At 45.5% G+C, this 144,179-nt stretch overlaps 2 protein-coding genes across 2 annotated transcripts; one reads left to right on the forward strand and one right to left on the reverse strand.

Annotated features, from left to right (window-relative positions):
- Positions 1–438: 438 nt before the first annotated feature.
- On the forward strand, positions 439–3,540 carry LOC131285483 (uncharacterized). The gene is made up of 5 exons (XM_058314341.1): positions 439–537; positions 598–747; positions 812–1,568; positions 1,781–2,059; positions 2,189–3,540. Exons 1-5 carry the CDS (start codon positions 439–441, stop codon positions 3,538–3,540), a joined length of 2,637 nt encoding a protein of 878 aa, XP_058170324.1.
- A 5,793-nt stretch (positions 3,541–9,333) lies between these two features.
- LOC131285484 (ecdysone-induced protein 75B, isoforms C/D) lies at positions 9,334–120,467 on the reverse strand. The gene is made up of 6 exons (XM_058314342.1): positions 119,246–120,467; positions 65,743–65,831; positions 35,722–35,866; positions 16,473–16,708; positions 10,519–12,219; positions 9,334–10,422 (listed from the first exon to the last, which is right to left on the reverse strand). Exons 1-6 carry the CDS (start codon positions 120,465–120,467, stop codon positions 9,334–9,336), a joined length of 4,482 nt encoding a protein of 1,493 aa, XP_058170325.1.
- Positions 120,468–144,179: the final 23,712 nt, after the last annotated feature.

A 144,179-nucleotide genomic window follows, 5' to 3' on the forward strand; every position in this document is an offset into this window, starting at 1 on the left:
AACGATAGTTCATTGATTGTTTTCCGGTCGGTAGGATAGCGTGTTATTTTTCCAAACATGTTGTCGTCTACTCTTTCGATATGAAACAGTGCAAACAAATTCAAATCATAACGAAATAGTGACAAACAAAGCACCGATTCATCGGTATGTTTCCCCGGGACGCACGCACTTCCAAATAAAACAACACATTTTCCCTGGCAACCGTAGCAATGGAACGAAAGCGCAAACAAATCACAACCGTTGCCGTTCGCGGGTCCGCGTTTAGACCATCCTGTTAATGTTTTCGTGGCACTTGCAAAGAAAAGTTGTCTAGGAAGTAAAACAGTGTGTAGATATATTAAAATTCGATAGTTTAGAAAGTGATTTATTGTACAAAAACACAGCAATAGTAAAAGGTTAAACAAAGAAGGACGTTCCACACAGTAGGTGAAGTTATAAATGACACTGGTCAGGATTGGGATCCTGCTGCTGCTGGGCAGTGGAAGTGTTCCAACTGGTCAAACGAAGTATGTCGAAGGTCACTTGAAAACATCCGACGTAAGTATCACATTCGTACTGTATGAGTTTAGCGTTTTTCAGTAACTTTCCTTTCGCTAGAACTGGGCTTTTTTGGCCAGATTTTGCTTTCTCTCCGGCCGTGGCCGATATGAGTATTTGATCGAGTATGAAAAGAAGCTGGGGGAGTTGAAACTACTCTTGTACTACGACGACCGAACGCAATGGCCAGCGATTTACAAAACAGATAAGGTAGTATTGAACTCCAGATGGTTGGTTCTGATGTTTATAGCCTCTAATGTGCCTTCCTTTGTAGACTTGTACCGAAAAACTCTCCGTGTTGCACCCGGAAGACAATCAGATCGTCACGCTGTCGCCACGCACTCCGTACAATCTCTACTCGGGGTGCTTCCTGCGTACACCCACACCCAAGGAATCACCGAATGATCCACTACCTAAGGATGGTGGTAGTCCTAGCACCAAGCATCCTCCGTCCTCCGCCCGACCGGGCAGTTCCGGAGGAGACATTAGGCCTCCGGACGACGATGCACAGTACTTCGATCAATTTCTCAAGACGAGCACCTACGAGCCGGAGTTTGCTTTCGATGAGCGATACGAACCGGACAACGGGACAGAAGATGGAGTGGCCTACGAGCTGTTCCACACGTCAACAATGGCCACCGGCGAGGGTGAGGCTGCCGGAGGTTACGCTGGAGATAATGGTGCTGTAAATCTTCTCGAGAACACTACCGACTATCGGTCTCTGGTGGAGCAACTGTTCCCGGATGGTGAGGGAAAGTCCGCCCTCTGGCAGGAAGAGTCTGTAGCGAATGGGACTATAAGAGAGCGTCGAGCGGCTCCTGGAACCAGTGAATCCGCACGGTACAAGGATCGGTTGATCGTGAGCTGCAGCAATTTTGGGAGTTTCACCAGTTCCCGGGAACGCTGGTGGTATATCGCCATTGCGAACTGCGATGGAAGCGGACGAGGACTGGATGTGAAGTATCGATTCCGAATGACGAACGGACCACCGGGTGACTTCTGGCACGAGCATTTTTCCGCTGACGAAATGTGTAGGTACCATGTGACTGAACTTTATAGACATTTCACAAGAAAAACAAAACAAATCCGGAGTCTTGAGTTTCAAGAATTTTCAAGAGCTTACTTTGATTGGATCAGAAACTTTGTGCTTAATCATCAATGAATGTCTACAGTTTACTGAGGTTTCCTTCCCGGAACAATCATCAAACTGAACTCTCTCTCTCTCTCTCTCTCTATTCCTTAGATATCCCTCCAATCCTGATGACGGAATCGATCTCGTACAGCATGCTGCTGTTGGCCGTATTTATCTGCGCTGTTGAGCTTAAGGCACGTCATCTTTACCACTGCACCTATCGACTGTTTACTCTCAGCGTGCTCTTGCAGTGGTTCGGTGTCTTGCTACTTAGTGTCACCTGGACCAAGTACGCGGTATCCGGCATTGGACCATTCCCGAACTTTGGTGGCATTTTCACGAGCGCCAGCGAGATTACCTTCCTGCTGTTGTTGCTCCTGATGGCTAAGGGTAAGGGACACTTTTGAATGATCCATTAGCGAAATGTGGAATAGTCTCAAATCTTCCGGACTTGTCAGGTTCCTCGCAGACTAAAAACTGTCTCGTTCTAAAACTTCGTTTTTATCTTTCCCTTCGTAGGCTACACCATTACCCGGGCTCGGCTAAAGACTTGCGCCACGGTGAAGATCACGATCTTCATCAATCTGTACGTGGTGGTTTATATCACACTGTACATCTATCAGGCGGAAGCGTTTGATCCGGGCGAAGTGCTCAATCTGTACGAGTCGCCCGCCGGCTTCGGGCTGGCCGGTCTGCGTTGCGTCGGCTGGGGCTTCTTCATGTACTCCTGCGCCGCCACCATCCGTAAGTTCACCGAGAAGGCACCCTTCTACTATCCCTTCACGTTACTCGGCTCGCTCTGGATCATGAGTGGACCCGTTCTGACGCTGCTCGGTGTGAACGTACTCGATCCGTGGGTTCGGGAGTCGGTCATGCATGGGGCCCTCGGGACGGTCGCGTTCGTCGGCCACCTGGCGTTCCTCTGGCTGACGTGGCCATCGCGAGCGAACAAGAGCTTTCCCTACCACGTCCGCACGAACCATGTCGGTGTGTCGCTGGGTGAAGATGACGAGGCCACGTACCCGAAGCACACGTACGAACCGACGGCAACCATGGTCGCTCAGCTTCACAACCATCATCAGCATCACCATCACCACCAGGATGGTGTTCCCAATGGGAATGGGTTCATGATACCGGTGGCCAGGAGTACCGTCCCCGGGGCATTGGATGGCCTGTACGATCAGTATCTTCGGGAGAGGGACGTCTACCACAGCACGTCGACGCCACTGAGTTACGTATCATTTCCAAACGCTCCACGACATCCGGCCACGAATGGCGCACCGATTTCCACCATTTCCAATGGCGGCTATCGGAATGGCGTCATCGGGAGTCCCCCGGTGGAACGGGAATCGATGGATCGACCGACTGGCGATGCCGTGACGTCTCGATCGGAAACTAGTGTCACCGGAAATGACCGGGAAGCAACGCCCGCGATCCGCCACTCGCTGGCCCTGGAACCGGAACACGATCCTTCCGGACACTCTTCACTTGAGATTGCTCGCCTTACCCCTGTTGCCGCCTCGAATGGTTCCGTTCCATCATCATCCAGTGCCGGACAACCTAGTGTAAACGGATCTCTGGCCGCCGACGCAAATGGTGGCATCGGTGCGCTAAGAGAACCGGAAGAGAGGCGTCCGTTCAATCCGTTTCTCGCAGCCGCTGCCGATACTGCCGATCGAAAACCGAACCGAATCATTCTGCCCAGCCTGGAGCATGCACCCGTGACGCCTCCAAGTGCGGCGGGAGGTTCCGAGGAGGCTTTGGTCGGTGTACCAAATCATTCAACGCCGGAAGCTGACCGAACGGTTACCGCACCGGCCGTTCCGAAGCACCTGTTTGCGGCGAAACCGAGGGAACCGATTCATTCGTAGACGGCGATCACCGTGTATTCATGGAGTGTGTTATTTTGTATTTCCTTTTCCCACTATTCAATAATTGTCCTCGGTTTAAGCCATCTTTTTAAATGTTCCCATTTCTTTCTAGGCAATAGCAATAAAGTGGAAAATGGTTACTAATTCAAAACATTAGCACTGCAATAGCAATGGTTAATAATTTTCTACAAAAAATGGAAAGGCCCAACATGAAAGAAATAAACAGTTCGGAATGACTGAAAGAAAACTATACAACAACACACTGGTTTCATATTAAATGCAACAATGAAGCAATAATTTAATACTTTATTTCCCTTGCCAACCAAACTTTTGCCTCATATTTCGATTTATCCTTGATTTGTGTTTTTTTTCTGTCTGAAATTATATCTCCACCATGTCTCATGTATTTCTTTTGCTTTCGTTTGTGTTCGTTTTGGATGTCCACGTTATCTTGTTAGTTTCACAGTTCGTTTTCAGGTTTATGGGGTTTGAGTTTTGAATGATCAGTAGATTTGTTGTTCCTCTGGTCAAAATACTACACTGCCTTTCTAAACTTACTTTTGTTCCACTCGTTTATTTCTGCTCTTGTTTTCTGCGTGTTCCACTTTATTGTTTTTATTATCATGCGTTCGTTTTCTGCACTGACTTCAATACTTTTTCTTGGTTTTCTTATGCAGTTAATGTATCATTTGCTCCTGCTTGCTAGTCTCGCAGTATAATATGAATCTCTGTTCTCTGCTGTATTCTAATATTTTACTTTATTTTCATGCATGAAGTTATTTGACATGATGGTTTCATGCTGACTTTTTTTTTCTTTCTTTTGTTTTTCTCTCTCCTTCGTTGGGTCTGACCACCAAACCTGATAATAGTTACACAGCTACATCTTCCTACATACTATCGGCTTATTGGGTAGTCAATAGTTGTTTGGTTTAATTATTATTTTATTCTGTTCAACATACACGCACGCGTCTTAATGAATATATTTTGCACATTTTTAGTTCATTCCACTTCGAAAGGGAATCCCTCTGTCTAGAAGTTTCAGTTTTGTTTTCAAAATTTCCTGCGCATTTGATTTGCTTACGGTTTGATAATGAAAGAACCTTATGAATTAACAGTCTCATTCCGCCAAACAAGCATCTACTAGTACGCTCCTCTCCCTGCTTATAATATTCACCAGATAGTTATGATAATTTTCCCCCTCATTTTGTCTCCAAAAATATCAGTTAGCTTTCTCTGTTTCGTTCGGTAAATACCGCATTGATTCTTAGATTTTCTGTTATTTTCATTGTTAGTGCCTCAACCATCACGTGTTATATTTGTTACAATATTTGCTCTTTTCTTTCTTTGTCATTGCTTTTAGTGCTTTCTTTCAGTTTCCCACTATTCTGCTCCCCCACCCTCTCCAACCCATCGTACAAATCAATGCGTCCAATGTATTTTTTATGGTTTTTCTTGTTTTATTTTGTTGTATTAAAATCAGTTTATTTTTTAATTGTCTTATGGTGTATAAATAAAAAAACGCACATTTAATCAATTAAGGAAACTCTTTCTTCTTCCGCTCAATTGTCTTCACTTACAAATTAAAAATAAGAAATGGTTTTTTTACCTTCTGCACATAATCCCTTTTTTGTTTTGCGTGTTGTGTGTTTGTGTGTATATTTTTTGTTTGTTTTCTCATTCGTCTTCTCGTTTGCTTATCCGCTAGATTTCCTCACATTGCCATCACTTGCGTCACTGACTTCTCCTCAAAGTCCTTCATTCTTACCAGTAACTTATAAGGAAAAAAAAAACACGGACTTAAAATCTCTTACACACTAGCGGGTTTTGAAAGTGAATTCTTTTCATTTTTTACACAGTACCGATCGTCCTCGCTCTTTTATTTCTTTTTCGTCTCTTTCTCTCCACCTCCATTTCCCAAACGAAACTAATTATCAAGAGCGGGAGATAAATCGAATCGCTAAAAGAAGCAGAAATGAAAACTTCCACTAATATCCGTTGTTGAGTGTTTAGAAGTAAGCAACAGGCGAAACAAGACTGCTATATTAAACAAAATCTAAGCGAACAGTATGTTTAAAAAAAAACAGAAGGATAAAGATGAGTAAACCGTACATTTAAAAGCAAAATGGCGTCCAACAAGGCTGGGCCACAAAGTAAAAGGGAATCAAAAGTTAACGTTTGCGCTAAAGAAGTTTAATAAATAAAATAAATGTTTCACATGAAAACACGAACGATATAAGAGGCAACGAAAACGGTAAGAACAAATTTTAAAGAAAAACACGGTGTTTCTTTTTTCGAAAAAGAACAAAATTGGAAAAAAAAACTAAATTGAAAACACGACGCTTAAGATATAGTAACAGCACGGCTAGCGTGGCGTAGTAATAAAGGGAAGGTGGTTTTATAGTAGAACACACGAGTACACGAGTAGTAAATAGCAAAGAAGGATACTAACGTAAAGGGGGAGGGATGGGAAAAAACGAAAGCTTTAGCTAGGCGCGAAGTGGAAAACGACGGTGTCGTTCCTTCGGAATCGCTCGATAGAATGCTGAGTGGAAGAGTTGTCGTCCACTACAAGTGGGATTATGATTTTCGATTGGTTGTTTTCGTTCCTTCTCTTCCCTGGGAGCGCGTTTTAGAATTAAAATTGGATCAAACTAACTTTACACAACTATGTACACCGTATTGCGTTAAAAATTAGAATAATATTAGAATAATATAATAATTGTAAACCTACTTTTAATTTATCTTTTTTTTTTATCTCACTACGCCCTTTTTCCACACGGTGTTGTTTTGTTTGCTTTTGATTTCCTACACGCCACGCTCTCATGATTGGAAATGGGTGACGAAGCGGAGCGTAGTTTGGAGCAAACAAGGGAAAATAGATCGACTTGTTTCCGATGTCTAATATCGCTTAAACAACTAGAGTTCGCCTTTGTTGCATTCGCCCTCCTTAGCCTTTTTTCGTCTTCACTCTTCAACCTAACGCAATCGATTGGATAAGAATAATACATGAAATGTGGAAAAAGCAAGCTTATCTGTGTGTGTGTGTGTGTGTGTATTCACGATAGTGTAAATGTTTGTGTATGTTTTTTTTTGTTTAGTTTGAGGTTGGTTTGGGTTCGTTTGTATGTTGATAAGTGCATTTGAATGTTTGTTGTTTTCAAACCGTTCGACAAAAACCACTCGGGAGAATGTGAAACAAATACAGGAGTATCATTGAATCCGTCGTCCTTTACCTAGCTCATTATCCTACCCTCTATTGCTCCTTCCCTTACCCATCTGCTCTGCTCTACTTGTGTATGCTTTTCATCTTTTGTTTTGTGTTGTTGCATGTATGTATGTGCAGGTTTAAGCATTGCTTTCGATTTCTTTTTTTTTTGTTGTTCATTGAACTGTCTCCTTTTGCTTTCCATTATTTTTTTTAAAGAATCTCAAGTTTTCTCCACTCTACACGCACCTAACACGTAATATTACTCTGCGCATCTTTGTAAACCTCTCTTGCTCGTATGTTAAACTATCTCTATCTGGCGGAATTATAGTTTCATTTTCATTGTTTTGTTTATTGTTTAATCTCATGCCCTTTTCCACTTGCTGCGTTTCTTTGTCCCTTCATTCTTGCTCGTTACAAAGAGGTGTGACTTTTCTTGTTTTTTTGAATTTGTTTCTGTAATGTATTTCATCTGGCTAAACTTTTCCTGCATTCCATATCAATTTATCTCCATGCTAAGAACTATGTACACGAAACTAGATCAGCAGCTTTTCGCTTCCATTTTATAGTTTTTCTTTGTAGTTGGTTGCACTCAATAGTTTTCTGTTTTGAATAAACACACGGTTTTACTCTCTTCACTCTTGCACATTTCAGCGTTTAACGGTAGGAGTGTACTGTATTGTATAAGAAAAGTTTTACTTTGTCCTTCCACCCCCATCCAACATCTTTCACACACGTACCCTAATGCTGATTCCTCTTTGCTTACAGTCCAAACGGTCCAAACACCTGCCGTTCAATGTGATTAGGTGTGTCAATCGATAAAAACTTTTTGTGCACAACAGTGACCTTTCAGGGGTTCACACACATTTGCACTTTGTTAAATAGTTTCTCTCTGTTTAATCTGAATGTGAATCCGATGTGTGTTTAATAATGCTTGAGTGTAGTTCTCTCTCTCTCTCTTTTTGTCTGTGTGTATTTTTATACATCTATTGTTACGGATTAATATGTGTGTGTCTGTTTTTAAACTCTCTGAGTGTCTCTTGCATTTTGTAAATGGAACCTTTTTTCACTTAGTTTTGCTTCTCTTCACTGTTATTCCTCATGTTTCTTCCTTCCAGTATATGCGCAATTTATTCTCTTGTGTTACTAGATTGCTACTGTACAAAAAACTTGAAATCATATTCAAGTTGTGTGTTTTTAGGATTTCGTGTTGTTTTGTTTTGTTTATTTGCTTGCATGATAACCCTCGACTTATAGTTTGGCTGTTGATTTTTCTCCTTTTTTTTCGCTACATCCTAACTTGTTTCTAATTTGTTTTCCTTTTCTCGATTACCATTTCCATTTCACACAAATTGTAGACCAGCTAGGTTGTAGATATATCTTTTTTCTTCTTTTTTAATGCAACCTCCTTTCTCCTCAGCATAACTTAACCACTGCTTACTTTCTGCACTATCGCTACTGCTACGAAACTACTTTACTCTACTAAACTTTCCTTCTTCTCCCATAGTTTTCTCCATTTCTGGCTACATGTTACATGCTCCCCCCGCTTTTGCACATCACACTAGGATTGTTTGCACCGATTTGCGAACCGGCCCAAGCACCCAAGGAAGAAAGTGTGTCCCGGTTGCGTGCACTCCACTTCCATCACTACTTTGACTTTCGTTCGGGACTCTTCCTTTCCCTCCCCTCTCCCCCCACCCATTACACGCCTCTTCTTGGTCGGTTGAAAGTTTCTTTTAAAAACAAAAAATCGAGATCTGTTGGAGCAAAATAGGAGTCCTTCCTTCACTTTCTATTCATCCGCCGAATAATTTGTATTAACTCACTCTCTCTTCCTCTCTCTCTTTTACACACACGCATACACACAAACACACAGTCACACTTTAGCAGCGCTTTGCTTAGTTTTTTTTGGCTTCGCATTGTATAGTTTGCTGCCCTTCCCTCCGAAATGAGGATGAAGGGCGCTTCAAACGGGGACGACTTGGACGAGAGCGACTTCTTCTTGGCGCTTGCGGACAAACTCGTGGGAGGAAGTGGTCCCCACCTATCTTCCTGGACATCCCTCGCGTCGGTTGTTATTTTTGCGTTTTGTTTTGCAATAAAATACTATCGTACAGTTCGCCCAGTACTATCCACCTAGTGTGTGTTTGTGTGTATCAGTAGTGTTCGTGTATGCACGTGTGTATCGCACTAGCACACGCATTTGTTGCACACGTAGGTTTGCTTGCTTCCTTTCTCCAACTTTCATCTTATATACATTTAAAAATTTGTACAATTAGATTTCGAGCGGGGTGTGGGTTGGTTTGTTTTATGTTTTTTCTCCACCTGTTATAAACCCTCCTCCACTCGTGTTTGTGGGATGATGCCCGCTTTCCTGCCCATTATGTTTCCTAACTCCCACCCCTTTCGTACGCACTAATATGTCTGCCTCTTGTGGTTTGTTTTTTCTTCTTTCTCTTCTTTCTCCCTAGGAAATCCTCCCCCCACAGACGCACTTTCGTGTTCGCACTGGAGGAATATAAAGTATTAGAAGTAAACTTAATTGCAATTGGTGGTGATGGTGGTGGGGCCCCGTTTAAAGCGGGTGTTTATGCCTCGAGCAGGATCTTGTGGATGGTGGGGCCATTGCTGCTGCTGCTGCTGCTGGTGGCCACGACGACCGCGGTCGCTGCCGGTGAGGAAGGCGTCGGAGAGGGAGCCGGACCGACGACGGAGATGGGTCGCTGTACCACCGAAACGACGTGCGGTGCGGGCGAGGGTGACTTCTTCGACAGGTTCAACGGTTGCTGGCACGGATCGAGGGAGGTGAGTGTGGTGGTGGCGATGGCAGGGATGCCACCGGTGGTGGTGGTGGTACTACCAATGTCCACCTTGAGCTCGAGCAGCCGCGGGGAAGGTGATGCCGGCGGTGGTGCCGGTGAGGTCATCGTCGAGTGGGGCGACTGGAAGTAGCGGATGCTGGAGGAAGAGGGCGACGCTGCGGATGGCGGCGAGGAAACCGAGGACGAGGACGAGGTGTCCGGTGGGGTGAGAGTTCCTGCGCCACTACTAGTGCTGCTGCTTCCCGGCGAGGGGGGCGTTTGTTGGGCACGCAGTCCCGTCGTGGTGATGACACTTGCAGCGGCACTACCACCACTACTGCTGCTTCCCGGATGCCATCGGGTGGAAGCGCTCGCTCCTCCGTAGGGACATCCGGCCGGACTCGACGAGGACGGTGAGGGCGAAACGGCCGACACGGTCAGGTGCGGTGAGGCACGCTGGAACACGCTGCCATTGCCACAGACGAGCAGTCCACCCTGTTGCTGCTGCTGCTGCTGCTGCTTGATATAGTTCTGGTGCTGCTCCTGGGCCGACTCCCGCATGATGTAGTTGTGGATGATGTCGGTGCGCTTCATCTGCTCGGGCGTCATGCGCGGCTCCTCCATCAGTGACTTCGCCAGCACCGAGTGGGTGCTCGAGAGCGACGAGTAGTGATGCTGGCCGACCGGTTGCGGGCTGCAGCGAAGTGCGGCGGACAGTGCCGACGAGGACGAACCCGACTGTTGCTGCAGGAAACTTTGGTTGGCGCTCGCCGACGACGACGAGGAGGAGGAGGAGGAAGTGGACGACGTTTGCGGGCGCGTTAAATGCATGTGCAGCTGGGATTGGTGCTGGGGTGGCGGCGGTGGAGGTGTCTGCTGGTGCTGGTGGAGGTGATGGTGGTTTAGCTGTTGGGTGGTGGAGGTCGTCGAGCCGGCGGCTGCTGGCCTTGGCGAGGAAGAGGATGCCAGCACGGTGACGACGGTCGTCTCCATTCGGTGGGGAGCGCTGGATGCCGGCGACGAGCTGCTGCTACTGCTCGCCGACGACGACGACGACGACGACGACGAGGAGGAAGAGGAGGAACAGGTGGCCACGACCGCCTCCGCCTCGCTCTCCCGGTGGCGCATGGCGCGGAACTTCTTGTGCGGTTTGTACGCCTCGTCCATCAGGCTGTTGGTGTCGTAGAGCGGGGGCGCTTGCAGCACTCGCTTCAGCACCGGCATGTTGTCCACACTGGCGTGCCTCGTGGCCGATGCAGCCTGTTGCTGCTGCTGCTGCTGCTGCTGCTGTTGCTGCAGAGGCGTTTGCAGCTGAGGACCGTTCGCTTTGCTTTGGGAGGTGGTCGTATCCTCGAGGGCTTGATCTTCCAGCGAGGAGCGAGGGCTCGAGCAGGACGACGATCCACTGCTGACGCTGCTGGCCGGCTTCGCGTGGTGGTGGAGGTGGTGGTGGTGGTGATGGAGGTGATGGTGGTGCTGCTGGAGCTGCTGCTGCTGGTGCTGCTGGAGCAGCGAGTGGGGCGTCGACGGTTGGTCGTGCTTCTCGTTGCCGGACTCGATGCCGGAGTCGGTCGGCGAGTCGAGCTTGCGGTACCGCGACACGTGATGATGGTGGTGATGGTTGGTGGTGGAGGACGAGGAGGTGGAGGTGGCCGACGAGGACGAGGAGGACGAGCCGACCGAGCGGATGACGGGCGTGATGGTGAGCCCGTTCTGCGCGAGGTGTTGCGCCGTGCCACCGATGAGATCGTCCTCGGCCGACGAGCCGGAACTTGCCCGATGTCGGATGATGGGGCACGCCCCGGACAGGGTGGCCGCCAGGAGGGGGGCCGACGCGGACGACGCCGACGAAATGCTGCCATGGTGGTGTAGGTGATGGTGGTACTCCGACGACGACGACGATGACGACGAGGAGGAGGAGGACGTCTCCGTCGACTCGGTGCTGGAGACGGAACTCATCGGGCTCTTGGCGATCTCCACCTCGACCTGGTTGCCGTCGCAGCTCCAGCTGGCGGTACTGCTGGCCGGGCTCTTCGCATCCGACAGTACCGCACCATGGTCCTCCTCGGTCGACCACATCTGCTGGCGGAGCAGCTCCTTGTGCTCGGTGCGGAACACCACCAGCTTCTCCGTGTGCAGCGTACTGAGCGTGCGCAGGTCAGGCATGGTGCGCAGCAGCTCCTGCATGAACTCCGGCTTGTCCGGCCGGTTCTGCGTGATCACCGTCTGCAGGCACGCCTTCAGCTTCGTGTACATCCGCTCGATCAGCTCGACGTTGCGTAGACCGGGCCGGTCGGGCGTGATCAGCACGATCGCGCAGAACAGACCGATCTCGGCGTCGGTCAGGTTCATCGAGTTCATGCGCTCGGCAAAGTTGAACGTCGAGTCGACCAGGAAGCGCGCGTTCGCGCCATTTTGGATGGTGTCGCGCCGCATCACCTGCCCGTTGAGGCAGATGATCGAGTTGATGGACGTGTCGAACATGCAGATCAGGCGCACGAACAGCGCATCGAACAGGCCGGCCTTCAGCAGTGTGAACTTATCATCCTGCGTCAGCAGCTGGAACCCGGGGATCATGCCGGCGAAGTCGATCACACCCCGGATGACGTGCGCGAACCGCTGGCTGAACTCCTGCTCTGACTGCAGCTCCGGGGCCGGATTTAGTGGACATGCCTGCGGAAGAGAAAGGCGGAAGGAACGAACATCAGATATTGAATTGCGGAATATAAAATAATGCTTAGTAGGCGTCGCTACCAATGACGTCTGTCATTGAAAACTTCCACAATATGTCAAACATCTTAGTACTCCAAGTCAAGACTACCGTTATCAAGAGTATTTCATTAAATCTCATTAGAACTTCGTCGTGCACATAGGCTGTGGCTCCTCAGAGACCAACACGACGTCCCTTCTAGTCTCACCGTGACCTTCAGCAGCTACTCTTATTGACATTTTTCCTTCTAAGCTCGTGTTAATTGCGTTGCCGACTGTCTACGACGCCTGTTGTTGACTGTCCATATTCTCCGCCGTGCGGCCTTGAAACTTATTGACTTTTTTCCCCTCACCCATCCAGCGCGTTCCCCCCCGGGGTACCGGTTCTCGGGTGCCATTCCCCCTTCTCCTCCTCTTCCTCCACTCGGTGACCTCCAGTTCCTAACGGTAGGAAGTGTTACTGTATCTGTATCCCCTCCGACTACTCCTCCTCCTCCCTGGTTCTCCAAAGCCTAACACACCTCCGACATTGAGCCGGAGTTGTCGTCTCATGCAAATCCCGCAACCAGCGAGTTACCACCGTATGTCTAGACGGTGTACAGGCGTTGCGCATCCAAGAAGAATAAACCGAGTAGGCTAGAACTTTGCATGATCAACGGCCGAGCACGTTTCCAGCGGAAACTTTGTGAGGGATCTGATCCCCTCTCTCGCTCTCTCTTTATACGTGTTGGGCTACTTAGATCGCGGTGACGTCTTTCTTTATCGAGCGACATCTTCTCCCGAGCCGAATTCGACATCGTTCGTTGACCGAGCCGTTGGAAGAATTGGTCTCCCGCTCGCATGGCAACTCGAGATAGACGTTGCGGGGCGTGTTCAGCTGCTGTAAGTCTCCCGATTCCCCCGCCACCGTGTGCCCCGTCTCCGTTTCCACCGCGAGGAATAACAACACCTATTTGCTCGACTCAAGGTCGACGAACCAGGTTCAAGGTTTTGCTCGGGAAGCGATTGAGTGACAAGCAGCGACGGGGCGATATCGCGACTCACACGCCCGTCGGCACGTACCAGACTCGAGCTGATACAAACACACACTCGCACTGCATGAGTGGACCCGCGTGATATGACAAAATAGACAAAAAAAAACCACACGTCCTCTGATGACGTTCGCGTATGCGGAAGCTTCGGCAGAAGGGCCCTATTTGTCCTCAGCGAGAAGTTACCGAAAGACACGTCAACCGACGTGGAAATGTGACACGCTTTGCTTGAGAAAAACGTCCAGGATGTGATAAACGATATCAACTCCCAGCAAGCGATGTTTCAAAATACCCAAAACAATGGGTTTGGGTTTGTATATCCAAACGAGGGTTTGGTTTTTTGCATGTTCCACAAGGAACGTGTTAATTTTCAGTTTTAATTTAATTTTACTTGCACCGCTTGCTTTTTTTTATATTTTGGACTTGTTTTACGACATTTTCTTAATTTTGAATCATCTAATAGTTGAACCTACATAGTAAGTAACAGTCAGTAACAAATATGAAAAATAATTAGCACAACTATTGTAAGAAAGTGTCATGATTTTGAACGAACTTTGCCCTAACATGTGATGAATATTACTACAAATATTTTGTTTTAAGAAATAATAAAAATTAAAAAAAATATTTTTCCGTTGTACTCTTGTTATTACTCTTTTTTCGTTCCCAAAGTGACGCAAACTCAGATTGCTTTATCAATCCGAAATAAATTTCGGTGGTCGTGTGTTCCTTCTTTTTTTGGGTCTTTTTTTCCACCCTCTTGATTAGATTACGATGAGGGGTTTAATCGCTCGCGAGGTTGTTGACTTTTCCGGACGGACTATTCATTCGTTCTTGTTTTACCTATTTCGACATGTTCTTCTTCTACCAAACCGACAATGGGTAATTAGCTAATTAATCGACGCGTTTCTTTTTTTTTCTATCGGCCAGGTAAAAAAGGTAAAAGTATTATCATTTATCGGTCATTAACACAGGCGTAGAAGATGGTTGTACAGTCGATGGCTGATGAGCGCGACAACTTTATCGATGTTAATTTGCTTGAGTTGTTTTTCGTTTCCAGTTCCACACGAGCACACACTTCCTCAAAGCTAACAGCAACCGACCACGCTATACATTGTAACGGTCAGCTTAGTACAGCGGATGTTACTGTTGTTGTTGTTGTTGTTGTTATTGTTAACGGTTCCATGGCGTGCTCGGATGCCGCAAACTCGATTTCAAGGGCAACCCGACGGTGGACGACGTCAGCAGCAGTAGCAGTAGTACTTGGTTGCTTACCACCACCACCACCAGCACCACCGACGGCTTCTCCGCCATGTTTCGAGACACATGGCGTCTCACAACAAATGGCGACGGGCCACATGGCAACGACGGAACGATGGAGGCGCATGGTCGGTGACGCTTTCGGGACGTGTTCTATATGCTGCTCGGTTGCCGACATCACACCCTGTTGCATCACATAGATACACACACACACACCCCATCGTATGAATGCGCAAAAATCGAAGTCTTTTTCCGCATTTCACCCCGTGTGTGCGTTACAAAACAACCGTCGTTTCGAACCTTGCCTTTTTGTAACGGCGGTAACGGTAGGTCGAAAAAGAAAGACACGACTCTACTCGTCGGGGGGGTTAATGAAATGCGAAGTGTGTTTGTGCCGCTCAACCTTCTTATCGGTCATCGGTCATCAACCAAACGGCGACTCACGTAATCGCGAGCAAAAAAAAAAGCGCATGGCGGTAACAAAGCCCGATAGGGGGAACAACGGCATTTCTGGGAAATGTTGGAATGTTTCGCTAAAAGATTGATAAGGAATCTTCCTCTTCCACCCCGGATGGGGATGTGGGAGCGTGTGTGAGTGTTACTTGCAAAAAAAAGGAAGGTATACCACCTCTAATTCGCTTGCTCGACGGGTTTGAACTTAAGTGAGGTTAGGTATAGAATTGCGGGGAGGAAAAACCGATGAGTAAAACGGTCTTGATCATCCCCGGGATGCGTTGGGGAGCGAGGGTTTGCTCAATTGCTCCCCCTGTATCTCGCAGGCAGGCAAGCAAACAAATACACACACATACACACACACACACACACATACTGATATTGCGCACACGAGCGGGCGATTAAATTAGCGAAACACATTTTCAAGGTTATCGCGCAGTCTGCGATTCGCCCGTTCGCTGTTTACATTCCGTGTTGCTGCCTCCTGCCCCCCTACACCTCCTCCATTCTGGGGGGGAAGTGAATCGGGAGGTTTCTTATCGGGATTGACGCTCGCACGCTCCTCCACCAGCACCAACCCCCCTTAAAATCACCCCTTTACACTGGGACAACGAGTAACTGGGGGGGAGCGAAGAGGGGTTTCCAAGTGACAAATTGCCTCGCACAGTGAGAACTCACACCCCTCGCGCCCTATTCCCTGGATGCCACCCCCAAAAGACACTGCTGAGTTCCCGGGAAGGGTGGTTTCGGGGGGACATGAGTGACCGTTCGAATGCCGTTGACCTTGATAAAGGTTTTCTCGGGAACGCGCCGAGTGTTTTTTTGTACAAGGTTCTACCTACAACACCGGGAGGGAGAGGTCTGTCCCTTTCGCTCGCTAAGCTTCTCTTTCGGACGGTGCGAAATGTGGTCGAGTGTGTGTCCAAAATGGTGGCGAAAAGTATTCCCAAAAAATACACACCTAAGATATGGGATCGATTAACGAACCATATTGTACAAGAAAGGACAAACAGTAGCAAATTTGCTAGCTAATAGGATTTTACGATGTAACATTTTTAAACAATCAAGAAATGACACTCAGAAATTTTTTTTTCAAAAATATGGAAGTAACAAAAAAATAAAGTAACTATCAAACAGGAACTAAAAGCAAAATTTAAAGAAAAAAAAACATAAGAATAAATTCTTGGAATAACAAACAACGAACTAGAATAAAAGGAATTCTAAAGTGAGAAAAAAAACATAATAAACGATCGGAATTGAAGAGAAGAGTTTAAAACATATTGGGATTTAAGAGAAAGAAAACGTAGAAAAAGAATATTGACCGAGTGGAATAAAAAAATCCAGTTGTATCATCAACGATTGACAAGTTCCCTCTTTGTTAGACTAAAATACTCTAGTGCTCGTTCCCTTTGCGTATCAAGTTACCACTTCCTTATAGTGTTTCTTAGTCATTCTTAGCAGCTTCCTAGGACTTACCAGAGTCGGCATCGAGTAGCTCGGGCAGTCGCGTGCTCGCTGACGCATCGCCGTGACCTTTTCGCGCGTGAACTCGCACGTTTCGATGTGCGCCTGAAGTACGCTGGCCAGTAGCCGCGGCTGGTCGTCGAGCTCGCTGGCCAGGGCCCGCTGGTTCCCCCGGTTCTGGGTGCTCTGCTGCATCGCGGCCAGGATGCGGGCCTTCTCCCGCTTCGGCACGCGCCCGAACCTGACGGCTGTTCGAGGAGGAGGAAAAACAGAGAAAAGGGAATTTAGATTAAAAAACAGTTCAAGAGTTGGTGGAGAAATGTATTTGGGTTTCAAATAATTATAATAAAAGGGGTTAGCGAAGTAGAACTGGATCAAATTTCCGTAATCGATCGGTGGTGAACTTTAGGTAGTTCCACCAGCGCTGAAGGTTAGATGGTCGTGCGGAACATTGAAAGTCGATACTTCCTGCCCAACAAAGAACACCGTGGCGCTCCGAAAAAGCCCTTGGCTTGCATCGAGGACGCGGGCTCCACTTCCGATGCAAGACATCCGCGTTGCAGACACGGACAAAGGAACTGATGAAGAAGGTGTCTAAACATTATTCGCGACCAAAAATGCACCCGAACGACCGTGACCTTCCCTTCCCAACCGTCACCCCGGTCTCCAATGTCAACCGGAACCGGAGCGATTACCAATCACTTGACCATCGATACGGTTCGAGACCCTGGTGGTGGCCCGTTTAATCAATTGGTTTCGACGGCTTAACACATCCCACACACTCGCAACCATTTTCGGTGGCAAAAGCTGACCTCCGCCGAGCGGCGTTGCATATTTCGATCCACCTGAACCGAAGGTGTCTGCCATCCTTCGTACGGCGGAATGTGTGAAGGATTCTGCGGTTTTATTTCGCCAACGGAGGCCAACGCGAATAGTTCGTAAACCCCTCCACTCTCAGGCTGGATGGAGGCACAATTGTCTGCTTGATTTACCGGTGGTTAATAATGGCCGCACTCATACACACAAGCAAGCGTACAAATTTATTCCGTACGAGGGACAACGTGATCGATGGCCCTGAGAGACAGACGGCGGGCGCGAATAAATAAAAAAAAACAAACCGTCACCTTTTCGAAAACGGTTTCCGAGCGCGCGCGAGCGGTGTTTCGAACTTCCGCATCGTCACGGTGTCATACGATCGTGGCGGGCCACAGTAGAAGGACGGTGCGGAATACGGAGCCTGCTGCTAGCGGCGGGTGTCTCGGTGTGTGAGTGATAAACTCGCGATGGAAGCGAAAACCTGTCCGCAGCGTGCGCCAGACTTCTCGCGTGCTCGTTAAGCAGCGCGGTTATTAAACGTGTCACCTCGATTTCTCGTTCATTCACTCTGGCCCGCTCAAGGGAAGGGGAGAGCAGAGCAGAGTGACGTCACACAAACGCACACGCACACACATGATCGCGGAATTGAGTGTGTGACCTCAAAAAAGGTTCGAATAAAACATAAATCTACCAATATCCCCTTCTGTGACCGACACTGGTGGTCAAACGTGCATTTTTTACACTTAACCGATGTTTCGGGGGCTTCGTTCTTGGCGTGCCCTTACTAAATTTGCCCTTTTTACCTTTTCTACCGTTTTGAGCCACTTTCTTTCACGTTTTGCTACCATTCCGCGTCGCTTAAAAATGGTTCTTCTTTCACTTTTCACTTTTCGGTATAAAAAAAAAAGAAAAACAAAAGCACCAGCTTCGCTCCGAAAGTGGAGACGCTGTCTGCGGGTTTGACCCTCTTTTCGATTGGGCCCCCCTCCTCCCTCTCTCATTCCCACCCCGGAACTGTCTGGTATGGCACTCTCACTTTCCGGCTAACCTACTTTAGAGTGGCGCGGAGGTTGTTTGCCCGAAAAACCGTGCGCCGCGTGCCCGAAAGCGGGAGCGACCGGCGCACTCTCACTTTCCATCGTGGGTAACCTACTAAGGGCGGATGAAAAAAGCAAAACAAAAAAAAAAGGTAAACCAACGCCAAGGGAAATAAGGGGCACGATAGTTCCAAGCCGGGGACGCCGGGTTCCAGATAGTACCAAATACCAAATCCGGCGCGCGGACGGCTGTGAAACACGAATGGAAAGCGCGATCCGAGCGCGCGTCCACGAGTGAGCAGGACGGCATCCCCGCTCTCGGGACGGGGGATGATGTGCTCGCTTTCCACGATGGGGGGGCTCGATCATATGATCTCCGAGCCAAGTACCCGGAGGCTGCCCGGCTGAAGAGACGGTGTCCTACATTTCGCCGGACGGCCGGCTGCAGACCGGTGACAATGGTGCTGTGCAGCAAAAGCAACCGCAGTTGAATGACCCCGATCATCCTTTCTCCAATTCACACGAATATAAATACTTTCTTTTGGGGGGTGCTTTTAAGGCGCTCGCTGGTTTCGCTCCAGTCTGATCGTTAGCTTAATTTGAGTATGCTCGTTAAAGTGACACATTTCATGTTGCATTGTCAATTGTTTCTGTAGTTTTTCTTTTTCTTTGTATTTTTTTCAGAGTTTGGTATACATTTGAACCAGCTTTCTTACATTTTATATATGTTTAGTAGGTATTATTTTTAGTTGCTTTTTCTCTCATTTCTTTTTATTTGTTTTCTTAGATTCTTTATTAGTATTATTTTTATTTTTTATTTCATTTCTTATTTTTTTCATATTTTTGATAAATTTTAACCTTTTTATTACATTTTTACAGCAGTTACTTGATTTTAATTTTCACTGCTAATAAGCTATAGCTTGCTTTATACATTTTTATATTTTTTTATTTTATATTGGAATTGCTTGGTTGCTTATTGTGTTATTTGTTTCACAGTTAGCATGCTTTCCGAAAACTTTTTAAAAGATTGAAAATGTTACAAACCACTCTGGCACAGACACAGCCATGTTTCACTTTCTTTTAAAAGGAAATTAAAAGGAAAACAACTAGCCCAAGAAAACAATGCACCAAGCGAAAAAAGAAAGATCGAAACGATAGGAGCACCTCGTTTTGCCCGCCTCGTTAGTGGTTTGGAAGAAGGAAAACGAAGATTAAAACAAAAGAAAAAACACAAACATACAATCATGCTGCTTCACTTTCCTCCCCAAAAGCTGTTCGATTGTTTGATTCCGATTGTTAACCAGCTGACTGGTAGGTGGAATGAAAACGGTTTGGGGCTGGCTAGGAAGGGGGGGAAAAGTAGGTGAAAATCGTGTGCCGTTCTCCCCGGTGCCCACGTGCCCAGACAACGTGGATCAAAGAAGACACAAATCGAAAGAAAAACGCTCCATCTGTGAGCCCGCAACGATCGCCCAGGAGGAGAGAACACCCCCGGAGTGAAAGAGTCGAGCGGTGGAAGAAAAGTGAAATGAACCGGCAAACACACACACCAACTCCAAGGTAGGAGGGGTGATTTAGTAAAACAATGGCGGTGGTATCCACCGATCGCCGTTTTTCACCGGGCGAGAAAGAAAAATTTAAACCGGCACACGACAACAAGAAGAAAGGGGTGCAAATAAATGAACAGATCAGCCCACGACGAAAGCTTCGACGGGTGCGAGATCGATACACGCTTTCTTCAGCAGTCGACGCGCCGCTTTTTTTTCTTCTCTAGCTTCCTTTCTTCCAAGCGATCGCTCACTTCGATCGTGCGCGCGCGCGTGTGTTGGGAGAAAAGAAAGATTGGCTTCCCTCGGATCGGCGGGGCACCGGGACGGAAAGGAAAATAAAAAGGAAAAGTGTGTTACTTTCCCTCCACACTTTCTTCTTCTTTTTCTACTTTGGTTGGTGGTTGGTTCACGCACTCACCAAGCACACTCTCTTGATCTCCCCTTCTCCATCCCACCCCGAAGCAAAGCGAAACTCACTTGACACTCTCTTTTGACTTCGGGCGGGGATTAGATCTGATTGAGTACAAATAAAACGACATCATTTGGTGTCATCTGCCTGCAGGGGAGCCTTTTTTACCAGGATGATTGTTTTCTATGTTTTTTTAAATTTTTTTTTGTAAATTGATATAAAATTAAAAACAAAGTTTAAACAACATGATACAGTTTGGATGGAATAATTTCTAATTCTTTTTCATTAAGAAATTAATAAAATAAAAACAAACAACTCCGGGTGTTGAACAGAAAGTGAAGGTGAGAGTTGAACAAACGGTCCGGGGTGCCGATCCGGGTTAATGAGGTTCAATTTTCATTTCAACGTTTCGCTCATATCCCCCGACCGCAATCTACATTTTTCACCACTCGTTTTCCCCCATTTTCCCACATTTGTTTTTCGATATTTATCCACCCGTGGTTGTCGTCGTCGTCGGAGTTTCGCTTTTTTATTACTTTTGCCAGCAGCCTTTTTTCCTCTTTCCGTTTTTACATGACAATCGATCGAAAGCGAAATGGAGAAAACCGGCCGCCCTGCTGTGTTGCTCCACTAACCTCCGGTGACCTTTTCGCTTTTCTCTTGCTCATTCGCCTTTGCCACAGTTTTTGCTCTGCACCCCGCCCCGAGAACCCACCACCCTCGTCGTTGTTGGCTCTCTCTGGGATGTTTGGCGGGCGTCACCCAAAAGGCGGTGACCGTCACGCATTCGGTGTATCGGCTTCCAACCAACATGCAAAACAGACAACCCGGGTGGTGTCTCGTTTTCCGTGCGCCATTTCACCATTTTTCCCGATACGCCATTTGCGCTCCCAAACCCCTTTAATCCCCACTCCCCCCTTCTACCAGGCACGTGTGCCCTTGACCCCAACTGAGTGGCGCGTGAGTGGCCTGGGTTTTTGCTTGTTGTGCCAGAGCCGGGGGGATGCGCGATCCAAATGGCTTTCTCTTTAGAAAATCACCAAACGAGGCACCCCACCGGTCGCCTCTCCCCCCTCCGTCAAACCTTCCCCGTGTAATCTGTCACCCATCGCTAGGCAGGGGAAAGCTTTCTCTCGCTTGCTCACTTTTTGCGTGAAGGGGAGCGTACGCGGGGGGGTGCTTTCGCCAAAAAAAAAACCGAACAACTGAACACAGTGAAAGAGTAGACAAAACAAAAGTAACAAAAAAAAAACAACATCCTACAGGCAAGGCAGGTGAGGTTATTCCCATGACAAAGTCACGGCTTTCGGTGAGCCACATTTAAAGGTCATTTCCTTTGGCTGTATTGAGCATTATTGAGTGTGTTTGTGCACTTTCTCTCTCCTTCTTTCACCGGCCCTTTTCTCTCACTTTCTTTGGCAAAGCCCTTTGCCGATACTGGTATCCGCAACTGGTCCTTTCCAGTTGTTCACGCTTTTACGACATTTGCCGTTTTGTATGGTTATGTGGTGCGAGCGAGAGAACGATGATCCGTGCGAGTGAGTAGTGTGTCTCCGGCCGATGGCGACGCCCGGTGGTTCAACCGAGGAAAATCAAGGTCAAAGATCACATTAATTTTGACATCTCCGTGACCCCCGGGAGAAATTGGAGAAGGATGGCTCTTCCAAAGCGTACCGTTGCAACCGGCGGAAAGAGCGGGAGCGAAGTGGATTCAGCGCAAAAGTGAGTGATTTGATGTCCCCTCTTCCTTCCCATCGGCATTAAATTAATTAATCAAAACCCTAATGATATATCTCCCCACCCTCGGATAGTTTTTCCCAAACACCAAAAGGTTTAACACCTACGTGCATTGTGGTAGGACACTACTCCCTTCAGGATGCCCTTCAGTATTGGTAACTCTTCGGCCATTGTTGGAATTATCTGTTTGCAACACAATTTGGTTTTTCGCTATGCCTTTTTCCCCGAGTGGGTTTATTCTTATTTTCTTTCCTCCAGCGAAAGTGGTAGTCAGTTGACGTGCGCACAGAACCACATGCACACACACACACACGCCCCAAATGGGAGCACACGACGTTGGAAACAATTATTTTTGTTCACTACTGTTGCTTTTGCTTCTGCTGCTGCGTAGAAGATGATTTAACTGTGCATTTTAACATTGATTTTTATACTATCTTTTTCTCTGTTTTGATATATTCCCCACACGTCATTCACTTGGCTTTGGTTTATGATTCACTTTTCTCTTCTTTTTCTTTTGTTTTGCTATATTACTGTTGTTTTGTTATTAGGAACGATGGTAAAATTCTCTACCAAGATGATTTCACTTTCTTCTACGTTTTTTTACGTTTTTTGCATCACCGCATGCATTTGTAAACTTGCATTACACTTGGCGAACCGTTATCACCATTTTCCGTATCACTTTGGCTTTACTTTGGAGGAATGCGCAAGAGGCTGTACAACAAACAACTGGATGAGGGTGGAAAAAAATTAAAACGATGTAAAAAAAGCACACTTTTTTTTGCTCTCCAGTTCGATGGTGCTCGACTCCCACGCACAGATGGTCAGCATGAAGGACACAAAAACCACCGAACACTCACACACACGCGCACAAAAGCACACAGGCACCCGCAACTTGATAAAAGTGGTCCGGCTACAAAGTTGCAGAGTATGGAAAACCCTCTCCCTAACGCATGCAAAAATTATTTTCCCATTATTTTGCGTAAGAACTAGTTTGGAAATGTGACGCTTATCACCACCTCCTATGCGTCAGTGCCTCCGATTGTGGCACAGAGTTCTGGGCACAGCGCCCAAGCTGGTCGGCGTAAGGCTCCGTTCTGCTTTCCGATGGGTCAAACGCTAAATTTAAAACTAAATTTTACAACTGCCTCCACCTTCTTTCGATTGTCCATGTCGACATTGAACCGTCGGCTCCTCCGGGTGACCTCTAGAAGAGCCGCCTTGCATATTTGCGCAACCTTGGCCGAGCGCACACACCGCACCGTAGAATATTATCCCTCCCCCTCTGCCCGGCACCGGAAAAAGCCAATAGCCAATATATCATATCGGCACGGGAGCGCACTACACCCAATGTACGTCGTCCGTCGTCGGCGTTATGGTGCGTGTTAGACCGAAAACGGCATATCAAGAGCACCGCCGAGACACACAAACACACATGGATGGATGCTCCTTTTCGAGGGGGGTAGGTGGTGGGAGGAGAAGGGGCCGTTGCGCACCGACAATTCCACCGGATGACCTCGAACTTGTACTCTGGTGGCTTTGGCTGATGATGGGGTTTTTATCTCCTTTTTTTATGGTACCATATATCCTTCTCCATATACTATACCGACGAAATGATTACCACTACAAGCTTACACGGTCGGAGTGCAATGATGGGATGGCAGAGAGAGCGAGAGAGAGGGAGAGTGCTATAGGACCCCAAGGATACACTCTGTTGTAAGGACTTACATCGTACCATGTACCATTTCGTGTCGTTATTGAATTTTCCGATCGAGCTTTTCCCAATGATGGTTTGAAGTACATAAGCCCTCTCGGTTAGTATGTCTCTCTCTCTCTTTTTCCCTTGTTTGCTCCACTATTACACTTGGCTCGGCTTAGTATCGGAATGTTGGAATGTCGGTCCTTGGCCGGAACATGGAGGCACACACACACACACACAACCACCGGATGACGCGCGAGGAAAAGGACCGCTCGTGAGGATGGTATGACCTTCGCCTTGCCACCCATTCAAAGGCCACCGACGAGGCGACGTACAGAAAGGCCGATATGCCGGACGTCGGTTTGATGCGCATTTATATTGTTTTTTTTTTTTTACTTTTCCAGAGTTATCTTCGTGATGACTTGCATCATGTTGTTTTTTTGTGGGAGGAAAAAAGCTAAAGTATTTTAAAAATTCACTTTTTACATGCTCCTTGTGCCTTCCGCTTCTGTTTGCATATTTGTTCTTATCATTTATCCCATCGGAGGATCAACTTCTATGTTTTCCTGATTTCTTTAAAGTAAAGTTAAATTATAAATTTCCACCTGTATTTTTGCTAGTGCTTGTGTGCTTCTTGTGCGGGTTATAGCAATCAATTATTCAGTCGTATTCACCGTATTTCATTATTCACCAATTAAGCGGCACAAAGATTCACTTCAGGGGCCTCCAAAAGGCATCCTCTTTCACTCACTTTATGAGCTTCGGGGTTAAATTCACACACACAATTTTTTCTACCTTTTCAGCCAGCTTTCCATAAGGGATGTAAGCCTTTAGTAAGGACTCGTTTTTTTCTATTTTTTAACTTGTGAAATTGGGTTTTCCGCCGGGTGTTCACGAAAAGTCAGCCTACTGCGACGGTGGTGTATCAACGTCGGTCCGCTGCTGTTGCTGGCTCTGGTTGTTGCTGCTGATGCTGCTGCGGCCAAAACGCGAGATGCGCACGACACACACACATGCACACACGCGCGCTCACTCGCTCGATCGCAAAACCGCCTCTTCACGGCTTCTCGGCACAGAGAGATGCTGCTTCTCGCAACAGCCCGGTTCAACGTCTCATCGCTCACTGGCGATGGCCTCCGCTTCACCGTTCGCGTGGACCCCGCGTCGTCGTCGTTGAACGCGCGGCCACCCTTGAGGCCAGGCAGCACTCATCGGATGGGCTCCCCATCTCGATGCCCCCCCGCTCTCGTAACCGGTGTGTGCATTTGACAGCAGGTATCGCTCGCTCGCTCAAACATACACACACGAGATATCGAGGGCTCCCCGTTTATTTTTCCGGCCGGCCACTCACGGCATTGAGGCCACAAACCGCACCGCACGTTGCCGTTCAACCGGGAAGCGCAAATGTTTTTATCAATGTCACAACCGAGCCCCAACACGCGCGCGCTCGATAAAGCGCGCATGGGGTTTGGTTTGACTGTTGCCGAGTCACTCACTTCTGGTTGTTTGCTTTATGTTTTTTTTCTATTGCTCCCTTCCCCCCCACACGGGAAGGAAAATCTCGGAACACTGTTGCTTCCGTTAATCGCGAAAGGTTACTATTTACCTGCACGTGTGCCCGGCGGAAGGTTACCTCCCTGAGGGCGCTCGATATTATCGGGGTTATCGGGCCTTGGCACGAGCATCGACCGGATGGGTTCCTCCCTCCATGGGAGTGGGAAAGTGCCACCCAACGCGCGTGGGATTGATTGATTTGATTAGGTTCGGACAACCAACCGGGAACTTTTCTGCTGGATCATCCCAGCCGCCCACGCGGTGTTGAAAAGCGCTTCCAACAAAGGCCCCTCTCATAGAACTCAATTAAAAAGAACGAGCAAGGGACAGGGGAACTCAAAGCTATTGCGCTCCTGCTCGCCTCGGATGTTGGCCTTGAACTTATCCGAATTGAATGTCGACCGCTTACTGGGATGGTGCTGTGTGGGGCAGTTGGTGGCAGGTGTGAGCACGCGCGCGCCTCTGTGTGTGTGTATGAAGGAGTGGGTGAACTACCGGCGATGCGCGCAGAATCAGCAGCAGCGCCAAAAACGGAAACAACAGAACCGAGCGCGCGTCAACGACACCCGGCGTGAGAAGACCACAACCACCATCGCCGCCACGCTCCTCTTCCCGAGGATAATGTCCCCCGCCCATCAGCGGGAAGGATGGGGGTTTTGTGTGGAGAACCGGGTAGGGGTAGTTTATTTTTACACACACGTCCATGACCCTCCCGGCGCACATTGGCACCATCCTCTTTACCTCTTCATAAGCTTCCCCGACATTGTGCCACAAAAGTTCATTCGTCTTTCTTTCTTCACGAAGAATCTTTATAAACGAAATGCAAAAAAAAAAAACAACAGAACCACCCTGGACTAATTGATTCTGGAGCAAGGAGAAAAGCAGAGGACCCTTCTATCCTAGCTCCCTGTCTCTTTCGCTCCTTCCTTGTTTTCTTAATTCAGCACCCAACAAATAAACATGCAAATAGAAAGAGAACCCTAGTAAGCTTCTTACATCGGTTGGATGTGCACCCGGACACGTAAATTAGATAAGAAAATTGCCCTTAGGAGGGAAGAGGCCTTTCGGTCCCTTTGGCCACCCCCTACCGTCCCTCCAAGACTGCATCCTTCGAGCCAAATAAAAGCCCCAACCAAGGTCAACCGAAAAGGACTACAACGAAGAACCGAGAGGGGAGATATCCGAGGGTTTGTGGAGTACACCTCCTCCATTTGTCGGTGGTTTATAATTGGGCGACGGGGCTGATATTCGGTAGGAACTATTTCCAGTTACATGCAATAGCCCTCCCGCTGCCGTTCGCGTTCTATTTTGTGTCCCCATCGCCGTGCACAACCTTCAGGAAACGGAAGTTCGATTTAAAATGGCCTCGGTTCCAATTTTGAACACAGCAGCAAACAGCAACCACACCACACACAGGCACACACGACACGTACGGTTATAGGCAAGACGGAAATTCGAGCAACGACGAAATAACCCCCTCTGACCTTGCACTGCACGATAATGCGCAGCCCAGCAAGGATATTATAAATACATTTATTTCTAGAAAAATATGTGAGTGATTTCTTGCTTACAACCAATGCCACACACTATTTCGTTTGAGATGTACTTGAACGAAATTGTTTTTCCATAATATATTGAAGTGAAAATTTGACCTCTTTGCCGCCTTTCCTCCTTTGGAACCAGTTGTACCTTTTTAGCACAAATCGTTTTGCAAAAGCGCGTGGGCCGACAAAGTAAATAAATCGTTTCTGGGAAAATTCCTAGTACACGGAAAATGACTCCACTCAGTCATTGCCTTTCCATCCATTCCCCCGGGAACCCCGATTCTAACGAACATATAACCGATCGAAGCGTCCCAAGGAACACCCAGGGAAAATGGAGACTAATTGGGTGTGGTTCACTGTGGAGGGTGAGAGGAGGGCGATAAATGGGATACATCGCACCGGCCTGTGCGTCGGGTCGGTGTCCTTGACTTGTGATAACCTTGATTCACCCTCGATTCGCCGTTTCTTGCGCTCCGGCCGAATTTTCCCATCAGTTGTTCTCGGTCCGACACTCGGTAGCTCGCTAGCCGAGGAAGCAGAAACAAAAAATCAATGCCCAAAAGTGAAACAAATTGATATATTGCTGAGGCAAGTACGGGAAAAGAGAGAAAAGGAGCGCACCAATCGTTCGTTCCCCTTTTCGCCCACGCGATTCTAACGCGAGCGAGGATGCTGCGCTCTCTGTCTACTACCGTTGTTTTTTTATTCTCCCTATCTCATCTGGGGAGCAATGAGTTGCTCATTCTCTCACTGTGAGTGCCTGGGCGAAATCCCCCCATTACGAAAGCTCGAGCGCTCAAAGCACAGCGCAAAAGCCCTCCCCAGTGACAAAAGCTCGAATATCGGTTGTTAAAGCGAAGGTGTGCCGTTGAAGGTGTAGAGAGCCCCAATTTGAGATATTTACATCTGAGATATGCCTTGATTTATCTAAAAAGAAAATTATTATTCTAAATTATTTGGATTAATATCGTAAATAAAATTACTTGAATAAAGAAATTTACTTTTTCTTAAATTCTTATTGAGTTCTCTTCATTCTCATTTTCTGATTGAGTTGTCTTCAACCGAACGATGGAAAAGGCGATGGCAACTTAAAATGCATTCATCACACAATTCATCCGCCCTCATTTTTCTTCACACGGTTGTTCGCGCTCGTTGGGAGCTTATGCTGCTGTTATTGTGTTGCTTGTTTTTCCTTTTGTTTTTTATGCTGACGAACCCGAACGAGAACAAACCGTTACAGGTCACTGACACTCGGCGTCGTAAGGGACATCAACTGTTCCGAAGAACGGTGGTTTAGCATTGCTTTAAGTGGGAGGAGGGGGGTTAATGTTCAACGACTTCGTTGGCGTTTCATGATCCTCCGGAGAATTTTCCTCGGTTGGGGATTGTTTTCCATAACAAATTTCCAAGAGGCACAAAAACTCCTCGGAGGTCGACGACTTCCAATCGTAATCGGTGTCGCGGAAAATCAAGCACAAGGACCATTTGTTTGTTGATCGACCAGGCAGCAAGCTGTAATCAGCGCGTAACACCGATGGGGAAGGATTACAATTATGTAATAATCAGTAGTATGTGGTGTGGAGCAGCGCTTGGCTAATGAGCGGAAGCATTTATGGTCGCGTAAAACATGCATATATTTACACTCGGGCTGACTTCTCGACACTAATGAGCTGGTACTCAGCTATCCATCGAATGTTGGAATGATTTATTCATTCCTAGCCGGTCACTGACACGAACAAAAAACACTACTTGTGCTTGTGTGTGGCCAACCCTTCCTCCACACGGAAAATGTGTCATGTTTGCGTACCATTTGTATTTGTAGAAAGCTAATTGAGTCACATGTTTGGGCAAAGTTTGGCCATCCTTTCGTTTAACCCCTAACTCCATCAGTCATCAATTTGTAAGCTACTCATACGAACTGATTTTTGTTTGTTTTACCTCTTACATGAGTATCAAGTTATCACCAACACGCTAAGCTAGGAAAGTTCATTGACTTCACAATCGCTTAAACAAACGGGGCGCCCCGAAAAACTTTCATTTTCATCCACCAACCACCTTTCACTATCGGTTGGGGAGGTTGGGCTATTATAGTTTCGGAAAAAAAGTTTCCACCCAATTTGGGCTTCGAAAAACACACCGTGTGCTCGCATCATCAAATGGTGCCACAAACCGGGGCGGATAGTGGGAATAATAGTGCACTGGGAAGGGAAAAGAAAAAAAAACAGTGTGCACGTCAGGGTAAAACTCCCATGCGTAACCCACATTTTCCCCAATTGTTCCCAAAGCCGAAGATGCGCACACCGAAACACACAGAGTGGGAATTTATTGGTCTCTCGAAGCATGTTCGAACGGAACAACGGGAGAAAGCCGTGCCGAACGTTAAGCAATGCGATAAAAAAACTGCAATGAAACAGACAATGTACAGAAAAAATCTAAACTCTTGAGAAAAAATGGTAAGGAAAGTTTTATATTTGTTAAACCTAAAAGTATGAACTCTTCTACTGGAGTTTTAACGAAAAAAGCACAAAAATAATACATTTTTCGTTCGTTTGATATCCTGTTGCTCTGGTTTAGATAACAAAAACTGTAATGATATATTTATAAATTCCTTTTGCTAACAGAAATATAGTTCAAAAAACTTATATCCGACCGATCAGGCAACAAACCACAGGAAGTCGGTTCATGACCCCATGCGAAGTGTAAGTGAAAGTTTTTCCCCTTCTTCACGCACCCAACGAGCACAACAAGAAAGCATTATATTATCGTCAAGAAAGAGGGAGTGAGAGATAGATCGAGTGTGATCGAGCAAAGCCATCCGCCAATCCAACCAGCCCAATCTGGGGTTTCACTTCCTGCTGCGAGAAAGATCCCCATAAACCTGAATTTCCGCGATCACATACAGGCGGCGTTTGTGCTTTTTTTGCACGCACGCACGAACGAAACCGGATTGGTAGTGTGTGTGTGCGTGCCTGTGAAGGAAGTCGCGCGAAAAGGAAAGTGAAATGCTGCCCATCAAGCGACCACAAACCGGTGACCGATTTTTTTGCCATTTGGTGGGGAGGAAACCGAGAGGCGGTTGGTGGGAAGGGCAGTCCCGAAGTGTCTTCCTGCCTGTCCCCGCGATGCTGGCGATGCGTTGATTGACGGATGTCACACTGCCGAGGAGGGTGGGGGAAAGCTGATGAAGCTTTACATAATTTCTTGCCTTTCTCCTGAGCCGTGGCGTGTGGCGCGAGTCCGTCGCGAGTGAATTAATTACCATAAATGTTTTCGTACGACGGTTTATCCTCATTGCACCGAAGCTTACCAAGCGGGTGGTGATGTTGAAAATAAAATTGTCAATCCTACTGTGGTTGATATTTATATAATTGATCAGTTCTACAACAGTTCGAACCGGTATTGAATAATTGAAAATAGATAAATTCCACCTTCCCCGAACTGAGGCAGGTCTACCAAACCATGAAGCAATTTATCTTCCAGCAAAAGCAAAAAAACACACACACACACACACACACATTCACAACACTCTCTACCCTTTGGTGGGTGGCGGTCCGCGCTCCCGTCTTGAAGTGACACGGCAGTCGGCAGCTGCAGATAAAATAGGTCAAAATGAGTCGCCTCAGCAGATCGGGCAACCGCCCTGACGGCGATGTATAGCAAAAATTTCCTTATTTCTCCCAAGCAACACCAGCAGCTGACTCAATACTCACTATACCTCCGTGCAACTTCCCACTTTTAATTCTCTCTCTCTCTCCCTCTCTCTTACGCTCGTGCTTGGTTCATTTTGCTTGGCCCCGAAAACGAAACTCTGGCGGTCCGATCCGTGGGCACATTAGCTTATGCAGCGCACATACACCCCACGTACCTCCCTCCCCCGCCCGCGAGACTGCCCACCCTTTCGACGTTTGTGTTGTTTGCAGGCGACGATTGCGATTGCTCAAGCATTGGACTACTATTCCTCCCGACCCGCAACACCGCAACCCATTTCCATCCCGTGCATTTATCTTGGTAAAAAAAGGGCCACCCAAAACACCCCATCAGCACAAACACACGGGAGGACGGCGGGCGCGCGAGAAGAATTGTGCTCCAGATTGTACCGTCACAAACGGTGGGGCATCATGGGGAGGGGGAGGGTGAGATCGTGCGGCCGAGAGTGACTAAGTTAGTATTGTACGCAACACACAAGAAGAAGATGCATAAAATGATCAAGAAAAAAAACAAACAACGGTACAAATATATGCTCCACACTACGGAGCGAGGTGTAATGAAAGGCGTGGGGGGGAGGAGGTGTGTTCGATGGCGGGTGTATGACCGAGGACAACGACCATGCAACCTAATTTCCATCGCCCATCGGCGCTGTCGTCTTCGTCATTTGCTTCCCTTCGAGAGGAGGCAAAAATAAGTGAGCAAAAAAAAAAATGGGCCCAATATGCGTAGGGTACATGAAGTAAAGACGAGTGAGAAAGAGTGAGGGGGAGTTCGTCGTCTGCCGCGCTGTTGCTGTCACTTGCAGCCATTTTGCTTTGTGCCGTTGTTACGAGAGAGAAAAAGAAAGACATAGAAAAACAGAGAGAGTGAGAAGGAAAGGGAGAAAAATAAAAGGTGCGAACAAAGAGCACGAGAGCGAGAGAAAAAAGTGCACACAAAGGAGAAGGGTACGCTGCAAGGGGGGTCGCGGTGGGGGATTCGGGGGGTTCGCATGAATTGTAAAACAAGTGAACGACCGTGCATGACCGAAATAAAAGTCAACGACCCCAGACGGCGCTGCGATGACGAGACCGGGCCACACGAAGCTAGTGCGAGGTGTGCGAGAGCGTGACAGTGACAGACTGCACTGTCGCTTGCTCGCTCACTCTGGCGACAGCGAGATGAATTCTGGCTCCCCACAGTTCGGAGGGTGTTCATTTGCTCAATCGAAGCAGGCGGGCTATGCGAGCGGAACCTTGAAGTTCTTCGTCCAAATTGCTCAACTCTAGCTGAATGCTAAGCTAACTTGATGACGAATTTTCGACCCGTCGAACGCACATTTCCATCCACTTCAAGATGTCTTTTGATTCGGGTTAGTATTGTTCGAAATTAAATGTTTGAGTTGCATTTACGTACAAATCCCGGAACACGGTTTCATCGGTTGCACAACGTCCCGCATAAAATTTTCTCCGCAAAATAACATTCCGACACATAATTTGTACTCCTCTCTCCTACAGCGGGGGTGGAGAGGGAAAAGAGATGTTACTATTGTGTCACGTCTCTAAATCCCCATTCGGCTGGCCCGCAACGTTTGCCCGTGCAGCACATTGCTGCATGGTGCTGCTGGTCTGCGTCCGGGAATAGAGGTAGACACACGATCACCGATCCTCTGCCGTGACTCCCGTTAAGTGGAGTTGATTCCCGGACTCACACGAACACACACATTGAACGAAGGTGCCGGGGTACATTCAATCAAAAATAGAAAATGAAAGTTTTTCGCCTCCCGTAACCGTCGCTGTTGGCCACAACGGAGGTGCGTGGTTTGGGATGTTCGGAATTCTGGGACGTGATGTACGTGCGTGCGTGCATGCGCTTGGCACGTACACGAAACGGTCCAAAAACTGTCGTTCATAGTCACACACTGTACGAATCGGACGACCCGTTTTCCATCAGTGCAATTTGTTTTGCACAAGTAGTTGCATAACTACTAAGAGTTGCAGGAAAAGAAAGCCCACAAAAAGATAACAAAATACAAATCAACTACGAAAGTATATCATAACCAGATTTTTCTAAAAGGCGATTAATGATACTTCAATTATACACACAAGTATTGAAAACAATTAATCGTAACATACGAACTGGTAAGTTGAAATAAGCCACACAGAAAGGACTGTTGACAAGTGTAAAGATTGCGGTAAAGTGATAACTGTCAAATCCCCACACAAAAAAAAAAACACACACTTAGCCTAGATAAAGTCCGGTCGTCCTCCAAAACGCGACGCATCATCGCCAGCCAAAACGGAGAGTCGAATAATAAAAATAATAATAATAGAAACATCCTACACCCCATAAAACCCAATCATCAATCTTCCAAATCCATTCCGGAGTGATGGAGCGATAGTGAAGGATGTGTATTTTGCGGATGAGGGAGGTGATAATGAGCTGCGCGGTACGCGCGGTGCGTCGGAGAGAAAGTGAAACTTCAAAATTTCAAATTCCCCACCCCAGTGTGCCTGGTTGCTCCAGTAGGTCTATCTCTATCTCTAGCCGCTCTCTCACTCTTGCCCGTTCTCCTCGACCCACTAAAAGCATGAGCAGTTTGTGGATCGAAAAAGAGGGAGCGCGGGTTATGCAGAAGGGTTTTAAAGGGTAGACGGGCCGTTTGTGGGGATGTTTGTGTGTCGTCCGCGACTAGGGGTGAATGTACTCCGATTTGGAACGGAGGTCGTTCACAGAGCGAGGGCGCAACACTTATGGCGGTCGCAGGAGGAAAGAAGAAAGAGCTACATACTTGGAGACTTTGGTATGGTGTAGCCGTAGTAGGCTGAAGGAGTTAAAAACAGCCTACTCAGCCCGAACGCCATGGTAATGGAGTGAGCGTTCGTTTGCAATCCATTTGACTCTATTCATGCACACGGCGAGCTTGAACAAGAGTCAGCTCCGATCAAAAAGAAGCAGAATGCCGAGGGGGCCGAGTAGGGTGGGCAAAATATTTGCCTTGAAATTGTGGGAGCGAGACAGCAACAAGCAGTGTTCAGAACGAACGAGCGAAAAGGAGCACATGTTCAGCAAAATGAACCTAGTGGATGAGATGAACTCGCTCTTCTTTCGCGATTCCACGAAGCCGCTGCTCCACGGATTGTTCGGGATGAACATGCTCCCCAAACCCCCGGCCGAGGGCGTGAACGAGATGATGAAGAGAAAGAGAGGGAAAGCGAAAGAGAGCGCGAGCGGATTGCAGCCCGTAGCTCGCTCTTTGACGCCGCTCGAGGTTGCGAGTTTATTTTTCTGACCTAAATAAAGTTCAAAATGATTATGACCCAGTTAGACGGTCGTTGAACTCGCGCACCGTCGGCCTCGAGAGTTTGCTGCTGCTGCTGCTGCTGCGCTATCGCGGTAATGGCGGTTTGCGGACCATCGCCGTGTGAGTAAGAGGGTGCGAGCGAGCGTGTAGCTCTCGGAGCGCACGAGTCCGAGCGGGATGCAATGGCGCCCGTTTTCGCTTTCGCTGTACCGAACACGATCACCATCGAAAGAGTGTGCGATGAAGACGTAATATGTTCGTCTTTCTCACTCTGTCGCGTGTATAAAATCGTCGCTTCTTGTCGATTGTTGCGCATGTGAAAACATGTTGGTGGTGGGTGTTGTGGGGAGTGGAGCGGAAATTGTGTGCGAAGGTTCGGTTTTTGCTTGCTCCCCATTGCACGTCACCATCACCACCACCAGATCGTGCCCATGCAGCCTCTAGCTCTTCGGTGTGGCCATGAGCCGTCCCCATCTCTACCTTCTTACCCCCTTTTGTCAGCGTCAGCCATTCCCTCGAGGGACCCTTCTCTTCCAGCGATGGCGATGGATTCGGCTGGGTGTTACGCATCAAGGAGGTATTCTACTGCACAAAATTGCAACAAATTTGATGCGATTTAATTTGGTCACAAAATGGTGGAACCTGTCAAAAGTATTTTGAAGTTTTCGCCCTTCTCTGGGAGGTATTACGTGCAATTCGTTTTAAATACAAAGTAATGCAAATTATAAATAAAATAATCATTTTGAAGGATTACTTTTTCCGAATTCTTTGCCTATTCCTGTTTCTTATTTCCCAAACTCGTCGTGTTTGGGGCATCGGGAGGCCTTCAAACGGCTTCAGGGAAATGAAACCATGGCCCAGAGGCCCCAAAACCTGCTCTTTATTACCACCTTGCCTTGAGAAACTAATCCGCGCGCACCAGCTGACCTTCAAAAAAATTAGATTACGGACGACGACTTCAACCACCATGCAAACAAACTTCATTCCGACCATCTCCTCTGATCTTCTTCGAGAGGAAAATAACACTAATAAGCACCGGCAGTAGAGTCGCTCCTTAAAAATGGGGCCAGCAAACACACCACTCTGGTAGCTCTGGTTTGCTTTGCATTTTCCCTACTTATTTTCCTGGCCCTCCCACAGTGGGAGGGAGGGTGCTGGTAGAAATTCTCAAACCAAATCTTTCCCTTGCCAGAAACTGGAGCGTACGCCCTATGCCGTTCGGAACGGATCGGAGTTTTGCAACAGTTTGCTTGCTTTTCAGATTAGCTCTGCGCGGCCAACTCCCCACCCTTTCAAACGAATCTCTCCTTGGCCGTGTTCCGAGAAAATGAAAATGCCCGAAATGAAGAAAAAGACAACAACCCGCCACCCCACGGTACAACATGGATGGAGGACGGCGTTCCGAAATTTTCGACACGAGCAAGTAAAGGGAAGGAAGAGAGCGAGGAGAGGTGGCCACGAAACTGGACCACTGACCGACGGGCCGAGTGTCCTTCACACCGAAAAATTTCGGTCCAAACGAAACGGCTTATGGCGCGACGGAGAGCAAACATAATCCGACTGTTCGTGTTTTTTTCTTCTTGTGCCGTCCACTCTTGGTTGAATTATTACGCGACCTTCTCTCGGCGTGGCCCCCACCGTCGCCTTGTTATTAATTTTTTGAACCTTTTTTTTCACTCCCCATTGGCGGTCGTTTGTTTGTCTATCCTTCGGAAATGGTCGCAACCAAAGAGAGATAGAGAGAGATGAGCTCGGGTGAAACCGTCTCCCATGGTCAGGTGGGAAAGGGTTCCGACAAGCAACCAGCCGAAAACCTTCTAATGCACTATTAATTACCCTTTGACCTTATGGATAACGGAAATTTGATCTGTTTCTTCAGCAAATTTGGGTTTCTTTTGGGACAAAAACGGAAAAATTCGGTACTCACCATCGCGGCTCATGCCGACGGCAATGCACTTCTTCAGCCGACAGTACTGGCAACGGTTGCGGTTTATCCGCAGGATGCTGCACTGCTGGTTTTTCGTGCACGGCCGGTACTGGATCTTCTGCTGAATTGACCGCCGGAAGAAACCCTGTGAGGAAAAAATACGGAAAAGAGGCATAAACAATTAATAAATCGTTGAAAATCATTATTTTATCGAACTATTTTCGTGTCTTCAAGGAGGAAATTGTGATCATGTTCTAGTTTCAGGGCCAGAAATCCTAATATTAACATTTTTAGTACACTTTTTAGTACAATCGTTTTTAATAAAATTGGTTTGCAACATTTATCAAACCAACGGTTTCAACGACTTAGCTCTCCAACAAATTTATATTGAATATTTCTTTAATTTTTATGCTGCTCTATCATCAATTTATGTGACAAAAACTTTTTAGAACTTATGACAGCTGACTATCAAAAATGATAGCCATAGCAGTCAACGTGTTAAGTAAAGTATCGTATGAATTAGAGTTGATGATATTTTCATAACTTCTAGTATGAATCAAGAAAGAAAATAAAACGTGTTGTTATGCGCTATTTGACACAATTTTCATTTCCTTTCCCGTGTTTCTAGTTGTTGTTTGTGTACTATTTTTTTCATGTTGTGCCTTAATAATATTCTTCATTCTTCTGTTTTATTTACGAATTAGTTTTCTCTATTTTCATACGTTTCTTCCATAGTGGTTTTTATTTTTTCTTTATTTTTTATCTTTCTGTTGGTTAGTTTTTCCTTTTGTCACTGTTGATTTATTTTAGATCTATAGTTTTTCGTTTTTCCTTCGATATTATATTTTATCCTCTTTTTTCCCCTTTTTCCCCATTTTCGTTCTCTTTTCCATCGACAAACAAACGTACGTGATCTTCGCAGAGATTTTCCTCGAACTGCTGGCAGAGATCGTTGATGAGATGATCGGACGAGCAGCTGCAGGACGATGCCATCGACGATCCTTCGGCGGAGGACAACCCGCTGCTGCTGCTGCTGCTGCTACTGCTTTCGTCCCCGCTGCTGTTCGGTTCGGGCGACGCCGCCGACGAGAGGGACGATTCCCGGCTGCGGCCGGAACAGTGGCCGCTGCTGCTCGAGCTGCTCGAGCTGCGCGACTTTTTGCACATCACTCCCACCACGTCCCCCCGCTGGCCCTCGTCCAGCTCCATCTCTTCGTCCTCCTGGATCGCTTCGTCTTCCTCCACTTCCGCCTCCCGCCGGGGCGTCGCTTCCTCGTCCTTACTCTCCATGGCACACATGACTACCTTAACGCCTTCCGGGTGTTCGTGCGGCGGCGGCGGCGGCGGAAGCACCCCGTACTGGTGGCCACCGTCTTCGGCGGCCGGAGGATCACTGAAACGGATCGTTATCGTCGGAGCCTCGCCGTGGCTCGGTTGCTGCGGCAGGACGACGACGCTGGCGTGGGTATCCTGCTGCTGCTGCTGCTGGGCGGTGGCACTCGTGTTGGTGGGAACTTTCGTCGCCGTCGTCGATGCTTGTGCATTCAGCCACTCTTTGGCGATCGTCGTCTTCTTCCACGGGCAGAAGTCGATCTTGGGCGTTACCGCGACCACCGGAACGGCGACGGCTGGCGGTGTGGCAGCGGTGGAGGATGGCGGTTTGCTGGCCGGTTTACTCAGCGGGGCGGACTCGAGAATCTTCACCAGCGCACTGTGGCTCCGCTTGAGACTTTGACCCCCACTCCCTACCGGAGCACCAACATTAGCGTTGAGTGTTTCCAGAGGAACGTGTTGTTGCTCGGAAGACGGTGCCGATGGCGGGGGTGGTGGTGGGGCCGGCTGCTGCCGAACGATCACGACCGTATTTCCGGTTGAAGGTGCCATCATTTGCTGCTGCTGCTGCTGGGTAGCAGCTTGCTGTCCTTGGGTATTGGCGGGCGGTTGCTGTACGACACTGCATCCCATGGTTTTCCCTAACTCGACCCCGTACCGCCTTTCCACGTGCAGCCTTACGTAAAGGAAACGTTCTTATTTCCTCAACACTTGCCGCCACAAACACTCACACTACACACACACAAACCCACACGCACCCAACTAGACACAGTTCCCGCTGGTAGAACACGCACTTCGAGGATGACGGAAATGGAGGCGCCTGGTGTGCCGTAGGCTTTCAGTTGCAATTTTCCATCGTTTTCCCGCGCTGTGCACCTTAGTGAAAACACCCTGGTTGATCCTTTCGGAGCAACACAAGCACAATGAAAAAGCAATGCACAACGCTATCCCTTTGTGGATGAATATTTTTGCGTACACGTGGTTTTAAAACTTTCGATTGCACTGTTTTTCTCTTATCATTTCGACACGTCTTCCGGTGTTGGACTTATCTTCCTTCCGCACCACACAGCTGGGCACTCGGGAAGCAGGTAGGCCAGCACACTAGATCACAAAACCCCCAAAGGGAAAACCCTGATATTTGGTATCCTTTGGAAGGGAAATATCACGAAAGTTGACTCTCTGCAACTTCGTGACGCTTATTTGTTTCACTTCGAAGCGATTGCACGAACGAATTATTTTTACTTTGCTACTATGTTTCCGCAATACGACCGAGTTGTTGTTTCCCGCGCGCGGGAGAGTTCTGTATTTTCCGGTTTTACGAAAAATTGCACTTCAAACGGAAAAAAAACCTGACGCCCGACACTACGGTTAAAGGTAGATGCACCGAAATGGCAACCCAAAGTTTGCGGGTTTCGAAACAAACACGGAACAGGTGGAGCAGCGCGAGAACAAGCACGGAACCAGCTCCGACCATAAAAGCACTAACAAAATCACAAAACGCTCCGGCGTGAGGCGAATTTTCCGACCGTGTTTTCGAGAACGCTTCGCTCGACGATGCTTGCGCAGTGGCGTCCAGTTTGCGAATGGCACGAACGGGATCCGCCGACGGCACGAACTCTCGCGGTGGGGCCCACTCGACACCACGAACAGGAGAGAGGTTCACGAGAATGAACACCGCGGCGGGGGCCAGTGAACACCGCCAGCCCGAGCCAGATGAGATCGTTCGGGCGGTAGACAAAAGGCCCTCCGTTATGGGGGGGCGAGGGTAAAAGGCGAACGAGTGAAGAGTCGAGCCGATCGTGCTTGTTCCCTCTCACACCCAAAGCCAACTATGCTACGAAAGAGTGTATGCGCGCGCACGGGATACACCAGTCCCCGTTATTTTCGTTGGAAGGGAAAAAACCGAAGCGAACGAAGCAAAAACCGGACGGAGCGGAGCGCGGACGCGGGCACACAAGTTCAACGACCTGTCATTGTCGTTGGTCATTTCCAACGCAGACTCCCTCTACCGGCGCTTTACCATCCTCTTTCGCTACGAAGCGAGAGAGAGAGAAAGAGAGTGAGGGTGAACTAGTTCACTTACACTCCACCGGTACGCAACAACGCGTGCCTTCCCTTTCCATCGCCTTTTTCAAATACGGCGCGCTTGCTGTGTTGCGTGCGGTGACGAATGGCTTTGTACGAATCCGGGCCGCGGCTAAAATGAACACGGGCACGTGAACGGATGAACGAAAATGTGCCTGCTGGGCGGGTTTTTCGGTACGTGACGTACGGCACACACAGTTCCGAGGGCACGGGACCGGGCGGTGGCCACCTGTGTGTGAGTGTGTGCGGTGGTCGGAGAGGGTGTGCTGTCGCTGTTCGGAGGTAGCGTTTGCGCGACCCGGGGGTGGGAGAGCTGGGTGTCGGTTTCGTGACCCAATTTTTGGTCATCCACCCCGGGTATCGTGGATGACGCTAGTCGGGCGAGCGGAGCGCGAAAAAGGGAAAAGGAGACCTGAACCCGAGCAGTAGCAGCAGAGTAGCACAGCTCGGTTGGTCGTTTCAGCTCCACCGAGAGCGTCATTGCGGGTGGGAGGGGGTGGTGGTGCACATTTCGAGGCTGCGAACATCATGAGTTCGAAGCGGTGTTTGTCGACGCGAGCTAAAACCGCCGTTTTAGCGTGCACTTGGGACAAATGCACAACACGCCATCGCGATCGCCCATCTTTCTTCTCACTCGCGCACACACACACGGGTGTCCGGGGTTTTTGGCGCCGCTTTTTGACGTCTGTTTGTTGGTCTGGTATATTGCTTTTTCAGCCGAAGGTAGTGCCGTGCGTGCGTGCGGTGGGCGCTATTTGATTTTTCTAGCTGGCTTATTTAGTCGTTTTTTCTTCTCTTTTAGCAGCTTCACACACTTTTCGGGCAATGGGAAACCCTTTCCTACACACACGCCGGGCGTTGAGATTTCTTCTCTGGGCGAGTGGATTGAGTGTGGATCTTTTCCATCGTGACGTTCGGCCGGGGAAAAGAAAGTGAGAGGAATCCGACGAAGCGAAGGAAACCTCCTCCAATTATGATGAAGACGCGCTTCCCCCCTCCCCCGGCGGGAGGGAAGATTTTTCATTCGTCTTCTCGCACCGAAAACACCGTGAACCCGGGGTTGGGAATTCGGAATTTGTGTGTAAGGAAAAAAGGTATGCGGTGGTTGTTGGCTCAATGGGTTTCACCGCTCAATGGAAATCGTGAGAAAAAGATTTCGCCGGTGGATGAAAGATGAAAGTGGGAAAATTCGTAACCGATCCGGGTGGAGTATGTGGAGCAGAGGAATTTTCGTCGGAATGTACAAACCATGCCAAAACGAGGGAATAGAACATAGAAAATTTTGCAAAAAAAATATCGCCTACTTTGGGATGACTTTTTTGTTACTTAAACACCCATTGAACTTCTTTGTCCCGTTTGGATTGGCTGTTTAAAAGGGCGCGGGGGGTACGAAACTGCGTGACTCATGTCAGCAAGAAAACAACAACACCAAAATACTGCACCCGATAATGGGTGACAAACCAATACGGCCTAAATTTTGCCTACCTTTTACCGCAAACGTATGACTCAGTAAGGCGTAAACAAAGCAAAAGCCCAGGACCCACGGGCTTTTGTGAGTGATGGCAAAAATATCTCTCGTACGTTTCCGGTTTTTTTTTGTGGTCTCCAAAAGTTGGTTGATTGGGAAACATTTTTGGTGGGATATTACCACAAATGAATTTTTTCAATTTTGATTCATGGGATGAAACAACTGAAGTGATTATTCTGAACAATTTTTGTTTTCAGGTTTTAAAGTTAACCCTGTATTTGATAGTAACCTGCCATAAAAACCGAAAATCGTCCGGGTAAACACTTATTTTTAATATAAGATATCTCTTTAGGACTAGCAAATCGTATTAAAAATCCCGAAGAGAACCTTTAATGAACTCTCTTTGAGATCACTCTAACAGAGACTCTGGTCTCAATTGAACAAAGTGCATATTTCAGGTTGTTCGTAAACCTTTTCTTGCCAGTGATTTAGTCCCTTTCCTCTTCTTCACCCAAAACGTCAATCGCAGTAAACAATAGGCCATTGCGTGAACGTCGTTCGTCGTTCTGCATCATCATCGCGCGTTGCAACACAACGTGTCCGCCAATATGCTCACTCTCGTTCGAATTCGTTCGTACCTCGAACGGATCGGGATCCACGATAACGAACCCGGCGTCGCGAGAACCGACGAGTCTCGTCAGACGGACCCTTAGGGTTCATGGGTGGTGGGACGGAAGGGGGAGGGATGCTGTTCTGCAATCGTCTATAGCGCTTCCCATCTTGCTCGATTCCTGTCTCGGTCTCGCACGTTGGAGCACGCTTTCTGCGAGCGGTCAGTGGCCTCCCGAAGAACCACGAGACACACGACGAGAGGGACCTCTGCGATTGCGAAGTCGGCCACCCGACGTCACCGTTTTCAAAGGGGGAAGCGAAGCGAGGGGGAGGAAGTAGGCGATGAGACCGCGAGCTCGCGAAGAGTTCGTTGGCCCCACCGGTTCACAACGGGGTTAGGCGTAGGTCTATGTATGTATGTGGCGATGAGAGTCGCGACCCAGTAAGAACGCGAACTCGTTTCTGCTCCCGGGAAGCGACCGTTGACTCGATGTTTCAGCGCCGGAGCGACTCTAACTCTAGTTTTACGCTCCGTTTTCCCCGGACTCCGTGTGTCCGAAGGGATTTTTCAGGGGGAAGGAATTTTTGCACTAACAAAATAATATTGAAATCAAACCAGACGTGTTTAAAATGTTGCAAAATAAAAACCAACAATCTGGATGACCAATTGATCCAAAGACTTATGAAAAATATATAACTTTGACCCATTAGAGGAGCTGTTTCTCAAGAATGATATGCTTTAAGAAAACAAGACATTCAAGTTCATCTATGAATCATTTTTGGCGTTTAAAGAGAACAATTTACCGTGAGTTATAAATTACAAAACTAATGTGAAAGCTCAAGCATAGTATTTAAAATTCATCATAAATTATCAAAATTCAAAAACTGAAGTACCATTGTACTTGTGGAAACAAAACTTGTTGAATAACAAGCATACAAAACTGCAAAACCAACACTTTGAAAGCTATGTGTTCCTTGGAATATAATTGAATCCTTTGTTCCTTATAAAGTTGTAATTTTAAGGATGGAATAAAATAGAGAAATTGTTAAAATTTGAGAGAATAACAAAAAATATAGTACAATCAGCATACAAAAAAGCAAAACTAATAAAACTTAGTAAACTCACAATGTCAGACTAGAGCATAAAAGTAGGATAAGGAAAGGAAAGTTTCGTAGGATTGAAATAAAAATATACAAAATAATGTGGCAACATAAAACAAAAAAAAAACAAAAAAGACTGTATCACATATGCAAAGTAAAAAAAAGATAGAAAACATAGTTGACAAGTTACTTCACCAACTGTTACCGACAAAGCGGTTCAACTTCAACCATAACTCTCAGCTGGAATATCGAGCAACATAGCTGAACTCAAGCGAGGAGGGAAGGCGGCGGTACTAGAACGCTGTTGCTGCACGGTGAATCATGCTCAGAAAGGTCACTGACCTAACTGGGGGGCCCAAGGGGTGACCAGTTGTTCCTGGTCAACCAGTTGCCGCCGGTTATAACACTGCACAACGCACTCCACACTCACTCCGCACCAAAAGCCTCCGAAAGTGTGAAAAATTGCGCTCCAAAGCGAGAAGCGCGGACCGCCCGTTCGGAACAGATGAACAAACATACAAAAATAAAAAAGAAGTACACTCGAGGTACCGTTGGGTTCATGTTGATGTTAGAAGACAAAAAAAAAGAAGCAAAGATGCAAATAGAATGCAAAAGCAAAAAAACACATGACAGAGCTGAAAGAATAAAAAAACGCAGCTACAACAAACTGGCTTAGAGTCGAATGCGAATCAACTTGGTCAAACCCGGAATATGAACACGTTGCCCCCAAAAGAGTGCCCCCTTCCTACCTCCTGTTGCAAACACACACACAGCCACACGCTGAGGGTTTGACCATCCACCGTAACCGTCATTGATGTTGTCACAGGCCGGCGTTTGTAGATCGGTGGGATTTTATTTGTAGTTTTATTTAATCGCGCTTTTTCGTCACCGGCTCACGTTGGTTTAGGGTGTATGTATGTATGTTTTTTTGTTGTTCTTCTTTTCGCACGTGATCCCTGTGCGCGAGGGTGGTAAGCATGCCTAATGAAGGCAGGGACAAGGCACAACAGAAACAACCGTTAGGCGTACGAAATTATTGTGCGTACACCTCGGAGGGAAAAACAAAGATGGCGGTAACGCGATGTAACGTCACATAACGAAACGTCAACGTCCTACCCCTTGTAGGGGGGTGGGGGTAGGCAAAACTCGGTCCCAAATCGGCCCCATTTCATCCCTCTTGTAGGTGCCGCGTTTTTTTTTACTATGACCATAATACACCGGACCCGGACATGCGAATGGAACACCCGGTGTGTGTCTCCCTCTCTCTCTCTCTCTATCCCCACCCCCAACAAAATGGTGGTGGGTACGAGAAACTACAACAACAACAACGGAAAAATAAAAAGAAAAATTATGTAAGCCCAACACGGCGTTACTTCTATTTTATTTTTCTTTTCCCTTGCTTCCTCTCTGTGGCTTTTTGCGCGTGCGGCGACACAAACAGCGCGTGGCCAGGGCGGGGTGGGTGTGAAAAGTGGGGGAAGGGGGTGGTGGTCGCGTGTTGCGCAAGACGGTTTGTGTTTGCGTGTACCTCCCACCACCGGCACCACCATCCGTCTCCCCCAAAACCTCCACCCCAGAAGGGGTGAAAAGTTCGTTGACCGCAAGCGAGCGCGATCGCGCGCGCGGAACTAACATTTTTCGCGCTTCGTCGTCGTTAGTTGCTTTTCCTTTTCCCTTTCTCCCAGGTGGTTTTAAAACGTTTCGTCCCTCCTTCGTGTATCTGGCATCGTCCTGAGAGGCCAAGATGCGGGATGCAGCCTTAATTAAAAACATGGAAAGCGCATGCAGCACGTGTTTACAACAGCAGAAAAGAAAACGGCAATAAAAAGTTGGCGCATAAAACATATAACAGAAGTTAAAAATAACATAAAACATATGCATAAACAGAAACCGTCTACGAGTGGCATATCTAAGCGGCTTGAAACACTTAAAGTGGATAATGGACAAACAAATTGAATCAAACGAAGTGAAATTACCTAAACGCTCCACCGTCAACAGCGTGGAGCCATCTCACAGGAGCACAGTAGGCGAAATGAAACAACAAAATGGAGATATATTTTGCCAGCCCCACAAGTGTCATTGAACCTCGCCCGTTTCGAGCGAGCCTCCATCCATATACGTCTACAAACATTTCTATTTTTCTATTGGCTTCATTAGAACGGTTTCGGAGGACCCCAACGACAGCTGGCGAAGTTCATTTCAGAACCCATGCTTTGCTTGACCCTTGGAGTGGTTGACCCAATTAAATGTCAACCTCGTCGGGGCTGGTTGATACCGTTTGTCGGAGCTGGTTCGCCGTTTTTCATCAATTGAGTGAATCATTTGGGAGAGTGGAATACAAATTGAGTCTTCTATCTTACGTGCTTTTATTGAACTCGCATGTTTCCATATTATTGACTATTTTCGTACTATATTTAGGCTTGGCTTTCTATGTTTTTCTTTCTCACAAAGTGTGCTATGGCAAATTTTCCTCGCTAAAAAATATAGCAAAGCAACAGAGCATCATCGAGTTCCAAAAGCGCCAGATCCCGACGAAGGCTACGAAAATAGCTGTTCTGTTGCACTTTGCCTGCCCTTAAAAACGAACGGGTTCTAACTCCCGTTTTTTCCCGTTCTTGTCCCCGCTCCAACTTCCCCCTCTTTTTCCCCCTTGCTTCTACCTGTGGTGAATGCGACTAGTGCGCTCTTCCCCCCGGGGTCAATCTCCGGGGTGGAGTGAATTTTTGCGACAACCTCCCTCCTGCTTCCTTCCTCCTTCGGGATGAGGATAAAGCATAACGCCACCCGAAACCTAACGGGGATCTCCCCAGTTCCTCCCCCCCGCCACGGACCGTGGGTGCTTGGGAGGGAAAAACCCTCCCGGGTGGACTTTTCTCTCGCCGACGCGTCATGATGTTGTCGATGGTGCGCGCACCTTTTTCTCTCTCGCGCGCGCGAGGGAAACCTTTCCGACGTAAAACGCGAGAACGCGCGACCCGAACACGTTCCGAGAAGAGGAGCGCGCGCGAGTTCTTACCGACGACGACATGATCGGGATGAATGCACCACACACACACACACACACACACACAAGAGTGTGTGATCGGACGACGACGACGACGACGGTGATGTCGATTGACGGTCAATGAACCCGCCGGTTTCGTTCGTGAAGAGCGCGCCCGACAAGTGTTCCGAGATGAGCGGCAAATCCGGAGGGGGAGGGTGGTGATGCCGAGGACGCACGGTGGAAAACCGGCCAGCGAAATATGCAAATCCGAGTCCAAAAACCAGGAAATCGAACCCCCGTGCCTTGGTCACACACACACACACACCGCTGGACATTCATTCCTTTTGCTTCGCTTTCTTCTCGTCCATTTCTTCGGGGATTCCACCCCGTTTGTTGCTGACTTCGAGGCGTGTTTTTCCTTTTCCGTGTCGTTCTTGCGGGTGACGTCACGGATTGGTGGTCGTGACTGGGATGTTCTTCCAGCCCCGCGAAGTAGAACTCCACCGGGTGTTGTTGGTGGCCGCGTTCATTCACCTTTCCCGACCGGGCGCGGTGACGCATGTTTCGGAGAAATAGTTTCCTTCTGGTTTGTGCCGTGTGTTTTATGCCTTGGATGAGAAGGCGATTTTCGGACGAAAAGGTTGAAAGATAAGGTAGGTGGAGTTGGTTGGGAAATTTTGACATCCTTTCACCTACTTTTCCCCCCAAACGATATGATTCATCGAAGTTCAAAATAATCGGTTAAAATCGTTGATTTAAATCAAAATGGATTGTTTGACTCGTTTGTAAGAAAATGCGTAAGTTTTGCGACATTGCTTTTTATGTACCATATTTTTCTGTGTATTACCTCCCTAAAAAATCATTCAATGTAAATGTCTAATTTTCACCAGTTTAACAACTTTATTCCTGTCTTAAACACCACTCTATGATCTTAGATCTGCTTGGAGATGATCCAAAATGCTTCTATTTCGCATCATTTCCATTCACTTTTGCGTATTCAATCACTTTTAACTTTAAACTGGATTTGTACGCAACTCTTTTTGTTGGAAGCATGAGCAATCAGTTGTCAACAAACCTGACAAACACAAAAGTTGTCAAAAAAGTCTAGAAATGTAAAGTTTAAATCGACCGGTAATTCATAAAGCTAGAATCGAAAAGTTGATACCCGTGTATAACGACCCCCTTAATCTGACTGGGATCATTTTTAAACTAAAAGGGGGTCGTTATATACGGAAAAATACGGCATTTAATTCAGCAAATTAAATATAATACAGATTAAAAAAGGTATTTCTCTATAGTTAAAATTCTGATCAGTATAAATAATTTGCTGTGCAAAATATGCTCTTGTTGTCCCCTGTTTTCGGCTTTTCTCTTTGATCTTGGCACATTTCGCGACAGATAGAAAATATCAACAACCCAACCTCCAACTGAAGAACACGAACAAACAAATATGCAGACAATTTGGGCGCCAAAATAAACGGTTCTGGACAAAATAAACTTGCGAGTATTAAAGGCGCTACTTAAAACGCAAACAGCCAAAAGAATGGCGTACGTCGCGTACCCCACATGCACATGGAGTGTTTGTGTGGGGTTTTCGTAGAGGAACGAAACGGTGGCATGAACAATACCGAAAGTTCACTGACTCCATCCACCGACACGGGCCAGGGGCAGGGGGGGGTGTTGTTGTTGTTGTTGTTCCGGTGACAAGGGGAAAACAACACAACAACAAAAAAACCCACCCGTCATCCAAACGACCGCTATTTATCCGTTACACTACTCGATGACTTATCCGACTGGTGTCTGTGACTCGAGACAAACCAGGCAGGACGGGGGGTGAGCTTCATACATGATTCAGCTTTTTTTTATTTCCATGCCCGCTGGAGAGTCTTTGGCCCCGGTTTCCCGTCACCTTCGAGAACCTTCTCCCGTATCGAAAAACATTGAAAACTGCTGCCAATGCGAAAGCGCTTTTCCCAGCGGTGGCGTTTTAAAAATCCATTATCCACCGCTTCAGCGGGCCAAGGACAGCGTCGACGTTTAAATAAAAAATAAGATAAAAATGGTTGCAACAATCTCTTTGTTCCTCTCTCTCTCCCCACCCCTGCACGCACATTGGCCGATTGCACGAAACTGCATTCCTCTGGCATACACGATTGTCAAATTTGCAAACCCCAATTCCCAGCGAACAGAAGATCGTCGAGATTTTGGGGCGAGAGCGAGCGTTCTCGAATTTGCGAGAAACACGCGTGAGAATCCAATTCCAACGAATGAGTGACCAACTAACTATTTCCCTACCGGGTGTCCTTTGTCCCAGGAATCTGGTGTGAAGATTTATCCATTTATTTGCTTTAAACCCCCCCAAAGAAAAAAAAAGAATTCGAAATGTAATATAACAACAGCGGATTGCAGTAGAACTGGAAAAACGGAAGGTTTGATGCAGAAATGGGTCAGTTTCAAGAGCCTCTCCGTACGTCGTCAAAGACTTCGTTCCCTTAAAATCGTCAAGTAGAGGGGGAGAGAGAGAGATAGAGAAAAAGAGGGCGAAAAAACTAGACCCCATTCTCGACCCGCCGCCAGCATTCCAGACGGCAGCAAAAACGTTCTGGGCCTGTTTATTATTATTATTTTTATTTTTATGATGGCGATCTTCAGTTCAGGCTGCCGGGGTTCCTCTTGGCATCGTTTAAGCGCCCAGAAGTCATTGCACTCGCCGTGTCTTGTTGTCTGCGGCGATAAAGAAGAAAAGGGCACGAGTGGAGTGGAGTAAAGTAGAACCTCGTGGTAGAGAAAAAAAAAGATGTACAACGAGTACAATGAGATTAAATGAGCCCATCAAGCACCCAAACGAGATGAGAATATTCTCTCATTCTCGAGAGATCGCCATCGCCTGGCTGAGAAGAGAGTTGGTCCCGTGCAGCATCGCGATCGCGCGCTTCGAGATGGCGCACGTTCTCTCTCTCTCCGGAACATTGCGGTCGAAAGTGGGAATTTAGATCGCCGACCTATAATTACTCCGTCTGATCCCGCGCGCCATCCCACTGTCATCTTCCGCGAGCGAAAAACGGTACAAAAAAAGAACGGTGCACTGAGGAAAGGTTGGGCAGAGTGAGAAAGAGTTCGTTGTTTCTTTTACCCCCCCTCGCTACCAGCGAGTGGCCAGTTACCGATAAACCAGTTTTCCTTCTGGCAGGCGTTTGGTTTATTTTTGGTCAAAACATATCTCGCGTTTTCCTATCTCGCACTCGTTCTTCCCCCCACTGCTCGCTCTCTTTCCAGCCTCCACTGTGGCGATCCGGGAACCTACTAGTGTCCACTCGATCGATTACGGTGAAAAGAGGAAGTGAATGACCGATCTCTCGACCGAGACTCTCGTACCACGTCATTCCAGCAATTGGATCCGACACCGCGATGATGTTGCTCTGCACGACACAGCATCGACCGGTCCGGGCACGATCGTGTTGCAGATTTTTGTGCTCCCTTTTTTATTTCCACTCCCCCTGCTCACGAACCCACCTCAGCTTGCACGGTGAGATCTCTCTCACCTCACTATCGCATCATCCCGGCCGGTTTACTATCGCCGGTTGGGTAGTTGATTACGCAAACCGCGCGCTTATTATGATGGTTGGCATTTCCGCGTGATTTCTGCCACCTTTCTTCTACCCCCCGCGCTCACTTCTCTCGACGCTTTCTTTATGCTTCTCCTTTTTTGCCATCGCTCCTTCTCTCACGCGATAGTTTTCTCCGCCTGGCGTAATATATAATTGAAGACGAACGGAAACGCTCCTGGGGCGATTCGGTAACGATGGCGAACTCCATCGTTGACGACGCGCGGAGTTGGAGTATTATGCAATTGGTGTTGGCGTCTTGGGGAGCGAAGGGAGGTGAATTAACCGCCCGTTCAAATGAAGCAAAAAAAAACACACACACACACAACAGGGAAGGAGGACAGCAGCAAAGAAAAGGGAACAACACCGGGGCCGGGCCAATGAACCCTTCCGTTTCGTCGGTTTGGGGCGGCTTCTTCCGAAATGTGAAAACAACATTAACGAAACGAAAGCCGGGCAGAAACCGTAATGTCGTAAGTTTTTTACACGATTTTGATTTCTTTTCCCCGCACCATCGCGCGTTTTTTCCATGCTTTGCTCCCCTCTGTCCGCTAGTGTTCCACTACTATCTTTTTTCTTTCGTTTGCTGCTTTTTTCTACGATTTCTTCTTCTCTTCATTTCCCTTTTGCCGCGATTTTGGTGAACGTACTTTAATATTCTCCCACTTTCTTACATTACTCCCATGATAGTTTATGTTTGGGTTTAATTTAGATGTTTTGTTTTGATTTCTCTTTTGTTGTTTTCTTCTTTCGGCCATTTTTAACTTCCTACCGACCATGGGGAAAGATGGAATGGCATGATGCGCCCCTAGAAGAGTTGGACTGTGGAATTTTGTTTTGTTTTGGTTCGGTTTTCTGTATGTCTGTGTGTGTGTGTGTGGGTGCCTGTGTGTATATAGTTTCGGGGGTTTTCCCTTCGAGGTAAATGACCGCATTAAACCGCGTAGCCACGGTTTTCTTACATCGTTTACGATCAACTCACGACGCGGTGAAAGAAAGTCATCTGAGAGTGAGACAGGAAGGGTTGTACGCTAGAAAGGGTTAGAGGGCTCCATTTTTTGGCCGTCGTTGTTGTTGTTTTGTTTACGATAAAAAAGAAGCTTATGAAACACCACCACTGACCACTGGTGGTGGTGAATCGTCTCTTTACGGGTTTGTTTGTTTCGTTTAGCGCTTCGGAGTTTTCGGGTTCCACCGAACATTCATCGCCGGTTCCATCTCACGCTCCAAAGAAGGTGCGCGGCTTTCGGTCGACACTTTCGGTCGCGATGTTTAGCTAATCTTTCTCCCACCGCTTCCGCAAGAGGCCCGGCGAATGGCTCGAAAAGCGGAACAACACCACACAAGGCAGCGAAAAGGTCTTTGAACCCGGTCCACTCCGGGGCCGGGATGCGTGCGTGAGTAGTTCGTTATTACCTCCCCGCCTTACATTTTACAACTTGTTACTTGCACTTTTTCCCACATTTCCGCATGTTTCCACGGTGGGGGATTTTCTTCTCCGTTCCTTTCGGGTTTTTGTTTTGGTTTCTGTTTGTGTCGATTTGGTGGAATTTCGCGGCTTTCCTCGGCTTGCCTTTGGGGATGGTTGTTTGTTGTTTACACTTCGTTCCACCAGGATAAGCGGGTGGCGGAAAGGTGATAGGTGTGTTGTTCTTTTTATTTCTGCCACGAAGCGCTCCAAAAAGTCAACAATTTCGTCATCATTTTGTGCGATTAGATAATCGTTTCGAAATTGTTCCGCTGCCATTTGCATTTCTTTACGTCACTTCGCCAATTTGTGATTAAAAAATAAAAAGTGTGACACCATGAAGAAAAATTCAACTCCTGGAGTTAATGATTACTCACTGGATTTCTGGCCCCGGTTATGAATCATCGTCGTCAGCTGGGTGCGTAGGCAAAACTGGAAATTCAAGCAGTTTTTCTGGATCCTGTTCCACCCTCGCTCGACTGGCTGGTCGAAAAGGGAGGTTCTGATTCATACATTTCCTTTTTTTCGGCTTTTCCACGCTCATTCGTAGTCGCAAAAAACACATACGTTAGCAATTTTTGACATTTAAAAAAAAAAAATGTATGCTTTGCAAGGAATTTTTCATTGTGCTTTTGCATTTACCCGAATTTGAATGATACTAAGAAAAAAAGTGTAAGATGTGATGAAAAACGAAACCCAATACGTTTCTAGCATGAATTAAAATTACAAAATTACAAAGTTTCCTCAAGCTTTGTTTTTGATTGAAATTTATTTTAATAACCACTGGGTCGTTGTATTTCAAAAAGGGGAAAACATTTAGTTAGGAGCGCCGCTAGGAAAAAGCTAATCATAACAATTTCTCATTGACATTCACGGCTGCTCGTCGAAATTATTCAACACAAGCCGCACCACTTGCCACCCCCTCCGCCGGAACCCAAAGAAGAAAACCCCTAATAAAACCAGAGGCGCGCTAGCGTTCGTCGGGTGCCATCAAGCAACAACAACAGCATAATTGAAATTCATTGCTTGCATTCATGCAACAAAAGCGTTGGGTAGGGTTGCAGGGCAGGGGTGAGGGCCTGCTGCGCGAGTTGACGGCACGACACATAAAACAGTTACGAGTCAATAGACTTTTTACGCGGATCTCGTGGAGCGATGGTTTAAGCAAAACAAAAAAACAGAAATAGTAACACAATTAATAAACTCGGTAAGTGAAGGAAAGCTCGAGAAAAAAGGTCGGTAGCGGGAGTTAAATACGAGGTCGAGAGGAAAATTTAGTGCGAGCGCCACATATCAAAATGGTTATCACCCGTGACGTCACGTTCGGGTAATAGTTATCAAGTTGATTTTGCACATTTTTTCTCAAACAAGATCATCTGGCAGTTGCACATTTTTCTGCATAACCAACGCTTTTTCGGTGCGACCTCAAAAGGGTTCATATTTCTCGACCCGCGAACGGTACTCTCAACTTTGCTGGACGCATTTTAAAGGGCCACCAACTGGCCCGGGTAGGGCCTGAACCCGGCGTTGGAGATGTTAGTTAAAGGCGAAAGCGAAGCAAGAAACAAAAAAGCAGAAAAAATGGCGTGTGTTGCACTTTGGTAGTAAGCATACTTACAAACCGGAGCTAACTGTGGTTTGCTGTGTTTGTTTATTTATTTTTTCCTTTCCTTCCCGCCCCTTCGTTGGTATTTCCGATGCCAACTGCGTGTCGCAGCAAACACACACACATACCGGACACGACGACATGGCCACGGCACACACAGGGCTTGCGAAACGCGCTCCGTCGTTGTCCGCCATCAGTCGTCATTGGAGTTCATTGCACTCGCGCGATCCACCGAGAGGGAGGAGGAAGAAGGGGGAGCGATGGGATGGGGAACGAGCGGGGGTCTGGTTGTGACCGCGTTCGGGCGAATCGAGACACCTCGCTCGTTCTCTTTCCCACACGGTTCTCGCTGTATCCCCGTCCGTCCCGTTTTCACGCGATCGCCAGCTTGTGCGATGGTGTGCGTTACTCTACCAAACACCGTGCGCCTCCACCGCGCACCTCCACCATGCGCCTCCATCGGAGAGTGGGGTGTTTCATGACGCAGTGCATGAAACCACCCCCCGATGTATGTGTGTTTTTTGTGTTCTGTTTTTTTGTTGCCCACTTCACAATCAATTTACCTTTTGCTGCTCGCACACTTTAGGTGAATAATGAACTGCTGGTTCGGTGATTTCGTAAGGGTCGGAGGGGGTTTTACCTTTCAAGGTAAAATGCAAGTTTTCTCCGGATCGGAATCGGTTTCTCGTGTGCAGGGCGAACCGAGCGAGCGGTGTTCATCGTTCGTAAGGGGATGAATTAAAAACGTGCCCTTCGAGGAAGGGGGTGGTTTACCCTTTCGCACCGACGTAAATTGATTTGAAGCAATTAAAATACTCCTAAACATGTTTAAGGGTTGAAAAATATCGGTTCGCAAACGTATCGGAATGAATACGTTTTGCGATGTAAAATAAAGTCAGTGTAGGCATAAGTTTTCAGAAGGGACATGCCCCAAACAGTTGTAAATAGTTTGGTGAAAGTTTGTCCAATGCCATAAAAAAGTAGAATACAAAGTGACCTCTTGGGTAGCACATTTTAAAACTTATGAAACATAGTTTTTCCACTTTTTTAATTTTTCCAAACACAACATTTTCAACAACTTTGTGTTTACTATGGTGTAAGGTGACCTAATAGATAATTTTTATTGTTTTTTCGAGAAGATAACCATAGAAAATGCTTTTTGAAATATTTTAATAATTGCATTACAAAAAGTCGAGATTAGTTTTTAAAATTGTAGCATAAGAAAATATATCCAGTTTTAATTACATAAACCTGACATACAGCAAACAAGAAGAAGCTACTGCGACAAAATTTCTTTGTTAGATAAGCGAAATATTTATAACTAGAAAAATTAGCCTTTAGCCAATATTAGTATGATTGTCCCAGTTATTTATATTTCTACATCTTTTAGCAGGATTTCTGTTGCTTGATGCTTTGCGTTTTTACTAAAAGTTTAAAGCGAATATTGCATTTTTCCAACTGACTCCCCACACCCTTAGGGCTCGGGTTTGATTCGGAGAGAAGGAGTGCAATGCACGAAATGAACGTACACCTTACTGTTTTACCCTCATCTCGCGTTCTACACGCTTCTAGAAACGACGATCATCTGAAAATCAAAAAGGCACAAAACCCTACCGGGGCGCCTTCGGAGTCGTGTTCATCCGTCGCTCGGACTCCGTCGCTGTTGAGCCGTCAGAGGCGCCCTCTCTCTCTCACTCACTCTGGTAGTTACGCTGGGGCGCGCACCACCGCACAAACAACGCGCGTGTGTAGCATTGACACATTAACAGAGCAAAGACCTTTCGCGGCTTCGGCCCTGGGCCGCTTTGTGTCGTGTGCGCGAAGGGTGGAGACGGTGGGGGAGGTGACGGAGGATGTTGGCCAACTACTATAACCCCGCCAAGCCACACGAATCTGCACACGAGTCGAGTCAACAGAAGAAAAAAAACGAGCCGTCTCCTTTTGCCTTTGTCGCTAAGGGATTTTCGGTGTGTTTATATGTTTTTTTAAACCTTTTCTTGCCTTTTTCCTTGTGTGTTCCTTCGACTGTTGCGAACTTGCGTGCAGCCGTTGCTTGCACGTTTTTGGCGATGCACCGAACCACCCCCTCTGCCCCTCGTCCGGCCCGAGATCCCTTCGGGGTGCAGTTTTTTGGTGGTGCATCTCGTTATTCATCGAACGCAGTTTTCGGTCGCGGTTCGTATTAAAGACAATTAACTTACACGCACGCAACCTGTGTCGTTTCTTTCGGTGGTCACGTTTAGCATACTTAATTAAATCAGTGACTCTTTTAACTCATCTTGTACATTTTAATTCATCTTGTAAGAGAAATGAAACATTGGTTTTAAACCAATTTGGGCCGAGTTGTGGGACGCCATAAACCACCTCATATCGATGGATGTTCTCCATACTGGATGGAATTTTCCCGAACCCAACATGAACATAAAAACTAAAATAAACTCGGACAGGAAAAAAGCTGAACAAAATAAACTCGGAAGGAAGCGTGACAATAAACAAAGTTAAAAAAAAAAGCGCTACCGTCGTCATGAGCGCTTTGTGACGCAATTTTGTTTGTTGACTGCTGGGAAGTTTTCAACGGTGCCGCATATTGTTGACATCATAAGAAAAGGTTTGTTCTTATTTTGGTTGGTTTATATTTGCCAACTTTACCACTTTACAAATTCCCCACAAAAAAAAGGTTACTTACTTTGTTAACGTAAAAAGGATTAATACGTTTGCAACTGCATCAATCAAGCACAGATGTTTTGGAGCCTCTTCCTCGCGGCGCTCCCCATTTCAAGCGAAACCGTTCGTTCGCAGATTAATGGAACCGTTGCCCTCCGCTGCACTTTGCACGCCGATCGGGGTTTTTTCGCGTGTAACAAAGAACGCGAACTGCACAAAGTGCAGGCCCGATTGATGGAGGGAAACCGTTAAATGCGAACGTTGCCCTCGAGAGCCAGCCGCTTCTCCGAAAGCTTCTTCTCGCGGTTCGTTTCGGTGTCTCGTTTCGAAAATCTTGCTGCCGTCTGGCACCGAAGGAGGTGAAGTCCACCAGTAGCGGATGCAAAATAAGTGCAATGGAAGAGGGAAATGGGGGAGAGTGGGAGGGAAAAGGGTTTGCATGAATATTTGGACCCCGATATTCCCCCCGGCGTCGAAGCCGAAGGAAAGGGATTATGATGCACTCGAAATGTTAATGCTTGCACTGCTGTTGCACATTCTCTCTTGTTGCCTTTTCCATCCCCTCCCCCCAGAATAGGAAGGGTTCTCACTCCCTTTTTCTTCAACAAAGACAAACGGGGGCATAAGAACCCACACAAACACACACACACACACACGCGAACCGTGAAGGGCCGTATCGATAAGCGATGGGAAGCCTTTACGTGCCTCGTAAGGGTTGAAGCGGGTGGAAAAGGGGAACGAGGGCAAAGGGGAGGTAGGTGGGAGGGTGAGAATGAACCGACCTGTAAGGGCCCTCCGCGGTGTCGTTGGCCTCAGTAACCCACATGCAGTAAGGTTGATGACCTACATTATTTCCCCATCTCTTCTCGCCACCCAGCAAGCAAGCCCTACATCCCCCCACCCCTCCCACCCGTGCCCTTGTCATCCTCCAGTAGCATGGTCGTTGACCCCATCGATCAAGATGAACGGGCCACACACCCTCGCACTTTGTGCATCGTGAAACTTCCATCGAGCACTTCGATTCGGCACTATAGAACCATTCTCCCAAGCGTTCTCTGTTCTTCCAACCGTGTGTTCACCTGCCAAAGCGGAGGGGTTCATTTTGGGTTTAGAACTTTGCGTTTTGCTTCCTACCCGCTTTCTTGCCTCGTTATCGGAGAATTTCTTTGGGGCTAATGTTTTGAAAACCTGTACTCGCTCTCCCACACACAAACTTTCTTTATCCGAAACCCTCCGACGAGTTCACTCGATGTCGCTTTGCATTCACAGAACAAAATCGAATGAACAAAAAAAAACAAAACAACGGCCATTCGAGAGCTAGAACACACACGCGCTACCGGGGACCGGTTCAGTTCTAGGTCGCAGTCCGTTCTGGGGGCAATGGACTTGCTTAGGCCGGCGCAAGAAAACCTCACCAAGAAGCCTGGTCAACAAAGAACGGTGGTGGAGGGTTGCGGGGAGGGTGGGAGGGTGTACAGTGGGACCGGTTTGACAAATGGTGACAAAAAACAGTTTTGTTCTAATTTCCTCACAATATTGTCCCTGCTGCCTGGATGGCAAACCCGAGGAAACCGGGCATGATAAAGGCAGAGCGAAAGAGAAACATGAACCTCATAACAGTTGTCTTTTTTCCTGCTTTGCAAAGAAAATGGACAAACAAATTCCATGGGGCCTATTTTCTTGCTTCATGTTTTTTTTCCTATGGACACACCGAACCATTGGGTCATGTTCCCAATTTAACCCAATTCCCGGACCAGGACGCCCTTATCAGTCAGCCCCATTCATTGTCTAACATGCATGTTTACGTGGGTGTGTGTGTTTAAGTGAATGTTATCAATAAAAAAAAATGCAGGTCGCGAGGCCATCGACCAACAGACTTCGGACGAATTTCCACACACATTGCTCCCATAGCATGTTTCACAACCGTTCTCTACAACTTAAAGATAAAGAGAGTGACAAAGACAGGTAGATAAAGGGAGAGAGTAAATGGGATAGACAAAAGAACCTGCATCCTACTCCCTCTTACACACATCCTCTTTTTCAAACAACGCGAATGAACAAGGCATCCATCTCCCTCTTTTCACATGCAAAAAAGTGCAAACGAATGCATAAGAAGAGTTCATTCTCTCTCTTCAGAACGGATGAACACCGAATGCTCCCCACCGGAAATCGAAAAAGGGGAAAGAACGAAAGAGCAGAACGGCGGAGGCTAGAAACAAGACGAGGAGAGAGAGAGGGAGGAATAAATTTAATTCTCTCACCCTTAGCGACAACTGCGTGGTGCTCCCCAATCGTTTAGGGGTTGAAAATTCTTTTTCTCTCTCTTTTCTGCTTCCAGAAGCTCGGCGGGAAAATGAACATCTGTCATTCTTTCTTTCTCACCTTGTTGGGGCAAGAAAAAAAAAACAACGTCATAGTAGTTTTTTTTCTTTCGTGTTGTACTAGTTTCAAACCGCAATAGTGAGTGCGACAGTACGGTCCGATCAGAGTGAGAGCGGCGAATAATGAAACACTGGCGATGCTGCTGGTGTGAGCTTCATCGAATTCTCAAGGCCAACGCGAACCCTCCGTCGCTTAATAGGGGATGTTTGTGCAGGGTAGGCGAGTGTGTACCCAGCTAAAGACCTCCCCCCATCGTACGTCACCACACCCGATCACCCTTTGGCCAGCTCGAAAAACTCGAGGGTGATATCAAGCAGCACGTGGAGCTTCATGTGTCAAAATAAGCTGCCGTTGCTGCTGCTCTTCGAGGGCATTGTGATTGCAGGGGCATATGCCTATACTCGGGAGCGACAGAGAGACGGGAGCGAAAGGAACGATTTTTGCAGTTGTCCCCAACCCCCGACGCCTATTCTTCTTACCCTACCCCGCATCAATCCCCTTGCCCCCCGCACGACGCGATTAAAGCGGGTGGCAGATAAAAGAACGAGGCCACTCGAGTTCGTTCAACTTTGGCGCTTGTTGGTTCGAGCTCGTGCGCGTTTTCATTGGCGTGCGGGTGTGGTTGGTGGGGAAGCCCGAAGGGGAAGGGTGGTCGGGGTGTTTTTTCTACTCCTTGCGTACGTTCTACATGGGGAAGGGAGTCGAGCAGTACGCACTGCTCGCTGTCGCAGTTGGGGGGAATTTTCAAGAGCTGCTACCTTTTTAACCGAACGAACAACCTTTTTTCTGCAGCACGTTTTGTTCGTACGTCGTCGACCAACGCGAGGCTGAGGTTCACTACTCTCCGGTGGTTTGTTGGGCTGTGACGGTTGGGAGAGTTCAAACCTTATTTAAGGCTGTAAACCGATTTCCAATAAGCTTAACATTTCCATCAAAAAGTTATCATCCCAAAACACCTTTGATGTCCAATTTTAGACAAAATGAACTTGCGTCTTCTATCAGCTTAAATTGAAAGTAAGCAAGAAGCGAATGAAAAACAAACAAAACTCCCCCCAAAATTGAACCACGATGAGATAGTGAGCGTTAGATAAAAGACCATTCCACCAAATAAGGGCTTGAACACCTGCTCCATCCGGGGGAGCGGGCCATCAAAAGATTAGTTTGGGGCCCAGAGAATGGTCACGAAATTTGACGCCAGACATCTCCGTGCACATATCTTCGGGCTGACGTGTGTTTGCCACCGTCGGGTGAACGACCTGCCACTTGAATTCAAGGCGCCACCCTCAACCTCAGGTGCTGTTTCGACAGGGCCACCCACTCTCATCCACCCCGGCACCGGGCACACCCAAGATGGCCAACGGAAGCGATAAAGAGCACCAACCGACGAGGTGCGCACCCTCTGAAACCCAAATAGTATGTGAGTTGTAAAAAAACAACATCTCGGAAGGAAGCACGAACAAAAAAACGCACACCTCAAGATTTGAAACCGAGTCAGTGTGTCACTACTGTTGCCCCCTACATCTCTCTCTCTCTCTCTCTCTCTCTCTTTCGCTCCTTCGTGGAGGGTAAAAAATTCCCAAAAATAAATCAACGCACCGCGTGGTCGACGGCCCGCAATCGGAGTGGAAGAGCGAAAATGCGCGCGCGACACGCTTCATCTACGAAATTGATGATGATGATGGACCCCGCACCCCCTCTCCCACCTCGCGAAAAGAAGCTGAGAGGGAAAAACCTATGGTTACCGGAAAAAAAACACGCGTCGGGTGAAATATGGGTCAATGATCTATTAATAAAATGTAGCATGCAGCAGTGAGCAGCAAATCGTAAAACTGCCAAACGGTGGCGCGAAACATGGGACTCGCGTCTAAGTCGTGTGGTTTTTTAAGAGAAAGAGTGTATTTTATTTTCGATAGGATGATGATCATGTTTATTTCTAAATTTTTATCCATGATAATTTCCATTCCTTCAATGTGAAAGCATGATATAGTTTAATTTTAACACATTCAGCTGATTGATGAAATGTGATTGATGTACGGTGAGATGAAATATGCGGTGTTTTAGAAATTTTCTAATTAACTTTTCCAGCTGTAGATTGTACTAAATTGAAACTAAATCAAAACAACAAAACATTTTCTCTCTTCAAATTGTATTTGAAAACATTTCAGAGGTTTGTAGCTTGAGCTAAAAGTGTAAAAAAGTGCTAAAAATGTAATAAACTTGATTAAACTAAACTAGAATACAATCAAACACGTTGATGGCCATGGCTACCATTTTTGATACCTGTCACGAGTTCTAAAAAGTTGTTTCCCCGTAAATAAACATAAATATAGCATAAAAGCTCAAGTCATTGCTGAAATCGGTTCTTTGGTAAGCTTCGTCTTTGTTTGGTTTTCTAAAACCAAAGGTTCAAAAAAAAAAAAAAATAAACCAAGGTCACTAAATGATGACACTAAACAAATGTTCTAAAAACACTTGACAGTCAATGATTTAAACGCTTCCTGCCTTACAAATCACGTATATTTTAAAATTATTTTACAGTTGTCCAAATTTTTATTTTACAGAAAAGCTAAATGAAGCGATGGTAGCAATTCTGACCATTTTTGCAACATTTTGACGCCTTCTAAACTGATCAGATAAGAAAGCACGAGCACAACGAAATGCACAAAATTATGTACCTGAACACACTCAAGATACATCAAACAAAAAGCCATTAATCCAGCGAAATGAGATTGAAGAAAATAGAAATGATTAGAAATTCGATCGAGAATAGTTCGTAATTACCATCGAAACCGGATAATTGTTTTCGTTAGTATGTTATTTAAAATTCGCATTAGACACAACAAGGACACCCGCGCTGCCTACACGGTCGCTGCCCGCACTATTGGTTGAATCGAGACAAGTCACAAATTAACTCCTGGCCTCTGGTTGGTTCGGTACGCCCGATATGTATCTATTAACCCACCGCCCACTCGAGCAGACACGGTCTCCGATGGCGCAACCGGCCAATAACTCACACGAAGCGGCTACGCGTTGGTGGTAACCGTGGCGACGACAGGCTCCTCCTCCCCGCCCATTATGATTGCATAAAAGTCGAAGCCTGCCCAATGTGGCCAGAAGAGAGGGCCTTCGCGACGTGGATGCTAGAAGTTTGCACACAGAAAAACCAGTCCCTTCGGTTGGTGCACACCGACAGCGGGCCAGGACAAGAACCAGATCCAAAAACGAGCGAGGTGGCAGCGTGTCGTTGGCCTATGCTGCTTGTCCTTGAGCGCGCGCTGGGGTTTTGGTTCGATTTTTCTCTTTGCTTCGGGTTTCGATTCCCACCTTCTCGACCTTCCTTTCCCTGCCGGGCTCGGGCTAGGCCGGCTGTGCCACACTGGGTCGACGATCTCTTGCAGCAACACCAAGGTAAACCTTGGTGTGCCTGTGTGTGTGTGTCTGTTTGTGCGGACCGTTGGATGCATATACGATCTGTCCCTAAGAGTTGGCGAAAAGCGCAACCCGAGACGGACAACGCAACGAAACCTGCTGCTGCTGCTGCGCTCGGTCGTCCTGTGCACGGGAGCTGGGGCTATGCTGCACCCGATATGCGCACCATACCTTCACGACCAGCATCGTCGCTGCACAATTGTTGCACAAGCAGCAGCAGCAGCTGCAACACACGGTTGGCGATCATATCTCGAAAAACCTCCCTTTGCTGAATGCGATCCTTCCATCTCTCTCTCTCTCTCGCGTTCTGGTTCGTGGGCTCCGACACCGTCTCGGTGAGGCCGGGTGGCCAGTTTCGCTCGTGACACTATTCACGCGGGACCGGGCGACCTTCGGCGGGCCTTTTTTCCGGCGCCATTTGCACTGCGCCAGCTCCGAGGTGCAATCGGTTGCAACGGTGCCGTTTTCCTAGCGCCTAACACTGTGTTGCAATCGACGCCATGTGTCGTGTGTAGGTGCAAACACACCTTCGGTTCGAGTGTATCACTTGAGCAGTTCGAAAAGGCTTCTTTTCCTTCAAAAATTCCCCAAATCATACTTGTACTAAATTTTAGTACAACGTTTTCTTGTGTTTAAATCCACATCTTAGCCCCTTTTATTCGCAGGTTTGTCAAAATATTTCATTCCGAAGGCCCTGCGCTTTGAAGGTCACCCCTAGCGAAAGGAACCTCAACAAATTGTGTTTCTCAAAGGCCCTCACCCCCTTCCCCTGTGAACTAACAACCCGGTACGTTCACCAAGTCGCGACGGAACTAGGTCGCAGGTGGTCAGGTTTTTTTTCCTTTTCTGTTTTGCACCACCAAGGTTGACGCCGAAGTTCAACAACCTCGCGCGAACGCGACACCGAACTCGGCTATGATGACGGTGGCGATGTCATAAGCCTGCATACACACACACACATAAACACCGCTGCCTCCACACCACCCTTTGTGTTGCGATCGCGATCTTCCCGTTCCTCGCGAAGGCGAGAGCGCGCACCTTCTGCAGGCACATAATAAGTTGCTGTGTTCCAATCGGTGCTGCTGCGCCCTTGTACTAAAATCGAATTCGAAAGGACTGGTTTGCTTTTTGTTTTAAACCCGTTACCCGCGCGCAAGCGGCAATCTCCGGCAATCATTCACAGTTCGCACAATTGGCAAGGAACATGAATTTGATCACGAGCAGAGTTTAAGGGAGGGTGTGTTTGCGGAAAAGTGTACGATCGCGGGGTGGAGGAAGGAAAGGGCACATTCAAAGGGCTCGAAGCGAACACCAAAAGAACACGACACATTCCTTTGCTTCGGCCCCAAAGGCATGTTCCATAATCTGTTCGATACTCTGCAAACATATCTTCTCTCTCATATTCGACTCCAGCGTTGGTTTGGCCTTTTCATTCGTTTCATTCCTTCAAGCAAGCGGGCAAGAAACTATGTTGAGGTTTATGGATTACAACATGCAGGCTCCACGCTCCAACACCATCTCCCCTTGGCTCGCCGTCTTACGAGCATAAACCAACCATGCCGGTCGCGCGCGAAAAGAATTCACGCAACTGCCAACATCGTCGTGGTGGCGGCACCATTTCAAGGACAAACGCAGAACCGAACACAATCGAGCTATGCGCCTTTACGAAAGCGATGGTAGCTGAAGGAGTGGGCGAATAAAAAGCATCGTATGCTGGTGAGAGCGAGCAGGATGGCGAGTAACATGAACCGATCGAAAAAGGAGGCCAACCCCCTGCTTGGTGGCCAGCATAAATGTGAATGCGAGGGCGAACGAGGGAGACGGATGCAGAGAGAACTCGAAGAAGGCTGCAGCCACTGGGCGAGTGTCAATAAACTCCCCGTACGGCCAACGACCGCAGAGACCGACCCCGGGAGGTGCTGAAAACGTACCCCACTGTGGTGGAGGGAAGCTAAAAAGCACGGGACTTTACACGAACGAGAACGGAGAGCCGAGAACCTGCTCGAAGAGCTTACGAGCAAGATGAAAGGCAAGAGAAAGAGAGGTACTAAAGGGGAAGGAAAGGGGAGCAGAGGATACATTCCAGTGGAAACTATTTTATGTGTGAGAGAGAGAGAAAGAGCGCTAGCCCCACATCACATTTGACAAAAGCTCGAAAGCTCGCGCGAAAGCTCACACGCTGTGTTCACGCGCTTCGGCGCGAGTTGAGAAATGAACCGTCCCCACGGATAGTGGAAGGTCATTTCGTCTTACCGTCCTTCTTACACCAAGAATCGAACCCCATGCCTCGGTGGGCTTCAACTTTAGTGCCCGCAAGGCCTCCTCCTCACGTTCGAGCACCAGAGCAAGGGTCAGTGTACCAATCCAATGCCAACCGAAAAGTGCACAAACCCCAGCTTGGGTTTTTTGGACGCAAAACATCGATCTTCATCTATGCCCTCGCTCGTTCGACGGGTGGGAGAAAGTTCAAATGTCAAACGATGACAAACAGCCCTGGCCAAAAAAAAAACAAGGCGGTGGGGCAATGAAACCGAGAGCAGGTTTCGATGATGATTCGAATGGTAAGGAGTTCAAGTGAGCTGTCTGTATTTGCCCTCGAAAATCAACAAACCAATTTAGGCGAGGGATTTATATGCCATCGAACCAACGAAACGGCGTTAGGCAGTAAATTGCAGTATCAAGGTGAGTTAGTGCCCTTTTCAAACAGATGAGGATTTTCCCTGGGTGCGTGTGTGTGTGGATCCGTCTAATGTTGTTTGTGTTTGACTGGTTGCACAATGATGACAAAACACTGTCAAGAATATAATCAAAGCAACAGTTATTGCTAAATTGAACAGATTCGAGCAGTTTAGTACAAGACGATCTAACTATTAAAAACCTAAAAACCGGTACTTTTCATGACTATCATGAAACCGATAATAAGTTACTATTTTAAGTGAAGAATGATCCCGACTAACTGTGGAATGTTAACCCTGGCTCATTTTGCACAAAACGACCAACTTACGGAATGCAAATGGCCACTCAGTCATTCGCCAAAACTGTACAGAATCGCCACCGGGAAGAGAACGAGAACTGGTTCTTGGGTCATTTCTCAGGCTGGCCTACAGTTTCTCTCTACCACGGTTCTGTCCTACCCACCCGTGCTCATTGTCATATTGAACGGAGAGGCGGCCCAAGAAACTGTCTCCCCCTTTGGGAAAAAGGCTAGAGGCATCTGGAGACCGGTTTGGGGTGTAGTGGGGTGTTGTCTTGCTGTTTCTTTTGCATTTCTCGGGCTCCATATCAACCCCCTATGGTACGGTAGTTCGGTTCGATTCCATCCCATTCCATTTTGCGACCACTTTCCGCCTGGCGGGGTTGGACGACGGCAGTCAATGACCGATCAATGAAGTTTATCGGCCTCTGGCGTGAAGAGTTTCTCGGTTCCTCGGCCTTTCCTTTTTTTTTTCTTTCGCTTCAGCCGCAGTTTCGCTCGATTCCTCCTCCGTGAAGACCTTTAGCTTCCGTAAGAGTTGAGATAATACTGTTTTCTTAAAAGCTTCTCTTCTGCGGTTTTCTTCTGCCATAGTGGCTTACTGTTGGGAATATTTCATAATCCGGTAATGAAACCTGTTTATGATAAACAGTACGCGCTCTTAATGATGGTAACAAGAGCTTTAACTAAAGGTGTAGCTTAATCGTATTACAAGCTCAAGTGTTCTCGCCCTCCTTTTTGCTCCCCGTTTCTCCATTTGGGGTCAGTGGAAGCTAGGATTTTTCCACCCCTCCAACGCCTCGGGGTTCGCTTATCTGGCAAGCTAATCTGGCCGTTCTGTTCCATTTTCACAACGGCACTTTAGCAGCCGATCGGAAGGGGTTGAAAACTACAACACGGACTAACACAAAGTTCTTTGAACTGCGGTCTCAAGCAGAAGATGGGGACGCGAAGAGCTTGAAAATAAAACAACCGGTAAGAACCTAACCTAACTGCAACGCAACACACGGGGGGCAAGAGAAAAGCAGCATTGGAGAGCACGAGTTCCGAGCTTAGGTCAGTAACCTTTCGCCGGTGATGCCTTCCCCTTTTCCAGCTGACCATAGAAAAGGCCAAGAACCCGCGGAACGCAAAGTTCATGTCCCCCCTCACACCCCCGTCACAGCTGCTGCGATAGTTTTTCTCTTTTGTGTTTTTCTCGTTTCCTTCTTTTGGTTTCTCGCTTCCTTGGCTTCGTGTTGTTCTTTCCACCGTTTTTCCAGAACTTTTCTTCGCTTGCCATACCTTGTGTCGCTTCGTTAGAGTTCATTCCGTTTGCTTTATTTTTAGATCGCTCGCTTGACTCAGCACATTCTATTTTCCACTTGGAGTAGTTTCCTGTTTCGTTTTCCACCTATGCTTCAGCCCATTTCATGCTCTGTCGTTCTTGTTTTCTTATGTTTTCTCAAATGTCTTCTACTCAGCAGTATTTATCTTGTTTTGGATTATCTTTTCCAACTCTATGTTTTCCTTGTTTTTTGCCACCCTTCTTACCGTTCTTTATCAGTGCTTTCTTTTCTGACTCCATCACCATCGGATTCGTTTCGATCGTTTGTTCCCTGGGCAATGCTACTTCCGGCCACCGTGGTTGTACCCGAACCTGTTAAAACATTCTTCTCATTTTTTGTTCCAAAGACGACGTGCAGCGTGCCACAAAACTCAACTTCAAATGTGAATGAACCTTGGTGGTGTGAAGGTTAGAAAGATAGTAACAAAAACGAACCGACGGAAGAGAAACCAACTATGACCGCAAATACCACCCACCGATCGCGCTCGGGCGGAGGTTCTTGACCGGTCAGTCACTTCTTTGTGGTAAGGCGCTTCGAAGGGGGTTCTTTTGGTTTTTACCTCCATCTCAATGTGTTTTTCCTTTAGCGTTAATTTATTTTTGAAGGTAAATCCATTTTGAGGTCAACCGAAAAGCCTTCTGTTCTAGGTTTTTTGTGGACCGACGTTTTCGACATTGGTTGAGTGTAAGGGTAGTGGTTTTTTGTTGTTGTTATTCATGTTATGTCCACCTTCCGGTATGAAATCACACCCCCGCGGTAAAGGTGTTGGAATCATCGGAGCGTGAATCGTTGATTTCGGAATGTCCAGCTACATCACCCTTCTCCACTTCGGCGTTGTTGTGTTAAATGGTTTGCATTTTGATTTAGTAAAACTTTTCTACTAGAAGAGTGTTTCTTTCCATGATCACAAAATAACCTCCTTAGCGACTTTGGAATGAAATGTCTTGAGAACAATAAGAATGTGAGAAACAAATCACTTACCTTGCAGCCTTCGCACGAGTGGACGCCATAATGGAAACCGGACGCTTTATCACCACACACACGACACAGGACGGTTGTGCCGTCGAATTCTGGGGGAAAGGGAATAGAGAAAAGCGAAGGGTTAGCTCAGTCGATAAGAATTGGGTTTCTTTTTGACAGTTGATTTCGGTTTTAAGATACAAACATATTTTCTTCCCCCCATCGCACCGAATGACCGATAACCGACTTTTGTCCGATAAGAAATACGGGTGAAGGCCACTGAACCTCCCTCTCCCTCTCGGTTCTTATCAGACCCCGGGAGCGAGGGTATGGACGTATCCGTACAATGTGGTGAACAAGATAATCCCCCAGTACAGTTGATAAAATACAAAAAAAAACAAATATAACCCGAAACGAAAGAAAAACAAACATCACAATTGTCATCGCGGTACTTTTTTGTTTACGTGAGTGGCTTGTGATCAAATAAAAAGTGACGCATTTCGATGGTGTATTTGGCCTGAGTGACGACACCATCGGTTTTGCGTCAAACCATTGGCGCTCTTATCGTAGAAAACGGTCGTGTCGAAATGGGTCCTTCATTTCCTTCCCCGGTGACCCACATTTTCCGGGGGGAGTGGGGGGATAAATGTGTGATATTTTCGATCGATTGGTATTTCCTACAAAAAGGTATTGAATAGTATTTTATTTTAATTAAAAAGATACTTTGAACGGCCTACTAAGAATCTCGACCTGGACGTTTTCATTTTATTACGAGCAACTGTCAAAACAGTGCCTCCGATCGTCCTCGAAGCGGTCAACGCACTCCACGGAGAAAGTTGCTAATGACGATCAACGCAAGCGGTCGAATCGAACATCGAACCCGGGCCACCGGATCGAAGATGGAAGCGGCTTGAGGCCTTGGTACCGCGAGAGCGACCGAGTATGGCGATAATGTGCATGCGGCTTTTCCAGCACCCCGACACGGTTTTCTGCAACGCCCGCCCCCCAGATGGCACGACACGGAGGAGGAGGAGGAAAAACTTCCCTTCCCATCCGGGGCCCAATCGTATGTGTAATTATATAACGTTGTATAATGAACTCGATGATAGGCCACAGCGGGCGCGCCGCAACTGTCCGGCTAAATAACACCTTATGGCCCCCGGTCGAGATATTTCTGTAGCGTGAACTACTGTTTCCTGCTGTTGTTGCTTCTTTTTGGGAGGTTCGTTTCGTCGTCCAACAACCGCTAACCGATCGAGGGGGGGTTTGAGCGAACGGAATTGAATTGAATACTAAGCAGCCAACCGGTGCCCCGATGGAAAGGGAAAACGTCGCCAGCAAATAGTATCACTTTCAAAACTGCCAGCGATGTTGCGAATCGAATGTGTGATAGTGTTACGGGAGACATCGGAATGGATGTTTAAATGATAATATTAGAAATTGTACACAGTTATTTATTGAACTAAAAAACAAAAAAAAAAACAAAAAAACTGAAAAACAGCCCCAAAGAAGATATTCACAAGGATCGGAGAAAATAAATGTATAATAATAATAAACACAGTATAATAAACACTGTTAACAGGCATAAAAATAATAAAACCTCAAAAGTAAAAGGATAAACATTTGTGAAATGATAAAACAAAACAACATTACATAAAACATTAGAAAGCAAAGTAAAATATAAAACAGAAGAAAGAAGAAAACAGGAAAAAGTGTTTCTGGGATTCAAAATCGAAAACAAAATCAGCTCAAAACAAAAAAACACACCTCTTCTAGCAAACGAAAGCACAAACGATCGTAATTAAGTGAAGATGTTTTTCGTTCCATTTCGTTTTCTCTCTCGCGATGTTTATTTTGACGTTTTACTTGGTTTCCATCTTTCCTTTTCCCGTTTGATGTTCACTTTAGAAAAAAAACAGTGCGTTTGAGAGAAAAATCACGCTCGTAATTGCACGAAGGCAGATCATTTTCGCTTCACAACCGTCTGGTAAGATATCAATTGAGCCTTTTTTTGTTCATTCTTCCATTGTGTGTTGGGCGCCATAAGACCGCTCCAGGCGGCGGTTACGGACTTTCTTTTCCCAGCTTCTCGTCCGATTCTCTTCCGTCCCTTTTGGGGGAAGCTTTCTTCTTTCCACTTCCACTTGGCCTATCGCTATCCGGGCGATGGGTTTCGTTCCATTTCGTTACGTTTTGGGGTTTGAAAAGATGGGTGGGAAGCGAAACAGAGAGAGAGAGAGACGGAGGGTTCCGTCGTGACTTGACCACTACACCAGCGTCATCATTCGTCTGCACTTTCTTTTTCCAGCGCGGAAGGAAAGAAAAGGAGCAAGCGAAGCAAAGGAGCGGGAGAGGGGGGAGGGGAGGGGGACATCGAACAGAGCGGGGCCATTTCACTTTCACCGATTGAACACGACTCGTGCGGTTGAATGACCGCGGCGTGAAGCGCATCATCTCACTGTTGGGAAGTTGGGAAATGTCGACGACGAAAGCGAAAGCGATAGTTTTGTCGATCAATCGACCACCCTCCCGCTTCCCTCTCCCCTTTTTTTCCTCCTCGGCAAAATCGATTCGATACTTTGAAGGGAAAACAATAGTGGGAAAGGAGAAGAAACGGGCTAAAGACCACAATTCCGCCACACAAAAAAACCCGAAACCCTCCCCGACAACGAGGCCAGACGGAACTGGTTCATTCGTTCATTCGTTCAGCTCGCCAGAGACGTTCGTTGACCCGAACTGATGGTGGGGACACTTTCTTCCGCTCACTGGCTAGAAAAAGGTGATTGACTTTTCCAGCGTTGGCTAGAAAGCAAAGCGCTGATTTTCCGCACGCCACAAGGTGGGGAGTGAGGAAGGTTCACCGACCTCATGTTAGAAAAACAGGAAAACGTGTGAATGTTGGTCAGTAGGAAAAACGTTGTGCCACAAAGATAACGCTCTTCCTTGGTGAAGTATTTTTTGTTTTTAGTACAAACCACTTCCGGTACTAAATCACCTTTGATGAACATCCCAAATTCGTCACTTCCGGTTTTAAGGAGGAGAGCTGAATCACACATCTGCTTGGCACGCTAAACTCCACTCATCAAACTCCTATCGACCCCTTATCGCAACCACATTCGTCTCGATGTGACCATGTGTCAACGCGACAGATAAGGCACGCTTTAGTGCTCTTCCCGATAAGCAGCCGGTTGTTGAACGAGATCTTCAGCACCCGGTGGTCACGGGGAAAATGGTCGCAGGAAAACGTGCGATCGCTCAGCGTTTGGCTTTGTCAACCGGAACGGAATGGGAACGCGACGAGACGATCCACTTGAGCCGTCAGCAATCATCTTCACTTTCAGGGAAGAGACGACACAAAAAGGGCCCCCCGCGTCTTCCGTCTCGCGGTTTGTTCCTGTTAAGGAAATGAGGCCAGCTTGCGAATGGTATTACGTGGCTAAGCGTTGCCCGTCCGGAAGCGGGGTGGATAGGTGGAAAATATTTTAATACCATTTGCGACAATTTGCTTAGGAGTGACGTGTCCCCAGCTGGTCAGAAGGAAACTTTTATTTCCAACAAGTGGAAGCACATGGCATTTAATCCATGCAGACGATAGCAGTAATCTTCATCAGGCCTATACATTAATATAGCAGTGCACTAATATACAAGTAACCTACAGTTATTACGAACATATGTCCATTGGAAAGCTTAGTCTAAGCTTGGTTTCCTAAAAACGTTGGTATAATACATTTTACAACCAAATTTTGTCAACAATAATTGTACTAAAAATATCTATGCTTGGTTTCCTAAACATTTTATAACCTAATTTTGTCAAAAATAATTGTACTTAAAATTTAGTGGTCAACGTGTGAACGTTGTCTAAATTGCATACGTCGTAAGTATATTTACTTTAAAAAAATTATCAAGGCTATACAATAATTTTCTTCATTGCATGTCGCAAGCCTTATTACAAATTTAATTACGAAAATACGCACTGCAACACATTTGGGGAACAGTATTTGGATTCCATTTATGTGTTAGATATAAGGTAAATGTTTTAATAGCAACAAAATATTAAGAAAAAGAATGATAGGTCACTTTAAACAAAAAACAATAAACAATCAATAAGTTATCAGGGCACCTACATTTTAAATAAAATGGTTTAAAACCATGAAAAAGTCATTTAAAACAAATAAAAAAGTGAGAAATATGAAAGGACACTAGATATACCGGAGTAGATTTTTAAAAATGTCAGTAAAAAACTGTGTCAACCGGACACAAACAAATCTGGGTGAAAAAAGTCAGAAACCAGTTGCGTATACTTTCCTCTTCCCATTCCGTTGTCGTTCGAGACATGATAACATTTCGGCTAACCCAAAAGGAGAAAAATCAACACTGTGAAAGTGGAAAGATAACAAAATGCATAACGAACATAGCAAATAAATCTTTCTACGCCCGAAAAAGTCAAATGGGGCAAAATATGTAACAGGCGGAATTGAGCGGGCTTGCGAATGCGGATGAAAACCGCAAACAAAATCGAAACCGAACGAACGGACGAACGGTCGGAAAAAGTGAAACCGGTGCGTTGTTCGAACAAGTAAAATATACAGAAATTTAGAGGAGAGATAGATAGAAAAAAAACCAACTGGAAGATGTCTGTGGCGCCTGCGGTGCAGCTTCAAAATTCGAACAAGTCATAATAAAGAAAAAGAAAAAGAATAAATGGGGGAAGAGGGAATGGAAATGGAAAGTTTCACGCTTTTCACACTCACCCGTGCGTGAGAAGGAGAAATTCGTGCCTACCATGGATGGCACGATTGTGGAGAGGAAAAAAAACGGCAACTTTGGGAAAAGGTCATTAAACCACACCGCGTGACCGCAACAACATTTGACCGAACACCAACCACACATACACACACATACATAAATAGTAAGATGGAAACATAACTTCCCACCCGTTTCCCAGCGCACCACCGAGTGAGCGAGCGAAGAAAAAGTCAACGAAATAATTGCATTCAAATGGCGCAAATCAACGAAACGCCTTTAAGGCGAACCCGGGGTGGAAAAGTTTCTCTTCTTGCACGACTTTCTACTGCTGCGCCTTTGGCCTGCCTCGGGGTTCGGCACCGTGTTGTATGTGCGCCCGCTGTGGGGAGGTTCATTGACTTCGCTGGCATAGGGGGAGGGGGGAGGAGATGGATGATCCGAACCGAAAAATGTAAGGAAAAGTTTTCCTACCACGGAACGGAACACGAGCGCGGCGAGATCCGCCGACCGATCATTATGCACCCAGGGTCTCTCAACATTCGAAATCATATCCCCCATCCTCCCATCTCTCACTGTGGGGGGAGGAGGGTGTTACCTCCCTAGCCTACTGTGAAGTTCGTTAACCCAGTGCTCGAATTATGGCCAGCGTACACGCCACGAAAGGCGACCGAAGGCAGGCGGCGCAACAGCATACGTCCACACATGACACGGCTTATGCCGAGCGGTGTATGTTTCGAAATGCGTTCGAAGACGTTGGTGCATCGAGTTGCGGGCACTAGGCATGCATGTTTTGGCCCTAAAGATTGCAACTACTACCGACGTCGGTCCAAAGGGTGTTCCACAAAAGTGCGGTCGGAGTGAAGCGGGGCAAAAGGAGACAGCCCGGCGCGAAAGGGACTCGCCGCGATGAATCTCAACCAACCACACACTCTCGGAGTTGGCGGAGAAAGAGGAAAACTATGTCGCAACGAAGGATAGTTAATTTTGTACCATCGCCATCATGATCACCGCCGTCGTCGTCTTCTTCGTGGAGAAGACAAAAACTCCCCGACTGGGTGATGGGGGCAAAACGATGGCTGGGACAAGAGGAGGGGGAGGGTGAAACAGGTTCAATGTCCACCCGTGCGCGCACCCGGAGTCGAGAGCCGGATGAAAGTGAAAAGTAAAAGTTCCCCGACGTCGCCCATCGGGCGCTATCTGTCTACGCGGAAAAAGGAGGCAAAAAAAAGGTAGACAAAATTTGTCGACAGCAAGTAAAAACGTGGAAATAAAACGCATAAAGCGTTCACATTCCACAGGACATGTGCGTGTGTATATGGAGTGAAGTGGATGAGATTGTAACATACAGCTTTTAACATAAAAAGGAGGGTAGTAACATGTATACCTCACAAAACCCCAATCGATAAGAAACGTGAGAAAAGAAAACAGGGAGTGAATCAGTTATTATTTGAAACAAGTAACTAAAAATGTAAAAAATATATAAAACTTCAAATGATCAAAAACTAATAAAAAAAAACAACAAGAACATGAAAGTATGTAAAAAATAATTAAATGTTAAATAATCAGACCTTGAAATTTAAATTTAAAACTTTCAATTAAAAAAAGTAACAATTGATATTGCAAATTACTACTAAGAATTACTAAGTAAAGAGTACAATATTATTTTAAGACGGAAAAGAAATACAAAAAAACAATACAATTGTAAAACACTAAGCATACCGACAAAAACAGTAGATAACAGTAAGACATTAGTGAAATAAGCAATCTATCGTAAAACGATTTAAGACGAAAACAAATCTAGACCGAACAGCAATTAATCGATCAAATAAAAACATATAGTTATTAGGATTGAACACTTTGTGTTTGCTTCTTTTTCCACCCGTCTTTGCACTACAAATGGCGTTAGCAAAACGTTTCCGAATGATTTCATCCGGGAAACCGAAAATTTGATTGTTTTTCGTCTACCGTTGTTTCTCCACTTGCTCGAACCGCGCTGCAAACCAGGGCGGCGGAGTGTTTCTCTACACTTTCACGCGGTCAATGAACGGTGGATTTAAAAACGAAAACAGAAAATAGTGACGATTTTTCAGCATCGGAAAAAAGAGGAGAAGAAAACGCGTGCTCGATTTGTCGGTGGCGAGATGCTCCGTTGGTTTCGTTTTCACTTTCATCCACCAAGACAAGACGACGACGACGACGAGCTAGGAGAGGCACTTTTCTTCCATTTTCGAAGGTTCCCCTGCCTCCACCACCTTCGGCACCGCCACCGAAGGGCTCATAACATTCGTTCGTTGACCCGGAGACAGGTCCCGGCGCGACTACGTGCAGCATAAACGTTCGCTCTCTGCATCGCCGCCTTTTCGCTTCCTCCCGGGGGCCCGGGATTTAATAGAGCATAGATTTAGTTCCCCTCTTTCGCTCACTCGCACACCCTCCCCGGTGGTTCCCTTCAACGCCGTTTTCGTGCGGGTAAACAATGCAGCACCACGAGGTCAACGGACCCATCCGGGACGGGACAGGGCAGCATATTGCCGGAACTGTGTAATGTGTGCGTTCGGGCGACTTTCGACAAACACACCCCACCGCGGGGTTGGATGTTTCTTCACGCTCCGACGTCGACCCTTCGCCGGCGCGCTGTTCGTTGTCTAGGTCATGAGGTAAAAGCCAGGCGCGTCGTTTGTGAAAGGGCGCACGCAAAAGGGGCCCGGGTGTCGTGTGGGCGTTAGAAGAGGGTGTGGTGTGCGTGTCCCTTCGACCGACAGTTTTTCTCCTCCATCGAACGAATCGTTATTTATATGATTTTTTCCCTCATCCACTTTAACGAGCCTTGTGATTTTACTTTTCCTCCCGCAAAGGAGAAGGAAAGCGAAATCTTCCTGGGCCAAATTCATAGCGCTCGGTGCCATTGAACCCACAGTTGGGTACAATTGAGCCAACGGGAAAGATTCGAGATGGGAAAAAACACACACGTTGTGTCTTGGAATTAAGGGATCAATCGGGCTGTGGACTTTCTCTTCTCCCTCGCAAGTTCGTTCGGTTGTTGAAAAGTATTTATTCCTGCCCTGCATTATTTGTAAGCATATGAAATAATTTAGCACACACATCTTGAACACTCTGGAGTAGTCTAAAGCGAGCGTAAAAATGTTTGCATAGAATATTGATAGAACTAATATTATTTATTTTATTTATTTTTCATCAATCATCAGGCGAAACGTAACAGAAAACAACAGCACTAAGGTAAATGAAAACGAACGAAAAACTGTGCCGAACACGCGACCAACGGAAGCAACGTGTAGCACGTGTTGCAGAAATTTAGGCGCATTTCTGCAACCCAGTCGACACGAAGGCACTCAGCACGAGGAAGCGAGAAGCCGAAGCGACACGGGACGAACCGCGTGAGAGGGAAAGAGTTAGCTACTGCTACTTGCTATAGGGGGCAACGCTTGTAAGCAAAATTTCCACGATTTAAAACATTATGTATTGTGTCGTTTTTTTTGGTGTGTAATATGTGGCAGGTGCAAAAAGAATCTTTTCATAGAAGGATAAATATCGCTTTAAATAGAGGAACTTTAAAAGCGGAAGCATGGGAGGATTAAAAGGTCGGTTGGGTTACAATGTATGCTTTGTTGTGTTTTATTGGAGGGCGAATATTTGACAGATATGCTCAACGTAGGCAGCCGCGTAAAAGATCCTCTATTTGTCTCCCATTTTATCAATGAAAATTGAATTTAAAACCCATTAAAAGCACTTGTAATGAGCTGAATTGAACTCGACGTGGTGCACTCCATCTTCTTAGCTCCGGTTGCCAGCGAAAACGCGACCAAATGGCCAACGTCGACCCCTACCAGAGCCGGCACCGGAGCGAACGCGATCCGAGCGCCGAAAGGTCAACGACATGCGGCTGCGAGGGCATTGGCATGAGAGAAAAAGGCGCGCACATGGCGGCACTTCACTGCGCCATACACACCACCACCACCACCACCAGGCCAATTCCTGCTGCGCCTTCACTCCCTGCCCTGTCCCATCCGTTTCATTCTTCTTTTTTTCCAGTGACAGAAGGCGAACGAACGCGATGAAGGCAAAGTGAGCAAATGTGTAAGAAACCCTCGGAACGGAACCCCCAACCACCAAAACCCCGGCCCACCGCCCAGCGATAGTGAAGCGAACGGTGGTGAAGGTGGTGGTCCGATATGCTAGTCACGTCGTCCCTCTCTTCCTCCCTTCGGACACCAATTAATCCGCCGGCAGCATAAATTCCCCTTTTCCAATAGGGCAAAGCCCGCACACCAACACGCGCACTCAAAACAAGGTCACTCACTTATGCTTCGCGCAACATCCCATCTGCGGTCTCTTGCGCACCGATGGCAAGCTGCCTGCATTTCTTCTCTGTCGCACGGGTGAGAGCCACTCACTCGCAAGTGAGACGAAGGAACTCACACGTTTCTCACTGATTGGCGCTCTCACTCGGGCGCATTGCGAGAGTGAGAGCGAGGGCAAATCTACAGAACTGCAGGGCAATGCACTGTTGACCGTGTGCTGGTTTTTCAACCCAAAACCCACCCCCTCGCAGCATAAACCTATACACACAAAGGTACACTTGTCAGTGCATACATTTCCAGCAGGGTTTACGTCCCCCTTGCCGGTGTTTTCTTCCAAATGTTTTTTTCTCCAAACGAGAGTAATTTTAATCCACAAAAAATAAAACAAAATCAACATTCTCTCTTTCTCTTTCTCCCTACTTTCTTCCCACCCTTATTAGGGGGGAGAAAAAAAGGGCATTAGCATGCATAAATGCATGGCGCGTTGTTGCAGTTGCACCACAAAATGGGAAACGAATACAAAAAAAAGCAACGAACCAGGAACGAATTCATCAAAGTAAAAATAAAACGAGAATCGCTTGGCGCTCCCTTTTCCGTTCCGTCCGGCAGGTTCCTCTTCTGGGTCGAAGCCCGGCCCGGAAAGCGTTCCATTTTTCCGTTCGAAAGAATCCAAAGGGCGTCCAAAGGGACTGACGCGGTGCAATGTGCATGTGTCCGCCGGAGCGTGAGGGCAAAAGTGCATAATAAATCAATCTCCCAGACGGCCGGGAAGGCTAGGGAGGGAGGGCGACACACGGTTTCCTCCTGGTTTGAAGCGAGGGGAAAACATGTCCGCGGCACGTAAAGAGCGCCATGCAAGTCGCCGGTACAATTGTGTCGGTACGACGCCGTCTGCCTTTTATGATTTTTTTCTCCCTTTTTTGCTTCTTATGCTTTTCCCCAGTTTTTCCAGTGCGGTTGACATTCAGCGCTCGGTGAATGTGAACTTGACACATTTTGACAGCTGTATCCTTGCCCCGCTGCAGGTCAACAATGGCGAACGAATCGACCCGACTGGACATTCGAACATTTTGTGTACTTTTCGAAGCGAGGGAGTTACAATCTTATCATTTCACCCAAGAATATAAGCTTCGATTTATGGCTATCATTTTTGATTGCCAGTTGTCATTAGTTCTAAAAAGTTTTCGTCCCATGAATAAATGAAAATGTAGTACAACGATTCTAGTAATATTTAAAGCTAATTCTTTGGGTAGCTTAGCCTTTGGTTAGCTTTCGAAAACCGTCGATTTAATGAATGTCATAAACAAATTTTATCAAAAAAGATTGTACTAAAAAAGTGTGCTAAAAACGCTTGGCATTTAGTGTGTTAATTCGCGTTAGTACCAAATTCTAGCAAGACACTTCTCAATTTATTTTTACAGGAATCCATGGATTAGAGGGCCTTAGAGGGCCTTCTCTGATATCCTGACATCCTTTCCGGTTGTTACCTATATTTAAATCCGGCTCCCCCTTCGGACCGGGCGAGCTGCTGGTACTCCCTCCGCCATGGTGGCCGCTCGAGCTGGCAACACTGTTATCCATAATGACCGGCGGGGTAGGCGTCGACGGCGCCATACTGGTAGTGGAGGAGGCCGACTCCTGCTTCGGGACCATCACCACCACCGGATGATGGTGATGGTTAGGATGGTGGTGATGATGCTGATGATGATGTTGCAGATGCCCTTGGTGATGGGCTTGGTGCTGCTGCTGATAGGGATGGTGCGAACGGTACACCATCTGCGCCGGATGATCCTCGTCAACCATGGCCGTGTCGCGGTCCGCCGGGGTTGATCCCGGACCCTTGCGAAGATCCGCCGCGGCCACGTCCGCCGAGATGCTCTTCATTGAGTTGAGGATCTTCGGGTGGTTGGTGTAGACCGAGGGACTGGCCGGGGAGGCAACGGCAGTGCCGACGTTGCTGATGTGATGTGAAGGATGATGGTGCGAGTAGCTGATGACGGCCGTAGTCCCAGCGGATGACGATGGGGTCGACGAAACGACGGGCGACCCGGCGGACACTTTCTGCACCTGGAGTAGCGCCGGACGAGGGGTGGGCTGTCCACCGACCAGTGGCGGTGGTGGTGGTGGTGGTGGTGAGCTCGAGGACGGTGAGCTGCAGCTCTCGGAGCCGACTGCCGACGTGCTCGTGGCAACCACCGACGCCAGAACGTTCTCCTTGATCACCGAACTGGTGCTACTTCCGCCGAACGGATGCACCGGATGTACGTTGGGGCTTGTGGCGGCGACGGCCGCGGCCAGATGGGGATGCTGGAGATGCATCGGGACGGCAGGATGGTGATGGAACCCGTCCGACAGCATGATGAAGCGTTATCCAAATGAGCGAACACAAAACACAAACACGTTTCCGAATTCCTAACGATATGAATTTATCCAAAGATTTTGCGCACACAACACACAAACTATTTTTCGTTGCACTTTCGCTTTGATTCACTTTTCAATTCGACCACAGGCACCTACGGATATTGCACTTTTTCCTGCGCTCCACACGCCTCAACTTCAATCATAAATCTTCCAAACCATAAACACACAATTTTCCAGCCTCACTTGGGCGAGCGCTTCACTTTCTTCACATCTATTTCGGTTTCCACCTTTTGCCGGGCGAAAATTTTCCTTTCTTTTTCCTCGTCAACCATCCATGAATGGAGAAACGGTTTCGGGCACCTACTTCGTAAGCACACGTGCGCGGAAAACCCCCGACACTAATACTTTTCCGGCCGCTGTTGCTGCTGCGATAGTAACTATCATAACGCGCCCGGGTGGCATGCTGCGATCGAAGCGCCGCGCGTTGGCGAAAGCTTGAAACTGGCCGCCCAGGAATCGCAAACACGACGACGACGGCAGGCGGTGGTGGAGGTGGCGGCCGTAGCAGCTTCTGCAGCGACGGCGACGCACGTTACCATGGCAACCCCTCCGCACGGTAGCTTTCTATTTTATTTTTCACGAATTCGTTTGTTGTAAATTTCGGTTTCTCTAACTTTTTCCGTGGTTTTTTTTTGATAAATATTAATGGAAGTTTTCACTGCCAACTTCTGTATCCATCCACTTGATTGCACTTTTCCCACTGTTGAATTATGTTTTGATGTTTCGTTTGCTGCCGGTTTTGAATGATTTTATCCTCTTTGCACCATTGTTGGACACTGCTTTTCACTGATATGATTCGGTTACTGGAGTAGTTTGCTCAATTTTTAGATCGAACTTTCCCCATGTACGACACCGGACTCTTCTGTAGGATGTTTTCAGTTTTCAATCCTTTTCTATCAACTCTTGCCCATTTCCACACTTTCTCTCTCACCACTAACCGCCAGAGGAAGGTTGCGGTTTTTGCATGTTGTTGTTTAACAAAATTCACAATCGAACTTTCGGGTTCACTTGACGAAACGAAACATTTCCACCTGCAAACTGCCAACCATCGAGCGGTTTTTTTGGCAAGTTTAGAGCAACTTCCACCGGCGAAACGGTGGAAATTTTGCACGAAATTCCTCCCTCTGCACGCACGGTTTCGAGCCACCACACACAAGACGCAGCACGGCACGCACGCACGATCGATCTGCTACGCGGTGCGCCTTCGAGAGGGAAGAGCGACCCAAGACCAACGAAAGGAAAATCTGTACTGGCCGTGCGGACGGTCCCGGCGAAGCGTGGTACCCGTCGTCGACACAACATCGAAAAAATATTGAAGGTCATGTGGCGTGCGGCACCCCGCGCGCAGATCCGCCTTGGAGCGAACGGATGCGAGAGAGTGTTCGAAACGGCGCGCCAGAATGGGATAGGTAGTGAGTGACAGTTACTATCGGCGTTTGTCAAACAGTGGTGGTGGTGGTGGATGTTGTAAAAGTGGGTAAGAGTGAGCGAGAGACAAAGAGAGAGAGGGAGAGGTGGAAAAATTAGAGCAACTCATCGACGAGCGAAAGTGAGTACGAACGAGCTGTGAGTGACCGTCCTCGCAGATCTCACGTTCACACGGCGAACGAACTTCACGGTCATACCGACCTGTTAAGGGTGCAAGAGTGAGAACGAAATCAAAGAATCCACTCAACACTCTTCGGGTGGAGTGAGAGCTAGATATGTTTTGTCTCACAGAAGTAATCGAGTAACAGAGAAGGAAGCGAAGGTGAAGGTGAAACCGGAGGATGATGATGGCCGCCAGCGAAACGTGTTTGTGTGAGTGTGTGCTTGAATACCCCGCGGTTGATGACCGACCGGTGGGTTGAGTGTCCTCCCGGCCAGCGCAATTGCTAGAGCGAAAGATCGGCCTGAGTTCGCGCCGTCTGCCTCACTCACACGCTCACTCACTCGCGTGAGATTGCTTCGGCTGCCCGTGAGATTGAATTGTGAGAAACGGGATCGTTCTGGCGAAACTCGTAAAGAATGATAGACGAAAAACGTGATCAGTATGTAAAAACTGCGGAGCTGATATTTTTTACAGAAATAACGCAAACTAATTTTAATAAATTGTCATTTGTTTTCCTTATAGTGCAATTTCCATAAAAAAAACTACTCCCCCAAATTGCCAAAATATTATACTCGTAATTTGTTATTTTTTTAAATGTAATATTTAAGAAGACAGACAGAAAAATAATATCGGCATAAGATAGAACAATAAAATATGTATGTGCAGATATGAATAATATCAGCAAATACTGATGAACTTCCATTAAAATGGCTATTTTCGGTAAATGAGAGTTACAATAGCATTGAAATGATCAAATCTAAAACGTGTCAAAACTTCAGTGCAAAAATCCTTGCACGATTTCATTCACCTCACAGCCGTTTAACCATTCGTCAGGAGCCACAGTCCTTCACCTTCTCCAGACTGAACAAAACCACAATAAATAAAAAAAGGAGGAAACTCGCTGAAGCACCTTCACCTTCCATATCAAACCCGCGCAGTTCCTTCCAGTCGGTCGGTGGTCTCTCCAGGTCACTCGAAACGACGACCAAGACGGACGAATTTGGGGTAGTCGACCGGGCGAAGGCTCGCGGTCAGGGTTGCGCAAAACTCGAAAAACGCGTGCACACATACAAGCCTCGCGGAAACGGGGTTGGTAAAAATAACCCCGCTAATGACGATGATGATGATGGCGATGATGATCGACGAGATCGCGGCATAAGAACGAGTGCAGATGGAACAGGCAAAGGATTGCGAAATGCCACCAAACCACCATTCTTGCGCTCGAGCCAAACTGCTGAACATGAAACATCAACAAAACAATCATAAAAGTGAACAAGCAGCAAGGTGAGCAGCGGGGAGCGGGTCGTTCAGGTGGGTGGCCAGCCGTCAAGAACGCGATCACTTCCCCCCATCTCGGCCAACGCAATCATCTTCCGCTCCACTCATCATCAGCGTCATTATCGTCATCGTCAACAAATATGTTCAACACAAGGTGAAGGTGAAGGCACAGTGGCACGGAACGCGACTACGCTGCTGCTGTACCGCACACGCGAAAATATTCAAGGGCACCACACCACCAAAAGTGTAGTGCTCTATACAGACAGGGGTATAGATGGACGGAGCACACATCGCCCAAACCGTCCGTCCAACCATCATTCTGCGATATTTAATTGAATTACTTTTTGAAGCAAAAAGAATCAACCGTCGTTGGGATCTGAAGAAAAATGCCCCTCAAACGATCAGTTTAAGCAATCGGTAAAGAAACTCGTTTTTATGCGATAGCTCTTTGACAAACGCTCCAGTTACACAGTTACATTTGCAAGTAATCGAAAAATTGAAAAAAAACCAAAGGTGCATTTCAAACGGGTATGTATATAAAATTTAGCATTTAAATGAAAGTAACCGAAAATAAACTCAAAACAAACGACATGGTTATGTAGAACAGAATCAACTGGTATAGCAAACGAGAAACAACAATCGAGAACGAGTTAAACGCACAAATAGTGAGCCCTTGTGAGGAAGCAGGAGAGAATGTAAAGCGCTCCCTAAACGCGGGGCGAAGTTCGCCCGATGCGAACGAATAAAAGTAGCCCGGTTTTGCCAAATAACCAGCGCGAACGAACTTATTCGTCCGATCTGTCAAAGTGGTATATGAAATTAATAACTTGTTTACATTCTGAAGCAGTTCAAACCAAATTCAAATCGAGCAACTTCAGTTCAAACCAAGTTGATGATATAAAAACCTTGGTTAAAATTGAACGTTCGCCCTCGGTGGAGTTTCGCAATTTATAAACGCAGCGCGAACGAAATCGGTTTTTTTCATATGGAGTTTCGCGTTGGCCTGCGCAATTCGCGCTGCCCGGGACAACTTTCGCATTGACAAGGGCAACATTCGCTCTAAGTCTAGGAGCGGCCTAACTGGAAAGAATGTTTTGCGACATGTAAATGTGAACGAACAGAACTCCGGGAAGGGTTTGAAGAGCAAGGAAAAAGTAAATAAATGAAAGGAAGTGTTACACTTCGAGGAATCATGAAACGAAGAGAGAAGTGAAGCATAACACGAGGAAAAAGAAGAAAGTACCAGGTGGCGATCAATGAAAGAGTAAACAGAACGACTAAGAAAGAATATGAAGCGAACGGAAAAACTAATTGAGAAAATTACTCAAAAACCCTTTAGTAAAAGAAATTGGTATTGGAAAATAAACTAAAAGATACCATATCTAACTAAAGAAAGTTGTTTTGCTTTGTTTAATACATATCAACACACATTTTCTTGGTTAACCAATCAAAAGTATAAAACAGAACAATCTCATCACGAAACAATCTCATCTTCAACGCATATCCCCGTACCCGAAGGGTTTAAGAAAAGCCAAAACCGAGAAGAAAACGGTTTAAAACGCAGAATTCGTTTTTGCAGCTGCGAGTCACTTTTTGACCAAAATGAAAAAAAAAATCAGCAGCTCCATCATCACAAACACAACAACAAACAACCGGCTGACCAAAAATTGACGTAGCAACGGAAGAGCAGTAAAAAAAACAAGTTGGTCACACACTCGCGCTAGCTCAAAATGTACCAGCAGGCAAGAGGGAGAACAACAAACGGCAAACGAAGCAGGAATAAGCGAGATGGAATCGAGAATTTCAGGTTCAAGGGCAAACGCCGCGCGAGACGTGCGCGAAACTTATTCGCGATAGAGTAAAAGAGAAGAAGGAAGCGAACGAATGAGGGATGCGGTTTTTTTTCGACGTTTCTTTTTCATCTTGCTGTTAAGTGTCTTGTTGGCTTGTATGTATTCTTTACTTACTGACGCAATCAGCACCAACGGTTATACATAAAATAAATATATATGTTACATGCGGAATTCATCAAGAAGTCGTGGTTTTTTTTGGGGGGCTCCTGTTTTGACACACAATTGGAATATTTATTTTCCCCAACCCTCCAAGTATAATGACGAAAAACCCAGAAAAGAACACTAAAATGCGTAGTAAATTTTACGGGTAGGTCATATTTTAAATTTAAAAATCAATTGGCACAAAGTTTTTGTGAATGTGTCGCCATTTTTATGTCATATATATTACTTGGGATGCAACACACATCCATGTCTCGGGAAGTAGAGAACGTTAGATTCGAGGGTTGAAATTTGAGAACTACCAAAATGGAAACAACTATGTATTGTGCGCGGTTAGTTAGTTATTCATAAGTTTTTTTTTTTTTCACGAGAACGCTTAGAAACGCGAGACAAAACTTCTACCACGGTCACAAAGAGGTCAGGGTCAGCCGAGCCGTCATCCATCACGATTCCTTCGCCCAAAATGATTTTAAAGTGGGCTACAAAAAAAAACGCCCCCCTCCTCGAAATTGGCATTACGCATGAAACATTCACGCACACGCGTCTTTTTTGCTGTCGAGTTAGACGCCTGACGGTTGCAGTTTTTTTTTTCCTAGCATTGGGTCAACCTTTTGAAGCATTCCATTTGGAACAAGGACTACAGATCCCTCGATCGGAAAGGGAGAACGATCATCGCCTCGTTGAAACGCACTCGCCTTTCCTTCACCTTGAACTCTGCTGCTGTTGCGTTCTTTTCGCGTTCCTCTTCGGAAACGGTTCTTCTACGCAGCCGAAAAAGGGGAGAACCCGAGCGAAGCGCCAGTTCGATCCGAGCTTGAAATGCGTGGCTTTGAAAGTTGTAACCCCGGGACGGAACGATTCATTCCTCACACCACGGAAGTTGATAGGTAGATGTTGGCGTTTTTAGTTTTCAGCTTGATTTTTGGAAGTGGTACGTGAGAAGAATATATAAAGAACCAGTGCCTTTTGATTTTTTCCGCAAAAAAACAAATTGAAACCAACAAAGATCACGAATATTTTCATTCGTGGGTAAAATAAGATTAAAAATAGGTATATTATTTCGCCACTTAAACGAATCAAACAGCAAAAATTGAATAGAATTTGATGAACATGAAAAACTAGCTATAAAGCGTCGAAAAAGAATACCAAACGAGCATGTATGACTTGGGAAAGAATATTAAAATAAAGAAATTAAATGCAAAGAGCTTTAAATAACTTATAAGTGAAAGATAAGAATAAAATAAATGAAAAAAATAATAAACCACGTAGAAATGCAACAAAACAAACAACATGAGATAATGAAACGTAACATGGTTTATATAATATTTCGTTACTTACACAGAATCATATAGAAACCCTATTGAGTATTCATAAAAACGAAGAACTGTCCATAAAGCGTCGATAAAAATACCCATTGACAACATGACTTTTAAAAAACATTAAAATAAAGAAGCAAAAATGCTAACAGTTTCTAATAAAGTGAAAATATAAAAAAACGTAACAAAACAAACAACATGAATTAATAGAAAAAAAATGAGCAGAAGACACGCATGAAATACAATATAAACCCAAAATCTGACGCATAACACATTATCATTGTACCAGGAGAAAAACATCCCACCAAAAGACACCAGAAAACCACGGAAAGAGTTCAACGAAACAAGCGCAAAGAGGTCAACACTCGAAAAGGGAAGCCCACCCGGTACGCCTTTCCTTCCCTCTCATCGCTTCTCGCTTCAATCGCCGTAGTTACTTCTGATTTGTTCTTTACATTTTCCAGCCAGCTTCTTTTCGTTCTCCCATATTTGTTGCCTTCTTCAACCGTTTCGTAACAACAACGACGAAAACAACGAGCTCCGGCCGCGTAGAATTCTTTCCCCGCCAAAGGTGACGGAGGGCGGTGGGTAATTTTATGCGAACCGAAAGGCATGAAAACAAGAATTGAACGCAGAAGGGCAGCGCGCACGCCAGAACGCAAAAGATTGCCGAAGAAAAAAGGTTTCATGAAGACTGTTATTCTTGAACAACAACAAAAAGAGAGTATAAAACAGTAGGTAAATGAATAAAACAACCCCAATCGTGCGGCTCCTTCCGATGGGGGCTTTTGGTTTTTCTTTTTCCATTACGATTCACTCATTTTCCTTTGCCCTCGTTCACCTAGTGGACGGGTTTCCGTTCTGATCGCGTTTTCCAGTCCACGCGTTTACAGCTCCACTGTTCGATCTACGTTCGCGATTCTTCCCCACACAGCGCTAACCTCTTCGCTTTTCTCATCTTTCAAACGACGTTTTCTTCCCCGTACCCCCGTTGTTCTCTAGTGGTTCGTCTCTGCTTTTCTGTTTGCTTTCAAATTCTTTCATTTCGTTTCCCCCTTTTTCCATCTGCTTAACGCCGTTCGGTTGTTATTCTTTAGCGCTCGCGGTCCGCGGACGCGCGGGTGACTGACCTACGACGACGTTTTTATTTCACCTTCCACTCGGTCGAGTGCCTTTTGCGGTTTTGCGTCGCCGGCCAACGAGCGACCGCATGCTAAGATGTACGTGGTTAGAAGAGGTTAGAAAAGACTGGACGGGGGGGCAAAAAAACCAACTCCGTTCCTCCGCGTTGCGGAAGGCGAGGGAACGGTGGAAACTAAAACAGCTCACGATCAAGCAAGATATCCGTGGCGGTCGGAGAGCTCTGTGCCGTTTCCAGCTCCATTTCCATGTTGATCTTTCTGCCACTTCCCTTTCTTCTTCGCTATCTTCGCCTGTTTCCATTTGGCAGAGGGCTCTTTCTCGGTTGGGAGGAAAAACTTGTATGTATATTTCATTGGTTCTTCAGTGAAGAACCTTTAAAAGACAATCAATGAAGGTTGATTTCTTTTACCGAAAATACTCAAAAGAGACAGAGAGAGAAAGACCGAGTGATTCATGCAAGGTAAAAGGGAAGGGAATGAAAAACACGCGTTCGAATCGAAGCCGATCGCGATCGATCATTGCAAGACCCGCGCGGGAAGGCTAGAGGAGAAAGTGAGAAATGAGTGAAAAATTAAGAAAGTGCGAGGGGAAACCCCGAAGGTGGAAAGGATGCTTTTACTCTTCTTTCCGTTTCCTCCACACCGGGCGGAAAGTGGAAAGTGATAAAACTAACGAAACACACAGACACATACACAATCGGTGTTGCTTTCGAGCGGGAGTTACAATGTTGGATCAGTGTTTTCCACACGAAAAGGCGTGCAATAGTGAACTGAAAACCGTCCGATAGAAAGATAAAAATGGAAACAATCTGGAGAGTATTAAAAAAAAAACTAAACCTAGCAATGAGCAAGAGAGAAAGGCCAACTGCGGGCAAAAGAAAACCCCAATCCCACGTCGTTCCAGCAAACGGATCGGAAATCGTTCAAGCATCGCGCATAATTGGAAGACGCGGTGAAGGTTAAGTCATTGACTCTCGCTTTTCCTGCATTTCCACCTCTTTTCCGCCACACGGCGCACCCTCCTCGCGGCAGGCGTTGTTTGAAAATCTTTTAGGCACGAGAGGAAAATGGAGAGCCAGGGCTTTGGAACTGGATTGAGAAAATTTCATTGAACACAAACGACGAGGAGGAAGAAAACTTGTAGTTCGTTTTTTGTTTCTTTGCCAGTAATTTTCATGGAAGCACGATCGTTGGTGCGTTTGCTCACGATCGATGTGATTAAATTAATTTCCACGCTGAATTGTTTTTCCTCTCCAGAGCGATGAACGGTGGCGATCAATGTGATCGGTAATTGGCTTATAACCGTAAGCGAATTTGTGTTTTTGGTCAGAAGACATTCAAAACAAGAGCAGACTGCTATTAATTATGCTGAATTATGGAGATCAACGGACGTTAATCGGTTTAGTTCGTGAAAGTTGACTAACGGAAGTCTTACTACTCTTGCTTTTGATTTTGTCAAAGAAGTTGAAAAAAACTATACAAAACATACAAAACAAAACCAAAACAAAAATAATTTTTCGTAGAAGAAAACACAAATTTTCAATCAATAAATATCAAATTGAAAAAGAACGCTTATATGCTTTTATTTTTAATTGTTTCTATAGCTGAAGACGAAAGACACAGTCAGTACTTCTAAAATTTCCCCTTTATGGCCTCTCACGCATGGAAAAGCGTGCTGCAGTTCACTAACCGACTTTTCACCGGTCGACACATTTCACTAACCTTCACCGAAACAAAGCCCACTCCGGCTGCAGACGAAGTAGAAACTCATGGTGAAAAGGAAAATGGCTACACTAGTTTTCCCATTAGCTTGCGTTCCCATCGCACGCACCGCAGCACGCATTCGTAAACGCATTCACCAAAAAGACACACATAAAAAAACACGACAAAAGAAAAATGGAAGAGGAAATTGGGAAACCACGAAAACTCCGTAGCTAGCAAAAGGTCTACGCACTATTTTCGAGCCATTTTTCTTTCACTTCACAGCCTCGCTTCTCGCTTCGCTTTGCCATTCCTCCCAATGGCACCCAAGTGACCCAAAAGAAATTTTCCTTACACCACACGTCACACTTTGGTCGGGTTTAAACGGTGCAACGACCTGTGGACAACGCGGTGGAGGGGTTTCTTAAGATTCGTACTCAGGTCCGTTCAGCTTAACTCAACCACTTGGAGGAGGAACGAGGGTACAAGATGCAGAACAAAGGAGGATTACAGACGCAGTTCGAGCAGAAACGTAAAAGAAAACATTTGCTGATAGTTGGTAGGTATTTGACAACGACAAAAAAATTGGAATAGTTAAAAAGTTCATCCAAAAAGAAGAAAAAAACAACATTAACAAGAATAATAAAATAAGAAAAGGGAAAACTTATAATCATGGAAAGCATGAAAAGAAATAGAAAAAGAAAATTGTAACGAAAAAGTTCCACCTAGAGAAATATAAAACATTCCATACAAAATCAAAAATGAATCAAGCGAGGAAAATACGTCATTTTTATACTCTTCTCTACTGTCCTGTGTTTGTATCGTCGATGCCGAAAGAAAGTTGATCATAAATGAATGTACATGAGAAAAAAAACTATCACAACTCTTATTGCAGTTGATATATTTTCTCCACCTTTTTAACCCCCCGCCGTCTTACCCTCGCCTCAAACAAAATGTTCAACTTGTCTTTTACTTTCAGTTTAAGAAAGCGCATTGTATGCCTATTGACAGATTAGCCGCCTTCGGCCTTCCCATCCGTTTATTCGAACGAAAATGATCGATTTATGTCGTTTGTGCAGCAAATCGTGAAGCAGTACGGGCCCGGTAGAAAGCAACACAAACTGGATTACAATTAAGATAAAACTTTCGGAAAAGCGCGCCCGAGTGTAATGAGCTCTAATAAGTGCCCCAAACCCGCGGCGATGAAACGGAGGCGAATGGCTGTTGGAACATTAAAGCAGCATGTAATTTAATTGTTTCACAATGAAACTGAAAGCGAAAGCTGTCGGCAAGGTGGAGGATGGAATGAAATTTGATGATCAATCAAATTTTTTGGCCTAACAGCGAAAGCATTAACGATATCGTCACAAAACATCAGAAATTTGACGTCGCGTGACAATTTAGTATGCTCCAAAAGGGATAACTAGCCAGTTCATATCATACATGAAAACAATTCGAGAGAATCTCAAAACAGTCAATTGTGTTATTGAGGGAATAGTAAAGCTTATATTGTCCAGCGGGAAGTATAAAAATTAATAAACATTTAAGTGTCACCTATAAAGAACTTAATGGTATTTTTTTTTTCTTTCAAACAAACCGATAAGTGCAATAAACGAAGGCTTTTCGTTTTGGGTAAGGCTTTCGATGCCGTAGCAAACAAACAAAAACCAAAACTTACAACTCAGTGAAAGTTATTACGGTCACACCGCAACGAAAACGCTGTGCTCGAAAGAAGCCAACCACCCGTAAACCTTCCCTTTCCTTCCCTTTTCACCCCACCCGCCGCCGGTGACTAGTGCACGAAAAGTTCATTTTTCCATCATCTGAATTTTCATCAGTACCATTTCACCAAAGCAACACGGTCGAGGGTTCGGCCGGTAGCAGATAAACAGATACCGAAAAGGTGAAGCCCATAAACATGGGAAACGAGGAGCAAACAAAGCTGAAGCCAAAGCTAAAAGTCGCGAGGGGGTAGGGGGTAGGAGGGGGAAGGGAGAAAGACACTCAACAAGTCGTTGACGTTTCACTTTTCCGCTGCCGGGAGTCACACCGTCGTGCGCGGATGTGTTCAGCTGCGGCCGGAGATTCGGAGAAATGATCTTCTGCCGGTCGGCGAGGCTCATCTTGGGCTCCAAAAGACTCTATTTTGGACCGATCAACCAGCAAACCGATCGTCGTCCCCAACTCCTCGGTTCCCTTGGTGGATTTGGGGAAGATAATTCACCCTGCAAGGGCCAATGACTTTCCGCCAGCCAGAGCGGTTGGTTGCCGGTGGAAAGTGGCTGAGAGCAGAAAACCGTACGAAGGGGGAGAGGTCAATGGCATTTCAGTTGATCAACCTTTGGTACGGGGCCAGTGACCGCAGCAAATGGGGGTGGAGGGGAGTGAATTTGGGGTCAAATTTCCTCAAACTTATATGGGTTATCAAACAACTGCTTTACGCTTTGAAAATTTGACACATGAACTCACACAAGCATGTGAGAATTCCAATTTATTTAAGTTGGAAAATATTTACCAAAACCATTCAACATAAAAACCTCAAAGTTTGGTTTGACTGACTTCGCATGGCGAAGAAGTCTACAATGAAGTTAGAAGAAAGTAGAACCAGAACTAAACACCATTCCAGAATCGTCACACACCGTGTAGGAAATCCCTACATATGGGAAGGAAAATTTCAAAAGTAAATAAACTGTGGTACATTAACCCGCATCACCCTCGGCGGAAGGAAACATGGGGCAAAAAGCTTCGACCTCGAGAGCCAGGCTAACCAAATAGCCACATTTCACCCTGGACCCGAGCCGTACATTTTCTCACATCAGTCGGAATGTTGACGGGCGAAAGAGAGCGAAAGAGATAAAAAAAAAGAAAAAGAAAAGGAGAGTAACTGTATGAAGATCACGAAACGAAAGGAGAAACAGCTTCACGGTACGTCGATCACAAGCATTCCAGTATCAGAAAACATCACATCACTGGAGGCAAATAGTAGGCAGGTCGCATGTTTAGATTTGCACTTTCAGCAAAGGAAAAACAAATATGCGTGCTATAAATTAGCAGACAATAAAAACCAAAAGCGCACAGAAGAATCCAAAAACGTTTTAGTAGTTTATTACAAAAGCTAAAACAAAATAAAACTGCTATGGGTGGCAAATAATTTGCAAAAAGAAACATTTATACTAAAACACTTAAGCAAGAACATAAGAACTGAGAAAAGGCTCGATAATAAATTTGATAAAAGAGTGTATGGCAGAGTGAACCGCAAAAGTAACCCCGGAGCGGCTCACTGTCACCCATCGATCTTTCACTTGTGAGTGCTTTCTCCCACTTTCATCGTCAATCGCTCCCTCTCTCTCCTTATCTATCTTTCTCCTTCGTTTTTTTCTGTTAGTTCACCATTTCTCATTACATTCCGGGCCCACTTCAAGTTCACCAGATGTGAAAGATGGCGCACTCACGCCCAAACCCCTGGATGGGAGTGAAACAACAATCTCCCCCCAAACCGTGGGATGTGAGGGGGGTTGCTTTCTCGTTTTCTCTCGCTTTTCCGCGGTCGATGTACTACGACAAGGGTACAGTGTACCCAGCGGATACACAACAGGGGGCTATGACCTTGGTTTCCTTTGAGAGTTCGCGTCCGATTATTGATGCAGTGCACATGCTCGCCCCGAAAAGCGGATCTCGTTCGAGTGGACTCGTGTCAGACCCTGCCGGGTTTTTACATCTCGCATCACCGTGTGTGAAAATCTAGAACAATGTCATGGTTTTCCGTGCGAGTTTTTAAACATTTCTTCTTTTTATTTATTTGTATAATACCACCAATTGCAAGAACATCACACAAATGCTTTCACAGCGTTGCTTTCGGAATTGGCTTTCCTTGAAACCATTACCCAATTTCATTCCCACCGAAGAGCGGAAAGGAAGCAAGTTTACAAAACATTCAATAAAAACACACCTTCACTTGACGTAAATGAGAAAATGTTTGCCTCAGCGCAAAAGCGTACAGGGAGTTGGTTCAATTTTTAGTAGGATAATACAACGCAACAGAAGAAAACAACCATTTATGCAAGCTCGCAAACACCTCCCTAGCGAGCAGCGGGAAAGATGAGCTAAAACAAAACAAACGCGATATAAACAAGAATCCGCGACTCGCGTGGAACAAATACATATTCTGGCCGCCATCGATGTGGGTTACCAGTTCTCGAGTGCGGTGTCGAGAAAGGTTTCGATCGAAATTGAAAAAAACAACAAAGGGCAGCTTCCATGGTTAGACGATGTGGAGCAGTGAGCTAGTAATGAGGGATAGTGAGCCGCTTTTTTCTCACTCGTGGTTATCAACTGACATAGAGTAAAGAAGAAGGAAATATCGCAAAGATTGCGCAAGAAGGACAGAAACAAAAAGAATAAACTGAGTCATTTGCTGATTTGCTCACTTTATGGTGAGTTTTCGAGTGCGAGTGAGACCCATACTCACATCAATCTCACTCGAACCTATTCAACACAAGCGCAGCGAATCAAGTGCGGAAAGTCTAATCGCGAGAACGAGAAAAAGATCGTGCAAGAGGGAGAGAAGAAGCACCACAAGAAGGAACCACACAAAGGGTGTGAGAGAGTGCGAGTGCGCAAGTGTGACCGCGACGCGCGGTGGTCGGAGACGAAGTCAATGACCGACTAACCTTGAATCCATATCAACGGGCGTGCGGTTCGCTCACTCTTCGAGACGGAGTTGCGCTGCGCCTAACACCCATCCTTTTCTCTTTCACGCACACAAACAACCCGAACCGTTTCTCTCATTCACTCCTTCACGATCTGTCTCGTTTTCGTCCGATTTGCACAAGCGATAGAGTGAGCGCAGGTGAACTGGCTGCCCCGTTGGCGGAGGTGAGAAGGCGCGATACGGAAAAGATACTTAGCAAGCGCTGCTCTTCTTCTTGTATCTCCTTGAACTTCGGGTGTACTTAAAACACCGAAACCAAAACGAAATTGGTGTGGTCGGAAAAGTAATACAAAAGGCGAATTTTCGGTTGTTTCCCATGTTGTTGTTGTTGAGTTTCCCGATTGGTGGGCGGAGGGGCCGCTCTTATTGAGAGGACGATTTCTTTCGCATCTTCCATTTCGCAAGTGAAAATTATTCACAGTCACAATAAGAACAAGACAAATGAAACAGTTGGACCACCGCGTTTATGTAACTGCTTGCTACCAACAGTAGTAATTTAAAAACCTTAAAAACTACCCGTAAAGATTCTAAAAACTACGAATACAATGTAGAAATACAGAAAATTTGACACAAAGACTAACTAAGCAAGTATAGTACTTAACGAAAGAAATAAATTGAAATAGGCAAAGGCAATGTAACAGATAGAAATATCTCACATTATGTAATCAATACAAAGATAAATACAAACGATGGTAAAAAATGAAAATAACTTTTCGATGTCATAAAGTATTTGTAATTGAATGAAACTTGAAACCCCAAAAAAAAAGAATTAATTAAAGCTCAAACAAAAGCTTCAAACTGGAAGTTCCATGCATGAATTCATCAAAACACAGTTTGATGCAAACCATCCGTACCGCGAGCGTAATCGATGAGACGATCAAGCAAACAAAATATTTATATCTCCTCATGTATACACCTTCCGGCGCAGCCAGTTTCGTGCTGTTTTTGACATCCGAGACGAAATAGGTCACAGGAGCAAATTTGCTGCTGCTGTTGCTATTCATCCGTTCGCGTATTGATTGCATCAAGTTCGGCGGGGAGCGAAACCCTTGGTAGCGAGGGGCAGAGGAAAAGGCCCGCCATAAGAACATGCGATTGTGGGGCCAAATATCATTTCTAAATTTATACCGAAAACGGTGCACATGCGATTATTGCTGGCAAGCAAAACATTGGCAAAGAATATAAGAGCAAAAAAAAAACGCGGCAAATCACAAATGTGAAGGTTGCTGCCGCCCGCGGTTTCTACCTTTTCGGCGTTTTTAATTCGCGATGTTTTGCGCACAGTGACCGGTATTAGTGTAGAGAGCGAGAGGGAAACAGTGAGAGAGATATGTGAGTAAATATTATCGCATAGTCAGTGGGGGGGCGGAATTCATACGGGTTGGAAGTGTCGATGATTAGTTTTGTGTTTTTTTATCTCTCAAGGTTTTTACATGGCATTTCATAAAATTAGCTACTTGTTATTTGATTATTTTTTTATTTATGTATTATGCATACAATCTTTTTCTTCAAATAAAGTATTTCAAGTTTCGATTATTCTATATAAAACATGTAATGGCAAACAGTTTTTTTTTCGATTTTTGTTTTCTTCCAGAGAGATTTGAACTCACGTCCTTGAGGGTGAGAACCAAAGCTTTACCAACTGTGCTACGGAACTCACCTGTTTAATGGTGGTAAAGAATGGCATTTGTTCAATTCAAATAGTGAAACGTATTTAGTATTCGTGATACGCAAAAAATGTCTTTCGTAATCAAGGCTAGACAATCCGATTAGCCTTATCGCTGTAAGAAAACCCCATCTAGTGGACTTCACTATACTCTCAGCAATGGGCGAAGAATTCCGTTGCCCATCGAACGGAAGAATCCTTCGGCAAAGACTCTGCCCCCTGCTCGAGTAGTGTGAAGTGGACGCGTGTGAAGTCCTCGAGGTCCGTTTCCGACGACCGTACGATGACACCGACGATGACGATGATGCTTTACGGTACCACAGCGCCAGCCAACCTATCATCATCATCATCATTCACCACCGCCGACCACGACTGGCGAATCAGTTGGCTCCACAAAAAAAACAGGTTCCACAACAAGAGACGGTCGTTGATCGTGTCCGCGAGAACTCGCGAGGGTTCTTCCTCGTCGCGTTACGGTGATTTTATGATGCTTCCCCGTCGCGGTGGTGTCCAGTTGCTTCACCCTCAACGAACCCATTCGCGCCGAAGCCACGGAAAAGCCAACGCCGCCGTTCGCCGCGCAACGAACTCGGTTGGCAATGACAGTGACACTTTGTGTCTCGCCGTTATCTGCCCTCCAACCTACCCCCCAGCCCAAAGTGAACTGGTTTTCGGTCTCTTTCACCCATGCACACGGTATGTCTTAGCTCGATTTTAGCCGTTGTCCTTCGCAAGAGTGGAATATAATTCACACAGGTGCGATACTACTGGCTAACCTCCAAAAAATCGTAACGGCCATACCGAACCATAAATATAAAAATCGTTTGGCATTTGGGTGGCGTTCGTCACCGTTCCCTCCAACCGATCCCGTTCCCCCTTCGTTCATCCTTAAACGACGGGATCCTTGTATCGCTGGGTGAGAATGGTGTTTCGTTGCTTTATTTTCTGCTTCCCTCAACTGTACCAGTGGTTCACTTGGTTTCGCCTTTTTCTTTTCGCTCGATCGTCTTTCGTTTGAACGGCCATGAACGTGAACGTGAAGAACGCGCGTACTTCTCCTCCTCCCCCTTCGTGAGGCCAAATGCGCGAAATATCTTCCAAATACACACACACACACACACGCTCAGACTCCTATCGCGGACGATGACGCGCGCATTCGTCCCACTGTCCAACACACCTGAGCAAAATATGTCTTGTTTAACTTTTTGCGCAACGTGGTGAGAAGCGGACGTGTTCTCGTTCGAGATTTTCCATCGTTCCTCTCACCGGATGATGGTTGGGCACTTCTTGGCACGACATTATTTTGGCAATAAAGACCTCATGCCTTACATTTGATGCCAGCCTCTTCTGAATGGCGACGTACACAACCATTGAGTGACGGTGTAAAACGAGAGGATGGAGGTTTAATTGAAGCATCGTTGTAATTGTCAGGCTTTTTGTTTTGTGAAAAGCAAGAGGAAAACTTAGGTTGAGGATGAGCGGACGAAAGTGAAGGAAAAGGGTCGAATGGGGACTCGAAGCAGAATAAAGTGACCAAACGCTGAGCAGAGAAGAAGCCAAGAGAGAAATTTATAAGACAAAATCTAAGAAGGAGACATTGTGTAAGAGGTACACGATTTTTCCATTTTCTTCCCACATCACTTCGAGAATGTATGAAAAAACAATCACACATCACAATTTTGTCATAAGTATACTCGAAATGCAATAACTGACACGTTAATTAAATTGTAAACTCATATTTGAAAAGTTCAACTTAAAAAAATACATAAAATATTTAAAAAAAACTGGCATTGAAATAAACTTGTAAATGTTTATGACAAACATAATAAAAACAGGAAAAAAGAACAAGTGACAGACTCTTAGCACGAAAAGATCATAATTGTCGATAACGGCCAGGTTATAGAATATAATATAATTACATTCTGCAGTCAAATCGCGTATGTTGCATTCCTGCATTTATAATCAGTACATGGAATGCATAATCAGCTTCCCCTGAGCTACCGTCTTGTGCGCCTTGTGAAAGCAAAGTATGAACAGAACAAAACAACACAACGGTTGAAAGATGCAACACGCCTTGGGGATGTGTATGGGCCCATTCACAACTGTTAGTAAAGCATTTACTTTACTCCATCCACCAGCAAATTATTGGCCAATTTTGACCGTTCAGAAAACCGATTATTTGGCTGTGGACGACTTTAATTTGTCACAATGTATTCCATTCCGGGGCGAGAAACCGCTGCTAAAGCGCAATGGTCAAAAACTTCGGCACGGTTAATTATTATGCTGCAACAATGTTGCGCAAGATTCTCCTGTAAATCGATACACGGTGTATGTCAGTGTGCTAACGGCACCGAGGAGGGTGTACGGGCGGGGCGGACACGAACGGAAGGACAGCGACTAGTGTTGTGTAGTGAGCAGATGAGCTACCTGAGCCGCTCTGCTCACCTCACTGAGCAGAGAGCTACCTCTCTGAAACAAAAACTGAGGTGGCTCACCAACTGAGCTTGCTCACCTACTGAGGTGGCTCACCTACTGAGGTGGCTCACCTACTGAGGTGGCTCACCTACTGAGGTGGCTCACCTACTGGTGGCTCACCTACTGGTGGCTCATCAGTTGTGCGGTGGCTCAGTAAACTCAGTTGTGCTGGTGGCTCAGCAAACTCAATTGTGCGGTGGCTCATCAAACTCAATTGTACTGGTGGCTCTTCAAACTCATTTGTACCGGTGGCTCAGTAAACACAGTATGTTTTATGTCCATGAACCGACAATTGAGTAACATTGTAAAACTGATAAGTTAGATTCAAACATGTTCGTTTAATGCGGTTGGTAACACGTTAACCGCCATGTCAGTCCCTGAGGACTGACCGTTTCCGTTGGGTGAAGTTTTCGTTCACGCCACGTAGGTCCCTTGGGACTGACAAATCTATAAGTCGTGGCGGTCGATCAGTGTCGGTCCGTCAGTGTCGGTCCGCCAGTGTCGGTCTGCCAGTGTCGGTCTTAGGCAAAGTTGAAGGGTAAGACTTTCCCCTTCGTGTCCTCCTTCTTGTCTCTCCTTAGTTTTTGCAGGCCGTTTGCTCTGAGCGAGGCGCGGATATCGCGGCGCGTTTGGGTTATGTTTCTTTTATTTTTATTCTCTTTGTCGCACTTGTACGGATTGCATGCGCGTATGTGTGATTGTGCATGGGTCTATTGGACCCGTTAGTTTTTTTGGGTTATGTTTTTTTTTTGTTTTTATTCTCTTCGTCGCACTGGTACGCATTGCGTGCGCGTATGTGTGATTGTTTACGGGTTTATTGGAACATTTGTACCAGCTTTGTTTCTATAAACTGCTGTTACTTTTTCGTCTCGTTTGCGTTTGAAGCTTATTCGTGTTATTGCTATTTTTTAATATATTTGTGCAGCAGAAGCATGTAGCGGAAAGCATGACAGTAAAAATAAGTATGTTTTATATTAATGATTTGGCTCTAATTAACGTCGCTACACATCTGTACGGATGTTTACGAAAAATAATCAATAAGGTCCGAGGCATGTAAAAATACACTGGGCCCAAAGTTAATCCGGACGCTAAAAAATGAGCATGCGTCCGACTTTGTCCTCGATTTTAGAGTACTTAGAACTGATAATAATGATGTTTGTTCATTGCATCTTCTTGGTGCACCTTGCTACGAAGTACGTGCAAAAAAAGGTTTAAAAAATCCTCCAAAAGCGGCACTATAAACAATAGAGTGGAAAAGGTCAGAATGTTGACGGCCAAACGTAAAGTCGGATAGTTTGATTTCATCGTATTTTTGTTAGCTAAAGTGGTATGTAAGTAAGGTTCGATTCATGATATTTGTTATCATCGATTCAGACAACTCTTGCGCATCGTTAGAAGCTTCCGGATGATTCGATTTCGATTATTGAAGTTTTCGTTGAAATATGCGTCACACAACTTTGCTGGAACGAAAAATCATCATTTATCTATCATAACGAATCTATCATAACTATCATGGAAAAAGTTTTCAAACATATGGAATTAGCCTTACATTAGCAAACTATCAGTTTTAGACATCATTAAATAGTATAAAACTTCAAAAAGTATCGCAAAATCTCCGAAGAACTGCTCTTTTTTGTGCTGCTAATCTGATCCAATCAAAAACAACAACTTTTACACAATAAATTCAATTGAAGGAGAAAAAACCTACATTCCGAATTACAAACAATTCCATTCACAAGCAGATCAAATCAACAAGCAAGTCGACAAAATGCTGAAAGACAACATTGTAGAACATTCTGTCTCAGTATACAACTCACCAATTCTTAAGGTACCGAAGAAATCAGATGAAGGAAACAAAAAATTGAAATAAGTTGTAGATTTTCGACAGTTAAACAAGAAAATCGTGACTGACAAATTTCCATTATGAAGGCTTAACAGAATTTTAGATCAATTAGGAAGAGCCAAGTACTTCAGTATTTTAGACTTTATGTCAGGCTTCCATCAGATCTCTCTCGACAAAGACTCGCGAAGATATACAGCGTTCTCAACTCCTTCAGGCTATTACCAATTCACAAGAATGCCATTTGGACGAAACATTAGCCCCAACAGCTTCCAAAGAATGATGGCAATACCCATGGCCGATGTTGACACCTGAACTCGTATTTGTATATATAGACGATATAATTGTTATTGGATGCAGTGCACAGCATCATATCAGTAACCTAGTATTTTGTAGATTAAGAAAATATAATCTTAAACTTAACCCCAGTAAATGTAAATTTTTCATATCAGTCGTAACTAATTTAGGGCATAAGATAACAGATAAAGGTGTTTTTCCTGACGAATTGAAATTCGATTAAGTAAAGAATTTCCCAACACCTACAAACGGAAACGAAATCGGACGGATGTTCATTTTTGAGCGTCCGGATTAACTTTGGGCCCAGTGTAATTTTACATGCCTCGGACCTTATTGATTATTTTTCGTAAAAATCCGTACAGATGTGTAGCGACGTTAATTAGAGCCAAATCATTAATATAAAACATCCTTATTTTTACTGTCATGCTTTCCGCTACATGCTTCTGCTGCACAAATATATTAAAAAATAGCAATAACACGAATAAGCTTCAAACGCAAACGAGACGAAAAAGTAACCGCAGTTTATAGAAACAAAGCTGGTACAAACGTTCCAATAAACCCGTAAACAATCACACATACGCGCACGCAATGCGTACCAGTGCGACGAAGAGAATAAAAACAAAAAAAAACATAACCCAAAAAAACTAACGGGTCCAATAGACCCATGCACAATCACACATACGCGCATGCAATCCGTACAAGTGCGACAAAGAGAATAAAAATAAAAGAAACATAACCCAAACGCGCCGCGATATCCGCGCCTCGCTCAGAGCAAACGGTCTACAAAAACTAAGGAGAGACAAGAAGGAGGACACGAAGGGGAAAGTCTTACCCTTCAACTTTGCCTAAGACCGACACTGGCGGACCGACACTGGCGGACCGACACTGGCGGACCGACACTGGCGGACCGACACTGGCGGACCGACACTGGCGGACCGACACTGGCGGACCGACACTGGCGGACCGACACTGGCGGACCGACACTGGCGGGCCGACACTGATCGACCGCCACGACTCATAGATTTGTCAGTCCCAAGGAACCTACGTGGCGTGAACGAAAACTTCACCCAACGGAAACGGTCAGTCCCCAAGGACTGACATGGCGGTTAACGTGTTACCAACCGCATTAAACGAACATGTTTGACCATCTAACTTATCAGTTTTACAATGTTACTCAATTGTCGGTTCATGGACATAAAACATACTGTGTTTACTGAGCCACCGGTACAAATGAGTTTGAAGAGCCACCAGTACAATTGAGTTTGATGAGCCACCGCACAATTGAGTTTGCTGAGCCACCAGCACAACTGAGTTTACTGAGCCACCGCACAACTGAGTTTGATGAGCCACCAGTAGGTGAGCCACCTCAGTAGGTGAGCCACCTCAGTAGGTGAGCCACCTCAATAGGTGAGCCACCTCAGTTGGTGAGCCACCTCAGTAACAACAGCTCAGCTCAGTAGCAAGCTGAGCAGCTGAGCTAGGTGGCTCGCTCTGCTCATCTAATTGAGCGAGCAGGCTCTGCTCTGCTCAATGAAAAGAGCTACTTGACACAACACTAACAGCGACCGTTTGTGGTCGGAAACGAGGCACCAACTTCAGCAAACTCTGACCGCAAGAAACGAAAGGAGTAACATTGTGGAGCCAAAGTCGAATATACAAAGTCCAAAATGTTTTACGTTTGCGTTTTCGTCAAAGTGCGAGATCTGTACGAGAACTGGAATGAACTTTCAAAGTGGCTGTTGTTAGAGTTGGCAAGGATTGTAATGTGTCTCGAATGAATGGGAACTATCAGGTACCATGCAGCCGAAAACATTTCTCTTCAAAATTAATTTGACAATCCAGAAACTCATAATTCTTAGCCATTTCTTACTACATTTTGTTTCATAATAAAAGAAGAAAAATTAAAAAAAAAATTGTTTTCAAATGTAAGCTCTCATAGCTTAACTACGGATAAATGAGACAAAATAAGATTTAACACGTTGACTGCCATGTCACCCAAAAGTGGGTGACAGCAAAACTCAGTTCTAAACAGTTTTTGACCCATCAATAAATGAAAATGCAACATAAAAATTATAGTTATATTTTATATCAATTCTTTGGGAGGCTAAGGTTTTATTTAACCTTCAAAAATCGTTGGTTTAACAAATTTTATGAACAAATTATATTAAAAAAGATTGTTCTAGGAAAGTGTGCTAAAAACCCTTGGCAGTCAACGTGTTAAAGGTAAAAAAAACTATACAAAATGTAAAAATGGAATGAATACAGTTAAAATTGAAGGATGAAATAAAGCCCAACCAACAAAAAGACAAAAAGTAATGCAAAGTTATAATATAGTTTGAAGCAAGCTTTTTTAGTACAATATTTTTTATAAATTTTTTTTTAATAGTTTTTAGACCGCTGATTTTCGAAGGCCAAGCAAAGACTTAGCTTCCCGAATAGCTTGTTATTTATCTTACTATAGTTTTTATGTTGTATTTTCATTTATTTATGGGTCAAAAACTTTTTAACGTGTTAACGTGTTAAAACTGCGTGTACTAAAAATGTACTAAAACAGCAGGGTAGTCAACGTGTTAACATTTTGTATGGCAAAAGCAGAACATATTTTAGAACAACCATTGTCTGTCACTCACTATGTGGGTGTTTCAATTGATATTCCCCACATTCTTCTCGTAACTTATCGATCAGTTACTCCAGAATAGAATGAGATCGTTCTCGCGCCATGCCTTGCGGTATTTCCACAGACCGGGAGAAGTCCTTCTTTGGCCGTGGTCGTGTTTCTGAACTTCCCGCTCGAAGATTTCTCCGGCTCCAAGAGCAAAGCCCGCGGCCAACACTTGGACGCCTCGAAGTCCGATTGACCTTCCGCGCGTTTATTGATCTCTCGTCGACGTTTCGAACGCCGTCGTCGTGATTCGCTCGCGGTTCAGTGTGTCTCGTGGCTGGAACCATGATGGATTTTTTCTCCTCTTCTTGTTTTGTCTAGATGTTTTAGCGTGTGTTTTGTTGTTTCTTTGTGTTTTTTCTTTTTTTGTTTTTGTTTTCCTTTACCATACTGGCCAATGTCTCCCTCTAAGGCGACTTCCTTCCCCGCACCCCACAGTCAATCTCCCCGTTCCCTTCGCGAACCTTTTCCATCCGGGAAGGGGGGGGGGGGGGGGGGGTGAAGAAACCAATCCACCCAAAAATCGATCCCACTGAAGTTTTCGTACACAAACACATTTTCCCTCTCCTTCTCGTGGTTGATTATTATTCAATCGATTGTACTGTTGGTTGTTTGCTGCCTGGACAACTTTTCCTCCCCTCCGCCCCTCTCTCGTGTTTCGAAGACAGCCATCCTTATTACGCTCTGTGCCTGTTATCTTATCATCAACCTTCGCCTTCCGTCGATGACCGACAAGCGGAGGGCGCGAGTGGCATTGAAAATGGCTTTTCATGCCCACCCCCCCGCTACCGGTCACCCGGTCTTCCCGCGTCTGGCGAGAGATTATTCAAAGCCCTCCCAACGACGCCCGGGGATTTCGGGCGAGGTTTCGTTTGAAGTACTCCCATCATTCGAGCGTCAACAGGAACGTGCGAGAAATAGTCAAACACAGCCCAACATACTGAGGTATTTTCATGTTTCTTTTTTTTCTTTCAAGCAATGAACGTCACAGATTGTCCTTGAGAATGATTTCGCTTCACCAGCGTCACCCCGGAAGCGGACAAAAATTCACCGAATCGCTAGTGTATAGTGTCATAGCCTACTAAACACCGCTTTCCGATGTGAGCTAGAGTGAGAATGAACGGTGAGCACGATGAACAAGCTCAACAACGACGAGGAGGGTGGTGAAGCAGATCGTTTGTATATATTGACCGGATCGAGGAGTTTGCGATGCCTTTGCTCCAGTGCCACACATTTTCCTCGGCAGCACAAAAAAAAACACAAGCGGCCAAAATAAAACGCTGCATATGAAAAAACCATAATTCCAACCTCCCGCCCTCCCACACCAAAATGCCACCCCCAGCGATGGAGGGATGTGGTGGAAGGACCCACCCGTGAGCTGACCTTGACAAACGACGACGCGCAGTACCGGCAGCAGAACAAAAAAAAAACAAACGCCCGAATTCGAGGATTAAATTTAGACCGGGGCGAACGTGAACCGAGCGACAGAAAGGAAGAAAAAATCCCATATTCCAATGTCAATGATTACACACAGCTGTCTGTTTCGTTCCTTCGTTCTCCGCACAAAGAGTTGCGTGAGAACCGAGTGAGACGCATCCCTCCCCGCCGCCCGTCGTTGGTTGTGTTTCACTGTGACCGAGGGGGTGGAAAATTAGGAAACTCACCCACCCCTGCGCGTTTGGGAAAACGCGGGCAGGAACGGGAGATTCGTTTTGCGCGTGTGTTGTGATACCAAGGACGCGCACGGATTGAACACGTATCAACATAATAGCAGAGAAATACGGAAACTATGGTCAACGAAACAGTTATGGTCGTATTTCATCGCCCTTTTCGGTAGGTCATCCCACGCTCACACCACCCTCCCCATGGGTGGGTGGGGGTGGGTGAGTGATAGGAAAGCGGGGTGGTTACATTTTATCGACTCTTTTCATCCCCACATCACAGAGTGTGCTGGTGCTCGTGTGCTAATGGCACGAGTAAATAGATATAAAAAAGGCCACGCACGAATGCACGGAGCAGGGCATCTCTCCCGCCTGCCGAGGGGCCAAACACATTTCAAGGGCAGCCCCCGTCGTCTATGTACGATAGCAGCACATTAGAAGTAATCAAATAATTCGAACGGCCTTGCCTTGCGCGGTCGGGGGGCCGTCACCCCAAATGGTTCAATTGCTATCGGACAAAAGCACACACAGCGGAATTAACACGACGTAAGCGCCCTAGGAACACGTTCGCAATTTTCAGGGACAGATCGGTAAGCGACTGTGGACTTACATTGTACCGTTTTATCAAAGATGGTATTATTATCATTTTGAATAAGCTGAAGTCTTAACACTTTGTTTACCCGTTTTGTTTTTTTAGTAGTAGATTTTTCATATAATTTGTTTATAAAACAAAAACAAAGTCTTGCTATTAACACATTAACCACCAGCTGTCACTAGTTTTAAAACATTTTTTTCCAAAAATAAATAAAAAGTTAACGGATAAGCTAAAGTAATTACAAATACGAAGTTTAGTCTTTGCTTGGGATTCCATAACCGTGGGTTTTATAAATTTTACAAACAAAGTTTATCAAAACAGCTTGTACTTAAATAGTGTGTTTGTACAAAAAAAAGTGTGTCAACGAGTTAAATAATTAGCAAGTAATGTTAAGCTTCCCTAAGGATAAGTTTATACATTTACCTGCACGAATTGTCTGTGGCTCTTAAGCAGAGATTCTCAATATACTCAAAAACAGAAAAATAACATACTAGAAACAGAAATAAATTGGCATACTAAATATTAACTCATGGTTAACATTCATTAAGACTAATATCAAATGCTAAACCCGAAAAAAGGCTTTTGGTGACTTCGGTTTTTATTCTTGAAAAATGGAAAGGTTCCGATCTTAAAATTGTTTTTAACACGTTGATTGCAGCGCTGTGTTAGTTTAATCGTTTTTAATAAAAATTGTTGACAAAATTTATTTAACCAACGGTTTAAGAAACCCAAGCAAAAACTAAAGCTTCCCAGTGGATTTATTCGTGTAATTATTGTATACCTACTGCCGTATTAGTACATTAACATATTAGTTTAAAGAGCTGATAAGGATTGCAGCTGTCAAACGCAATATGGGAGACATGGCAGTCTATGTGATAATGAAACATTCCTGAATTCCTGAGATGAAAACAGAACCAAAACTTGAAAGATTCAATATAGTGTCTTTTTGTGGTTGTAATTCTGCAGATTTTATTGAAAAATCAATTTTGAGAAGTAATAGCATTAAAACCTATTATGATTACAAATTAGAATAGTCCATTTAATAGAAAAAATAATAGATTGCAATGAAACAAAAAGTGGTTAGAGAGTAAATTAAATGACAATTACATTGAGAAGTAATAGTACTAAACTATTATTATTACAAAATAACATAGAATGGTCCATTTCATAGATAAAATTAATAGATACGAATGAAACAAAAACAAAGTTAGATAAAAAATTAAAGTCTGTAAGTCAACAATCAAACAATCGATTATGTTATATCTCAAATTTAAGCTGCAGAAAGAAAAAAAAACATGTTATATGACCCATCAACATAATCTTAGAAACCGATAATATAATTGTGGAATGAAAAATAAACTTTTCATCAAAAATGTCAGGGAACAATAGTAACCTGTAAATCCACCCAGTCTAACGATTCCGATAGTTTCACGCTCTATCGATTGGTATTTGGAGTAAGTGACAAACAATCGGGTCGGTTTAGCACCATACAACGTGAAGATAAGCGCCCGGGAAGAAGCTGCGCCACACGTACCGAAAATGGTTCGCCTCATCAAACCGATAACGATAACCAACACCACCACCGTCGGCTCTCTCACACACACACGTTCGTCACCCTGTGTTTGGAATTATCGAGAAGTAATGTATGCCTTCCATTTGGGTTTTTTCTTGTTCTTTTTATTTGGGCCATGTTTTCTTTTCCTTTCATTAGCGAACGCGCGAGATACCGGGGGTAGATAGAAGGTGGATGTCAACGACCGAGATAAAGTGCTGAACTTTCTCAAGGATACCCCCGCGCGCGCGCCACCCTCGCCACCTCCCACCACCACACGTCTTCCAAGAGCCTATTCCTTCCCGTCACTGTCAACGTGCTCGAGAAGCAATGACGTGGTTGCTAATGCGCGACCGAAACAAGGGCAAACTTGGCCCGCGACAGTCGGTAGGTGGAGGTGGTGTGGGGTGTTGGGAGGAGGAAGGCTGATAAGAGTCAATGTTTATTTTTTCCGCCGCTCGCACCGGAACGTCTTCTCGGTTGCGTCGTCTGAGGGACGGTCGGCCACTTCTCTCTCTAGGGTAGTAGACATTTTGTTCACCTAGTTTCGAAGTTCAGAGAGTTCTTTCCTTGCAGCTTGCGAGACGGCGCGGGGTTTTCTTTCCATCCTGGCACTCGCCACGCCTCTCGCCGCGCTCGATAAGAAGCATTTCGGTCGCCGATTTCGGTGCGCCGATGCAACTGAACCCTTCTCTATCACTTATCGCTCCCCGCGCGCGAGTTGCACTTTGCTATCAGCCTTTGGCTTCATTTGTTACCGTTTGGTGGTTGGACTTTTTTTTTTCGTTGCACTTTTTTCTCTCCACCCTACCCCCTTTTGTTTGTGCACCGTTGCAGGTTGTGTAACGAACGTAGAAACTGCAACCCCGGGAGGGTTCGAGCGCATCGAGTTGAGATTATTTAATCAAAGATTTCGCATCGGATGCCTTATTGTTTTTGTTGCGCGTCGGAACGAGCTCATAAGCGTTGACCAGCTGGCTGTTATCTACAAAGGTGATCGCTTGGAAACAAAAGAGAAAAGGTGCACTTGTAGCTTTTGTTTTCTTTTTAATTTGTACAAAGGACAAATTAGACTAATTTTTACGATAACTAATAACCTTAATTGCCACAATAAATTATGTGAAGAGCGTGTTTTGTTTGATGCTTAAAACTCTTATTTCCTCGTAACACGTTGACTGTAATGCTGTTTTAGTACAATCATTTGTGATCAAATTTGGTTATCAAATGTATTGAACCAACGATATTCAAAAACTAAGTAAAAACTAGGCTTCCCAAAAGATACATTTTCGCAATTGGTACAGCCGACCACTTCATTTGTCCTCAACTATATTAGTGTAAAAAGCTGATGATAATTCTTAACGCCATCTGCTTTTTGGGCGACAAAAAAGGTTGTTTTTAGCAGTCAACGTTTTAAAAAGGTTATTTTTGTGGTTTTAAAATCTGTGACTGTTTGAAACGACTTCTACTAGTCGAATTAAATGTTGATTGAAAAAATTACTCAGAAAGCAAACATTATTCAACTTGACAGCATATTTTACAATTTTAAACTTCATCCAGACAGATGAAAAAATGTTGAAAAAACCATCCAAGGTGAAAAAGAGCTTGAAATACAAAATAACATCAAAACCTGAACAGAAAAATGCACTTTCGAAACAGGTTGACCTCCGGGTGAATAACAAACTTATAAGGTGAAACAAAATGAAAATTTAAGCTATAAAAAAACTAAAACATCTCCAACGTGTCGGAGAGAAATGCAACAGAGAAAACACGCATACACGCCGCGTGATGCGATGGAAAGTAAAAACACGGTGGAAAACAGCTGAGCAGCACAGCCCCTTGAGTGACCCGAAGTGAAACACGATAAGCTACACGTTACCGAGTCTACCCAAATCAAATATTTTACATGAAAAAAAAAGACAACAAACTGGGGTGGGATAAAATTAAAACAACCCCTATCACATTTTCGGTGCGGTTAAAACGGTGACCCAGGTTCATCAGCCGCACGAAGGAAGCGAAACCCCGAATGAATCGCTTTCTAGGTGGTGACGACGATCGTACGAGCAGCGAAACGTGAACGTTGCCACCAACTCCTCCGATCTCCGGTGGAACACACTCCAGCGTCGTCGTTGCCGTCAATGAAGAAATGGGAGGCGAAAAAAAACGAAACACGGTGAAACCGCACGTCACGATCCGCGAAAGATGTAAGCACTTGAGGGTGTGAGTAGCCCGGTTCGTAGTAAACGGCGGAAGCAGATAGAGAAAGCAACAAACCAGACGCAAGAGGAGGGAGGCTAAGGAAAACGCGCACGTCTCGACCGCCGAAGAAAGCGGCGAAGAAAGTGCAAAAGCAAGAGCAGAAGAAAGGTAACACTTTCGCTCGTTGAAAGTGAACGTGCAGCCTCTGGCCCCGGGGCAGGTCTGAGCCCTGCGTCCCCTCCCCCGTCCACCGTTCACCGTTTCCGCCAATCCAGTTCGTGACGTAGAGTCCGCGCGAAACAGAAGAAACGTGGATAAGGTTTGGCCAGAGGGAACTCTTTGGCGCAGCTTTTGCTGGGGCGTTTCAATCGAACTAGGCAAAGTCAATGAACTTTCCGGAGGCTTGATTAAGTTTTTCTGACAGAAACCACTAGATGCAAAATATGTCAGTAGCTAGAAGGTTCAGATAGTTTGTAGAGACATTTTCGTTTCTCATTCCATTTAATACCCAAATTAAAATCAGTTGGCCAACGTGTTGGCTGCCAAGCATTTTTAGCACACTTTTTTAGTACAATCTTTTTTAATAAAATTTGTTTATATCATTCATTAAACCGACGATTTTTGAAGGTTAAACAAAAATTTAGCTTCTCAAAGAATTGGTATTAAATATTACTATTATTTTCCCGTTGCATTTTCATTTATTTACGGGTCGAAAACTTTTTAGAACTAATTGCTGCTGTCACCCACTTTTGGATGACGTGGCACTCAACGTGTTAAACTGGTTTTTTAATTCAACCTAACTAAAAATATCTCGGATACGATGCTGTCGAATTTAGACTCTTGAACGCAAATTTAAAATATTGACGTGGCGTCACCCATTTCGCAAGTTACAGTAGCTATCAACAAGCTCTAGTAATTAGAAAATGTTCTAAAAGAACAGGGCAAACAAAGTGTTAACACGTTGCGTACCAAGCGTTTTAGCACAATTTTAAGTACAATTTTTAAATTACAATTTGTTTATAATATTTGTTGAACCCATTTTTTTGTAAGGCCAAGCAAAAACTTAGCTTCCCAAAAATTTATATAAAATATTACATTAATTTTATGTTGCATTTTCATTTATTTATGGGTCAAAAACTTTTTAGAACTCGAACTGCTGTCACCCATATTTGGGCGACGCGGTACGGAACGTGGTAAATATAGCATAAATGATTTACTTGTAGAGAATGATACTAAAAATTAAAATACATTTAACATTGATGGCGAGTACTAAACGCAAAACGTATTATGGCAATCAGAGGTAAAAGAAGATGATATGAAGCCAAACGTTGATAACCTATGTTACAAAAGCAGCACCAGGGACGTTTGTGAGAACAGCCGTATGCTGATTTTAAAACTAAGTTTCGTCTTATCTCGTAAGACTCTAACTGACTATCAATGAGACTCGCTTCCACGAAGCTCCACTCTGGTTCGGAAAACGCGGAAGCGGAATCGATCGATCGTAATTAAATCACCACTCGAGAGCTTTTCAAGACTTGTGCGCTAATTAGATGCAAATGAAAAAATACAAAACAAATAAAAAAAAAACAATGATCCTTTCCATCCGAAGTCTCAAAAGTTCCCAAAAAAAACCTGCCGAACTCCATTTTTGGTCCACGAAAACTTCGAAAAATCCAGAAAGCGATGGTTTTGCATCCACGCAAAACGAAGCATCAACCCAAGCTCAAAACCAGAAGGTGGTGAGATCACAAAAAATCGCAACGAATCGAACTCCAGTGTCGTTGGAAGGGAAGGCCAACTGGAAATACCAACACGATCCAGATGGGTGGATGATGACGATGATGATGATCGTGGCAAGATACGGCCGTGAAGTGGAGGGTGGCTTGCGAGTTGAATGAACCGAAAAAGGATACGCACCGACGATTCGTCGGGCGATCGGCAGGGGGTCGGGATCAAGCGGAGATCTTAATCTCACGAGAAACTTTTGGTTCTAGAACGAGACTAGTTTTGTCCCGCGAAGTTTGTATAATTTATTCACGATTAGCTTGTGCCATTTGGGATGAATTCGCGCGCGATTTTCCCCATTTGACCAGCATTACTTTATAATTCAAAATGAGTGATCAAAAGCTCACGATCTAACTTATGGGGTAAAGTTTAATTTGTTATATTTTCCAACTACAAGCAATTCTGGAACATAATAAAATATTTAGTTTGAGGGGGCATGGAGAGAACTATATAATTTTCCAATTATTAAAGATACCACCAAGAGAACGAAGCAGTAAAAAAGAACGAACTTCAATCGAGTTCCATTCTTTGCGTCCCATCGGAATAACACCTGGCGTGCGTCACATTCCCAGAACATAATACAAAAAAAAACGTAAAACGCACTACGGTCTGTGTACCCAAAACGGGAAACTTGTTCCACCCATTGGCGAAGACGCTGGTAAGATTCGCTGGACTCAGAAGATCGTCAGAATATAACAAAGTCCCCAAGGGGCCATGGAAAGGCAGAGAATAATTTTCGACAGCTGGTTCTAACTTTCCCACCGAACGAATGCGAACGATCCGCGATCGAAGCCTCAAACCCGTTTTTCGGCTGACGGGATGGAGAAGGGAGGGGTTAATCACACACAGGACACGATCGCTTTTGGCCCATATTAAGCGTGGCCGACACGTGATGAGAAATTAGTCAACCAAAGGATTCTGGGTTTTTGATTCTCGCGTTTATTCCTTCGTTTTGAATTTTTACTTAAGCTGCTTCACTTGACGAACATTTTAGGGAACTGTCCACCCACGTTTGCAAGGCGGAAGCTGATGTGAACAAATAAGGACAGGTTTTGGGTAAGCAAGGTAAGGAAAATCAATACAAGTCGTGAAGGTTTTTAATGCCCACATTCTTCCGACAGTTGACGTCACATGACGCAAAAATAGAATTCATAAAATAGTAGAGTTCATCAAATGGTTGATAAACAATGGATATAAAAATATATGTAAAAATGAGGAGCTAATTTAGAACTGAAAGGAATCAAACAAACCCTGCGGCGCAAAAGTTGCAACAATTCAATATAGAAAAGAACAGAAAGGAATTAAGGGTCAAAAAATGAGTATAAACAGAATGAAAAGAAAATGTAAGGAAACAATATTGTTAAAAATAAAACTCAAGAGGCAAGAAAACAACGTACAATTTAAGAAGTCGATAAGAACACGAGGGTAACACAGAACTAAATTGTGGACAAAAAGTGCAAATTTAGAATTTACTGGAATCAAACAAACCATCACATGCAAAAGTTAAATAAATTCAATAAAGAAAAGAATTTAGGGTTAAGAAATTAGTGCAAACAAAATGAAATGAAAATATAAGGAAACACTCAAAAACCTTGTTAAAAATAAAACTCAAGAGGCAAGCATACAACGTGCAATTTAAGAAGTTGATAAGAACACGAGGGAAACACAGAACTAAATTATGGACAAAAAGAACCTATTCGAACGGAAGTATGAAGCACATCTTTTGGTTTCTTACGTGCGACTCAAAACGAAACTCGTGCCGTGCGCATTAAAAAGAGAAAAAACAAGAACCATAAACTGGTTTAATGAGTACAACGAAACCGCTTTGCCTCCAAAAGACGGTTTGGTTTTCCCTTCTATCAGCCAGAAGTTGCGCAGAAAAATGCCAGCCCTACTTGTCTTCATGATTCGCGCTCGGAGGAAGATACATCACGCGAGCAAACACACGCACACAGAGGTTGCACAGTGCGGTCATGAACCTGAGAAACGTTCCGGATCGACCTCCCTACACATGGCTCCACTATGGTTTTCGCCAGAGCATAAAACGAGTGAGGTTCTAAATGGTTGGAATGCATCGGGAAAAGAAGGCCGCTCGAAAGACTTGGTTCCTAACCGCGTCTTTCTCGCGGATCTTACCCTTTTCTTCGGCCTCGGGACCGTCAGGTTTTCTTTCCAACAGGAAAATATTCCCTTCGCGAAGGTACAAGACGATGACGATCGTCCAAAGAGCCGCCAGTGCTCCGAGGAATGAAGCTTGCGAAAAACAAGAAGATACAGTTGATGCACTCTGCTGCAACCGTATGCAATTGCACTGCGTTCTCTTTCTTCTTTTCTCTCCCGTTTGCCTTCGCACATTCGCTTCCCTTCGGGCCAAAGGGCGAGCAAAGGAGATGGCTCCGGTGGGCTAGCGTTGAACCACCGTGGCGAACGCAACCGCGGTCATGAACCTTTTTTCCCTTCATCTCAGCTCGCTTTTGCACGAGGCAAGTCTTGCGATTAATTTCCCCACTTCCCAATGTCTTATCCCACCAAGGCGTTGGCTGGGAGCGAACGTTCAAGTGACGCAGTGACTGTTTGGTTCGTTGACTCATGAGGATGGCGATCGCTTCGTGCGCCGCTCGCTCTGCTCTGTGCCGATGCCCTAGTGCTGATACTGATCAGTGCCACTAGTGCTCGCTTCTGCTGTAGAACACACAAACACGTTATGGAATGGAATGGGTAGTAAACAATTTGTTGATTATTTTTTGTTTCATAGCATGAATCATTTCGTATGCTTGAAAAAATATGTGTTCTTCGCCGATTTATACCGCAGCCTTTCAGCCGTTTTGTTAATTGTTAGCAGTTTAACTTCTGTTCTGTTCTCTTCATAATGTTCATGTAGGATTAAAGCTGAGCCACTCGCTTTTTTATTTTAAAATGTTTTATAAATGAGTCAGTTGTGCATGAAACCATTCTATTTGCTTTTATTTAAGCAGTTACCACTTTTCTGCTTATAGAATTTTTCATAACATACGTCTTTGTAAAACAAGCCGAAAAAAACGTTCCTGATTACAACTGCTTTCTTCCCCAAGAATGTTTTTGTCCATGTTATGTTCCCTTCACGATTTGTTTTGTTTTGAATGAAGTTTTCTTACTGCCATTTTTATATTTTAGTACTTGCATTAAAATGACTTTGAAACGATTTTCTTTTAAATAAACTGTCTCTTATTTGTTTGTCAAATTAGTTATGGTTTTCAAGCAGCTACCGTTTTTTTCTTATTTAATTTGCCATAACATACGCTTTTTTTAAATGAGTAGAAAAAACGTTCCAGATGACAATGTTGCTGTTCTCCAAGAATGATTCACTTTTATACTATATTCTCTTCACGATATGCTTTGTATGTAATAAGTTTTTCTTATTGCTATTTTCATTTTCGTTCTTCGTATTAAAATGACTTCTCCATGAATTTCTTTCATGTAAACTGTCTCTTATTTGTTTTTCAAATTAGTTTCCTACAATTGATCCATGTAATTATGTTTTTCTGTCAATAAGAAATCATATGATATTATACTTCAGACAGGGAAGAAAGAAGAAAAAAATTGTTTGTAGTGTTCATAGATAGGATTAGTCAAAGTCCATTTAATAGTATATCACGTCGCTTTATACATTTTTGTGCCGAAATCCAGTATCAATGAGCTATTGAGGTGCAAAAAAGGAGAAAATAATCTTGCACAATCAAATGTATTTATTTAAACATGCCCCACTTAACATCGAGACTAGTGTTATGTTTCCGACTGAAAATCGAAAGCGATAATTGTACTACTCGAGTTTAATCCCAACAGCACTGATTCTCATTAATGGCCTCCTAAGTCAAAAACGGAATGGACGTGCAAACACACCATCGTTTAATACCAATGGAAAGCATAAAATGTGTCAATTAACGAACGATTTATTTTCCATACAATCGACAAACGGCCCCCAAAAACCACCACCCTCCCCGGACCGACGCTACCGAAAGCAATGTATATCACTTTCACCCGCGATATAAAATGGCAAATATTTTCCCATTCCGCTTCCCCGCATTTTCCACGTGCCGGCCCTACTGCTTGGTGGTTGGTGGGTGAATTTCCGTCACGGTGGCCTATTTCCCTTTTTCATTCGCTCACTTTCTGGCCCTTCGCTGCGTGGGAGAAGAAATGTGCTCGTGAATTTTGTCTGGACCGGGTTTTTGCATTGAATCGAATTGTTTCAACACCCTGGGGTCTGGCGATACTGGTTGGTTCTATATCGCGAGTTTCGATCAGGGTTTTACTTTCAAAATGTCACTTTTCCCTCCCGCTTCGGTGCAGGATTTTCCAAGGCCCTACGCCAGGGTCAGGGCTGGCGATGGTGGTTCGTTTTTCCTTCGCGCCAACCTCGAGAGCTCGTGTAGGACTCTCGCCGGAGGTTGTTTAACTTCTGCCAGAGTTCGTTGCCATTGCCAGGCAGTGTTTCTGTTTCTTTTTCTTCCCGTTTCCCGGCCGCACGTGTTTCCTCGGGGAGGTTGCTGCACACAACATGAAGTGCTATTTATGCTGCACCTCTCGCATTAAGCCGAGCGCCATAGCGAACTATCTTTTAAGCTGGCACCAAACGTAAGGGACACCGCGGGCGAACGAACCCATGAATACCTCCCCTCTCTCTCCCCTTTGTAGGGTCCACTTTCATCCTCCACCCCTTTGATGCAGTTGCTTTCTTTCTCTCCCTCTCTCGCTTGAAACACTCGTAACGCTCAGGAGGGTGAAAGCATAAGTTCGCCACCCCGCAGTCTTCGAACGGACCCTTCGGGCTCGCGATCGATGCGATCGAAGTGAAAAATGGAATGGAAATAAAGCACACTTGCACACTTGCACACTTTCACACGACGACGACGACGACGATGCCACGCACAAACAACAAGCACACATTCATTGCTACCCATGACCCACTGGCTTCATCATCCCCTTCCCAGTAGGAAGATGGGGTGGTGGTGGTGGTGCGATGGTCACAGTCAATCACCTACCCCTGCAACCGTTCCCCCCCCCCCACAGCTCACTGAACATCGACGAAAACGGAGCCCAAAAGCGAATGGGCGAACAAAACTGCCATCGAAAGGTAACCACAACGATCGGTGGGAGGGGGGTGGTCGATGCGGTAAGGGTGCACTGCTCGCGGTGGCGTTCAATTTCTCTCGCGGTTCATCGAACTTTTCGCGCCCACTAACCACCACCACCACCACCACCACCCCTTTCACATCCATTCCCATCCCTCTCCCGCGCAATAATGATCATGTTTGATCCTTCCCTCCGATCACTTTTTGATATCTTTCCTCTCGCCTTTCCTCAATCTATATTGTTACTCTTTCTCTCGCTGGTCGAATTTTATTTTTATTTTATTTTTATACTTTTTTACTTACGTTACGCTTTTTGATTTCGCCGGTTTCGTTGAGGAATTCCTACCCTGGGTGGGACAAATTTATTTTTCCTCTCTCGGTGGTTTTGGAGCTTCAATGAAGCTTTACGAACACGACCGGCTCTCGTTGAAACACTGGGAATATTTTATCCGAAAACGTAGGGAAAAAAGTGGTTCCGAAGGAATTTGCAAAATGATTTCGTTGATGTTTGCAGGACATGAAAAACTTGTCAAGTGAATAAGAGCCTGTAGTAGAGATTTTGCACTTCAATCAAATGAATAACTGAAATGTAAACATGGTGTGTGACGCAAAGAATGAAGAAGAATAATTCTAGGATAAAAATATACACCGTTGAAGAAAGAAGGAATATTGTGAAGCCGTGTATAACAGATTGAATTGCTTAAAAATAAATGTAAATCTTAAACAATATAATTTTTTTTTCTCAACCGGTAGTTTGCAATGTTTTTATTTGTATTCATTTAATTTTATTTATTTTTATGGTATGCAAAAAATTCAAAACACTTGACCTATTGAATTCTAAAAGAAGAACAAACCACCACAAGATCGCTTTCCTGTGCTGAGATAATCGGAAGGGAATAAAAGAAGGACAGCCTGAATCTCAAACAGAAAAGCTCCACGCTCGGTAAACGACGAACGAAGCGCGGCCCAAAGTCAGGGAAAACTGGGCTTTCTTTGCCACTGCCAGTTTTCCACCCTGCATCATATTCTTCAAAACGTGTTCCCTTTCACGCCACGAACGAAAATGCGCGCGCCACAAAACATCAGTGCTGCCATCTCGCTGCCGATGGCGGAAAAGTTTTATCCGCATCTCGACACATTGCCCGGTCCTGGCGATAGAGGGCGCTGTGCGCGCCACTTCCGGGAACGATATAATAGGCGGGGGAGAGATGGAGGAGAGAGAGTGGGCTGAAGAAAGCTGGCAGGAAAGCGAGAGTGAACGAACACGAATGAAAGATGAAAACACATAAAGCAGTGAAGAGGAAACGACGAAAGAGAGAGAAAGAGCAAGAGAGCGAGAGAGAGAAAAGAAAGGAAAAGAAACAGAAAGAGGAAAAGAGTAGAAGAATGTGAGAAAGCTTTCGCCTCACGCGAGTGTCGAGTGAAAGTGAGTGGCTTTTCCAGCGGTTCGAAGAAAGTGAGTATGAAAAGTTTGAACTGTTCACTCTGTGAGTAAATGTCTGCTCTATCTGTTTTTCTCATCGTTTTGAGAAAATTTTCTCATGATATGATGATATTCAAATTATTTCGATCAACCAAATGTGATCATTTAGAAATTATGAAAAACTCGTACTAGAAATGTATATTAGTTACGAACATTCTGATGTTTGCATCTTTTTGTTACTACGGTTATTTTGTTATTGTCCTGATAACTTTTAATAAATGTTAAAAACTTTATGCAGAAGACTACTGCGACCCCCGTCGATACAATATACCGTAATAAAGAAAGGCAAACTACAAAAAAAACGAACGAAAACAATAAAAAAATACATACACACCAGAAAACGTGCAGAAAATTATTTTCCCCGCGGGAAAGCAGTAAAAGTCGGCTCGCGTCAAAGCCAAGAAAACCAACAACAGCAAAGAACACGAAAAGGGTCAACCAACACAGTACGGAAAGCGGGGGTGGAAAACGCGAGCGAATGGTGAACATCATCAAGCGAACAGCAAACCGGTACACAAAACGAGGCAAAGTTGACGCAGGTGGCACAACTTCGCACCTCACGGTAAAGGTCAGCCAAACACACGCCAAACAACAACAACGCAACACTTCAAAAAGCCGGAGTAGTGAAAAGAAGAAAACCATCAAAAGTTGACGAAGAATTAAGACGACTGAAATGGGGTGAAAAACAAAAATTCGTCCACCTTCAACACACCACGAACTCTTTCGCTTTGCCAGATGAAATGTCAAAACAATCGTCCAAAAAGCCGGACAAGTGTAGGGCAATGGGTTGGAAACAAAAACTCGCAAGTTCGTTGCCAAAATGTGACCAAAACCCTTGGGTTTAGGGAAGCCATACTCCGACGGACGGCGTGCCGTTTGCTTTTGTTTGTAAAACAAGTGCCCTTTCTTTCTTTTTTTCCGTTTGCCCCGACCTCCACGCTGATGTTGACCGCGAGTGTTTTGATGTTTGACAGTTGGTGTTTTGACAGATGATTAACCCACAATTGGGGCCCACCTGCGCTGAAGGGAAAGCCTCCGAAAAAGCTGCTCGGTGAGCGTGCACCGCTCGGTTATTTATTAAATGTTGTGTGCGTTGTACGCATTCAACGACCCCTTGGCTCGAAACGAAGGCGAACTCCTTCGGCAGGGCGAGCACGCACGCACGAACGCACGGGCGAAAAGTCAACCGTCAGCCAAAGTCAAGGCAGCTCCCGGCGGCCGCCCAAAAGGCCACCACCCTCCGGGAGCGCGAGGCCCGCATCAAGGTCACCAGGTTCCTTGTGTTCGTGAATTCCGTTCGTTCTGGTGAAACATTCTACGGGGGTAAAAAAAAGTCAATGGTCGGTCGATGGCGAAGGTCGAACCGGGCAAGGCACACATCCTTTCGGAAACGAATGTACTCTTAATTCGGTGAAGGAAGGTGATGAAACAAATGCTTCCTATTTTCCTGCAGCAATTAAAGATTGTCCATGTATTTATTCGTAAAGGAAATCAGTAACAACTGCAACTCTTCTTCATGTAATTCTTTTCTGAATGTGATTCTCTTCTATTAAACATATTTGTTGGACGTTTTATGATATATCAAATTGTAGTGCAAACAAAAAAGGATTGGAAAGGGCACATACACAGATTCAGAATAAAATACAACTGCATAATATTTAATATCCGTGAAATAGTTTAGGTTAAACGAAAGTTTCTTAAAAAATTTCTAGAAGTTGTTGAAGACATTTCAAGCAAATTTTATATAACCCAAAAATAAAATAAGTGAGGAAAACCTGTACAACATAATCGGTCACACATTGTGAGAACAAACCGAGAACAATCCAGAAATTTGAGCGTATGAATCAATAAAATTTTGTATTGTACTAAAAAAAACAAAAAGGTAAAATAGAAAGTATACATAAATAGTGAAAAACTTTGAAAACATCATAGAATACTGAGAACTCGGAATAAATACAATTTGCTCCCCTTGCAGTTTTAATGTAAAAAAAATGTAAAAGTTGCCAAAATTAGAGATTGTCTATTCAAATTTTATTATTAATTAAACTGTAAAATTATTGATGTTAACAAAGCTAATCAAACGTCTTAATTGAATTTCGTTGCTCTATCTGCCTCAAAGCCTGCATACTTTTATAGTCATTAATACGGTTGACGTCCTCTATCATCACAATCCTACATTTTTTCAATTATTGAATAACCTACAACATCTTGTGACATTCTTCTTTTTTATGTAAGCGCAAAAAACTTGACCGATCATGCCTGCTCGGGCTGACCATCGCAATGACTTCCGCATCGTTAACGACGTGGGCTACCCCGATGTACCAGTTCTACCCCCTCCCAGCAGAGTAAATGTTGAACCTGTTCATTAGCAGACGATCGCATCCGTCTCGACGTTCGTGGATGTTCGGCCGACGTATGTAAATTAACCCTCACACATCGACAAAGCACGACTAGAACTGCTGTTGCTGCCCGTGATTTTGCGGCAAATAAAACAAGAGTAGGTCATCAAACAATGGTGGATCGTTGAAAGAGAAGATGTTTGCAAAATTGCACATGGAGACGCCTGGTGGGTCAACCAAATAAGAATTGCCAACCTAGAATAACCCACATTTTAGCCTTTTTTGATTGATTTAGTTTATAGCTCATGATAAAATGTTTGTACTGACACAAACATTGGTACACACATGTAAAACCCTAAACCATAAAAACAAAATTGGAAACCGATTTGAGGAAAAAAGTGTAAAACTACAATCTCGAAAAGATGTCGTCATTGCAGTTCATCTTAAGTGAAATATTTGCATCTTAAGAGAAAATGTTCTTTATTTTTGCCTATCAAAATTTCTCAAATATTTTTCATAATTCATAATTCATAAAGTGTTAAAAAAATGTGGTAGGGTTTGTAACCTCAAATGAATGAATGTACAATTTAATCATCATCATTCAATTAGGCAACTTTTTACCGGCCAGTAAAAGACAAAAATCGATTTCTTTAACAAAACAAAACTAAGATTAAAAAAACTACTCATCTTAAGAGCAAAAGTTGCACCAACTTTAAAAGGTCATAATTTTAACATTTCAATTCTAGTTTAAAGACCATTCACACAGCAATCAGAAACACTGTTCAATAATTCCAAGTACTAAATAATTTATTTAGAATTGTAGAAGAGTGGCTTGTATAGGATAATAATAGTTTTTGACGGTTTTTGCACAGTTTTTGTTCTCCGTTGAAGCTGTTTCATTTTGATATCTTCTAAGACCTCGGTCGTAATGGTATTAACTGGAGTTGTGTAATTCAGATTGGGATTAATGAATTTGAATGATCTTTTGCATTTTAGAGAATGAATCCTGATTTGCAAAGTGATCTGATGCAAAGTGATAAGTAAAAAATGGCGGGGGAAACCCCTTTTTTATGGTTGCATGATTTACGTCAATATTGAAGATTTATTAAGGTTTCCAAAGGTTCATATGAATGAATTAGGTGAAAGATTCATATCAATGACTAGCTGATTAACCCGAATTCATCCGGGTAGAAAGAAAATTCCAAATGAAAGAGTGTTTTCATTCAGTATCTTGAGTTTTACAATGTTAAGAATGTTGAACGTTTCACACTTGAAAATTGGCTTTCTTATTAGTATGTTGGGTGTAAATTAATTCGATTTTGTGTGATTGAGAATATTTGTACGAGAAGATAAAAGAAGTCTGGTAAGATGGTAGCCCCTCTTATCCCTTCCTGCACATGGAAGACATTTTATTAGATGATGGCTACATATTTAAGTTGTATGTGTACCAAATTTTGTAAAAACCCATTCCATAATTGTTCAATTATTATCATTTTTCATCATTTTAGGTGTTCGTTGCTCGGGGATAGGGAAAGGTGTTCGGTTGGGGAAAGGGAAGGAGGACATTAGAAATCATAAAAAATTAGCTACACTCCAGCCTAGTTTGGTTAAGGTAGACTTATGGTAGATTTTGCGTTGAATACATGTGATCATAATTGATGCTTTTTGTTCTGAGAATTGCTATTGTTTTGCTGGAGAGGAGGACGGTAGTGGTAGTCTTAGCTAAGAATGAACATTAAGAGTGAGGCCATTCGATTTAGAGACTACAAATCCTGCAAAATTGATACCCATATTGTGTTTTTACCATTTTTGAGGTATGGGGTAGTGTGAGAGCCTCCCTTTCCCCTTCCCCTAGAAAGATGAAATTTTAACCCATGGTATATCCTTATGTAAGCAGTACGTGTACCGAGTTTTTGAAAAATCCGTTCAATAATCGTTGAATTGTGGAACATTGTGGAATGTTGCAAATCGTTTTAGAAAAGTAAATTTTGGTCGCTTGTGGATGCACCACAAATTTAGTAACTTTATTTCACGATCGATTTACAACTTTTTATGGGCCCTGCCTCCACAATTATCCCGCTTTTATACGCCAACCTTGGGTCGGCGTAATCGGTCTAATCGGTGTAGTTGGCGCCGGCTTGTTGTCAAATGTCAACGGTTGCCAACCCTACCTCGTTTCCCTTCGTGACAGTTGAGCTATAATTTTTTTTCATTAATTTAAAAGGGTAGGTGTTCGGGAGGGGTAGGGAGGTATGGGGATATCAACAAACGAAGTTCAGATCATTCAACCATGGAAAATTAGCTACCTTTCTGCCAAGTTTGGTACAAATAGGCCCGGTAGATTTTGTGTGATGCGAGCGCATACATATATATATATATATATATATATATATATATATATATATATATATATACAGACAACGGTGACTTTTATATATATAGACAGATAGATAGATAGCAGATAGATAGATTCATAAGGTACAGCACTAGTATTAACACTTTGTTGACAGGCGCTTGTTACAGCTACGTGTGCTGAGCGTCGAACGCTGAGCTGAGCGGGGATGTACATGTCCTTTTCCCATCAGCATGGTGTAGATATGATAGACACTTGTCAAAGCGACTCACCTAGGTCTGGCATGGAGCTGGACGGTTCCTCGTGACCACCGCCTCCTCCTCCTCCTCCACCCTTCGATAGCTGCTTGAGTGGGGGTGGAGGTGGCGGGGGCTGCATCGAGGTGACGTGACCATTCGCTGGCTGCTGCTGGTGTTGGTGGTGTTGGTGTTGAAGGCCGTTGGTATGATGCGTGTGATGCGGATGCTGAGGAGTTTTGTTGCTGCTTGAAACCGTTGCATTGGAGGAGGTCGCCATCGTGAGGGGTTTGTAGATGGCCGAGGGGCGGTCGTTCGTCACCAGGATCGTGGTGGTGGTGGTGGTGTTGTTGGAGTGGTGGGAGTTGTGTGGAGAACGATGCCGTTCTTCGTCTTCGAGCTGCGAGCCAGGAGAAGGGATACGGCTGAGGGAGGCTGCAATGGACGCACTTCCGTTCACCACGATGATGCTACCGTGCTGTGGTCCCCGCCCTTCCTCCTGTGCGCGCCTCGACCCTTCCTCTTCCAGGCTTCCCGCGTGGTGGCGATCCTCGTAGGAACTTCGATGAGGTTCCATTCGTTGATTACTGGCCGGATCGCACGGTTCCGGCGGTTCGGGCTGATAAAAGCGCCCGTCCCGTATCACGTGTACTCCCTGGCCTCCACCGGTACCCACCCCCGGCACAACACCCCGGCAGTCTTCGTCGCCTGTGTCAGCATTTTGTTGGTGCGCTTTCGAAACGATCTGAATCCGAGCCATTCGTCCGTCCGGCTCGGGACTTCTTCGCAGCGCCAGCGGAGGTGGAGGTGGTGGTGGTGGTGGTGGTGGTGGCAACAGCGACGAGGGGGAGGCGACCCTCCGCGGGGGCCCTTGACCGGACGCCACCGTAAGGGCGGCCGCCGCCACCGGCATCGAGAGGGCGAGCTTGATCGTTTTCTTCGGCGGCAGATGGGAAGGAAAACTCGACCGGATTGGGGGTGGGAGTGGTGGGCTGGACGACAACCGGGACGCAATTACCGGTTCACCCCCTCGCGGGGAGTACACGATGCACTGGTTTTCGGCCAACACGAACGTTCTCACCTCCGGCCCGCCGTTTCGATCTTTTTCCGCCCGCTCGGAGTCATTTTCCTCGCCTTCATTCTGCGCGCTTTCCTGTGAGGGGATTTTCCGGCGATCCTCAGCTTTGATCGGTACCTTACGATCCTCCTCCCCGGTCACCTCTCCACCGCTACCCGCACCATTCCGAATGCACTGCATGCTTGCCCAGTTCGGCTTCACGCAAACGGGGTTTGACGAATTGGCAGGGGGAAAACTGTTTTCCCCACTTTCCACCCAAAACCAACCGAAACCTAACCTTTTTCTCTCCACGTGCACAATTTTCAGTTGCTCCCGGAGCGACCTTTCAAACTTTTTAACTTTTTCCGAACAATTTTTCCTTCTCACGTGGCACGAGGGTTTCCTTTTGCCTTACTTTCATCCATTATGTATTTCTCTTTTCTATTGTGTGCTTTAACTTTACCTTTTCTTCGGTTGGTATTTATTTTTAATTTTTTTATTTTGTGAAAATAATAACTTCACCGGTTCACTTTACCTTTGTTTTTCCGGGCTTTTGTAACAAGGCTTCTTTTCCGGGCGATCCGGACCATTTCGTAATTTTTGTCACGTTTATTCGACTGCCCTTTGTTTTCTACCATTAACTGTTAAACGAAGCATTTTCTTTTACATTAATTTTCTGGGTGGAAAATCAGGGGCAATACACCACCGCAGCGCACTGGTTTTTCCACAAACATTCGCACGCACACCACTGGCACGCGCAACAATGTACCGAGCGCTATATCGAGCACCGGCTGTCCTTCCGAAGGACGAGTTAAAACCCCACACATACACACGCACACAAACACGAGACACACTTATGCACAGATACACTTGCAACGGGCAATGACGGGTTCGATGACGCACTTCCTCGCTACTTACTCTTTTTAACCCACTCGCACTCGCATCTCATGCTCTCTTTCTCGCTCTGTATGAAACCTTCAAACTTGCTTCTTTTTTAAATGTAATTTTCCCGCCCGATGGAATCGTTGATTTCACTTTGTTTACCGTTAATTTTATCACCCTCAATTTTGACATTTGGTAGCATGTTTTTCTCGATTAATCTTCGTCCTTTTTTCCTTCCAAGAAGATGGAAATTCACTTCCACTGCGGTGATCTCTCTTGCAGGTTCATTTCATGATTTTCATCCTCGATTTTCGCTCGGGAGGTTTGTCGTGTCCTCGCAAAACAGGACAATAACAGCAGGTGCAGGAAAAATTCAAGGTCTACCGACACTTTGAACCCAGATACACACACACGCACACGAGCACACAGTCTAATTCGATTGACGTTACCAACACACTAACAAAGAAGGCTGCGAGTTGGGGGGCCGAGGGACTGTCACTGTCAGGTGTTGCTGTATTTATTGTTGTGATTGTAGCTGTAACGACTGTTGCTGATATTGTTCTCGGTGTCCTGGCCTGCCAGGGAACGGTTCAGAAGCCGTTGGTTCATTGCTGGAGCGATGGGAAGAGAAAGAAAGGGAAGTGGAGGTCAAAATAAGGTGTCGCACAAATAAGGTGGAGGAAAATGGCCGTCCGATTGAGAAAAAGATGGTCGTTTCAATTATTTACTATCTCAAAAGACAATGACTCATCTGTCTTGTACGTTTTGCGATCCATTGTCAAACTTTCTCTGCATTTTCTCGCGGTTTGTTCGATACGTCAATATGTGTTGATTTTTCCGAACCTGTGTTTCGCCCGAAACCCGCGCAGCTCCGCTAGGCACACATCCACGTGTTCGCTATTGCCACACTTCACGACAAACGCACGCACGCACGCAAAAACCAACCCCTCCCGGCCAAAAGGGGGCGGGGGTGGGAAAACTAATTGCAATTCGAACGAATAAAAAAAAACCACACACGCCCAACATACACACGCTCTGCTCTCCTCTTGCGACCGCGAGAATATGGACTAATCTTCGATCCGGCCCAAACGAAACACAAAACGGGCGAGGAACGAAGCGAACGAACATCTTTTGCGTCAACAACAAAAACGGACACACGCATACAGGAGGAGTTGACGAGGGAAACGGGACGAGCGCGGCGAGAAGGAAGTGGTTTAGTGGGTGGCGAGACAAAAGGGGGCGGCGGTTCGACTGAAACGCGCCGAGTTCAAGGTCAACATTTTCGGCAATACAACGCCACGACGACGACGACGACGACGACGAGGCTGCTGTGTGCGTGTCTGCGGATTTTTCGACCGGCATCCAATACAATCTCTCGCGCTCGACCGTCTCACGTTTCTTCTTCCGCGTTCGTTTGCCATCACCCGCGACGAAGGGAAAGAGACGGCCGGACCCGGTGTAAGGCTGCAGGTGCGAGCGAGACGGTGAGCGATGGCCGTGAAAATTGAACACCATAGCAACGGGAAGAGAGAAGCGCACGAGGTTGCGCGAGGCGAGATAAAAGGGCGAGAATGAGAGGATGAGTTTTCTCTCTCACCAGAATTGCGCCGATTCTCATTTCAACGCCTCGCACGCCTCGCGCGCTTTGATGGTGTGCAGTTTTGATCTCGCCGCGTGCGCGTTTCTCTCGACGCTCGTTGTTTATACGTGTATCCCCCACCCCCTCCCTCCCAGCACACAACGCGGACAAACTGCCCTACTGCCACGGTCGCCGAGTGCCCTTTGCCCAAAGCAAAACAAAACAAAAACCAACAAACAATACTCTCGACCACTACTCACACTCACACCACCTGAAGCTATAGGGCCGGTTTTTCTCAAGCATCTACTTTGAATTGAATTTTTTGCTGCCCCCACTTTAGCCCACCTTCGCTCGGTCAACATCCCACAGTGCGATCGCGTTCCGTTCCGGGTTGCTCACACTACTAGGTGAAGTGAAATAAGCCCGGCCGCGAGAGCGAGAGAGAAACACACAACCTGCGCTAGCGAAGTGCCTTGCCGCGCTGGTTGTGTGGAACGGGGAAGCAAATAGGGAAGAAAGAACTGGCCCGCGCGAAAAACACAAACCCAACAACAACAACAACAACAAATAACGCGCGCTCGGAGCTCGCGCAGTTCCGCACACACTAGTTCAAACCAATCCATCTCCACGCCGTTGGCCTTGAGGCTTAGTTGCAGCCGTCACGCGCCGCTGAACGGTTGTCAAATCCATACATGGGAGTAGCGTGCGATTCTACACAGCATACACACAAACGCAAACACTCGCATTGAGGATGGCCCTTGGCCGCGGGGAAGAGAAAAGTGTGCGATTGCACAAAAAAAAGGGGCGCACTCGGGGGCCTCGACTTCTGTAACGGCGGTTCTTGCAAATTCCAAAATTTGCATATCTATTTTCGCTCCACTTTTACCCCAGAAGGCCCGAACTAAATATCTTACACAGTTCGACAACTCATTGATGTATCGCGTCGCGAGCTAAGCAGGCTGCGGGGAATGTGTGCGCGTTTACTTTTACTTTTCCATTCCGAAGCACGGCGCTGTGTTCAGGCACAAGCCTACTCCGCACCCGGGAACGACTAACACTAGCCGCGGCCAGAAAACGGGAGCTTACTACTGGCTCCCGCTTACGACATTGTCGGATGGAGCGTGCTGCGGGTCTGTATGCGGGTATCCGATCATCGCCCATCATCGATACGTGATACCAACGGCGATGACGGTGCTGATGGCGATGATGGCGCTTGCTGACCGTTTGATAACCATCTGATCGGGAGAAACAATCGTGCTCGTGTTTAGACACGAGAGTTTGACGTTTGTTCCCTGGCAGGGGTTGGTAGTTGTGAAACCGTCACCCAAAGGGCTGCATTAATTTGTTGCAATTGAAAATAAAACCCTCGAAGGCAAACGGCACACACTTCGGGGGAATGGAAAATGGAGTACACATTTCCAAGGGAAAGTCGAGGGTAGATTAGAATAATTATGTTTGAAAAATGCTTTCTCGTAACCGCGTTCTACAGGAGGCGCACACCGACGAAGCGGATCGTAGTCGTCGTGCAACAGCAGAACCGAACCAGGGGTGCCTGCTGCTTTCGGTTGCGCGCCCCCTGACTGCGCCACCGAGGGATTCTATAAAAAGACACGGGAAACGATTTTCATGGTCAACATTTCACCTTGAATAAGTTTATTACTGAGCAGCAGCAGCACCAGCACCAGCGTGATGATTGCGATGATGGCTGATTATCAAATACGGTTCACACACCACATGCACACGCTGCCCGCGGCCGGTTCTTCGTGGTTTTTTTTATCTCGTTTTTGCACAATCCACGATTCAATTGAGCCAGCGTTGTTAATCGGTTTATTACGTTCGCTTCCAGATACGCCTTGCACTTTGATTACGGCACGGAATTCACAAGCGAATTGACGATGATGGCTCATCTCTAGCCGTGCGATGAGCTCATCTCACGCGGACGAACACTTCTCACTAGCGCGTGTGCACCTCTTCACTTGGGATGTCCCTCTAGGGGGTTTCCGCTCGTTTGTTATTCGTCACAATCTTCCAACGGGGTCTTTTTGTTGTCAATTCATGCAAGCATTCCCCCCTCACACAGTACACGTTGAGTATTTCTAAGAACGCACATTTTTCATCTAACGAATTTCATCACTTTTTATTTAAAATAAACCTTCGCATGACCAACGGAGTTTACAGCCCCGTTCGTTTGGACTTTTGAGAAGTTTATCCAACACTTTCTTCCACAAACGGCCAACAGCGTGCGTGTGGCCGAGAAGCAGGCTGTGTCTTTGCTCGTTGCGACGGACAAAAGCAACCAACCGAAAACCGAATCTCGTCCGGAGGACACTTCTTTTTCCCCATTGCTGTTATAGCAGTTCATGTTCACCGCGGCACCGGGTCAAGGCCCTGGCGGAGCGAACTCAAGGCCACCGACCGCCTGACAGGGGCCACGGCTCACACATATACACACACGCACCCATGCACGCACGCAAGTGAAGAAAAATAGCTCCTCACACCGCACAACGCAGCGAACGAGAGGAGAAGCACCGTGGAATGGCAGAATGGGGAAAATAATAATAACACCGGGAAAATCAAGGAACGGTGGGAGGCAAAACAAAAAGTGACTAAAAAAAAAACAACACACACACACGCTTACGAATGCATCACACTGTTCGATCCATCGATGATGTGGGGAGCCTGAACGCTATGTAGAACCAGCATTATTCCCAACTGCTTAGCTCTTTCTCCCTCACGCAAAGGCACACACATTGGCAAACGTATCGATGGACGGCGGGCGGTCATAATCTGTGTTTCTAATGCTGTTCGCCTTTGATTTGACATCATGCTTTATTATGCTTGCTTTTTCCGTCGAAGCGTGTACGCAGCCAAGCACGGACCGTTTTGTGTTAATCCACAATCGAAGTAATCCTTGTTTGATGGCGTTCTCCGAATTTGACGTTCGAACTGTCATTTGAAGCGCCTGTGGCGGAACAATATCCGCAATGTTTGAACCGGTACACAATTAACTGAGGGTACATTGAATAATGAAATAAGTGTGTTTTCCACTGAACCGTACCTTTACTCCCGAATCACGGTGACACAATCGACAGTTTTGGCGTGACGATCAAACAAAAATACCGGAACTAATACCGGGAAGAGCGTTTACAACAAGAGAGAGAGCCGGAACACGGCGGCAAACAACGACCACGACGACGACCACGATGACTGGACTGGATAGCTCGCAAGCCTGTAGCCGCGTGTCCAAGCCACCCGAAAGATTTTCCTTTACTGTCGCTTTCGTTCGGCGTGAACTGGTGCCGTACCCTCGCCGACAGTCGCACATAGACACGCACTCGAGCACATGCACACCGCCACCGGCCGGTCGACCACTACACGCGCGCACACGCCGGGCCCTTCGTGTTCTTGCGACCCCACCGCGTTGCAAACCCTGACCTACCCACTCCGCACAGGCGTGGTAAGCACCGCACGTCGAGCCCTGTTCCCTTAAATCCCCTCGATGTAGCTTCCGATATGGGAAGTACGGACGGTTTCCCGGACTCCCGGAGGGTGCAGCAGCAGTCATCGTCATCACCGTCATCATGGGACGGCAAGCTCCAAGGCCCGACTCTCTCCACCATCGTGGCGCATCCTAATATGCGTTCTCTCGGAGGAGGACGAACAGGCGACTCGTATGCGGGCGACCGGAATGCACCGTGCAAGGGGGAAAGCGTGCGAGAGTAGAACCGATGGCTCACTGGTGCGAGTGAGAATGAATGCTCCAGAAGAGAGCCAGAGCGTGTACTGCATCCGAGAAGGCGACGATTCTTTTCGTATCAGAACGGGAAGACCCAAGAAACAGTCGAGGAAGAGCAGGAGAGAACGAGCGAGAGAGCAGAAGAACGAGAAGTACGAGCCCCAATAGTTCTGAGGGAAATTTTGGCAGCGCAGGGGAGCCCTTATCATGTCGTCATCATCCGCTTGCACCTTCCTGTTCCGTTTCCGCAGCCGAGGAGGTTGCATAGTGATTTGTGTTGTACATAAAGTCTCGTCTCCCCCTTCGTCGCTCGGTCGATTGTTTGAAGTACCCTTCCTTCTGTTCCTTGCTAAGTGCAAGTACAGTGCAGGACAGTTTTCCCGGGACTTCTTGCGTTATCCTTCATTCTCTAGATAATTTATGTTAGTGGAAAGTATATGACAATTATAAAACATTGAAAACCAAATCGCATACCACCTTTGACCTAAGTGAACGAATGAAAATGCATAGTAAAAATATTGGTCAAGATTTCAATTGCAAAAAGGGAATCACATTATACATTTGAATAATCACATTTCAGTGAAATAAGACATCCAAATAAAAATTAAATAGTTTTTTCTAACTTGTTCCGAAAAAACATCGATTTTGTATGTTTTAGTCATGGTTTGATGGAAACAAATTTTAAGAAAAGAAATGAAACATTTTTAATCACGATATTGTAATGAAAACTAGTTTCTAGGTCTAAAGCTGGATTTAAACGTTGCATATTAATCTGTGCAGATCTTTGACGTCTACAGATTTCCTTTGTTCTCTCGTACCCATCGTCTGTCAAACATCCCTCCAGATATCCCGAATATCTCGAGGGATGTTGGAAAGAGCTAAGGAAAAGCTGTAGACGTCAAACATCTGCACAGATTAATATGTAACGTTTAAATCCAGCTTAAACCGAAATGTCAACATGGTTCCAAAACATCAAGAGGTTAAGAAATCTGCACCTTTGTAACAAAACGCTGAAAAGAAAGGATAAGCTAAACATGGATTTTCTGAATGATACTGTTGTAAATATATTTAAAACAATGAGGCAAGAACACATTCAGCCTCAGCAAGGACTTTGATCGGTTTTTAACAATCGACAAAAGTGCATACAGCATCGCCTTTTACTGAGCGTTCCTTTCACGTGATAAGTATGAAAATTGACAGGTCGATTCCAATTAATTCGAATTAATTAGAACAAAGCCCGTGCTAACACTGATAAAATCAAATGAATTGATTGTAAAAATATAGATTTGTCTGAACTCATAGAATTGATTTTTCTTCAGTTTGGGTGAAATAAAGCTTTTATACTAGTAGTTAAAAGGAAGTCTCCTTCAAAGCTTTTCTTATATGGCGCTAGAAGACAATATTTCACTGCTATGAAATAAAATCCAACCAGGGCGGATATACATAAGCAAAATATTGCAATGACTATCACTTTGAGCCGAAGTATCAAATTTTATTTTATTGCTTACATTTAGACTTATATTCACTTATCATTCAAACAAGGTGACTCACTAATTTCTAACAACTAACTAATTTCAATCACATCTCCGAGGGGGGCGGACATAAAATTCGTCCACCACTGTTTGTACTCAGCAATCGTAGCTCTCCTTTCGGTTCACTATATCCTTGCCAGGATTTTCTAGGCTCCTTCTCTTTCTATCTCTGCCTCTACCTTCCGCTCTCATAAGCAGTCGAACAATTATAATTGTAATCACTCTCACTCTGTCGTTATTCTCTCATCCCAATTCCGATCCCTTTACAGTGGTACCCTTACCCTACTCACCTACTGCCACTAACCGCCATCCAGCACGTTTTTTTTTTGTCCAGAGCACCTGTCACCGCGTCCCCTGCCAGACTCTTCTGCTTCATTGCCCACCCTTGTGTGTGTGTGTGTAGGCCTACCCGTACCCCTTGCATTCGATATGCACTTTACACCAACCCTACCAACCTTCCGTTTTGCAACCTCCCAGCTATTCCCCTTTGGATTTCGAAAAAGGACTTCGCTGCACTCCCTCGGTCCCGTTGGTCGTTGGTGTTAGTGCACCAGGATACGTGTGTTTCCATCCAGGACCCTTCGCCGTTGCCATTCGGGTATAGTTCGCCCTCGCCGGCAGGGAAACTCTTCCTGTTTTGTTGGAAAATGGATGCTTTTGGTCCTGTGTCTGGGACTGGGGTTTTTCCTTCCTTCCCCGTTTCCATTTCGCAACTACATATACCAGCACACACGAAGAGGAATTTAAGTGTGGGGCCGAGTCAAGTCGAGCCGTCGGAGGACCTTCCAGGGCGAAGGTGCACTTCGTCGAAGGAAGGACATCGTCGAGGTGGACGCGTTCAACGAACGTCGATGACGGCGACATCAACCTTCTTGCCATTTTCCATCCCACTCCCGCTTTTCCCCCGTACTCGCCGCCTATTTTCCTTCCGTTGTCCCCCGCACCGTGCTCCGAAAGACAATGCCGGTTGCGCTTCCCGACTTTTCATCTCCCCCGGATTGCGGACAAATCCTGTTACTCATCTGCACACGCATACTAGCACATTTAGCACGAGCCGTATGGGTCGGTGCGCATACTGGCCACAATGTTGCAACCAATTTATGCGTCTGGATTTCTTTTTTGTGCTGCGAAAGGAGACCTACTAGAAAACCATTGAGAGCTCTTACAGAACGTGGAAGGAAACGGATCCCGACACGACAGACAGGATGATTGTGGTACGTAACGCACGTACGTGACTTATTTCATCATTAACAAACAAGTAAAATAGCCGGAAAATGTTGCGAATTTCGCCTAATACATCAATTACTACATTTATTGCAAACACCCATGGTTTTATCATCTTATTTTGAATGTTTAACATGATTTACAACTATAATAAAATAATAATAATAGTAATAAATGTAATAAAACGAATTATAGCTGGACAGTTATTCATATATTTTTAAACTTAAATGTTTCAATTCTGCCTTTCGGTGTGCATTATTTTAAATAGTTTGTTTTATTCTTGTTTTAGTTGAACAATGCGAAATGTTGGAAGTCCACATATAAACGAAAGTTAAGGATTTTTTTCTAAAGGGTTCTGTAAATTTCACCACAAAAACATCAGGTTTCATGACAATAACTTCACTGATTGCGAACTACATTTCCACATTAGGAGACCATGTTTATCGATCTTGGAACAATAGGACAACGTCCATCGTCTCAGGCTAATGGCAGCCGTTATGTGGTGAAAAGCCTCCAGCTCGGACCAATGTCCGGATGGATGACAACGGCGACCTTGTTCACCTGTTTTCCGTTTATCCCAAGACGACAGTTTTTACTGACACTTATTTTCCAATATATTTGTTCGCTCGGAAGATATATTTCTTACGGAATATCTCAGCTACATTTGTCAGAACGTAACAGTTTAGAAGCGGTTCCAGGCATTGCAATCGCAAACGAGCAAGTGCAAGGCCATCACTTACGTCATCCCATTGTGGGATAACTGGATCAACAACAGATCGCACACTGAAAGCGCTGCTCCAACCAAGTGCTTGCGCGTCTCAAATCGAATCAAATGCACTCCAAAGACGCGATCACGTAACATTGTTTGCCAAGTGGCAAAGTCTGAGAACACTCGGTTTAGCCTTATTATGTTTCACCCTCGGGATGTGCACACACAAGCGGCACTTTGGCTCACGTTGTACGTCGCGTTTTTCGTGCGGTGAACTTAGAAATGCAACCATTTCTTCCGGTCATCGCTAGAACAAAACACACTTCACTTTAGGAGATGTTATGAACTTGTTATGGAACCATCAAGTCAAACTTTTTTTAAGCTCCACTGCCCATGTTTTATTAAAAGGTTTCTGTATCATAAGTTTGATTTTTTTTAAATTTGTTTATAACAATTGTTAAACCGACAGTTTTAGAAGGTCAAGCAAAGACATTCTGCAGTTTTCATCTATTTGTGCGTCAACAACTTTTTAGAACTAATTGCTACTGTCACCCTCTTTTGAGTGACGTGGCAGTCAACGTGTTAAGCCTCGTTATAAAATGTCAACAGCAAATTTAGCTTTAGCTAGCGACTTCGCAAATCTTATGTTACATTTGTCTCCAGAATACTGGAATATGTACAGTTCGTGATAAATTTTGGAAAATATTTAGAGATCCACACACAAGTTTTGTCTTGCCACTTTCAATGTAATGTAAAACAAAATTAATACTAAGCCATATGTTTTCAATGTACATTTAATTAATTACGTTAAAACTTCTCTGTCCTTTCTTTAAAAATATTTCAAAATTTAGAGAAAGAAAAGGGACTGCAAAGAGTTTACAAGATGTTCGCATTCATGTAAAGACTCCTCCACTGTAGTGAACTGTGGACTATGGCCTGCTTGCCATTGCCTTTCTCTTCATTACTTCCTCCCATGCGCACTCGGCAAGTGCAAGTTGCAACACCTTCGAACCAGCACGCGTTTTACCGTTATGTCGCGTGGAAAAACCTTGACGACGGCTTGACTCCCTGCGTCGCTATATCTGTCACCAGCGAGATGCCGTTCACTGACAGTTGTTCGATGAAATCTCGCCGTAGTTAAAACCCGCGAGGTGAATCGAATCGAAAGAGAAGGAACTCGTTTGATGCCGCCAGAGCAACGGAGATCTAAGGAGCGTTGCAATTGTTGCGTTAGAATTTAGAACGCTCGCGTGGTGAAAAAAAGGGAAAGTTTCGATCTCTACGTACCACGAGGAACGCACACACACACACACGCTCCCAGCAGTCTCCATCTTCCATCGTTCCGCGCAGGGTCCTATTCTCAGGTTTGCGGTAGAGCTTGCATCGTGCGCCTAAGCGTAAGCTGCAACACGCACCCGGGAGCCGGTTCTTCTAAGACATCTAGTACCTCGGAATGGGTGAAGGCGCAAGCAGGTGCAGGTGGTTTGCGCAGCGTTGGCTGAAGGTCACGCTTGCGCAGTGCCCGATCAATCCGGCCCGCGTTGCGTGCCGCCATTCTTCAATGAAATGGCAACTCTCGGGCCGAGGGACGGAACGCCGAAACCGTCCTAAGCCCTCCGGCGATAGGCTAACGGTAGATTCTCTTCTGGCGTTAGAATTTTTGGGTCGAATCATCGGGTCGGTCCCGTTGTTTTTGCTTGATTTTTTGGCGAACCGTTTCTTTCGCTGCCACCATGTTTGCTGTTTTTTTTTCGAAGCTCTGAAATCAACACAAGGCCACCGTAAAATTTTCAGACCGTGACGTGGCGGTGACGAGGGTTCTAGTTTATCCCAAATTAAGAGAAATTCCTCGAACGTTTAGTCGGTATTGGTGAAGTGGAGCAAAGTGGGTTTTTCGATTCTTTGAGCCAGTTCCTTGCGCCTTGTGGTGCCTTTTTGTCCTTGAAAATCTAAAGTCTTGTAGTTCCTGGTAGACACAAGTGGCTACAGTTTAGCCAATTTTAGTTCTGTCTGGTGAACATTGACATTAATGACGATTCAGTGGATTCTTAGCTAATGAAAGATTCTTATGGATGTCAGTATATGATTTTGTGAGCTGTTCAAAATGTGAGATTTGGACATCAGAATGGTATGAAATGCATTTTAAAAGCCGCTAGGGGAAACCTTTGTCTTTACCACCAGGGAAAAAAATCCTTCCAATTTGTGCCATGGTATGATTTTTCGATCCTGTACCGTCAGAAAAACAAGTGCAAAAATGGTACGTGACGGACAGTACCCTTACGCCTTTCAGTGAGACGTTAGGTACGTCATTACGCACACTCCGCAGCGTCATTTGAGGCGTCCGCAGATTCATCCGTACAACGTCCAACAGGAAGCGTAGGAGGGAAGGCCTCAGGAAAATGAGCGTACTTGGTTTGCTTACTTATTGTACCATGTATACGTGCGAATAATCTTTTCGTAACAATTTACCTGTGATATGTTCGCAGGATGGAGGAGTTCAAAAAACAAAAGGTAAAAAACGAGAAATTAGAATGAATTTTCGAAACCAAAAACTAAAAGAATTTCTCTCCGTGTATCTTCTGTACAACAGGGAACTATTTCCTAATCCTTGGAATGTACCAAAGCCTCAATAGTCAATAGTTTATTTTTACGTATCGATAGACATATTCCCTAACAGTAGGAGCTTTTATTTACCAACTTCAAGGTTTATCGTGTGTCTATCAGGGTCAAATTTTTACCCAAATACAATAATTTTCAATACTAGTGGCCGCACGGTTAGTATAAAATAAACTACCTTTACTGCTCAGAAGCTCCAGGGAGTCACCGATAATCTGACTGAAAAAAAACACTGCATTTCCCCACTAAGCCTACCAGTTCCCTGGTTTGACCCTTTTTGATTCTAGAACTGAACATTATCCTGCTCCAGTGTAGAACCCAGATCCTCCCGTGCTATCGGTTTCGTCGGTCCTAAAGCGGCCATAAAAAGCACCCTATTTTCCAGAAGTATAGAAATGAAAAACACCGTGCCAGACAGTTGGGGTGTGAGACTCGGTACTCACTCTACCCGGTGTCTCCACCTCCCTAGTACACAATTTCTGCCAGGCTCGGTTTGGGGTCGTGCAGACAGTCCGCATCACCAGCCATGGCACCGAACAGGAGCAAGTTCATGGAAAAGCAAAAACTACTTCCACACCGGGGCCGCGACGTTTCCGAAAGTCAAAACCGAGGTTGGAAAGGATGGGGCTTGTTTTCATCGAAAGAGAATCGGTGTGTGTGTGTGCCCCGTACTCCACCATCGGTTCAAGCCTAGTACTATATAAAAGTAGGTCTTTGGGTTGGGGTTGAAAATGCCGCTCACTCGTCGACTCGCGAGCCAGAGAGTCGCAGGAAGTAGAGGGTACTTGTGCGAATCCGCAGTACGTACTCGTCGTTTCGACGTGTAGGCCTACCGCGCTTGTAACCGGATCCGGCTGGTAGGTTCGTTAACGGTTCGGGGCGCTCCTGGCAGCGTTGGAGTGAGTAGTAATCAATTGTGGAACCTCTCCTCCTCGAGCGATCTGCCCCGGTCCAAAAGACCCAACGATGTTTCATAGAAACGTCAGCGTTTGACAAGAGCTGCGCCATCCTCAAACTACTTCTCCAACAGGTCCACGAAGCAAAGGGCCAGGAGTGGCATACCGCCGGAGTTAAAGGACGTCTGGCACGGGTGGCAGGCTGGCTGGTTGGCTTGCCGGTTGGAAGAGCTTCGTACAGGCGCTTTGCTTGATACCCACCGTCGACCGAGCCGCCAACGGACACACGGAGCTGCAGTTTTTAAACCCCCACACAGCCGAGGGTTTTGCTGCAGTACATAGGAACAGACAAAAGTGCACAGGATAAATAGGCACAGTCCAACGCCAGAGAGTCCGCCAGACCAGACGCCGACTGCGAGAAGCCGTTCGCCGCTCTGTCGCACTCTGGTCGGGTCTGCGCTCGAGTGCGCATGTTTCGTATGTCCTTGCCCTTGGTACAGGTTCATCGTACACCCCGTCGATGACGATGGGGTGTAGGATTCCCGCAAAGGGGCCACGAGTTTTTCCTTGTCTACACTTTGGAAGGCTTTCCGTCTCGGTCTAGCGTAGTCTATTCGGTTTGACTTGAATTCCTTTCTCAGTTACTCTTACGACATAAGGTAGCTGTGTTCCTAATTCCATCAGTTCGTTGGATATACGAGATAGGAAAACAAAGCTTCTACTGCAAACTTGTAACTCGGAAAAGCCGATATTACTAGTCCACCATTGTGTATGTTTTTTTCTTAATTGGAAGATGAAAACAGTTCAAGAACCTACAACCCCAACGACATTCTAGACTTCCCTGCTAACAGATAACTTCTGCCAAGATCCTGCTTTTATGTGCGTTCCATTTATCCCCGGCGAACGTCGTATGGTGTAGACGTCTGGAACGATAGAATACTCTCTGATGTCTGACGCGTTACCATACAGATTCGTCCCCCATCACCATGTCTCGCTTGTGTGTGTGTGTCTAACGTAGAGTGACCTCTTTCGAGTCGATGCCCTCAAGTGTTGTTCCGACGACAGGTTCGTGGTGATGATGGTTCGCTCGTAAGAACTGTCTCCAGTATATCCCGCCAAGTGGAACTTATAGTCTTCATAGTTGTAGAACAGAGCTGAAGGGGACTTCTTAGTAGATGCGTCTACTAGACTATGCTTAATTCGTCCCTTCTTCCCGTGTCCAGTGCTGATGAACTAATTTCCCGGTTCATTTGCCTCTCCACCGGAGGAGACCCCAACCGAAGTCTGCCACAGGAGGAGCCCTTCATCCCCGACGTCCTCAGCCCCACTGTCTAGTCAACCCTATCCTGGCAGTCTCAGCCACCCCGTCGCAGTGGTGGAAACTTCTCGACAAAATGGCAAACGGCGATTCTCGTAGCGTTGGCATCCGGGAACGTCAATAACCGAAATCTAGGTGGCTCGTCCTGCGCAGACACGGAATATGAACTCCACCGAAAACCTCCAAAAAAGTGGCCTTCCCTCAACCGTCGGCGCTGCAGTGCGTTCGGAGAGATGGCTTCTCCCTTATTCCATCACTCCAACTGACGTTCTCTCTCTATCCCTCTCACTCACCGATGTTGATATTGTTTTGCATTGCCACGGTTAGGTGGTCAATGGCAGACAGACAGACGACCTGTTTACCGCCCCATACGGCTGCCTATCCTCTGTCGCTGACACTCCGGCGGCGGTTGCACTTTCCTCCAGTGGGATGAGCGCTTTGTGGGTCGCCTTTATTTTCGAAACATACATTTCCGAGCGACGGGCCGGCGCTTCTGCCCATGACGGAAGTCTATGGCATTTCGCCGTTATTATGTGGCCGTTCAACGAGTTCCTCCCGGGGTTTCCCGCCTTCCCACCCACCCCTCTGGCGAGTACGCTGAACCGTACGCTTCGTAATCGGCGCAACGAAGTCTTATTTCTGGTGCGCGTGGAAAATGCTCACCCCAACGTTTTCCCGGCGTAAGGGAACTGGAAAGGAAAATATACGGACTGGTACATAGAGTGAAATGTGGACTTGCAGGCAGGCGGGACATAAATAACGCCTGAAAAGGCATACCGGAAAAGCAGCTCAAAAGTACGGTAAACATAAAAATAACACCAACAAAGCGCCGGTGGTAAAGGCAACTCCCCGAGAGTGCCCTAGTTACATTTACTCCCGCTTTCGGTTATATCTTTTATGTTTCATTTTCCACCGTACGGTCTTTTCCCTGGTTTCCATCCCAGTTCCGAGCTCACTCGCCGACTCCACCAGAGGGCGCTTGGTGTTTCCTTGCACGATCGGGCTTCCGTTTTCCTGGAATACCACGTGGCACAACGTGGCTACCGGAAGTGGAAGTGGTAAAAACCTTTTCGATGTTTTCTTTTTTTGTTATTCTTTCAAATATTCCATCGAGGACGATAATCCTTCCCGGTTGGCCGTTGGCTTCGAGTTCGGGCGCGTCTGATGAACCTCGTCTGCGACCTCATTTTTTTCGCCCACTCTTATTTGCCGAGATAATTCTTCCTTCCCCCTTTTCGAGATCGGGATTACTTTGGGGCCAAAACTTTTCCGGCTTTTCACCTTTGCCTCGACCGACGGCGTGAGTTCGATGAACATCTTCGTTTGTTTGTTGTGTTGCCTGATGTGTGGCATTTCTGGGGGAGGTTGGATCAGTCCTTTGGGGAGCCTCTTTGTTTTTTTTTTGGGGCGGGTGGAAGCGAAGAGTTCAATAACACAAAACTCCTTTGCGAGCCTCGTCAGACAGACGTCGACAAGGCAGATATGTCTGGGATTGAGAATTGGAAAAAGTGTCGATGTCCCCCAGGCGGACGGGGTACGATGATGGAACGGTTATTTGTACGCCGGTACGTGCCGGAGCATCCGGAATAAGAGTAAATCCTTTGTTTTTGCCCCACGCCGGGAAGGAGCGGCTGAGACGTACTGTCTGGTTTCGGCCGCAACAGGATGGGTGCAGACAGAAAGGACACATTTATGGCTAGACGAGATAAATCGCGCTGATGTGGGGGAAATTTTGAATGTAAAAAATCTGTTCATTGGCGAAAGACAATTTTAATCATCGCTTAATGGCCTTTATTGATTTTCCAATCATAATATTCCTACTTGAATGGTCCCTCGTTACGTTTAAAGGTGTATAGAAAATCACAAAAATCCTTGTGAACATAACATAAAACCAAACCATTATTTAATTGAATGTAAACTCAGTCGTAAACTGGTAAAAAACAACGAAAAAAAACGAAAAAAACGAAAAATAATATAATTTTATTGGGAATTAATGAAAAATAATAACTGTTAGAGACAGTCCGAAACTGCCAGTCCGGACTTACAAGCACCTGTCATAAAAAGGGAACTATTAGAGAGTATAAAAGAGCCCAAATAGGAGCGGAAAGCCGAAAAAATAGCTTTTTGTTACAAGCAATACCGGGAAAGTAAAATAATATGGTTGTTTATAAAACGGCGAAGATTTTACCAATTTACCGATCGCTTTGTAACAATAACAAAAGTAGAATTATTGAAAAACAATATAATTGGATTTGGAATATTATTGCGTATAACTGGAAGAATCAGAATAAAAACACCAAAGACGATGCTCAAGATGCTTTCTCGAGCGGGTTTGTCAGACTCGGAGTACGTGTGTGTGTGTACGTGTGTGCTTAAACCTCTACATCCGATGCCGACTGTTTGAATGCGTGCACAAGCAATAAGATGATGCAGCTCGCGGCGCGTATTCAATGACCTCCGCCGGAGCAATCAACTTTGACGCTCCCGATCGGGCGTCCGGGTTGCGCGAAGATGGGCCCGCATAAGTGAGGGCCCCGCTCGAAACATAATGCTGAAGCGGCAGACTTATGCTGGTTTCTAAGTGCCGCCCCATCCCCCTCCCCATGAACTCGTTTCGCAGCGTCTCCCGTAAGAGATGTTGAGGGAGAGGAAAAGACCGAACGAGAAGGCTGTTTGCGAAAGTTACAAAATGAAAATAAAAACAACTACAAAGGTTTCCTCATGGCGTCCCTTCTGTTCCATTCGTCCGGGATAGGGATGCACCACATACTCGAATGTGCAAAAGTGTACTTCCTTCACCGTGCAGTACCTTCAAGTAGCGCTTTTCTTCCCTCAAACCGATCATTTGGCCGTAAACATTGGCCTTCGTGGAGTTGCGATTTTAATGAGCAGCATTTGTGTGTGTTTTTTTTTTCAAATTTTACATTCTAACGCTTTGTTTTCTGCTTTAGTGATGAGTTTCCATAATAAGACGGAGAGAAACACAGGAAAGCTTTTTACCACTGATATTATCATTAAAAGTGAATCATTGAACAAAACAACAGACAAGGTATCTTAAAAATTGAGAAAGTATCTTAAACTAAAAACTAAATTTGATAAAACAGAACCATTGTGACGAAAATATTTTCATACCATTTTTTTGCCTAGTAAACCATGAATAAAGATTTAAGAACGAAACCTGACATCGAAGTACTCTTGAAATGTGATAAATTTTAAAAAAAATATCTCATAAACAAATATTAAGCCAAAAACAAAAACAATCAAACGTCAAGGAAAGTGCATAAATTTAGAAGGTAAAGTTTGTAAACTTATTACTTACAAAACAAAGAACAGGCTGGCCTCAACGTAAACGGAAAAGCCACCGTCAAACAAGATAACCACAAACGAAACGCGTAATCCAACGATGAGCAGACGGTTTCTCACGCGAGATGCAGCAGCACGGTCATGATTCTCACCGGCACCGGATGGAACACACGGAACACTCTGCAGCATCACATACACATCCCCAGCCTCCCCCCAACCCGGACTACGAGTTGTCAAGTCTCGGGCCCTCGATGATGGAAAATCAGCAATGCGAAAAAGCAAACCAACATCCCAAATGACGGGGTGACGAATGGTCGACCGAGGGGGTGAATGTAAAATGTATGCCAACCCCGAAATGTATGGCACCCGATGAAAGCGAAAGAGCGAGAGAAAGCACGAAAGTGAGTGTGAGCGAAAGGGGCAGCACTAGGCGGCGGCCGTTTCACTCTTGCTCGCGTCTGTCCTGGGGATGATGGGGTGGCAAGGATGGGGTTTCGAAGGCCGGGAAATCGCACAAACGGCAGTGTGTTTGTGTGTCGTCGCTCCAGAAACACACAACGACGTCGATGACGGCTGATGACGATGATGATGGTGTGGATGGAAAACGGACGGATCGAAGGTTGTGGATGCGCGTTGGGTAGGGTCGGGAAAGCCGGAAAGCATCACGGAACGTTGCATCTCACTCTAACTCACTCACTTACTCACTTACTCACTCACACAAATCGTCTCGCGTTGCATTATGCTAAGGATACAACCATTTCCTACATGTTTCGCTTTCCTTCTCTAACCACCTCGTTCTTTCCCGAGCGTTCTCTCTTTCATCCCCCGGTGCTCTTTCCTTTTCACGCACACATACTCACACACTCTCACCAGGTGTCGCGGAGGCGCTATGAATACCCCCGAAGGGCCTGCGGATTCCGCCAGCGCTCGTCTTCGCCATCCAGGGTTAGCACATCTTCCAAGGTCAATAGACTTTCCTCCCTCGAAGCCGGCGAAGTCTGTAAGCGCACACGAGCGTGTGTGTGTGGGTGTGTTCACGCGTCCAGCTCGTATGCTATTTGTGTTTTTATCGCTTCGTCTGCTTGTAGCGAATTGATGTTTATTTTTTGCTTTCTTGATTTATTTATATGTTCTCTCTTTTGGTTCCGTTCTTCGTTTCGCTTCTTTTTGCACATTTTGCTCGTTAGTTCCTGCCTCAAGTAACACGTTTTTATGATTGTTCTGAGATGTTCGATTTAAAAACATGTTTTCTTCAGTTTTATGCACCTTTTTTAATAGAAAGTGCTTGGTTTCCTTTTAGTTTAATTTCGGATACGTTTTTACCATAAACTAAGCTCATCTAATAATTTTGTAGTAAGTAAGTATTTCCAGAAAGAAGACGTATTATACATAAATAAAACTAATATTTTAGATCATATTCCACACAGCCACGGAAAACTGAAAATCATTTTCCGGTCTGGGGTGTGCAGCTTTTCCCTTCCTACTGTGGAAACATTTTTCCGCTCCGTGCCAAATTTTTCCACCCCGGCGCCGTCTAGTGCCCCGGGTCTGGCCCTTTTCCCGGCCGCTCCTGGAAGTGCCGTGCAGTTTATCGATTATTTTCCACTTCCATGTTCCCGAGGGAGCCCTGAATGTGTGTGTGTGTGTGTAGTGAATGTCCTCGGCAGTGGGAATGCCATTTCCCATCCCAAGGAACTTTGCTACTCGTGGTTCGTGTGAAGAAGCAAGTGGTTGAAAATGAGAGCGAGAGAGCGAAATCCGGACGTCAAGAACCGAACCAGCGGGGATAGTGATGCCGAAAAGGGGGGAGGGGGGGCTTGTACCGACTTGTCCCGGAAAAACCGTTGGTTGGGGTAACACTAGCGACGGAGTATGCCTTCCCCGACCAGGGCGATTGTCCTGAATAACGACGGGAACTAGCGCCGCCGGGTTTGTTATTTCCCGGGCCGGCGGTCCTTGGCCTTCCGGATACATATGCCGGGCGCGTCGGGAAATTTGGGCCGCTTGCACAGTGAGCTGATGTGGAGGTTATACAAGAAAATAGTTAAAAAATAAAATATCCTTAAAAAGGAAAATCTAATTCGATCATAATTTAACGATTTATAAACACAAATTCTTTCAACTTATTTAAAGTATAATTTTCAAAATGACTTCCCATACATCTGCCTTCACGTTCGCCACTGTGCATTCCTTGGCACATACTGGCGTCCATTTTGCGGCTAGGAAATCGGAACAATCTGCGTCGCGAGACCCCTGCGCCGGGGGTCATTCCCGGTGAAGCACCCGTGCGCAGACGGGCGGATACCTTTCCCGTGCAGACGCGACGTTCGTTGTCCTGGCAGGAAGGAGCAAAAAACTCCCCGCCAGTCTAAGAGCAAGGGCCGACTTCCGGTTCACGTCCCGGCGAACACGGGCAGCCTCACGCGATTGGAAAACCACAGAAAAAACCCCCATCCTTTTCCGTAAACGAGCTGGAAGGACTTTTCCTTCCGCAAGTGGACAGGTAAAAAGGACCTTCTTGTGGTGCAAAAGGTATCCCGTTTTCGGACAATGGCCGAAAGCAATGGTGATTGAACGGAGAAACAAAAATGTGAAAAGAATCATAATTTAACATCAAACCACGGGTTTGAAAGAAAAATAAAATTAACGAAACCACCGAAATACGTTGATTTTCCCGAGAGGAAGTGATTGGAAGGAGTTGAAAATGTCATTTCTTTTTTGATGAAGGAATGCGAAGAAATTTTTATTCGAAGCTTCGTTTGGGTATTGGGGGTTTTTGTGGTTTTTTTTTCCATTCTCCATTCATTTCTCGATGTTTTTTGCTTTGTTTTTTATATACATTATGTATGTTTCAAATTAAATAGAGTAATAAAGATTGTACAAATAACTTGAAATGGTATGGAATTAAAACTCAAGTTGAAAAATACTCATGAAAAACCACATTTATAGAGAAATTAAGGTTACACTAAGGTAAGGTAAGATTTTTAAATGAAAAATAAAAACAGTGAATAGAAGTACAGAAATTATTGGTTAAGAAAAAATTGCAATGCAATAAAAATGATTTGTGTATTACATACAGGATCTTCGATCATAAAAACCAAAGATACGATTAGCATTGGCCAAAATGAAAGTCAACAATCAAATGCTGCCCTATTTTATGGGTTCGGCTAGAGCGTAAAGTAATTGCGTTTGAATGTTAATGCCTTTCGAAAGTGATTATTTGCAGTGCACAGCGGCAGAAGGGTCCGAGACAACTGCGCAATTTTGCAAACAATCGGGAAAGGGTTCGCTCCCTGGCACCGAATAGACGTCTGTGGTGTGCGTGTGTGCGTGTGTGGTACGTGTGTTTTTTCCGGCAACACTCAAGCACCCAAGACATAATGACCGTAACCAGGGCTAGAGCCAAAGCTTTGGGGTGCGCAACCGTGGCTGTGGGGTCGGGATAATTACGGCCGGGATTTGCCGGAGCGTTTTGGCAATGAAAATCCCATACCGGAAGTGTATGTAAATTTTGCACCACCGCCATTGCTGGTAGTCGCAGAGCAGAAGGAGAGAGAAAAAAAAAAACCAAACACTGTTCCATTCGTAGCATGGAATGTTGTTTGCGAAAATTCCCTTCGCTGTTGGTGTAGACTACTTTTTCATGTGGGTTATTGTTTTGCCATTACTTAAAAAATAGGGAACAACGTCGGTATAAAGCAAGTGAAACACCCCAAATCGAGGGACGTGTTTATGTGCGCTTTATGTACGATTTAAAACTGTATCCTAGCAATATTTTCCCTACATTGTTTCCACCTTTTTTTATTTCAAAATGCCGGTAATTCTTTTCAAAGGGTGACGAGTTAAATCTTGTTTATTGCGATAGTCCCAGTTTCGTTGAAAAAAGCGGACATAAGCCATGATTGGTGATATTTTAATTACTTTTGATTTCTTTCAAAAGTAGTAGCGTTATGCAGACAATTTGACTGGAATCCCATGTCCATTAAAACAATCAAACCTCACCTTTCGTCACCGATCATAAGAAAAGGAAACGTCTATTAATCTTCGATCGAGGTGTTTTGGAAAGTTAAAAATCAAACAACCACACCGTCTTTCGTTTCAAAATAATTATTTTCTTGTCTACGAAAAATAGAGCACAGAAAGGTCGAAAACAGTCTCCCCCATTCTTGGGATAGCGAACGAAACGTAACTATTGAAGGGAAATTTGTATGTACTGCACAGACCCCATCCAGTGGAAGCGTGCCGGAGGAAAAACCCCAATGAACACACCGACCATCCGCCACCAACAAAATGGTTCACAAGCCCTTCAAACACCGCCCCGAACCTAGGCATAATACGAAGGGCCAGCCGCGCCGGGAAAGGAAATGTACACACACACACATAGAACAATGTCTACCAACTGCGAAAACGAGGCCTAGTGAAAATCCCGAACGAGAAGCGTTAGCGAGAGGCACCGATGAAAAGTGAATCTGTCTGGAATCGGCTCGGGAACGAGCTGGAGTGTGGGTGTCTGTCTGGCCGGTAAGGGGAAAACGGGCGGGGATGGGCAGATGGGGATGAGAGGCAACCGGGAGAGTTGGGATTTTATGCGGGATTCGGGAACGATATTTAGCTCAGTATGTCCTGGGTCCAAGATAGGTTATGTTGATATTCCAGAAATTTTCAGATTTTGGATAAAAAATGATTTAGTTATTTGCAATACTTATACTGTAAACTTATTGAATAAAATACTAAACTTAAAAAATATTTTATATTGAAAGGCGACAGAACATTAAGAAAATGAGTTAAATAGGATCGTTAAAATTCACCATGAAATATTATAATCATCTAATAACTATTAAAACTATCACAATAGAATTAGCAAATCTGAGAATAAAACTGAGATTATTACCTCAAGAAAAAGGTTCGTAAGAATGCATCATGAAATATCATAATAATTAAAAAGTTTTAAAACTAGCACAATTGAATAAGTAAATCTGAGAATATTGTTTAACGTAAGGAAAATGTGTAGTCACCGAGAAGGAAATCGAATACCGATACAAATATAATAGAAAACATTGGAAAAATATAACTAAATGTCGAAAAACCGTCTGAATCTAAAGAAATAGAAATTACAGAAGTTTAACCAATCAAATAAAAAACAAGTAAAACTCAAGTATTGTGACTTAAAATTCAGTCCTTAACTTCAGGAGAAAAAAAAATCCAACTGTTAAATAAACCGTCAGACATGCCCTTCTTGCTTCGACGATCCAAGTTAGATGAAAACTAGAACCCACTAGGCCTGAACGGTGATTATAATTTCACGTTTCTTTTTCGTAGCAAGGCAAAAATAAAACCAACATGTTCCCTCCGCTTTCCGATTTTTCGCCTGCGATAGAAAATGGAAACTCGCCATTCTAGGCCCGGTTCGCTTCTCGATCGCGTTCGTGCCGGTTTTGCTCTTACTTTCCCGTTCCAGGTGGTTGGATGTTGTTTTCTCCCGACATTCTTCCCGGCCTCTGCCCGGGAGCAAAATGTGTCTGGCTTGGATGGTTGGTTTGGTTTGGTTTGGTTGGTAGTTTCAGGGCAGGCGGCAGCCCAGAACGGCCCTCGGCAGCCCGGTTGCCTACTGAAACATATAAACGCGCGTGGAGGAAAAGTGACGTCCCATTTGGCATGCCCTCCAACCGACCCCCGCCCTATTCGCCCCTAACTCTGTGGAGCAGTGTCGGTTCGGGTATGAGTTCCCGCAGGAACGGGAACACTTTCGTACCGCACGCCGAAGCCATCGAAATAGGCTATACCCTTCCCCGGCCCCCGTGGAGAAGCCGACCGGCCCGTCTGGAGCTATCGATTGTTGTTGGCCCCACGAAGCCACGGTTCCATGTTTGGCAAAACGGATTTCGGAACGCCGGCTCACGTCGTCGGTTTTGTGTACGCCAACCGAATGGCCGAAAAGTAGGGAAATTGAAAAATTAAAAATTTACGAATGAAACGGCTCTGAGATTGGTGAGAAGGTTTTCGCATCCAGTCTCGATGGTTAAATCGAATTGATGGAAAAAAGAGAGCGTAAAAATCATATTACGCTAAAAGGTTAATCATTTATCGATGCTTAGATGTTATGTTTATCTTTCTATCC

The sequence above is a fragment of the Anopheles ziemanni genome, chromosome 3 (genome assembly GCF_943734765.1).
Source record: "Anopheles ziemanni chromosome 3, idAnoZiCoDA_A2_x.2, whole genome shotgun sequence".
Taxonomy (NCBI): Eukaryota; Metazoa; Arthropoda; class Insecta; order Diptera; family Culicidae; genus Anopheles; species Anopheles ziemanni.

What these genes read in the sequence shown, in the direction of transcription:
- LOC131285483 (XM_058314341.1), top strand. Translation starts at nt 439, where the DNA reads ATGACACTGGTCAGGATTGGGATCCTGCTGCTGCTGGGCAGTGGAAGT. An exon ending in TTTTTCCGCTGACGAAATGT is followed by an intron (nt 1,569 to 1,780) that starts GTAGGTACCATG and finishes TCTATTCCTTAG; the next exon opens with ATATCCCTCCAATCCTGATG. An exon ending in GTTGCTCCTGATGGCTAAGG is followed by an intron (nt 2,060 to 2,188) that starts GTAAGGGACACT and finishes TTCCCTTCGTAG; the next exon opens with GCTACACCATTACCCGGGCT.
- LOC131285484 (XM_058314342.1), bottom strand. Translation starts at nt 120,467, where the DNA reads ATGCAGTGCATTCGGAATGGTGCGGGTAGCGGTGGAGAGGTGACCGGG. An exon ending in CGTCGGCATGAGCCGCGATG is followed by an intron (nt 16,709 to 35,721) that starts GTGAGTACCGAA and finishes CTCCTCGAACAG; the next exon opens with CCGTCAGGTTCGGGCGCGTG. An exon ending in GCTACTCGATGCCGACTCTG is followed by an intron (nt 12,220 to 16,472) that starts GTAAGTCCTAGG and finishes TCTCTTCCGCAG; the next exon opens with GCATGTCCACTAAATCCGGC.